Source organism: Ranitomeya imitator, chromosome 10, assembly GCF_032444005.1.
Source record: "Ranitomeya imitator isolate aRanImi1 chromosome 10, aRanImi1.pri, whole genome shotgun sequence".
Lineage (NCBI taxonomy): Eukaryota > Metazoa > Chordata > Amphibia > Anura > Dendrobatidae > Ranitomeya > Ranitomeya imitator.
In genome coordinates this window covers 18,840,782-18,984,960 of record NC_091291.1, presented here as the reverse complement: position 1 = coordinate 18,984,960, position 144,179 = coordinate 18,840,782, and the positions used below count along the sequence as shown (strand labels likewise).

Genomic DNA, 144,179 nt, shown 5'->3' with positions numbered 1-144,179 from the left:
AGGGGTTAATGTGCCGGGGGCGGTCCGTGACCGCTCCTGGCACATAGTGCCGGATGTCAGCTGCGATAGGCAGCTGACACCCGGCCGCGATCGGCGCCGCTCCCCCCGTGAGCGCTGCCGATCGCATATGACGTACTATTGCGTCCTTGGGAAGTAGGGCCCACCCCCCATGGACGCAATAGTACGTCTGATGGCAGAAAGGGGTTAAAAGGAGCGGGTCTCCTATACTTGTATTGCCCATACACTAAGTGTAAGGGCTGACAAACATTTCCCCCGAAGGAATACTTTTTTTTATTTTTATTATTATTTACGGGCATCATAAACACCCTTGCAAAAAAATAGAGTGGCTGTAGCATCACGGAACACGTTGACCCTGGTGATCTAGTGGTGGTGGATGATGAGGATGAGGAGAAGGAGGATAACACCAAATAGCCAAAATCAGGAAGCGTGTACCCATGTGTGGGTGTGAAAGGTGCATGGGAATATACCTCCCAAAAAAAGACACTGCATTGGAGTTTATGCTTTGCTGTTATCATTCGAAGGTGTAGAGAAGTCTGGCCCAATCCAGCCCTTGTTCATTTTTATAAGAGTCAGCCTGTCAGCATTTGCAGTTGACAGGCGGATGCGCTTATCAGTTAAAATCCCACACCGGCGCTAAAAACCCGCTCTGACAGAACGCTAGCAGCAGGGCAGGCAAGGACCTCCAAAGTGTAGAGAGCCAGTTCATGCCACGTGTCCAGCTTGGATACCCAATAATTAAAAGGCACAGAGGAATCACAGAGGACGTTTGCACGATATGCAAGGTACTCCCTCTCCATTTTCCAAAACATTGCACTTCTTGTGACAGCACCCCTTGCCTCAGGGCCAGGGCGATGGGAGGGACTGAGAAAACTCTCCCAGAACTTTGCCATTGTTCCCCTGCATCTGCTGAATTGTACTTGTGTCTTTCTCACCTGTACTCCTTGGTTGTCCAACGAAACAATTACCATACTGGGAACTATACAAATATTTAGTGAACATGAATTCCCTTAACCCCTTAGCGACCGCCGATACGCCTTTTAACGGCGGCCGCTAAGGGTACTTAAACCACAGCGCCGTTAATTAACGGCGCTGTGGAAAAAGTAAATAGCGCCCCCCAGAGTCGGATTTTCTCTGGGGTCTCGGCTGCCGGGGGTAGCCGAGACCCCAGAGAACATGATTCGGGTTTTTTTTTACCGACCCCGCATTTGCGATCGCCGGTAATTAACCGTTTACCGTCGATCGCAAAAAAAAAAACGCGATCTCTTTTTAATTTCTCTGTCCTCCGATGTGATCGCACATCAGAGGACAGAGAAAAGGGGTCCCAGATAGCCCCCCGATACTCACCTATCTCCCCCGGTGCTCCTCATGTCTCCCGGTGGGCGCCGCCATCTTCAAAATGGCAGGTGCATGCGCAGTGCGCCTGCCGGTCGGCACCGGTGGACTCTTTGGGGTCTCGGCTGCCAGGGGTAGCCGAGACCCAAAAGAACATGATCAGGGTCGGTTTTACCGACCCCTGTTTTGCGATCGCCGGTAATTAACTGTTTACCGGCGACCGCTAAAAAAATCAAAGTGTAATTCTCTGTCCTCTGATGTGATCGCACATCAAAGGACTGAGAAATAGGGGGATTCGGGGACCCTATCATACTCACCTGTTTCCCTGGATCCTCCTGCTGCTCCTCCTGGCTGCCGGGGAAAAGAAAATGGCGGGCGCATGCGCAGTGCGCCCGCCATCTATCGCCATCTGCCGGCCGACAGGAGAAGAGCAGTTGGGGCTAAAATTAGGGTTAGGGCTAGGGTTAGGGCTAGGGTTAGGGCTAGGGTTAGGGCTAGGGTTAGAGCTAGGGTTAGGGCTAGGGTTAGGGTTAGGGTTAGGGCTAGGGTTAGGGTTAGGGCTAGGGTTAGGGCTAGGGTTAGGGTTAGGGCTAGGGTTAGGGCTAGGGTTAGGGCTAGGGTTAGGGTTGGGGCTAAATTTAGGGTTAGGGTTGGGGCTAAATTCAGGGTTAGGGTTCTTTCACACTTAGGTCGGTACGGGGCCGTCGCAATGCGTCGGCCCGACATACCGACGCACGTTGTGAAAATTGTGCACAACGTGGGCAGCTGATGTAGTTTTTCAACGCATCCGCTGCCCAATCTATGTCCTGGGGAGGAGGGGGCGGAGTTACGGCCACGCATGCACGGTCAGAAATGGCGGACGCGACGTACAAAAAAAGTTACATTGAACGTTTTTTGTGCCGACGGTCCGCCAAAACACAACTGATCCAGTGCACGACGGACGCGACGTGTGGCCATCCGTCACGATCCGTCTGCAATACAAGTCTATGGGCAAAAAAACGCATACTGCGGGCACATTTGGAGGATCTGTTTATTGTCCAAAACGACGGATTGCGACGGATGCCAAACGACGCAAGTGTGAAAGTAGCCTTAGGGCTAGGGTTAGGGTTGGGGCTAAAGTTAGGGCTAGGGTTGGGGCTAAAGTTAGGGTTAGATTTGGGGTTAGGGTTTCGATTAGAGTTGGTATTAGGGTTAGGGTTGGCATTAGGATTACGCTTGGGATTAGGGTTAGGTTTGGGATTAGGGTTAAGGTTAGGGTTGTGATTAGGGGTGTATTGGGATTAGGGTTAGGTTTGAGGTTAGGGTTGAGATTAGGATTAGGGGTGTGTTGGATTTAGGGTTTTGATTAGGGTTATGGTTAGGGTTGAGATTAGGGTTGTTTTGGGGTAAGGGTTGTGATTATCGTTAGGGTTAGTGATTAGGATTATGGATCGGGTTGGGATTAGGGTTAGGGGTGTGTTGGGGTTAGGGTTGGAGCTAGAATTGGGGGGTTTCCACTGTTTAGGTACATCAGGGGGTCTCCAAACAAGACAGCCAATTTTGCGCTCAAAAAGTCAAATGGTGCTCCCTCCATTCTGAGCTCTGCCGTGCGCCCAAACAGTGGGTTACCACCACATATGGGGCATCAGCATACTCGGGATAAATTGGACAACAACTTTTGGGGTCCAATTTCTCCTGTTACCCTTGTGAAAATAAAAACTTGGGGGCTACAAAATCTTTTTTGTGGAAAAAAATATATTTTTTTATTTTCACGACTCTGCATTCTAAACTTCTGTGAAGCACTTGGGCATTCAAAGTTCTCACCACACATCTAGATAAGTTGCTTGGGGGGTCTAGTTTCCAAAATGGGGTCACTTGTGGGGGGTTACTACTGTTTAGGTACATCAGGGGCTCTGCAATCGCAACATAACGCTCACATACCATTCTATCAAAGTCTGCATTCCAAAACAGCGCTCCTTCCCTTCCGAGCTCTGCTGTGCGCCCAAACAGTGGTTTACCCCCACATATGGCACATCTGTGTACTCGGGATAAATTGGACAACAACTATTGCAGTCCAATTTCTCCTGTTACCCTTGGGAAAATAAAAACTTGGGGGCTACAAAATCTTTTTTGTGGAAAAAAAAATATTTTTTATTTTCACGACTCTGCATTCTAAACTTCTGTGAAGCACTTGGGCATTCAAAGTTCTCACCACACATCTAGATAAGTTCCATGGGGGGTCTAGTTTCCAAAATGGGGTCACTTGTGGGGGGTTTCTACTGTTTAGGCACATCAGGGGCTCTCCAAACGCGACATGGCGTCCAATCTCAATTCCAGACAATTCTACATTGAAAAAGTAAAACGGCACTCCTTCTCTTCCAAGCTCTGCGGTGCGCCCAAACAGTGGTTTACCCCCACATATTGGGTATCGACGTACTCAGGAGAAATTGCACTACAACTTTTGTAGTCTAATTTCTCCTGTTACCCTTGTGAAATTAAAAATTTGGGGGCAAAAATATCATTTTTGTAGAAAAAATGCGATTTTTTTATTTTCACGGCTCTACGTTATAAACTTCTGTGAAGCACATGGGGGTTCAAAATGCTCACCACACATCTAGATAAGTTCCTTAAGGGGTCTAGTTTCCAAAATGGTGTCACTTGTGGGGGGTTTCCACTGTTTAGGCATATCAGGGACTCTCCAAACGCGACATGGCGTCCAATCTCAATTCCAGCCAATTCTACATTGAAAAAGTAAAACGGCACTCCTTCCCTTCCAAGCTCTGCGGTGCGCTCAAAAAGTGGTTTACCCCCACATATTGGGTATCGACGTATTCAGGAGAAATCGCACAACAACTTTTGTGGTCTAATTTCTCCTGTTACCTTTGTGAAAATAAGAATTTGTGGGCGAAAAGATCATTTTTGTGTAAACAAAAGCGATTTTTTATTTTCACGGCTCTACGTTATAAACTTCTGTGAAGCACTTGGGGGTTCAAAGTGCTCACCACACATCTAGATAAGTTCCTTAAGGGGTCTAGTTTCCAAAATGGTGTCACTTGTGGGGAGTTTCCAATGTTTAGGCACATCAGGGGCTCTCTAAACGTGACATGGCGTCCGATCTCAATTCCAGCCAATTCTACATTGAAAAAGTCAAACGGCGCTCCTTCACTTCTAAGTTCTGCGGTGCGTCCAAAAAGTGGTTTACCCCCACATATGGGGTATTGGCGTATTCAGGAGAAATTGCATAACAAAATTTATGGTTACATTTCTGTTTTTACACATGTGAAAATAAAAAAAATGGTTCTGAATTAAGATGTTTGCAAAAAAAAGTTAAATGTTCATTTTTTCCTTACACATTGTTTCAGTTCCTGTGAAGCACGTAAAGGGTTAATAAACTTCTTGAATGTGGTTTTGAGAACCTTGAGGGGTGTAGTTTTTAGAATGGTGTCACACTTCGTTATTTTCTATCATATAGACCCCTCAAAATGACTTCAAATGTGATGTGGTCCCTAAAAAAAAATGGTGTTGAAAAAATGAGAAATTGCTGGTCAACTTTTAACCCTTATAACTCCCTAACAAAAAAAAAATTTGTTTCCAAAATTGTGCTGATGTAAAGTAGACATGTGGGAAATGTTATTTATTAACTATTTTTCATGACATATCTCTCTGATTTAAGGGCATAAAAATACAAAGTTTGAAAATTGCAAAATTTTAAAAATTTTCGCCATATTTCCGTTTTTTTCATAAATAATCGCAAGTAATATCGAAGAAATGTTACCACTAACATGACGTACAATATGTCACGAAAAAACAATCTCAGAATCAGCGGGATCCGTTGAAGCGTTCCAGAGTTATAACCTCATAAAGTGACAGTGGTCAGAATTGCAAAAATTGGCCCGGTCATTAAGTACCAAATTGGCTCTGTCACTAAGGGGTTAAGTCAATTGTTATATGACAATGCTATGCAGGCTCTAAGTTATTGTTACTGCAAGGTGACTGCCTTAAAAATCACTAAAGTGCCGATGTGCTTAGGTGCTTATTTGTATGCCAGAATTTGGCGGCCAAAATCCACTATGGAAGTGCTAATATATATAAAGGTGTAATAAATACAAGACTGCTTCTTTGGCTCAACCTCACTGGAAGGTCCCTTAATGGTCACCTTAATAGTCCTGCACATACTCGGTTAGAATGTTACGATGGTAAGTATAAAATGTAAAAGCATATTCACCTTGCTGAAGCACACACAATGGAAAACCCCTACGCGCGTTTCGATAGTATCTTCGAAACGCGCGTAGGGGTTTTCCATTGTGTGTGCTTCAGCAAGGTGAATATGCTTTTACATTTTATACTTACCATCGTAACATTCTAACCGAGTATGTGCAGGACTATTAAGGTGACCATTAAGGGACCTTCCAGTGAGGTTGAGCCAAAGAAGCAGTCTTGTATTTATTACACCTTTATATATATTAGCACTTCCATAGTGGATTTTGGCCGCCAAATTCTGGCATACAAATAAGCACCTAAGCACATCGGCACTTTAGTGATTTTTAAGGCAGTCACCTTGCAGTAACAATAACTTAGAGCCTGCATAGCATTGTCATATAACAATTGACTTAAAATAGGTTATTTAACCAAAGAGAAATATGCATGTCAGGCATTATTATTAAGCACATGTCAATTGTTGTTCTTTTGGATTGGAGGTACATGTACAATTGTTGTATTTTATGTGTTTTTTATAAAGTTGTTTCTTATGGACCAATAAAAATTTATATTTTTGAACTAAAACATTCTGAGCCCTGAATAATATTCTTGGGGGCCTTTTGGGTGATATAATACTGAACCAATAGGAAATCAATTATTATCCTTTCACCTGATTTCTATTTAACATTTATGTTTTTTTTTAGTGTTTCTACAGAATAAAGCAAAAAGAGAAGATTTCTGTCCCCGATCCTTGAAGCAGATGAACCTGGTGGTTGACAAGCTGATGTTTCACTCACAGCTTCACTACAAAGGTAACGGACGCCATAGACTGATACCAGAGACGGCGGACGTAGTCCTGAACCCAGCGCTGAGGCCGGAGAATGAGAATATGGGGAAAATATTGTTCTGCCCTCCTGGCCGGACACATGAAGAACCAGAGCTCATCTGAGCAATGAATCCCCTGCGGCTCCCACAGTCCAGTGCAGTGAGGGACAGACGTGGCACCCGGGCCATGTCTGCAGGGTGATGTGTGCCTAATGTCACCCTCCCTATAATTGCTCTCTTCTCTTTAAGGCACTGTCTCCATGTTGGACTGCAACATTTTCCCTGGATTATCCTATGATTTCCTGGAATCGAAGGTGAATTTATTTTTAATACCAACCATGGAGAATGATACTGATGAGACCGTGTCCAAATCAGGTACGTCACTGCCCACTCACAGATATCTATCACACTATTCTTGGTTTCTCATGCTCTTTCTCACGCTGTCACTTTCACTGCCTTTAGTGATGAGCGAATATACTCGTTGCTTGGGGTTTATGGTAATGCTTGGGGTTGCTTGGTATTTATTTATGATTGCTCAGAGATTTAGTTTTCATCCCGGCAGCTGAATGATTTACAGCTACTAGGCTGCTTGATTACATGTGGGGATTCCCTAGCAAACAGGCAACCCCCACATGTACTCAGCCTGGCTAATAGCTGTAAATCATTCAGCTGTGGCGATGAAAACAAAATCTCCGAAAACACTAACAAATACTCGGTCACCTGAGCGTGCTCTAGAAACCCCGAGCAACGAGTATACTCGCTCATCACTAGAAGCCTTTCATTTTCTCTCAGTAGCTCCCTCTCTCCCTCACCTTCTCTGTTCAGGTGCGCCCGTTTTCCCTCTCTTCCCTTCTCTCTTGTGTTGCTCGCCTTTTCCCTCTCTTCCCCCTCAATCGCCTTTTCACCTTCACTCGCCTTTCCCCCCTCGCTCGACTTTTCCCTCCCTTCCCCCTCAATCGCCTTTTCACCGTCCCTCGCCTCTACCCTCTCTTCCCCCTCGCTCGCCTTTTCCCTCTCTTTCCTTCCCCCCCTCGCTCGCCTTTTCCCTCTCTTCCCCCTCGCTAGCCTTTTCCCTCTCCCCCCCGCTTGCCTTTTCCCTCTTCTCCCCCTCGCTCGCCTTTTCCCTCTCTTCTCCCCCCTCGCTCGCCTTTTCCCTCTCTTCCCCCCATCCCTCGCTTTTTCCCTCCCTTTCCCCTTCTCAACTTTTCCCTCTTTCCCACTTAGTCACCTTTCCCCTCTTTCCCACTCACTCACCTTTCCCCTCTCTTCCCGTTCAATCGCCTTTTCACCCTTACTCGCCTTTTCCCTCTCTTCCCCCTCACTTGCCTTTTCCCTCTCTTTCCCTTCTCGCTCGTCTTTCCCTTCTCGCTCGCCTATTCCCTCCTCGCTCGCCTATTCCCTCTCTTTACCCCTCGCTCGCCTTTTCCCTCTCTTCCCCCTCGCTTGCCTTTTCCCTCTTTTTCCCCCTCGCTCGTCTTTCCCTTCTTCCCTCCTCGCTCGCCTATTCCCTCTCTTTCCCCCTCGCGCGCCTTTCCCTCTCTTTCCCCCTCGCTCGCCTTTCCCTTCTTCCCTCCTCGCTCGCCTATTCCCTCTCTTTCCCCCTCGCTCGTCTTTCCCTTCTTCCCTCCTCGCTCGCTTATTCCCTCTCTTTCCCCCTCACTCGCCTTTCCCTCTCTTTCCTCCTCACTCGCCTTTCCCTCTCTTTCCCCCTCGCTCGCCTTTTCCCTCTCTTTCCCCCTCGCTCGCCTTTTCTCTCTCTTCCCCCCCCCCCCCCTCGCTCGCCTTTTCCCTCTCTTCCCCCCCCCCTCGCTTGCCTTTTCCCTCTCTTCCCCCCCCTCGCTAGCCTTTTCCCTCTCTTCCCCCCCCCCTCGCTCGCCTTTTCCCTCTCTTCCCCCCCTCGCTTGCCTTTTCCCTCTCTTCCCCCCTCGCTTGCCTTTTCCCTCGTCTCCCCCTCGCTCGCCTTTTCCTTCTCTTCTCCCCCTTGCTCGCCTTTTCCCTCTCTTCCCCCCCCCACTCGCTCGCCTTTTCCCTCTCTTCCCCCCCCCCTCGCTCGCATTTTCCCTCTCTTCCCCCCCTCGCTCGCCTTTTCCCTCTCTTCCCCCCCTTGCTCGCCTTTTCCCTCTCTTCCCCCTTGCTAGCCTTTTCCCTCTCATCCCCCTCGCTCGCCTTTTCCCTCTCTTCCCTCCTCGCTCGCCTTTTCCCTCTCTTCCCCCTCGCTCGCCTTTTCCCTCTCTTCCCTCCTCGCTCGCCTTTTCCCTCTCTTCCCCCCCCCCTCGCTCGCCTTTTCCCTCTTCCCCCCCCTCGCTCGCCTTTTCCCTCTCTTCCCCCTCGCTTGCCTTTTCCCCCCTCTTCCCCCTCCCTCACCTTTTCCCTCGCTTGCATTTTCCCTCTCTTCCCCCCCATTGCTCGCTTTTTCCCTCCCTTTCCCCTTCTCAACTTCTCCCTCTTTCCCACTCACTCACCTTTCCCCTCTTTCCCACTCACTCACCTTTCCCCTCTCTTCCCGTTCAATCGCCTTTTCACCCTTACTCGCCTTTTCCCTCTCTTCCCCCTCGCTTGCCTTTTCCCCCTCGCTCGTCTTTCCCTTCTCGCTCGCCTATTCCCTCTCTTTCCCCCTCGCTCGCCTTTTCCCTCTCTTCCCCCTCGCTTGCCTTTTCCCTCTTTTTCCCCCTCGCTCGTCTTTCCCTTCTTCCCTCCTCGCTCGCCTATTCCCTCTCTTTCCCCCTCGCTCGCCTTTCCCTCTCTTTCCCCCTCGCTCGCCTTTCCCTCTCTTTCCCCCTCGCTCGCCTTTCCCTTCTTCCCTCCTCGCTCGCCTATTCCCTCTCTTTCCCCCTCGCTCGTCTTTCCCTTCTTCCCTCCTCGCTCGCCTATTCCCTCTCTTTCCCCCTCGCTCGCCTTTCCCTCTCTTTCCTCCTCACTCGCCTTTCCCTCTCTTTCCCCCTTGCTCGCCTTTTCCCTCTCTTCCCCCCCCCTCGCTCGCCTTTTCCCTCTCTTCCCCCCCCCTCGCTCGCCTTTTCCCTCTCTTTCCCCCTCGATCGTCTTTTCCCTCTCCTCCCCCTCGCTCGCCTTTTCCCTCTATTCCCCCATCGCTCGCCTTTTCCCTCTGTTCCCCCTCGCTCGCCTTTCCCTCTCTTCCCCCTCGCTCGCCTTCCATTCTCCGGGCGGTGCCGCCACCTTTCCTCTCACAGCACTCTTGGGTTCTCTCTGCCTCACACACTCCATCACATTGTCTTTCGCACACCCTCACGCGCTCTTAGCAACCTCACACTCGTCTTCATTTTCTCTCTATTCCCTTTTCTCCCTCTCTTTCTTGTCTCCCCTTTCGTTCCCTTTCTCTCTTCTGTCATTTTGTCCCCTTCCTTTCTCTGGTGCTGGCTTAGTGACGTTTTGTCTGTTTAGTTACTAAAACTTTATGTATATTTGTGTTTGTTTTTTTTCCAGGGTCAGGAGGAAATGCTGCTCCTCCTCTGCTCCTGCCGGGTTATAAGGGGCACCCCAGCTTCCACACCATGATCAGTAAGCTCCGCAGCCAGATGATGTCCATGTCCCGCCCGCAGCTGTCACACACTATCCTGACCGAAAAGAACTGGTAAGGAGCCCGCTGAGCAGCAGTCGCGCCCCCTAGAGGCCGTGCAGGGACCTGTCACATATCTCGGGCTTACTTTCTTAGTATTAATGCCCATGAGCGCTGTCACTACAGGTCAAACTCAACAGGATTTTTTGTATCCTTCTTAGTTTTAAAATATTTTTCCTTGTTTAGGTTCCACTACGCCGCTCGTATCTGGGACGGGGTGAAGAAGTCATCGGCTCTTTCTGAGTACAGCAGATTACTGGGCTAGGAAAGACTGGCGGAGCCTCGGTGGGTGCGGACTTTGTGCGCTCTGCTTGATAGACAGGACCTAAGGCCAGAAGTCACAACGTGAGGAGTCTGGGATACGGATTCCTACCAGCAGGACACGACTCGGAGGACTCTGAAGTTACGGCCATCGATCGAGGCAGCGTGACCAAAGATGGCGGTACAAGTCCACTTGTCTGTACCAGTAAATCGCCTGCAATAGACGAGCGCCGGTATGTGATAATCTGTACTGATCACGAGACGTTGTAAATACCTTCCACAGCTGTCGGGGGGCGCCACTTATCCCAGCGATGATGATGGACAATAAAAATGCAACAACCTGAACGAGCGGTATATGTAACTTACAGAAATCAGTTCTGTTCTACACGGATGGACACGGGATGGAATTTTTTTTTCCCGATGCTTGTGGAATTACGTTAAGACTGACAGCTCCAGAACCATACATTTCCACTCACCAACTGTTGAGGAACTATAACGCCCAGCACTCCTCGGTAAGCATCAAAGTATATCATGGTGGTAGTTAGAGTATCTACGTCTGTATAAAGCGTCACCTCTATTGTCCTGAAGCCGAGTTACATGGTGGATACTCTCCCAAAGCATTCACCATTTTGCCGGATTCCCGCACACCTCTGCCGCCTTCAGATGAAGGAGTACCAATATACTTTGTCCTGATCCGGGGTGACAGCGTTCTCGCCCCCAAAAGCTGCTGAAACAGTTCTGCTAAATGTTGTCAACTCTATGAGTGCCGGTCCAGTCACTAAGAAATCATGAGAAGTGTAAATGCAGCTCTGGATGTAACTGGAGAAGACTTACAAGGCTCTGATGATCCGGGGAAGAAGTCTGATATATACCATGTCACAAGCTATTTAATAGGTGGGTGGCGGGACAAGCACAAATATGTCCGTATCGGGGGATCATTCAAGCCATGTCCCACTCAACTGTTTTTTTTTTTTTTCTTTTTTTGAAGAGCATCTTTAATTTTTCGATGTAGTCCCATCTTGAAGTGCAGCAGATTACTGAGGGTCATCGTTCTGAGACTAAAAAACAAAAAAAGCATTTTTACGGGGTTATTCCTAAAAGAGCATAGTGAAGTACTTGCTGATCATTGGAGGATTGATCGCTGGGACCTCCAGCATTCACAGTGTTGGCGATCTGGAAACGGGATCTACAGCCCCGTTCTGTAGTGCATGTGCTCTTGCTCCTCATCTACTCCATTCATTGTCTATGGGACTGACATATAGCTGAGCGATGTACTCCGCAATCCCATAGACAATGATTCTTGCAGAGCATGCACACCTCCACTGCAGGTTAGCAGTTTGACCGTCAGCAAGCATCAAGTTATCCCCTATCCTGTTTTGAGAATAACCCTTTAACTTAATTTTCTTTTTTTTTTTTTAAATAAAGATTAAAACTTCTTAAACTCAAGATTTTATTTCTCAACCCTGGATTAAAGGGAACCTGTCACCCCGTTTTTTCAGATTGAGATAAAAATACTGTTAAATAGGGCCTGCGCTGTGCGTTACAATAGTGTATGTAGTGTACCCTGATTCCCCACCTATGCTGAGAAATACATTACCAAAGTCGCCGTTTTCGCCGGTCAATCAGGCTGGTCGGGTGGGCGTGGTCACAGCGCTGTTTCTTCCCCAGCTTTATGTTGGTGGCGTAGTGGTGTGCGCATGTCCAAGTGCCGAATCCACTGCGCGCACGTGAAGAAACAGCGCGCGATCTGCGCTATTACCCTTGTCATCGGTGGGGTCGGCCATCTTCCTGGGGCCGCGCGTGCGCAGATGGAGTGCTCTGCTGCACGGGGCTTCAGGAAAATGGCCGCGGGATGCCGCGCGTGCGCAGAAGAGATCGCGGTGGCCATTTTCCTGAAGCCGAGATGCATACTCGGCTTTGGGAAAATGGCCGCCGCAATCTCTGGATTTAGGATTTATAAAATGCATCAGGTTCACTAGACCGTTTCATCCAATAAGGAGTTTAGCTACAGCTGGAGAGCTACTTGGACCCCAGACCTCTAAATTCTGAAGGACCACTTTAAAGGAACTTCTCACCAGAAGATTTTGGCTGCGAGGTGCCATTCACAAGAATCGAGTGTTAGCAGGTAATATTGAGCTGTATTATGATGCTATGACCTTACTGTGCTATTTTTCTTGTCCCTCCCCCCCCCCAATTAATAAAAAGGCAAAAAAACAATTGTTCTTATAAACACATTTATATTACATATGAAAAACATTTTTGATATTTCCAGTGACCGCATCTTAGTTGTACGTAGTTGTAAAATGGTGCCCATAGAGGTCTTTGGGCACATAATATAGCACCGTCCTAATGTGTTATGGAGTCGCAGGAAACTTTGTCGTCTTGGATCGTTGCATTATGAAGATATTCTCATCTAAATCTTTGCTGCATGAAACGGAGACACCATGTAGCGGAACACAAGATTGCTTCTTCATGTGTATGGTGGGTATATAGATGATGTAACGTGAGATAAAGTTTTACATCCTGTTCTGATCTTTCACCAAAGGGATTCATACAACTTTTCTAGGCACCACCAGTGGTTAAAAGGCCACTTGGTGACCATGCCAGAGTTAGTCAGAGGTCGCTAATGCCGTCGTCAGCACCCTGGTAGCATCTTCTGCCATAGCTGATAAGAAGCTGCTTAGTGTCCCGTAAGTCGTCCCGAAGGCAACTCCTCCACTTGCCAATGTGCCAATTTGCGGAACAATCTGATTTACACATGCTGTCACTATACGACCCATGTCCGTCAGACCCTGACTCTTTAGGTGATGGAAAACCAATTCGGGAGTTATCTCCTCCAAAGCCGTTGTGGTTCTGATCATTGATCTCAAAGTTTCAGGATCTTTCCCAAAGGTATCCGATAGCATTTTAAGGGATCTCGCGTCCAGTCCGAAAGCTTTCTTGTACTCTTCCAAAACATTGACCATGAGGGTGAGGTCACCATTGGCTGATAAATACGGAACACACGACGTACTACTCGCCCCCGGTCTTTGTGACGTCACAACGTTCATAGCGGAGACGATGGCCCATTTCCAGATTTGCGATAGAAAGAACTTTTTCTTCTTCTCCACGGCCTGGTGGAAAAAATTGGGCTGAGACAAAAGAAATACATGTCTCTTGTGACTCGGAAGTTCGTCCTCTAGCGTTTTCTGGATCAAGTAGAAGTCATACTTTTCAGGTTCCAGACTGGAGATTAGAAACACTCGAGGGTGCTCGATACCTCCAGCTCGGAGACCATTTACGCAGTCATCGCGGATTTTCTTCAGTAGATCTTCATCCATGCAGTAGTTTGTCCTTCCTCGTCGACATCCTTTTAATGCCGAGTCTATTTTGGATCTCAGAAAATAGAACTTCTTCCCCATGGACTTGATGGCTTGTGCCAACAGGATGTGACATTCTCTGAAGCGTTCGGTTGTGATGATCAGAAAAAAATCATATTGGTGGAACTTCACCAATTTCAGATAATCCATCGGATTAAACACAGGACTTCCGATCCCGGGAAGGTCCCAGTATTTCACGTTTTTGTGATGCGGGTGTAAATAAGGTGATGGGACTGTGGTTGTCTCGACCACGCCTGTCTTGGCAGAATCTTCTTCCTCATCGCCAAGGCCTCGGATTACGTTGATAAAAGTTGACTTTCCTGATCCCGATTCTCCAGTTACGGCAACATTCAACGTGACTTGGTCAATGTCTTCCAGGCATCTCTTCACACTTTCTACAGCTTCTGCAAGATCTCTATTTTCAAAGAAGTTCTTCATCTCCTGCAGTTCATTTTCAGGAACTATAAATTGGGAATCCATATCTCTTTCTTCAGTCTCGAGCGCCTGAGGGAAAAAGAAGACGACTACACATTAGAACCCATTGTGTGCAGATTAAAGGCAAAAAGAAAAAATCTGTTGCAACACTGGTGCCTATTCATATCACTTTTGTGTGCTACTGCTTCCATCAGCCTATGCCTGCTGCTGCTAATAACAGCAAGAGCAGGTGTCGGGTGATGTGAGTATTCATCAACAGGTGCATGCTCTCTAAATAAATAATTAAACAATGCCTGGGTCCGCTGTATTTTTGATAACCAGCCAGGCAAAACTGACAGCTGCAGACTGCAACCCTTGGCTGTCAGCGTTCGCAAGGTTGGATATCAAGAATAGCGGGGTCCCCACACCGTTTTTTAAATTATTTAAATAAATAATTTAAAAAACAACGTGGGGTCTCCCCAATTTTTGACAACCGGCCAAGCTAAAGCAGACAGCTGGGGGCTGGTATTCTCAGTATGGTCAGGGCCCATGGGTATTGCCCCACCAGCCTAAAAACAGCAGCTTTCAGCTGCCCATAAAAGTCATATCTAGTAGATGTGCCAATTCTGGCTCTTTGCCCAGCTCTTCCGAATTGCCCTGTAGCGGTGGCAAGTGGGGTTCATATTTGTGGGGTTAATGTTACCTTTGCATTGTTCGATGATATCAAGCCCTCAGCTTAGTAATGGAGAGGCGTCCATAAGGCCGGTTTCACACGTCAGTGGCTCCGGTACGTGAGGTGACAGTTTCCTCACGTACCGGAGACACTGACTCACGTAGACACATTAAAATCAATGTGTCTCTGCACATGTCAGCGTGTTTTCACGGACCGTGTGTCCGTTTGAAAAACACGGAGACATGTCAGTGTTTGTGGGAACGCACGGACCCATTAAAGTCAATGGGTTTGTGTAAAACACGTACCGCACACGGATGCTGTCTGTGTGCAGTCCGTGTGCCGTGCAGGAGACAGCGCTACTGTAAGCGCTGTGTCCCTCCTTCCCCCCCCTCCCCCCGTGTGGTGCTGAAGCTGGAATTCATCCTTTCTTCCCAGCAGCGTTCGCTGGAGAGAAGGAATGAATAATCTATTTTTTTTTCTTTCCCCTTAAAAATAAAGTTTGTGCGTCCCCTCCCGCCTCACATCCCCTCTGCGCCTTCTCTCCTCCCCCCCCCCCCCGCTTGCCAGGAAATAAGGAAATACTCACCGACACCCAGCTCCAGCGATGTCTCCTCTCAGCAGCTGCAGCCTGTGCTGTGTGAGCGGTCACGTGGTCCCGCTCATTACAGTGAGGAATATGCGCATATTCCTCACTGTAATGAGCGGGACCACGTGACCGCTCACACAGGGCCTGCTGCCGGCGCTGAGAGGAGACATCGCTGGAGCTGGGTGTCGGTGAGTATTTCCTGGCAAGCGGGGGGGGGCGCACAGGGGATGGGGGGCGGGAGGGGATGCACAAACTTTATTTTTAAGGGGAAAGAAAAAAAAATAGATTATTCATTCCTTCTCTCCAGCGAACGCTGCTGGGAAGAAGAGATGAATACCGGCTTCAGCACCGCACGCAGGGGACAGCGTTTAATTGTAGAGCTGTCTCCTTCACAGTCCGTGTGGTCCTCGGGCGGCACACGGCTGCCGCACGTGTGCCACACTGATGTGCTACGTAAACTCACGGACATGAATAATTCCTGTACCGATTTTTCCGGTACCGGAATTATCTGGACGTGTGGGACAGACCTAAGACAGCCTGGGACAGCTCATAGAATCTCACAGTTTTCAGTATCATCTCTATGTTGACAACACACAGATCTACATCTCTGGACCAGATATCACCTCCCTACTAACCAGAATCCTTCAATGTCTGTCCACTATTTCATCCTTCTCTGCGAGATTTCTAAAACTTAACATGGACAAAACAGAATTCATCATCTTTCCCCATCTCACGCGACCCCCCCAACGAACCTATCCATTACAGTAAACGGCTGCCCACTCTCCCCAGTCCCACAAGCTCGCTGCCTCGGGGTAATCCTTGACACTGATCTCTCCTTCAAACCGCATATCCAAGCCCTTTCCACTTCCTGCCGCCTTCAACTCAAAAATATTTCATGGATCCGTACATTCCTAAACCATGAATCTGCAAAAACCCTAGTTCATGCCCTCATCATCTCCCGCCTCGATTACTGTAACCTCCTGCTCTGTGGCCTCCCCTCTAACACTCTCGCACCCCTCCAATCTATTCTAAACTCAGCTGCCCGACTAATCCACCTGTCCCCCCGCTATTCCCCGGCCTCTCCCCTCTGTCAATCCCTTCCCTGGCTTCCCATTACTCAGACTCCAGTACAAAAGCCTAACCATGACATACAAAGCCATCCACAACCTGTCTCCTCCATACATCTGTGACCTTGTCTCCTGGTACTTTCCTGCACGCAACCTCTGATCCTCACAAGATCTTCTCTACTCCCCTCTTATCTCCTCTTCCCACAATCGCATACAAGATTTCTCTCGCGTATCACCCCTACTCTGGAACCCTCTACCACAACACATCAGACTCTCGCCTACCATCAAAACCTTCAAAAAGAACCTGAAGAACCACCTCTTCAGACAAGCCTACAACCTGCAGTAACCACCGATCGACCAAACCGCTGCACGACCAGCTCTATCCTCACCTACTGTATCCTCACCCATCCCTTGTAGATTGTGAGCCTTCGCAGGCAGGATCCTCTCTCCTCCTGTACCAGTTATGACTTGAATTGTTCAAGATTATTGTACCTGTTTTTATTATGTATACCCCTCCTCACATGTAAAGCGCCATGGAATAAATGGCGCTATAATAACTATCCATTATAACTATCCATTACTAATCCTATAGTGATGGTATATGGTAAATAAGTATGAAGTCCTTTATTTGAAAGAATCACACACTCCTTTAATGATTGTAAATTAACGTGAGTATGGTTTATCACCCATTCCATTGAAGCCATTGTCTCCTGTAATAAAACAAAAATAAAAAAACACTATACATCTGCCTGTCATTCTGTCCAACGCTGTAATCCATATCTGGGGATAAACCATTTTCAACCTGGATGGTGCCAAGATGCGACCATCCAGGCTGAAAACCACTGATTGAGCTGCTGGGAGTGCAGTCTCAGTGACTAGCGGTGATGTCATCGAGGTTACGTTCCCAGCTGAGCCAATGAACTGGGTAACCTTGGTGAGATCAGAGCTGCACCGCAAGACTTTTTCCTCACTGTGCTAGCGGTGATCACCACAGTTCAGGGGCTTGTGCAATGCAGCTCATTCTTCCCTGCTTCTCAGCATAAACAGTCGCATGATTCCACTATTCTTGCTGAAGAGCACATGTACAGGTGGATTACGGCATGGGACACTGGATTCCAGCCACCCCTCCATCCATCCCTCATCTATTCATGCATCCCTCATCCATCTGTCTACCCCTCATTCAGCCATCCCTCCTCCATCCAGCCATCCCTCCATCACTCATCCAGCCATACCTTCATCCCATTCAGCCTCATTGACTGGCGGTAACCTTGATGTTGTCACCGCTAGTCACTGATGCTGCGCTCGCAGCAGCTCATTCCCCAGTGTTTCTCAGCCTGGACAGTCGCATCATGGCACCATCCATCCAGGTTGAAAACTGTTCATCCACAGATATGGATTACGGTGTTTGACAGAACGACAGGTGAGGTATTTGGTTGTTTTTTAACTTTGTTTTATTACAGGAGACTATGGCTTCAATTCAGTGAGCGTTAGGTGAGTGTAACTGTGTTTTGTTATTTTTAAATAAAAAAGGAAAATTGTGTTTTGTTTTTATTTCAAATAAAAGACTTTATTTTGTCTGTGTCTATTTACAATACCACTATAGGATTAGTAACTGATAGGTGTCTTCTAAACGCCTCTACATTACTAATCCATGGGCTTGATGTCACTGAACAATACAAATGTGACATCCCCACAAATATGAGCTCCATTTGCCACCGCTACAGGGCAAGTGGGAAGAGTCGGGCAAAGCACCAGAATTGGCACATCTAATATGCCTTTTCTGGGGCGGCTGCGGGCTTCTGTTTTTAGGGAAGGGCGGACCGATATCCATGGACCTTTATCATCCTGAGAATACCAGCCCTCAGCTGCTTGTTTTAGCTTGGCTGGTTGTCAAAAATGAAGGGAACCTCCACACTTTTTTTTGTTTTTATGTATTTAAATCATTTAAAAAAAACAATGTGGGGAACCCTCTTTTTGATAACCAGCCTTGCTAACGCTGACAGCTGAGGGTTGCTTTCCGCAGCTGTCAGTTTTGCCTGGCTGGTTATCAAAAATACAAGGGAACCCATGTCGTTTTTTTAAAATTTATTTAGAGCACAGGAATACTCCCATCAGCCGCTACCTGCTCTATCTGTTATTAGCGGTAGCAAGTGTAGGATGATGGAGGGAGTAGTCCCATCAGCTGATGCCAGTGACAGCTGCGGTCTTGCGCTCTCATTCGACAGGTTGGGAACTGCGGCTGTCTGACCGACGGTAATGATCTTACTGCCGATCAGAAGCAGTGTTTGCCGTGTTGTCATGCACATGACAGCATTAGAAACACCCGGTGTTCGGAGTAGGGGGTGAACTCCTTGTTTGATATCTGTGCCCGAACAGTAGATGTTCGATACGGATGCCAAGCTTTACTGTCCAAGTTTGCCCATCTCTACTCATCACTAGTAGCAACGTATAGAGGCGAAGTCAAGTGCAACTTGCTATCAAACCTCTAACTGAGTCGATTTTAGTGCGATTTTCTCAAAGTGACCATACTGGCAATCAGATGTTGTGCCACGCATGGTACTATCCCAGCCGTTCATACACAGCCACATCTCTGTAGCTACAGTTCATTCTTAGAATTGTAGCTACCATTTCAGATTTGTGTATAACGTTTTAAAGCTGTTCTCGGGGCAACCACTAAAATATCCAATTCTATAATGCTCTCATTTCTGGACACTTCGAAAACGATAATGCAAAATTAGAAAGAGGAATTTTTCTTGTTGTCAAAGTCACAACCTATCTGCAACAGCAAAGTGATAATCAGTGAAACTGATCGTGCAGAATGTCGGAGAAGTGTGTTAATCTATGACCATGCACATTGGAGTTGCTTGCTTTTTATACCCCGATTCTTCTCCCTTTTTCCCCATCCATAGACAGATCCTCTTAATAATGAGATCTTACGTACCTTGCTCTCCGCTCTTTCTTCCTACTTATTCAAGCTATAGATGTGACGTCATAGGGAGGTGCTTGTACATAATGTGAAGTGTAGAAACTGAAAGAGGAGACGTCACTGGGCGGGAGAGGATGTGCTACAGCATAGAAGCTGCTGAGTGCAGGACAGACTACAAATCCGGGCTGGATCAAAAATGGATGAAAAATGTGTAAACATCATAACTTGGAGACCACGTCTGAGGTTTCTCTTTCCACTTCCACCCAACTAAACTGCATCCAGGATCTTGCTCTGCTTCGCCCCTCCTGGTCCTAAAGCTGCTGCAGATTTTCTCTTTGTCTTTGCTGTGTGGAAATTCTGCAGTGATTTACAGTAGCGGAAATGTTTTGTGCCTGATAACTTTACAGAATTGGCAGCCGGAAGAATGAGGATCTCGAGCAGGAAATGTTTTCAATATAACTGAGCTAAAAGATTTGGAAACCCAACAATAATCCTTTTGCAGAGAACCCTGCAAAACTCGTAATACCTGTTGCATCCCCCTCGCCTTTTTTGATTAGTAGGCCCTTGTGATATTTATGTGCAACTTTAGTTGAGCCCTACATTTCTTATCCACACCTCTTGAAAGTGCATTTGGACAAAAATTAAAGCCTCCTGAAACTTCCTTTCCGGGAAAATTTGTCATTCTCGAGAGAGTTTTCCAACTCCTCCAGGAGTTTGGAATATCTCCCATTATTCCAATCAGTCTGAAAGAATTGATAAGTATGGCAATATTTCATCTATGGTGTGGATTTTTCAAACTTTAACATATCAATTCTTGTAGCAGATCAGTTGAAGATTTGTTGATGAGTTTCTCTATTCAATAGAAAAGAAATCCACAACTAACTTCAATTGCTTCAAATTTCCATTAGATCGAAAGCAAAATGTGTGAGCCCTGAAAAAAAACACCTTAACAAAATAAATATAAAGATCTTTGACTTTCATGGCGGGTTGTACAGAAACCTGTAAGGAACCGGGCAATGAAGTCATGGAAACACCCACAAGTGAGTTTAGAGTCTTTGATCCTTTGTTCAGACTCTGCGGAAATCACCAGCAAAATGTATTTGGAGCTAACAATAACTTTTGTAATTGGGTTTCTTTTAAAATGTTACACCATTCACATTCTATAGTCTGGGTATTGCACTGTCTAGTGCTTGCTGCAGAGTGAGTTCAGAGAGTCCATCAATCAGATCATTAAGATTCAATGATAGCATTTGTAATTCTTTCATTTTAACTTTTCTTCCGAGCATCTCTTAATTTAAGACTGCATTAACCCCTTCATGACCCAGCCTATTTTGACCTTAATGACCTGGCCGTTTTTTGCAATTCTGACCAGTGTCCCTTTATGAGGTAATAACTCAGGAACGCTTCAACGGATCGTAGCGGTTCTGAGTTTGTTTTTTCATGACATATTGGGCTTCATGTTAGTGGTAAATTTAGGTCAATAAATTCTGCGTTTATTTGTGATAAAAACAGAAATTTGGCGAAAATTTTGAAAATTTCGCAATTTTCACATTTTGAATTTTTATTCTGTTAAACCAGAGAGTTATATGACACAAAATAGTTAATAAATAACATTTCCCACATGTCTACTTTACATCAGCACAATTTTGGAAACAAAATTTTTTTTTGCTAGGAAGTTATAAGGGTTAAAATTTGACCAGCGATTTCTCATTTTTACAACGAAATTTACAAAACCATTTTTTTAGGGACCACCTCACATTTGAAGTCAGTTTGAGGGGTCTATATGGCTGAAAATACCCAAAAGTGACACCATTCTAAAAACTGCACCCCTCAAGGTGCACAAAACCACATTCAAGAAGTTTATTAACCCTTCAGGTGCTTCACAGCAGCAGAAGCAACATGGAAGGAAAAAATGAACATTTAACTTTTTAGTCACAAAAATGATCTTTTAGCAACAATTTTTTTATTTTCCCAATGGTAAAAGGAGAAACTGAACCACGAAAGTTGTTGTCCAATTTGTCCTGAGTACGCTGATACCTCATATGTGGGGGTAAACCACTGTTTGGGCGCACGGCAGGGCTTGGAAGGGAAGGAGCGCCATTTGACTTTTTGAATGAAAAATTGGCTCCACTCTTTAGCGGACACCATGTCACGTTTGGAGAGCCCCCGTGTGCCTAAAAATTGGAGCTCCCCCACAAGTGACCCCATTTTGGAAACTAGACCCCCCAAGGAACTTATCTAGATGCATAGTGAGCATTTTAAACCCCCAGGTGCTTCACAAATTGATCCGTAAAAATGAAAAAGTACTTTTTTTCACAAAAAAAATCTTGTAGCCTCAATTTTTTCATTTTCACTTGGGCAGTAGGATAAAATGGAGCCTAAATTTGTTGGGCAATTTCTCCCGAGTACGCCGATACCTCATATGTGGGGGTAAACCACTGTTTGGGCACACGGCAGGGCTCAGAAGGGAAGGCGCGCCATTTGTCTTTTTGAATGGAAAATTAGCTCCAATTGTTAGCGGACACCATGTCGCGTTTGGAGAACCCTTGTGGGCCTAAACATTGGAGCTCCCTCACAAGTGACCCCATTTTGGAAACTAGACCCCCCAAGGAACTTATCTAGATGCATATTGAGCACTTTAAACCCCCAGGTGCTTCACAGAAGTTTATAACGCAGAGCCATGAAAATAAAAAAATTTTCTTTCCTCAAAAATGATTTTTAGCATGGAATTTCCTATTTTGCCAAGGGTAATAGGAGAAATTGGACCCCAAATGTTGTTGTCCAGTTTGTCCTGAGTACGCTGATAGCCCATATGTGGGGGTAAACCACTGTTTGGGCGCACGGCAGGGCTCGGAAGGGAAGGCACACCATTTGGCTTTTTAAATGGAAAATTAGCTCCAATCATTAGCGGACACCATGTCACGTTTGGAGAGCCCCTGTGTGCCTAAACATTGGAGATCCCCCCACAAGTGACCCCATTTTGGAAACTAGACCCCCCAAGGAACTTATCTAGATGCATATTGAGCACTTTAAACCCCCAAGTGCTTCACAGAAGTTTATAACGCAGAGCCATGAAAATAAAAAAAAAATTTTCTTTTCTCAAAAATGATTTTTTAGCCTGCAATTTTTTATTTTCCCAAGGGTAACAGGAGAAATTTGACCCCAATATTTGTTGTCCAGTTTCTCCTGAGTACGCTGATACCCCATATGTGGGGGTAAACCACTGTTTGGACACATTGGGCTCGGAAGTGAAGTAGTGACGTTTTGAAATGCAGACTTTGATGGAATGCTCTGCGGGCGTCACGTTGCGTTTGCAGAGCCCCTGATGTGGCTAAACAGTAGAAACCCCCCACAAGTGACCCCATTTTGGAAACTAGACCCCGAAAGGAACTTATCTAGATGTGTGGTGAGCACTTTGAACCCCCAAGTGCTTCACAGAAGTTTATAACGCAGAGCCGTGAAAATAATAAATACGTTTTCTTTCCTCAAAAATAATTTTTTAGCCCAGAATTTTTTATTTTCCCAAGGGTTACAGGAGAAATTGGACCCCAAAAGTTGTTGTGCAGTTTCTCCTGAGTACGCTGATACCCCATGTGTGGGGGTAAACCACTGTTTGGGCACACGTCGGGGCTCAGAAGGGAAGTAGTGACTTTTGAAATGCAGACTTTGATGGAATGGTCTGCGGGTGTCACGTTGCGTTTGCAGAGCCCCTGGTGTGCCTAAACAGTAGAAACCCCCCACAAGTGACCCCATTTTAGAAACTAGACCCCCAAGGAACTTATCTAGATATGTGGTGAGCACTTTGAACCCCCAAGTGCTTCACAGACGTTTACAACGCAGAGCCGTGAAAATAAAAAATCATTTTTCTTTCCTCAAAAATGATGTTTTAGCAAGCAATTTTTTATTTTCACAAGGGTAACAGGAAAAATTGGACCCCAGTAATTGTTGCGCAGTTTGTCCTGAGTATGCTGGTACCCCATATGTGGGGGTAAACCACTGTTTGGGCGCACGTCTGGGCTCGGAAGTGAGGGAGCACCATTTGACTTTTTGAATACAAGATTGGCTGGAATCAATGGTGGCGCCATGTTGCGTTTGGAGACCCCTGATGTGCCTAAACAGTGGTAACCCCTCAATTCTACCTCCAACACTAACCCCAACACACCCCTAACCCTAATCACAACTGTAGCCATAACCCTAATCACAACCCTAACCACAACCCTAATTCCAACCCTAAGGCTATGTGCCCAAGTTGCGGATTCGTGTGAGATTTTTCAGCACCATTTTTGAAAAATCCGCGGGTAAAAGGCACTGTGTTTTACCTGCGGATTTACCGCGGATTTCCAGTGTTTTTGTGTGGATTTCACCTGCGGATTCCTATTGAGGAACAGGTGTAAAACGCTGCGGAATCCACACAAAGAATTGACATGCTGCGGAAAATACAACACAGCGTTTCCGCGCAGTATTTTCCACACCATGGGCACAGCGGATTTGGTTTTCCATAGGTTTACATGGAACTGTAAACCTGATGGAACACTGCTGCGAATCCGCAGCGGCCAATCCGCTGCGGATCCGCAGCCAAATCCGCACCGTGTGCACATAGCCTAATTCTAAAGGTATGTGCACACGCTGCGGAAAACGCTGCGGATCCGCAGCAGTTTCCCATGAGTTTACAGTTCAATGTAAACCTATGGGAAACAAAAATCGCTGTACACATGCTGCAGAAAAACTGCACGGAAACGCAGCGGTTTACATTCCGCAGCATGTCACTTCTTTCTGCGGATTCCGCAGCGGTTTTACAACTGCTCCAATAGAAAATCGCAGTTGTAAAACCGCAGTGAAATGCGCAGAAAAAACGCAGTAAATCCGCCATAAATCCGCAGCGGTTTAGCACTACGGATTTATCAAATCCGCAGAGGACCAGAATACGTGTGCACATACCGAAACCCTAACCCTAATTCTAACCTTAGTGGGAAAAAAAAAATGTTTTCTTTATTTTATTATTGTCCCTACCTATGGGGGTGACAAAGGGGGGGGTCATTTACTATTTTTTTTATTTTGATCACTGTGATAGGTTCACATTGGAATGAATATGCCGGCCGGCAGATTCGGCGGGCGCACTGTGCATGCGCCCCCATTTTGGAAAATGGCGGCGCCCATGGAGAAGACGGATGGACCCCGGGAGGCTCGGTAAGTATGATGGGGTGGGGGGAGCACGGGGGGTAGATCGGCGCATGGGGGGTGGATTGGAGCGCGGGGGGGTGGATTGGAGCACGGGGGGTGGATCGGAGCATGGGGGTGGATTGGAGCATGGGGGGTGGATTGGAGCACGGGGGGTGGATCGGAGCACGGGGGGTGGATCGGAGTGAAGGGGGGTTGGATCGGAGCATGGGGGTGGGATTGGAGCACGGGGGGAGCGGACAAGAGCACGGGGGAGCGGACAGGAGGACGGAGGGGAGCGGAGCAGTGTACAGGACAGATCGGTGGCTTGGGGGGCGATCGGTGGGGTGGGGTGGGGCAGACCAGTGTTTCCAGCCATGGCCGATGATATTGCAGTATCGGCCATGGCTGGAATGTAATATTTCACCAGTTTTATTAGGTGAAATATTACAAATCGCTCTGATTGGCAGATTCACTTTCAACAGCCAATCAGAGCGATCGAAGGCACCCCCCCCCCCCCCTGGGCTGAAGTACCACTCCCCCTGTCCCTGTAGATCGGGTGAAATTGGAGTTAACCCTTTCACCCGATCTGCAGCGACGCGATCTTTCCATGACGCCTCATGGGTCGGATTGGCACCGACTTTCATGACGCCTACGTGGCGTCAAAGGTCGGGAAGGGGTTAAAGTTGAATGTTCACAGAAACACAAAGCCTTTAAGAGCCAAACGCTTCATAAATTTTCTTTAAATCCAATTTTTAAAAATATAAAAAAAAAAAAAAGCTGTAGATTTGATGCCCTGGTTTGCGGTAGTAAACCGGTAGAGATTTTCAGTAGCACCAAAGTGAATGTGATTTGAACACATCTCATTTACACACGAGAAATATGTTGTACAGAATCGACAGCAAAGGAGGATAGAAACCTCGGGCAGAATTTTTTTTTTCTATTACTTTATGCCTTTTTTGATCATGCCCCCAACCTTACTTTCCCGCACCTCTTGATAGTGCATGTGGGTATGGCCAAGGCCTCCTGGAACTTGCATTTCTTAAAGTTTGGGAGGATTTCAGGGTCCCCGGTGTTTTCCAACACCTTCAGGATTCTAGGTGGTGTTCTCGCTTTTTGGGAGACTCCTGGACGTTTTTCTCGCTGGTCTTTCATCAGCAAATTGGATCTATTAAACTTTGTAATGTTATTCAGTGAAGCTCCTACTGGAATTTTCAAGTGCTGCTGTTTATTATCATCCATCCTGCCAACTATTAAAAGTGTAAAGTGCAGGTAAATGGCAATAATGGTACTGAAGTGGGTAGATGCAATGACTTCTCGATCATCTGACCATGCCCCATACTTTTGGTGCCAGTCAGTCTCGGCTGTTTCTATAGCTCCATCTCCAGTGGTCGGAGTATGGACCGAGTTATTCCCCCATGAGATGCCTCATGTTGAGTCTCCACCAATCCGACTATCCAATCTGAACAGTGGCCACTCCTGAGCCGGTCAAAATTCGTCCTGGAGCATAACCTCTTCTATTTTAGGGATGCGCTTTACCTGCTGTGACTTGGCATGACGATGGGGACTCGAGTCATCCCAGGTTCCGCAAATTAGTTTATGGAGAGTTTCGAGTCCCTGTCGTCAGTCTTGTCTAGTTCCCACGTCAGGCATATTAAATATAACCCTTGATATATTGATGACTTATTTATCATTGAGCCTGGCACAGAATATGTGGCAACCTCTTTTGTAGAACAACTCTAGAAGAACACATGGGATGTATCATTTACAGCTCACATTGCCAAGGACAATATGGTCTTCTTGGATCTTGAATTACGGTATGTCTTTCAGATCAATAGATTTGGAGCAGAGCACATTTCAAACCCGTAGATTGCAATAGCTACATAGACTATTACAGTGCACATTTCCACAAATTGAAATAGAATATATTTCCCAGCGAGTTCAGATGCATAAGGAAAAGCTGCACCTCCACCGAAGAATATTTTAATTATTCAAAAAAAACTTAGACATATGTTTACATAAAAAAGAAACCCGAGATAATTGATCCAGGTGGCTTTTAAGAAGAATTTCCAACTTCAATAGGTAGGCTGTTTTAATGTAAATAAAAATGAAAACAAAAATGGATCATTAACCATTGTGTATGTAGAGTTTTAGCTAGTGAGCCCTTGGGCAATTTAAATATATAATTTAACACTGGGCTGCTCTTTTATCTCAATTCATGAATCCACACATCCGTATTCTCGGTTTTAACTTCCCATGCTATCGGGCTGCTTTCTGGCCCAATAAAATCAAATTGACAGACTGGACTTATATCTAACGAGGTATAATCAACAACGTCCATGACGGTATAATAACCCATGGACAAAAAGTGAAAAGGCAAAAATGCGGTTAAAAAGTTATATCTTTATTACAAAAAATAATAATAATTAAAAAGGGACCAAGACAGTGACAGGGCTAAAAGAAACCTCCATAGGGAAGGACCAATAGTATAATGAACGCAGCAGATACACTGATAAATTCCTAGCAGTATACAACAAGATAACTGTAAATATGCTAATGCATTGAATAATATAAATATAGGTGTAACTGCAAGAAATAATAAAACACGTGTATACAACAGCGGGTACTCAATCTCCACAGCCTAATTACCAGTACTAAATAACAATACTAACTATCTGCATGTACATATAGACACTACAAAGTATCACCCAGGCAAGTCAAATAAAGACCATGCCAAAACTACAAGTGTATATACTAACAATATGGCAAAGACTGCTGGAAATATAATGGTTGCAGTGACCAAAAGGTAGGTAATGAGAGCTAAAATAAAGCCACTAGAAAAATAAAGATGCCATATTGCAAGGTGCCAAGCATCAACATCAAGAAGAGACCCTTACAAGATGGGTTCTTCCCCTGTGGCTTTTGCAAGGCCTGTCTTAATCTCCGTAAAGCATCTTCCTTTTCCAATTGGAATGGATCTAAAACTTATGTGATTAGAAAACATCTTACATGTGCATCACGGGGTGTCATTCATTATGCTAAATGTCCTTGTGACATGATTTATATTGGTCTCACCACTCGAGAACTCAAAATAAGGGTGAGAGAACTGTTATGTCTGCTAATGAAAGGTGTAATGAAGGCAATCCAGAGACACAGTGTGCCTAGCGATCAGAGCGCACACAGTGATCTGACAAATACCCAAAAACAAAAGAACGAGCTCTGAGACGTGGAAACTCTGTAGACTGCACACCTGATCCTATCCTAAACACAACTAAAAGTGGCTGTGGAATGTGCCTAACCACTACCTATGCAACTCGGCACAGCCTAAGAAACTAGCTAGCCTGAAGATAGAAAAATAGGCCTGACTTGCCCCCAGAGAAATACCCCAAAGGAAAAGGCAGCCCCCCACATATAATGACTGTGAGTAAGATGAAAAGACAAAACGTAGGGATGAAATAGATTCAGCAAAGTGGGGCCCGATATTCTTAGACAGAGCGAGGACAGTAAAGCGAACTTTGCAGTCTACAAAAAACCCTAAAGCAAAACCCACGCAAAGGGGGACAAAAAAGACCCACCGTGCCGGACTAACGGCACGGCGGTACACCCTTTGCGTCTCAGAGCTTCCAGCAAAACAAAAGACAAGCTGGACAGAAAAAAGGCAACAAAATAGCAAAAAAGCACTTAGCTATACAGAGCAGCAGGTCACAGGAAAAATCAGGAGAAGCTCAGATCCAACACTGGAACATTGACTAGGAGCAAGGATAGCAGCATCAGGTGGAGTTAAGTAACGAAGCAGCTAATGAGCTCACCAGAACACCTGAGGAAGGAAGCTCAGAAGCTGCAGTACCACTTGTGACCACAGGAGTGAATTCAGCCACAGAATTCACAACAGTACCCCCCCTTGAGGAGGGGTCACCGAACCCTCACCAGAACCCCCAGGCCTACCAGGATGAGCCGCATGAAAGGCACGAACAAGATCGGGAGCATGAACATCAGAGGCAAAAACCCAGGAATTATCTTCCTGAGCATAACCCTTCCATTTAACCAGATACTGGAGTTTCCGTCTAGAAACACGAGAATCCAAAATCTTCTCCACAATATACTCCAATTCCCCCTCCACCAAAACCGGGGCAGGAGGCTCAACAGATGGAACCATAGGTGCCACGTATCTCCGCAACAATGACCTATGGAATACATTATGTATGGAAAAGGAGTCTGGGAGGGTCAGACGAAAAGACACAGGATTGAGAACCTCAGAAATCCTATACGGACCAATAAAACGAGGTTTAAATTTAGGAGAGGAAACCTTCATAGGAATATGACGAGAAGATAACCAAACCAGATCCCCAACACGAAGTCGGGGACCCACACGGCGTCTGCGATTAGCGAAAAGTTGAGCCTTCTCCTGGGACAAGGTCAAATTGTCCACTACCTGAGTCCAGATCTGCTGCAACCTGTCCACCACAGAATCCACACCAGGACAGTCCGAAGACTCAACCTGTCCTGAAGAGAAACGAGGATGGAACCCAGAATTGCAGAAAAATGGAGAAACCAAGGTAGCCGAGCTGGCCCGATTATTAAGGGCGAACTCAGCCAACGGCAAAAAGGACACCCAATCATCCTGGTCTGCAGAAACAAAACATCTCAGATATGTTTCCAAGGTCTGATTGGTTCGTTCGGTCTGGCCATTAGTCTGAGGATTGAAAGCCGAGGAAAAGGATAGGTCAATGCCCATCCTACCACAAAAGGCTCGCCAGAACCTTGAAACAAACTGGGAACCTCTGTCAGAAACAATATTCTCAGGAATGCCATGCAACCGAACCACATGCTGAAAGAACAAAGGTACCAAATCAGAGGAGGAAGGCAATTTAGCCAAGGGCACCAGATGGACCGTTTTAGAAAAGCGATCACAGACCACCCAAATGACTGACATCTTTTGAGAAACGGGAAGGTCAGAAATGAAATCCATCGAAATATGTGTCCAAGGCCTCTTTGGGACCGGCAAGGGCAAAAGCAACCCACTGGCACGAGAACAGGAGGGCTTAGCCCTACCACAAATCCCACAGGACTGCACAAAAGTACGTACATCCCGTGACAGAGATGGCCACCAGAAGGATCTAGCCACTAACTCTCTGGTACCAAAGATTCCAGGATGACCAGCCAACACCGAACAATGAAGTTCAGAGATAAGTTTATTAGTCCACCTATCAGGGACGAACAGTTTCTCCGCTGGACAACGATCAGGTTTATTCGCCTGATATTTTTGCACCACCCGCCGCAAATCAGGGGAGATGGCAGACACAATGACTCCTTCCTTGAGGATACCCGCTGGCTCAGATAAACCCGGAGAGTCGGGCACAAAACTCCTAGACAGAGCATCCGCCTTCACATTTTTAGAGCCCGGAAGGTACGAAATCACAAAGTCGAAGCGGGCAAAAAATAACGACCAACGGGCCTGTCTAGGATTCAAGCGCTTGGCAGACTCGAGATAAGTCAAGTTCTTATGATCAGTCAATACCACCACGCGATGCTTAGCTCCTTCAAGCCAATGACCCCACTCCTCGAATGCCCACTTCATGGCCAGCAACTCTCGGTTGCCCACATCATAATTACGCTCGGCGGGCGAAAACTTCCTGGAAAAGAAAGCACATGGTTTCATCACTGAGCAATCAGAACCTCTCTGTGACAAAACCGCCCCTGCTCCAATCTCAGAAGCATCAACCTCGACCTGGAACGGAAGAGAAACATCTGGCTGACACAACACAGGGGCAGAACAAAAACGACGCTTCAACTCCTGAAAAGCTTCCACAGCAGCAGAAGACCAATTGCCCAAATCAGCACCCTTCTTGGTCAAATCGGTCAATGGTTTGGCAATGCTAGAAAAATTACAGATAAAGCGACGATAAAAATTAGCAAAGCCCAGGAACTTTTGCAGACTTTTCAGAGATGTCGGCTGAATCCAATCCTGGATGGCTTGGACCTTAACTGGATCCATCTCGATAGTAGAAGGGGAAAAGATGAATCCCAAAAATGAAACTTTCTGCACACCGAAGAGACACTTTGATCCCTTCACAAACAAAGAGTTAGCACGCAGGACCTGAAAAACCATTCTGACCTGCTTCACATGAGACTCCCAATCATCTGAGAAGATCAAAATGTCATCCAAGTAAACAATCAGGAATTTATCCAGGTACTCACGGAAGATGTCATGCATAAAGGATTGAAACACTGATGGAGCATTGGCAAGTCCGAACGGCATCACTAGATACTCAAAATGACCCTCGGGCGTATTGAATGCAGTTTTCCATTCATCTCCTTGCCTGATTCTCACCAGATTATACGCACCACGAAGATCTATCTTAGTGAACCAACTAGCCCCCTTAATCCGAGCAAACAAGTCAGATAACAATGGCAAGGGATACTGAAATTTAACAGTGATCTTATTAAGAAGGCGGTAATCAATACACGGTCTCAGCGAACCATCCTTCTTAGCTACAAAGAAGAACCCTGCTCCCAGTGGTGATGACGATGGGCGAATATGTCCCTTCTCTAGGGATTCCTTCACATAACTGCGCATAGCGGCGTGTTCGGGCACGGATAAATTAAATAATCGACCTTTAGGGAATTTACTACCAGGAATCAAATTGATAGCACAATCACAATCCCTATGCGGAGGTAGGGCATCGGACTTGGGCTCTTCAAATACATCCTGATAATCAGACAAGAACTCTGGGACCTCAGAAGGGGTGGATGACGAAATCGACAAAAATGGAACATCACCATGTACCCCCTGACAACCCCAGCTGGATACCGACATGGAATTCCAATCCAATACTGGATTATGGGTTTGTAGCCATGGCAACCCCAACACGACCACATCATGCAGATAATGCAACACCAGAAAGCGAATAACTTCCTGATGTGCAGGAGCCATGCACATGGTCAGCTGGGCCCAGTACTGAGGTTTATTCTTGGCCAAAGGTGTAGCATCAATTCCTCTCAATGGAATAGGACACCGCAAAGGCTCCAAGAAAAACCCACAACGTTTAGCATAATCCAAATCCATCAGATTTAGGGCAGCGCCTGAATCCACAAACGCCATGACAGAAAACGACGACAAAGAGCATATCAAGGTAATGGACAGAAGGAATTTGGACTGTACAGTACCAATGACGGCAGACCTAGCGGACCGCTTAGTGCGCTTAGGACAATCAGAAATAGCATGAGTGGAATCACCACAGTAGAAACATAGCCCATTCAGATGTCTGTATTCCTGCCGTTCCACTCTAGTCATAGTCCTATCGCACTGCATAGGCTCAGGTTTAACCTCAGGCAATACCGCCAAATGGTGCACAGATTTACGCTCGCGCAAGCATCTACCGATCTGAATGGCTAAAGACAAAGACTCATTCAAACCAGCAGGCATAGGAAATCCCACCATGACATCCTTAAGAGCCTCAGAGAGACCCTTTCTGAACAAAGCTGCCAGCGCAGATTCATTCCACTGAGTGAGTACTGACCATTTCCTAAATTTCTGACAATATACTTCTATATCATCCTGACCCTGGCACAAAGCCAGCAAATTTTTCTCAGCCTGATCCACTGAATTAGGCTCATCGTACAGTAATCCGAGTGCCAGGAAAAACGCATCGACACTACTCAATGCAGGGTCTCCTGGCGCAAGAGAAAATGCCCAGTCTTGAGGGTCGCCGCGCAAAAAAGAAATAATAATCAAAACCTGTTGAATAGGATTACCAGAAGAATGAGGTTTCAAGGCCAGAAATAGCTTACAATTATTTTTGAAACTTGGAAACTTAGTTCTATCTCCAAAAAACAATTCAGGAATAGGAATTCTTGGTTCTAACATAGATTTCTGATCAATAGTATCTTGAATCTTTTGTACATTTATAACGAGATTATCCATTGAAGAGCACAGACCCTGAAAATCCATGTCCACACCTGTGTCCAGAAACACCCAAATGTCTAGGGGGAAAAAAAAAAAAAAAAATGATGTCAGAACTTTTTCTTTCCCTCTATTGAGAATCATTAGTTGGCTCCTAGTACTGTTATGTCTGCTAATGAAAGGTGTAATGAAGGAATCCAGAGACACAGTGTGCCTAGCGATCAGAGCGCACACAGTGATCTGACAAATACCCAAAAACAAAAGAAGGAGCTCTGAGACGTGGAAACTCTGTAGACTGCACACCTGATCCTATCCTAAACACAACTAAAAGTGGCTGTGGATTGCGCCTAACCACTACCTATGCAACTCGGCACAGCCTAAGAAACTAGCTAGCCTGAAGATAGAAAAATAGGCCTGACTTGCCCCCAGAGAAATACCCCAAAGGAAAAGGCAGCCCCCCACATATAATGACTGTGAGTAAGATGAAAAGACAAAACGTAGGGATGAAATAGATTCAGCAACGTGGGGCCCGATATTCTTAGACAGAGCGAGGACAGTAAAGCGAACTTTGCAGTCTACAAAAAACTCTAAAGCAAAACCCACGCAAAGGGGGACAAAAAAGACCCACCGTGCCGAACTAACGGCACGGCGGTACACCCTTTGCGTCTCAGAGCTTCCAGCAAAACAAAAGACAAGCTGGACAGAAAAAAGGCAACAAAATAGCAAAAAAGCACTTAGCTATACAGAGCAGCAGGTCACAGGAAAAATCAGGAGAAGCTCAGATCCAACACTGGAACATTGACAAGGAGCAAGGATAGCAGCATCAGGTGGAGTTAAGTAACGAAGCAGCTAATGAGCTCACCAGAACACCTGAGGAAGGAAGCTCAGAAGCTGCAGTACCACTTGTGACCACAGGAGTGAATTCAGCCACAGAATTCACAACAGAGAACACGTAAGAGACATTGAAAAAGCAGCAATGATTGAGGATGTTTCCACTCTCAAAACTCTCCCCAGGCACTTTAGGGCCCATCATAAATGCAATCCCCGTGGGCTAGTCATCTGGGGGATCGATCAGGTTGATCTAGGCATTAGGGGAGGAGACCTAGGCCAAGTGCTGGCTCAATACGAGAGCAGATAGATTTTCCGCCTTGGTACACTCACACCACAGGGCCTCAATGAAAATTTGGGTTTTAATGCATTCTTATAATAACAGTTGGTCATTTCCTATGGTCTTTTTCCTGATTTTAGGTCAGGGGTTACTTTTTAATTTATTGTTGTCCGTGTTGTTTTTATTTGATTTTAACATATCTTTTTATCATTACAGAAATATTCGTTATGTGAGAGTGTGAATAGAGGATAATATACCACATTATGAGAAATAATGTGGTGGCATGCAGAGCCCAACTCGCGAAAATTGTGTCACTGTCCAAATATTTCTGGCCCTAACTGTATATATATATTTTTATATTTTTTTATCAGCAGGAGAGAATATTTATAATACTTTTAGCTCTTATGCACCGGTAGTATTCTATTAATATTTATATGAGTGTAATCATATGTATGTATAGCCTTATACTAGTATGATTAACTTTACATTTAGGTCACTTGGTGATTGATTAGGTTTAGCTATATTAGTTAGGTTTATTAGATTTATATTTATATTTATTATATTCATCTATTTTATTATCTTTATTAAATTATTTTGCATATTTATTTTACTATTTTCATATCCATTTACCTTTTTCCATGGTAATTAAATATGGAATTTAGACTATGTATCACTTTCAGGATTAATTTTTGATTAACATACTAATAAACAGTATATGTTTATTTCGGGCACTCTTTTCTTTTTCTTTTTCTCTTTCTTTTTCCTCATTTCACATGGGTTCATATTATATCTATTTTGTAATCGCTATACTATAATTGCCCCGTTATTGCTTCATTCTAATTTTGATAATTGTCCTTAGTATCCTTGTCACTGGTTGCGAGCAATATTTCATTTTCCCTATTAGACCGTCCTCATCCCGGTGCGCTCATGCGCTGGGTCTGATCCCCTATGACTTCCGGGTGTGTCTATCTGGTGACCGCTGTGCGTGTCACTGCATTCCACCCAGGCATCTCCCGGAAGTCACTTCTTGACTGGGGGAGAATTTGTCCTGACGCATGCGCCAACACACCGGGAAATACAGCCTATCATGCTCTCTCACGGCACTTAAATACAGCGTCGGCACCCCTCTCCGCACACGCCCCCGGAAGAAGCGAGCAGCGAAACGGCGCCCGTTGGGCAGGCGGGAAGGACACTTGGACGCTACGCACCTTTGCGGTAAGCTCTCCTATACCTTTGCCTATCGATCGGTACTTCTACTATCGTTGTCACTTGGACCATGATTTTGGCTCCTATCACTGCATAAGTGTTACTTAAGTGCTACCTTGTCTTTCCTTACTGTTATATCCACACTCTGCTTGGCACCTTGCAATATGGCATCTTTATTTTTCTAGTGGCTTTATTTTAGCTCTCATTACCTATCTTTTGGTCACTGCAACCATTATATTTCCAGCAGTCTTTGCCATATTGTTAGTATATACACTTGTAGTTTTGGCATGGTCTTTATTTGACTTGCCTGGGTGATACTTTGTAGTGTCTATATGTACATGCAGATAGTTAGTATTGTTATTTAGTACTGGTAATTAGGCTGTGGAGATTGAGTACCCGCTGTTGTATACACGTGTTTTATTATTTCTTGCAGTTACACCTATATTTATATTATTCAATGCATTAGCATATTTACAGTTATCTTGTTGTATACTGCTAGGAATTTATCAGTGTATCTGCTGCGTTCATTATACTATTGGTCCTTCCCTATGGAGGTTTCTTTTAGCCCTGTCACTGTCTTGGTCCCTTTTTAATTATTATTATTTTTTTGTAATAAAGATATAACTTTTTAACCGCATTTTTGCCTTTTCACTTTGTCCATGGGTTATTATACCGTCATGGACGTTGTTGATTATACTTTATGGGAGTGTTGTTTTTTAGGCAACAATATATATTTTTTCTAGAGACATTTAGTAATATTATATCTAACGAGGAACTGGTGACAGTCCTATCGGGCTGGCAAGGCTCTATTTCAGTGGTCCCCAACTCCAGGCCTCGAGGGCCACCAACAGTGCAGGTTTTCAGGATTTCCTTAGTATTGCACAGGGATTGGAATCATCACCTGTGCAGATGATCACATTACCACCGATGCAATACTAAAGAAATCCTGAAAACCTGCACTGTTGGCGGCCCTCGAGGCCTGGAGTTGGGGACCACTGCTCTATTTCACTGGTGCTAGTGAAAGGGCCTCTCAACCTGTCAGGGTTGTTGGCAAGTGCGATTGCACGTCATCGACTGCATAGGACACATCCTCTCATTCCCTGTGCTCCCTTGATCCATGTGGACAGGGGGTGTCTCAGTAAAACTGTAAAGCTGACCTTACAGGTGTGGAAAATCACGCTGGCGAAAGTGGGGAGACCCTACTGCATGATCCCTTTGATGTAATAGTGACATCAGGTGGGTTGGTGAGGTGCGGGTTCATCACACCCCCTAGAGCAGGTCCCAGTCGTACTCTCAATAGAATATATGTTCCTAATTCTAAAGAGACTTTGTGGATTTATGGTTACACAGTTTCTTCTTGAACGGACTGAGGGACATGTTGGAATAAGTCTAGTTATTTCCTTCATTTGTTCTTTCCACATCCCTTTCAGTTCATCCCCCTATGTCATACTACAGCCTGGTCCTGAGGCTCCATATCTATGACAGTCCTTACTCACACTGCCGGTTTTCTCTTGGGGTCCTCTTTGGTTCATCTTCAGGGCCCGTGTTGTTTTGTGCGCGGTGGATGTTTTTGTGCGCAAAAATAAAATCAAATGCACATTGCAAACACATAGATGTTGTACAAACTTTATTGGCTCAATTATATGAATTGTTGAATCAGTTCTTAATTACTTAATTTTAGTTTTTCATTATATGCCATATCTGGGAGTTTTTTCTATGATTTATTGTGTTGGAGGCCTAGAGGCGCGATTCTAATGCCTTCATAAGAACACGCTCAGCATCATCTGCAATCTTAGTAAGGAAGTCACAGAGCATCTGGTAAGCGGTACCAAAGGGGATGGCCACTGATTCTAGATTACATAGCAATATGATAGTGCGAAGACACCGATTTATGGCATGATCATTGGCATATGTCCCTAATAAAGTGTTGACAATCTCTTCAGTTATCTCTTGTACGACTATAGGGGACTTAATAACAGATCTTAATTCATTGACGTCTTTACTAAACTTATCTGCCAACTTTTTCAGAGAGTTTTCATCCAAGCCAAAAGCTTTCTGGTAGCCTATCATTACTGTCATCAGGATTTGTGCACCAGAAGGTACAGACAGGACTGAGAATACAGGCGCTGCATAAGAACATAAGGCCCACTTCCATACGTCCTTCCTGAGAGCCTGACGCTTCTTCTCAAGGACTGGTAGAGAAATGTTGGGCAGACACATCAGAAATATGTGTCTTTTGTGTTCTGGAAGCTCTTTTTCAAAAGTGTCCTGCATTTTCTGAAAGTCGTACTTTTCCAGCTCTAGTAGTGAGAGGAGAAACACTTGGGGCTCTGTGATTCCTCCATCTTTAAGACTTTGAATGCAGTTACTTCTAATTTCATTGAGCACATTCTCTTCATTGAACGACTTTTTCCTTCGGATCATAGAAGCATGCACGTCAGAGTCAACTTTGGATCTCACAAAGTAGAATTTCTTGTGCATAGCTTGAATCGCCTTCGCTAGGTCAATGTCATTTTTCTTAAAACGTTCTGATGATAAAATGATGAAAAAGTCATAACGACTAAATTCAACAGACTGAAGATAAATATCAGCCGCAAAATCAGGAGTTCCTATTCCTGGAAGATCCCAAAAAATTACATTAGGATACTGTGGATGGTTGTATGGAGTTGGCTTCATTGTTGTCTCTATGACACCAGTTTTGGCCGAGCCTTCTTCTTCATCGTCCATCTCACGGATGACATTAACAAAAGTGGACTTTCCTGTTCCTGACTCTCCCGTGATGGCAATGTTCAACGGAGCATTTTCTATTTCCTTGAGTGAATTGCCAAGTCTTTCAGTTGCTGTACAGAGGTCTCCTTCTTCTAAAGCGGACCGAATGTTTTGGACTTCTTCGTCACTCATGACGTTGATAGAAGAATCCATTATCAGTTATTAATCTGAAGAAGAATAAAAAGGATTGGTGAAAGCTGGATCTTTACTCACTAAAGTCGGTACTGGTATTGTCACATATTCTAGTCCCATCTGCAGTGTCAGCACCAGTAAGGATTTCCCATTCTTCCCACCCCTGTATAAAAAGGGTTTCCATCTCTCACTTCAAAGGCAAAGTAACTGTAAATGTTCTCTTGCTTATTGACTGCCGACTCTATGACAACACACAACACATCAGTGGCTTGGGCAGATTTAGAATGAACTATGGAAGCATGCAGAGTTATATTTTCTCCACTCAGTGCACAGTCAAGTTAATCGCAGTAAAAAAATCTCAGAAATGTTCCCCCCCAAAAAAAATCTTTCCTACTTTTTCCCTTTATCAGTTAATTTTCATATTGTAATGTTTGGCTTTATAATCTTGAAAAACTCAATAAAAGTAATTTGATGGAAATAAAATAAAATCTCAGAAAAACTGCTAACTTACAACCTGGCTTTGCAGATGGAAAATCTGCAGGCAGTAATAAAGAAAATCATCAAATCTTATCAATACATATTAAATGCGCTGTACAGAACCGGCATCAAAGGAAGATAGAGGTCTCGGGAAGAATTTTGTTTTTCAATACTACCACTCCTTTTTTATTATGCTCCCACCATGATTCTCCCAAGACCCTTTGAAAGTGCATTTGGGTATAGCCTCCTGAAACATGATTTAATGAAATGTTTATTGATTCCCAGGTCTTCTAACATCTTCAGAATTATAGGATGTATTTCCACTGGACATTTTTAAAAAGAGCTCAATAGTTTGGAAAAGATAACTATTTGCATTGTGAATTTTTCAAATCTTTCATTCCGATTTTTGTAACAGATGTTGATTTTCTCCATTACTTTCAATGGAAAAGGAAAAATCCATAAAGAACTTAAATTGCTTCAAATCTCCTAGATCTAATTCTGTGAACATAAGAACGTACATAAAAAAATAAAAAGAACGCTAATACAGTATCTCCTGGTGCCTCCATGGCTCCGTCACCTTTCCTCCCATTGGTCTCTGTTGGCCAAAGCCAACGCGAGACAAGCAAGACATCGTTGCAGAAAATCAGGTTGTTAAGAAACCGGACCAAGGAGTCATGGAAGCAGCAGGTGAGTTTAGAGTTTTTGATCAACTTTACCGGCTCTATGGATATTACCAGCACAATTCCTCATCATTCAGAGCAAATTTTTGTGGAAACTACAGTACCTGTGGCAATAACTTTATGTGAAGGTAGCCTTCTAAGAATAGGGCTGTCATTGGTGACGGAGGGAGGGCTGACGCTAGTTCATGAATGTGGAAGACTAAGACTCCATTCTGAGCTAAATGTGAGCAATGTATGTAACAAAGGGTAAATTTCACCAAAACTGCACCAGTGATCGTCGTCCATGCACATAAACAAGTGTCATTCACTAACTACAGACTAGTTTTTGACCTTAATGAGAAATTCAAACACATAGAAGGGAAATAATTATTTTTTGTCTTTTCTGTACTTTTTTCTTCTGTAATTTGTGCCTCTTATATCTTTAGTTTGTGCCGATATTTTGGGATTTGTGTCATTTCCTATTCTCATTGATCATTATGACCATGATTTTCACCCCATAATTTATTTCTGGCAGCTCAATTTTTGTAACGTTTTACTCCACGCAAAGAGTGGCCTAAATGATTAGTTTTTATAATCTTATATGTGTTAAATCATGAATAATATTAAAATTTTTTTTTAATTTTTCCAGTTTCAAATCGAAAAACCAAATCTGATGGCAGTTGACATATCTGGACTGCTTCTTCCAGACCTTATCTCAGTCTATTATCGATTAATTGAATCTATTAAACTATGGAAAGTGATTCAGTAAAGCTCCTACTGGTGTAATGTCCCAAGGTTGGGGATTACATTACAGAGATATGGAGGCCAACTATTGGTCATGGCCCTGGCAAGGTGGAAGTGTTCCACAGTGTCAGTATTGGACTCCAGCTAGACACATGCATGGACTTGCTTGCGCAGGCGTGTACTATGGAGGACAGAGAATGAACTTCAATCCAATATTGCAGCCAGCATGCAGCCAGCAGGTAAGGAAAGGGTGAATCAAACACCCCAAAACCCCGCCCCTATGGCTGAAGAATGTTCCCTCCAAATTCAGGTGACAGAGTCCCTTTAAGCTGTTATGTGCAGACCCTAGTTAGCAAATTAAAAGATTTGTCCACTATAGGACAACCCCTTCTTGATCAAAATGTTTGGCCCTGATAAAATATTACAGCCTATACTCACCTCCTGTGCCGCCACCGTTCCCGCGGCGCTTATGCAGTTCAGAACAGAAATATCCCGTGAAACGTTTAGAACCATTTTTCATCAAAGCCTCTGCATTTTAGGAGCTCAAAATTAATTGGACAAATTACCTTTATCATAAATAAAATATTCATTTTTAATACTTTGCAGAGAATCCTTTGCAAGCAATGACGGCCTGAAGTCTGGGAGCCATGGACTTCACCAAACACTGGGTTTCCTCCTTTGTGATGTTTTGCCAGTCTTTGCTGCGGTTGACTTCAGTTGTTGCTTGTTTGTGGGTTTTTTTTGCTTAAGTTTTGTCCTAAGCCTGTGAAATGCAGCTTGATTTTGGTGAGATCTAGTGATTGACTCAGCCTTTACTTTCGCAGGATGTTTTGGGTCATTGTCCTTCATTACTGTGAAGTGCCGTCCATTCAACCTTGCTGCATTTTGTTGAATTTGAGCCAAAAGTTTCACCCTGTACACGCAGAATTCATCTGGCTGCTTTTGTCACATCATCAATAAACACTAGAAATCCATTCAAAGCCATGCATGCCCATGCCGTCATAATGCCTTCTCCATGCTTTATAGAGGACAGTGTGTGCTTTGGATCATGAGCCATTCTAAGCCTTCTCCATACTTCCTTATTCCAATCATTGTGGTACAGGTTGATCTTAGGTTTGCTTTTGCAGAATTGGGCGGCTTCTTTAGATGTTTTTTTGGCAAAGTCTAATATGGTCTTTGTATTTTTTTAAGGCTGACTAATGGTTTGCACCCTGTGGTGAGCCCTCTGTATTTGCTGTCATGAAATCTTCTCTATCTGGTAGATACTTAGATAATGAAACGCCTATTTCCCGGAGAGTGTTCTTTTCTTAGCTGAATGTAGTGAAGGGGTTTTTGTTCATCATGGAAAGGATTCTGCGATTATCTACCACTGTTGTCCATAACTTCCAGTTATTTGATTATTTTGATTACGTAAGCTCCCCAGTTTGCTCTTTTTTTTTGAATAATGTGCCAAATTGTTGATTTGGCCAATCCTAACATTTCTGCTATCTCTCTAAAGGATTTCTTCTTTTTTTCAGCTAAATCATGGTCTGTTTCTCTTCCATTGAGAGCTTCTGCGGCCTCATGTTGTGGGTTCACAGCAACAGCTTCCAAATGCAAAGTGCCACACCTGGAATCCGCTCCGGACCTTTTACCTGCTTAATTAATGATGGATTAAAAAAGGAAAAGTCAATTCTGCCCATAAATGAGCTTTTGAGATAATTATTTTTGGTCCCTTGAAAAGAGGGAGCTACATATTACAGAGCTGTAATTCCTAAACTATTACTCCTATTAGGATGTGAATACCCTCAAAGTAAAGCTGAGAGGCTGTACTTTAAGCCCACATTGATAATATACAGTGGGGCAAAAAAGTATTTAGTCAGTCAGCAATAGTGCAAGTTCCACCACTTAAAAAGATGAGAGGCGTCTGTAATTTACATCATAGGTAGACCTCAACTATGGGAGACAAACTGAGAAAAAAAAATCCAGAAAATCACATTGTCTGTTTTTTTTATCATTTTATTTGCATATTATGGTGGAAAATAAGTATTTGGTCAGAAACAAACAATCAAGATTTCTGGCTCTCACAGACCTGTAACTTCTTCTTTAAGAGTCTCCTCTTTCCTCCACTCATTACCTGTAGTAATGGCACCTGTTTAAACTTGTTATCAGTATAAAAAGACACCTGTGCACACCCTCAAACAGTCTGACTCCAAACTCCACTATGGTGAAGACCAAAGAGCTGTCAAAGGACACCAGAAACAAAATTGTAGCCCTGCACCAGGCTGGGAAGACTGAATCTGCAATAGCCAACCAGCTTGGAGTGAAGAAATCAACAGTGGGAGCAATAATTAGAAAATGGAAGACATACAAGACCACTGATAATCTCCCTCGATCTGGGGCTCCACGCAAAATCCCACCCCGTGGGGTCAGAATGATCACAAGAACGGTGAGCAAAAATCCCAGAACCACGCGGGGGGACCTAGTGAATGAACTGCAGAGAGCTGGGACCAATGTAACAAGGCCTACCATAAGTAACACACTATGCCACCATGGACTCAGATCCTGCAGTGCCAGACGCGTCCCACTGCTTAAGCCAGTACATGTCCGGGCCCGTCTGAAGTTTGCTAGAGAGCATTTGGATGATCCAGAGGAGTTTTGGGAGAATGTCCTATGGTCTGATGAAACCAAACTGGAACTGTTTGGTAGAAACACAACTTGTCGTGTTTGGAGGAAAATGAATACTGAGTTGCATCCATCAAACACCATACCTACTGTAAAGCATGGTGGTGGAAACATCATGCTTTGGGGCTGTTTCTCTGCAAAGGGGCCAGGACGACTGATCCGGGTACATGAAAGAATGAATGGGGCCATGTATCGTGAGATTTTGAGTGCAAACCTCCTTCCATCAGCAAGGGCATTGAAGATGAAACGTGGCTGGGTCTTTCAACATGACAATGATCCAAAGCACACCGCCAGGGCAACGAAGGAGTGGCTTCGTAAGAAGCATTTCAAGGTCCTGGAGTGGCCTAGCCAGTCTCCAGATCTCAACCCTATTGAAAACCTTTGGAGGGAGTTGAAAGTCCATGTTGCCAAGCGAAAAGCCAAAAACATCACTGCTCTAGAGGAGATCTGCATGGAGGAATGGGCCAACATACCAACAACAGTGTATGGCAACCTTGTGAAGACTTACAGAAAACGTTTGACCTCTGTCATAGCCAACAAAGGATATATTACAAAGTATTGAGATGAAATTTTGTTTCTGACCAAATACTTATTTTCCACCATAATATGCAAATAAAATGTTAAAAAAACAGACAATGTGATTTTCTGGATTTTTTTTTCTCAGTTTGTCTCCCATAGTTGAGGTCTACCTATGATGTAAATTACAGACGCCTCTCATCTTTTTAAGTGGTGGAACTTGCACTATTGCTGACTGACTAAATACTTTTTTGCCCCACTGTAACTGTATCCTGAATATGTTTTATCAACAGCTAAAATGCCAAAACTTGTTTCACAATCCAAATATTTCTGGATCTAACTGTACTTCTCCAGCACAGCACTTTTAATGAAGCGTTACATCATCATAAGTTCCTTTCTGAGTTTTCTGGAGTCAATGTTCCTTTTAAATACACTTTTGTTGACAATGCTGGAGGTAAGGCAAGTCGACAACGACAGTACTTATAGTTGGCTGTCTTACGTTGGTCCCTTGGTGTGTACATCAGTCCCTTTGTGTGTACATACAGTATGCTCGTTCATGCATTTCTCCAGAGAGAGCCACCTCTCTTAGTGGCATGTAGGTTGGATCAGCTGACTGCTTCTTTTACTGGTGGCAGTAGCACCTTGCCCTTCTTGCTTTATCTCCCTAATGTTTACTTGGGCTTTTGCTTGAAGAAAAATTCATATGCCGATTTTACAACTCAAACCAATGGCACATATACAACTGCTTTCATACTGATTAAATCCATACCTTAATTGTAGAAATCCGTTTTGTAGTTTCTGGGAAATCCAACTTTTAAATCGCATGCAAACAAGCTTCAAGTGCTTTGAGGTGGGACATTGCACTTGCAGCTCTCCTGCCCTCTATCCATATACCCCGTCCACCTTTTATGTCTAACTGCCTTGGCAGATAGGGCAGGTAATTGCTACACAGGTTCCCTTTAAGCTTCTCTACCTCCCCAAAACTGGACCTCCTTCTTGGTCTAACAGCTTACCTAAACTTTTCCTCCAAATACCAAGATATTATGCTTTTCTTCTAGTTATCTGACCCAACCATTTGGGAATACAGATCACCTTTTCCACATGCTCCCTGGGATTCACAAACCTGCTTTTTTTTCCATGGTCTTCGGAATTCTATACTTTAATGTCAGACCCAGGAGTGAATTCATGGTCCACCTTTCAATTCCACTGTTCTCTGTCGGAGAAAGTACTATGAAAGTTGAAGTTATAGGTTCAGTAGAGAGGGCGGATGACTAGTCGAGAGAAGTAGAAAACTGGTTCCCCAAATTGTGCTTACGATTGTTCTGCAGGCGCATGGTAGGGGGAGCAAAATTAAGTTTCATCACCCTCGCTCTCCTCTACTGTAGAGTTTTGGGGTAACATCTTATATGGAGATGGATCTGCATCACGTATCTTTGCCACCTTTTCTCATGGAGCTCCACATTCAGCTTCTTACAATCACCTACCTTCTACTTCTAGGTGGACCATCAATAAGCATTAAATGAGCCTTCTATTATCCACTGAAGGTGTGGCTGATCTTTATACGTCAGTCAGGTGGCCTTATAACAATTATCATGATATTTAAGAGCACCTAATCCACCATAGTTGACCTTAACAAATATAAGTAGCCTCCATCATACTCTTAGTAGCAAGCTTAAAACATTTTAGAATATTTTTAAGCCTTCTCCAACTCCTGATGTAAGCTTCTTCTCTTGCGATTGCTTCTCATGTTTCTTAGATGAGTTTCCCATTTTTACCGATGACCTTGAGCAGTCACCTTCTCAGTAGAGTTATGGTACTTATACTTACAAAAGTTGGGTTGGTGTCGTAGTTACTTCTTCTATGTGTCTATATAATCAGTCTCAGCCCTTTCTTATCGCAAATCACAACCAATACACGACCACAAACCAAAGGGGTGTCCTGCTTCTGAGCCCCCGAATTTTGCCTCTTTGCTCTGCCCACCATAAACATCAGTGAGTATAAAAAGGAAGAATCTCTCACCTGTAATGGTGTTCCTTGGGATTTCAGGAAAGTAGAGGAGCTGTCACTATTACCACTGATACGTCGAAGCTTGAAAAATGACTTGGCTCCCTCAGCAATATGCGGTTATCACAAAGCCGTAAGCAGTTTGAGAGTGAATACTACACAATTGAAAGTTACGTGACATTTTCTAAAGAGAAACTTGGCCTTATGCCATTTCCATTGTCTAGAGACGGTTAAGCTTGGGGGGGGGGGAGGAAACATTTAAGTTAACTACGTATGTTTACAGTTACGGTGGCTCACCCTAATTGCGATTATAGGGAAACCTCAGCAACCGTGTTTTTACTGAAAATAATCTCTATACAAAGACCAACACGGCCACATGGTGACCATATAGTGGTAGATATTAGTCCTGCAGAACAAGTAAGAGATCACAGTACAGTTATAGGTGACGTTTTTTCTGATGGGGTTCTCTTTTTTTGTCTTTTCAATCTGACCCAGATTAAAGTGACAACTTTTTCCAGCCAAGACTCATCTGCAGAATTTACAGCAAAGACATATTTTATTTAACACATTTCCAGTACCGTTCCCATCTATTCCCAACCTAGGCAAACTCCTAATCCTGCTGATACTCCAATGTGGAGCCACTGCTGCCATGTGTGTTCCTACAGCTGCACCTGCTGTAATAATGTCCCCTGAGACCCCCATGTACAGCTCCCTATACACAGTGAGATTCCCCCACAGCTCCTCTATGCACAATATGATGGGCCCACGGCTCCTCTATACCCAGTGTAACGTCCCCCACAGTTCTATATGATGGTCCAAAAGTTCCCTTACACACAGCATGATGGGCCCACAGTTTCCCCTATATTCAGTATGATGGACTCACAGCTCCCCCTGTACATACATAGAAACCAGCAGAAAAAATAGGAGTATACATCCAAGGTTTTTTATGTAAAAGGGTATCAAATGCAAATTTGACGAAGCCGACGCAAAACGCGCGTTGGGGCTCCGGTGGTAACTCCTGGTGGTCCGTAGAATGGGTAAGATTCTGACATGGATGGTTGACACTTAGTGCGTTGTACCGGGTTGTAACTCTTGATTGGGGATATATGATGCAGTGCCTAATACTGACAGTTTCCGTGTAACTTACTACTTACCCATTCTGTGATATGCACTAGCTGCACCTTACCTTATAATACGGACATTTCCAGTGGTTTCCCCCGGCTTTTTTCAGTGTTGTTCCTTACTTCTCCCTCATTGTCACAATGTACAATTTGTCATGCTATGTGATGTGTTTGTATTTATTTTTTTGATGAAATAAAATTTGTATTTGATACCCTTTTACATAAAAAACCTTGGACGTATACTCCTATTTTTTCTCCTGGTTTCTATGTATGCTTATTGGAGTGTCCTTAGTACCGGTAGTTATTTATAGTTATGCGATCTCTGCTTTTCACGGTGTGAACACATGGCTACATGCATGTGTATGAGATCGCATATGTTTTGGTCCATGTTGGGCTGTATCTATTATATTATCCCCCTGTACATAGTATGATGTTTCCACAGCTCCCCTGTATATAGTTTGATGGGTCCTCGGCTCTCCTATATGCAGTATGATGGGCCCACAGCTTCCCTATAGTATAATACCCCTGCAATGTATGATACCCCCACAGTAGTCAACATGCTGTATGATGCCCCCACGCTATATGATGACCCTCACACTAGGCTCCATGCTGTATGATAGCCTCCATAGTAGTCACCTTACAGTATGACATCCTCTACAGTAGCCCCAACTCTATATTAGGGCCGCCAAATAGCACAGGTGCTGTATAATGGCCCCCACAGTATCCCCCAAACTGTATGATGGACCCAACAGTGACCTGCATGCTATATGATGGTACCAACAGTCCCCCCTCACTGTATGATGGCCCCAACTGTGACACCCTCGAGGTATGATGGCCCTCACAGTGGCCCCCCACATTGTATGATGGTCCTCCCAGTGACCCCCATGCTATATAATGGCCCTTACAGTGGCCCAAAAGATGATAGTCCCCACAGGGGCCCTCATGCTGTATTATGGTCCCTACCGTGGCCCCCACACTGTACGATGGCCCACTAGTATATATGTGCAAGTCATGTGTCTATAGTCTGTGTATATAAAGTATATAGGTATATTTCTATATATATGTACATTATTTCAAGTGTTTATTTCTTTTAATGTTGATGATTATGGCTTACAGCCAATGAAAACCCAAAAGTCATTATCTCAATAAATTAGAATAACTAACAAAAAACACCTGTAAAGGCTTCCTAAGCGTTTAAAAAGGTCCCTTAGTCTGTTTCAGTAGCTCCACAATCATGGGGAAGACTGCTGACTTGACAGATGTCCGGAAGGCAGTCATTGACGCACTCCACATGGAGGGTAAGCCACAAAAGGTCATTGCTAAAGAAGCCGGCTGTCCACAGAGCTCTGTATCCAAGCATATTAATGGAAAGTTCAGTGGAGGGAAAAAGTGTGGTAGAAAAAGGTGCACAAGCAACCGGGAAAACCGCATTAAGAAAAGGATATTCAAAAATTTTGAGGAGATTCACAAGGAGTGGACTGCTGCTGGAGTCATTGCTTCAAGAGCCACCACACACAGACGTACCAGGACATGGGCTACAAGTGTCACATTCCTTGTGTCAGCCACTTCATGACCAATAGACAATGCCAGAAGCGTCTTACCTGGGCCAAGGAGAAAAAGAACCGGACTGTTGTCAGTGGTCCAAGGTGTTGTTTGCAGTTGAAAGTAAATTTTGCATTTCATTTGGAAATCAAGGTCCCAGAGTCTGGAGGAAGAGTGGAGAGGCCACAATCCGAGCTGCTGGAGGTCTGGTGTGAAATCTCCACAATCAGTGATGGTTTGAGGAGCCATGTCATCTGCTGGTGTAGGTCCACTGTGTTTTCTCAAGAAGGTGGCGATAAACTGGTTCATGACAGGTCACTATTAGTGACTAGTGATGAGCGAACATGATCGGATAAGGCGTTATCAGAGCATGCTCGGTTGCTAACCGAGTGTCTTCGGCGTTCTACAAAAATATTTGTGATCCCCGCGGCTCTTTGACAGCCGCAACACATGCAGGGATTCCTAACAAACAAGCAATCCCTGCATGTGTTGCGGCTGTTGAAGAGCTGTGGTGACTCAAACATATTATTTGAGCATGCCAAAGATACTAGGCTAGCCCACAATCATCCTCCGATAACGCCTTATCCGATCACGTTCACTCAACACTAGTGACTATGCATGGGCCAGTGAGGTGTGCTTGAGATAAGTATTATATACACTTACATGTTTTCTAGTTGTTATAGGTTTTTCTCTTTCAACCATGTGGAGGAGAGAGATAGGTTCCAGTAATGGATGTGTGTGATTACGGAACGGTTTGAACGACACTCATTTGGATAGCTATAGTGCTATGATTAAGCGCTTTTAACGCTCAAAACGCGTGGGAAAAATGTTTCTACTTTTATATATTTCTATTTTTTAGAGCATATGAAGAATAGAAAGTTATTACAAATGATTTTTTTGGGCGATAGCTGGATATCCCCGTGTTGTTCATAACTGAACCCCTTCTTTACTGTAACACGCACTTTTTCCAACTTTACTAAATTTCTGGTTTAGAAAAAATAAAATTTCAGGAACTGAAAATTGGGAATCTATAGCTTTGTCTTTCTTCAGTCTGAATTGCTGAGAGAAGAGCGGGAAGAGGACACGTTAAAACTCGATAGGGTTGAGTAGAGGGATTAGATAAAGAACTCAAATATCTCAAGGGCTGCCCCTCCGTAGAGGGATCAGCTTTATTCTCATTGGCGCAAGGAAAGACGAGAAGCAATGGGATAAGACACAGATTAGGTATTAGAACAAACTTTTTGACAGTGAGGGTGATCAATGAGTGGAACAGGCTGCCACGAATGCGTTCTCCTTCAATGGAGGCTGAACAGACATCTGAGATGGTTTAGCGACTCCTGCATTGAGCTGGAGGTTGGACACGATGATCCTGGAGGTCCCTTCCAACTCTAACATTCTAGGATTCTATGATCTTCCTTGGGACTCATCTTCTGAATCGGGCACTGTCGTCTGGTACAAAGTGCCAAACTGTATAAAATCTAAAAAAAAATCATTCTTATGATTTAACAGCCTGCAAAGTTTTCTGTGTAGAAAACAAAGTTTGCCTCAACAATTGTTCTGAAGAGGTTAAGACAACCACTTCTCTAAAAATCGTCATCCTAGAGAAGCTCCATTTGGCCATCAATGTCAGGGGTAGTGTTGTATTACATTCAAATGAAAATCCAACCATATACCGTATATCATGGACGGGCCAGGTCTTCCAAAGCTGTCAAAATGTCTATTGAGGATCATTAGACGAGTTGTCCCAACCTCGCCTGCTTGTAGCACTAGCTCATTTCTAGGCTACGTTCACACAACAGGTCCGAGTGGTGACTGTGGAAAAACGGAGCTCACATGGATAGCATTGGAACCAATGTCATTCAAGTTGCCTGTCCAAATGACAGGTTTTTACGTGGACTGATTGTTCTTGTGAAATAAAATTGCACCATACGCTATTCTCTTCGATATTTTGAATGAAATTCTTCAAATCTAAGTATGTACAAAAAAAAAAAAATCGGATCCCAAAGAAATCATCCAAAGAGCATCCGATTTTTACATTTAAATTACCATTCTTGACGTAGGGAACTGATTTTGGTCTTGTAAATTGGGTGCATAATATAAGGTGGCATACAGGTGACAGTAGAGATGAAAAAACATCTGATATTTTTTGGATGAAGATCGGACAGGTTTTTGGGCCATGAACTTAGCCTTAGGATATCCGGGGATCGCAGGTGTCTTTTTGGACCTTTATAACATTTCAGACTTGAGTATAATGTTTTATAGTTGTCTGCAAGACAAACCCTAAAAGTCGTATTGGTTTCTGTGTGTTATAAGCTGTGGCCCTTCACTCGGAGTCGCTTCCTTTTCATATCTGGTTTCTTCTTTTTTTCCCCATCTATGGACAGATCTTCTAGATACGGAGACCTATTGTGTCGTATTTACTTATTCAAGTTGTTGGTTGTACCTCATAGGCAGGTGCTTTTAAGTAGTGTGAAAGATAGAAACTACAGTTGTGTGAAAAAGTGTTTGCCCCCTTCCTGATTTCCTATTCTTTTGCATGTTTGTCACAATTAAATGTTTCAGATCACAAAACAAATGTAAATATTAGACAAAGATAACACAAGTAACTACAAAATTCAGTTTATAAATGAAGGTCTTTATTATTAAGGGGAAAAGAAATCCAAACCTACAGGGCCCTGTGTGAAAAAAGTTTGGGAAGCTGTGTTGAAGTTCCCTAGCCACACGCTAGGACCAGGACCCTACGTTATTTTTTTTCTTGGGTCCCCTGTAAATTAACCAGTAGAGGCTAAGCAAACAGCTGTAAGCTGTAATTAATAGCCTGGGAACTTTTTGGGATATTGTCCCCTTTCCGAGATTAGAACAATTGGAATTTTTATGTAATGGGAAAATGAGGGTGGGGTGTCTTTTATTTCAATTAAAAGTCTTCAATCTGGCTGTGTATTTTTTTTTACAATATGACTATGGGGTTAGTAATGGGGGTGTCTTATAAACACCTCTCCATTACTAAACCTTGGGCTTGATGTCAGCGGACATAAAATAGCTGACATCAACCCCCAACCCTATTTCCCCCTTGTCACCAGACCAGGGCAAGTGGGAAGAGTGAGGATAATTGCCAGATTTGGTGCATCTTATTGATGCACCATTTCTGGGGCTACTGAGGGCTGATGTTATTAGGCTAGGAAGGGGGAACAATATTAATAGCCTGGGAAGGGGTCATGGATATCAGCCCACAGCTGTCAGTTTAGCCTTTCCTGGTTAGAATTTATGGGGAGACCCTACATCACTTTTTTGGAGTACCCCTATAAACTAACCAGTAAAGGTGAAGCAAACAGCTGTGCGCTATTATTAATATCCTGGCAACATTTAGGGCTAAAGGCCCCTTTCCCAGATTATTAATATTAGCCACAAGCGGTCAGCTTTCCCTCTGCTGGTTATAAAAATTACACGGGAGTCCACACAGATTGTTTTTTTTAATGCAATTTAATTTGTTAGAAATCAAAAACAAGTACAGAGAAAGAAACATACAAAGCACTGATTATATGATTATATAGCACACAGATATATTTCTCTTCTATGTATCTATCACGTTCCTCATCGCTATCTATCTCTGAACATCTTTGATACATAACACTTTTTAATTTTTATGCTGCATTTCATTCCATACGGGTCACACTGACAGCACATTGATTGCACACGGACATACAGATGTCACATGGACACATGGATGCAGCACATGGCCACACGGACACCGACCATGGATCTCACCGGTACTAGTTTTACCTATACAGGAATAACCAGGTCGTGTGCAAGAGGCCTAAAAGGCACAAATTATGATTGGACACAACAGCACAAAAATTAAAAGGCAGAAAAGAAATATCCGCTGCACTCCCAGGCAACATGTTTCAGACCTGCATGGTCCTTGGTCAAACATTATTATTATGCCAGGTCGTCCTGTGTAAACAAACCTTTGAATCTGTCAGTGAGCTCTTTGTGAATGAGAGGTTGTAACTCTTATCCATCTTTTACGGAGATCCTCTCAGCTGATTTATGACCACAGACCACATCGAAGGACGGCTGAACTTTCATGTGCTCATAAATCAGCTGAAAGAAGATCAGTAAAAGACAGATAAGAGACATATTCTCAGTCAGATCCAGTAATTGTCCAACAATAGACAATTTGGCTGTAAGGCAATAACAAAGTGCGAAATTTTTAAAGAATCTCAAAAGTAAAGTGAAAAAAGTACAGTAAGAAAAATATATATATTCCCCTCCACTGAAGGTGTCAACTTTAAATCTACGATAGCAAACACAAAGATAATGTAAAACTTTATTGCCTCATTTATAAATCATTGAATCAGTTTTTAATTACTTTGTCAAAGATGTTTTCATTGTATCCCATGTCTAGTAGTATTTTCTATATATTATTCTATAGGATAAAGATGCCTAAACGGGTGTCTCCAATGCCTTCGTAAGAACACGCACTGCATCTTCAGCAATCTCTTTAAGAAAGCCATAGAGCATCCAATAAGTGGTACCAAAGGAGATGCCCCCTGCTGCCAGGCTACCTACCACTGGGACATTACTAACAACATACTCAACTATCATGAGACCCCCGGCGGCCCCTCTGGCTATTAAATTGGTGACAATCTCTTTATTTATCTCTTTTATGACCAAAGTGGACTTGATCACTGATTTTAATTCACTGACGTCTTTACCAAACTTGTCAGCCAACTTTTCCAGAGAGTTTTCATCCAAGCCAAATGCATTCTTATAGCTTGTCATGGCTTTCACCAGGATTCCTATATCACAAGCGACAGACAGGCCTGGGAGTGGGACTGCTGCCACTCCACAAGAAAGAGTGGCCCACTTCCATATGTCCTTCTTGAAAGCCTGACTCTTCTTCTCAAGGACTGGCAGAGAAATGTTGGGTAGAGAGATCAGGAATATGTGTCTCTTGTGTTCTGGAAGTTCCTTTTCTAGAGTGTCCTGCATTTCGAGGAAGTCGTACTTGTCCAGGTCCAGGACTGAGAGGAGAAACACTTGGGGCTGTGGGATTCCCCCTTCTATAAGACTTTGAATGCAGTTATTTCTAATTTCATTGAGCACATTCTCTTCATTGAACGTCTTCTTCCTTCGGATCATGGAAGCATGCACGTCGGAGTCAACTTTGGATCTCACAAAGCAGAATTTCTTGTTCATAGCTTGAATCGCTTTTGCTAGGTCAATGTCGTTTTGCTTAAAACGTTCTGATGATAAGATGATGAAAAAGTCATAACGACTGAATTCAACAGACTGGAGATAACTGTCTGCCACAAAATTTGGAGTTCCTATTCCTGGAAGATCCCAAACAGTTACATTAGGATACTGAGGATGGTCGTATCGACCTGGCACCTTTGTTGTCTCGACAACACCAGTTTTAGCTGAGCCTTCTTGTTCATCATCCATGCCACGGATGGCATTGACAAAAGTTGACTTTCCAGTTCCTGATTCCCCTGTAATGGCAATGTTCAAAGGGGCGTTTTCTATTTCCCTGAGTGACTTGCTGAGTTTCTCAGTTGCTGTACAGAGGTCACCTTCTTCTAAAGCTGACCGAACGTCCTGGATTTCTTCTTCACTGATGATGTCGAAAGAGGAATCCATTTTCAGTTATTAGTCTGAAGAAAAATAAGAAAGAATTTATGAGAGCAAAACCTTTACCCACTAACATCTCAACTGATAAAACTACATTCTCAGGAATATATTAGCTCTGGTAGAGGCAGACTGGACCACCAGAGTAGTTGAAGATTCTCCAGTATAGAAACCATGCTCTACCAAGCCATTATGATATGGTCTTTCCCAAATTTAGTATCAAGATATTGATCGAACATTGGTTTTAGGACCTTCTTTGAGGAAAGACCTGGTCTTGTCAGTAAAGGTCTGACGACAGTGAACTCCAACATTCTCGAGAATAGGGGAGCCGATGAAGTTAAATGCTGTCTGCTGTTGAAAACAGGAATGTTTCCATTCTTATTCAATAAAAGCAACATGTGATAGGTGGGTTGGGTGGAGCATATGTGGAAATTTTTGTTTTTTTCCCAGTGCAACCCTCAATTCATCATTGGCCTTCTTCAGTCTTATTTTTATAAAGTGCTTCTCCACCTATATAACTTTTGTTTTCTCAGGAATATTCCTGTTAATATTCTCCCAATTCCTCCTAGATTTCACAGTATTCACCCTACTGTTCTTTATATTTGAACCAGGATGGAAGTTTCAACAATTGTTAGACATTTTTGGAAGCTTAAGGCAGTCGTCCTTGGTCAGCAAGTTATTGACAAACTCTAAACTGTTCTCTTCTCTCTCCCTTCTTTGTCCATCTCCTTTTAGTTTGCATAGCCCTTTCTTTAGTGCTTACTTTGCAAACTACACAAAAAAAAGAAGTGCTAATCAGAAGAACACCAGCATGACGGCCAACGTAAACCCATTACTATGAAGCTTTGAAGCACGTCTCAAGCAAATATCTAGAAATAAATACTATTTAGTATACAATTTACATGTTATAACAATATTTTGAGAATGCATGTATTAGAAATTACAATAATTGAAAGGTACGTTGTCACCATCTCACCGGCGTTAACGTTGATGTAATGCTAAAAATCAAAAGCCAATGACCATCAAAAAGAGTCCTCAGTGGTTGATACCTTTTAATGGCTAACTGAAAAGATGGTTACAAATTGCAAGCTTTCGAGACTACACAGGTCTCTTCATCAGGCAAAGACTACAACAAATTCTATCTATTGGCTAACACGGTACCAAGATATATATCTTTCCTGTATCATCAAAAAGGGGACATTTAGCTTTAGACTTACTCCAAAAGTCAATGTAAATTTTCTTGAAGATCACTCGTGTACCTACAGGAGGGTTGCCAGGGGTAGACATAATAGTGGTGCAACTTGTATAGTCACGCGGAGCCCAAGACGGTAAGGAGGCTACCTCCAGCTCCGAAGTAGATGAAATTGTGCATTATGAGGAGCTCTTGATCTGAAAAGTTCCCATATATTTCTTTCACAGGGGCCCTCTTCTGTTTATGTCCACTACTAGGAGTCATGGTGACTAAGGAGGTAGAAAATACCCATCTGCGACACCAGAAGACACCAGTATGGCATATGCCATCTCGAAGATCCTAGTATCCTTGTATTGCAAAAAAAGAGGTTTCATCTTTGTCTCTGCTCAATGACTGAAAGTAGTTGTCCACTTTGGCAACCCTTATTATCCAGTGGATTTCCCCATAAACATTTGATTGAATATTTTTTTCTATTAGGATAAATTACAGTTAGTTATTGTTGACCTGAGAGCTAATAGTTGAATGACTTTATTGGTTTTGCCTGGAAAATAAATCATGCATGTCAATACATCATGCGTCTATCAGACAGATTGATTGCTTATTTTAATAGCTCCTTTTACCCCCCTGTATTATGTTTTAACATTGATGTCTCTCTAACTGTTGGGGAACTACATGAAAATTGTAATTCTCCAACAGTTGAAGAGCTGCAATTTGGAGTCCATTGCCTTAACCCATATAGAAAAGATTGAGTCCAAAAAGACCAACTCAGAAAAGCTCTTTGTCCATTTCTAAGCAGGACAAAAGGAAGACAATGGGTTCCTCCACTCCGCCGTCTCTAAGACTTGTGATACAATTATCTCGTATCTCATGCAATATTCTCCTCTCGTTGTACGTCTTCCGTCTTCGAAGCTTGCTTGCTCTTAAGTCAGTGTCTATTTTGTTCCTTACAAAGTAAAACTTCTTCTTCATAGAACAGATCTTCTTGGCCAGTTCCATGTCGGAGTGTCTCACCCTTTCAGAAGCTATGATAATAAATAAGTCATAGTGATCATAGTTGATTGATTGGGTGATAGTCCTGGTAGTTCCTGTACCGGGAAGATCCCAAAATAGCAGATTTCTCAGCTTGGGATGTGGATAGGCGGTGGGCTCCATTGTGGTCTCCACTACTCCTGTTTTAGCAGCATCTTCGTCTTCGTCATTGTGAAGACCACAGATGGCATTAACAAAGGTGGACTTCCCGGAGCCCGACTGTCCCATTATGGCAATGTTTATTACAGGATTTCTAAGGTCCATTCTTCTTGGGTCACAAGAGTTCCTTTCCTGAGTGGTATCACTGTTACTACATGCTGTGTCGCACAAGGTGCTCTCATGTAGCGCTCTTATGATGTCTTCCACTTCCTCTTCACAGAAAGCACAGAATATTTAATCGGTGTACATAATCCCTTGTTAATCAGACTTTGGAGAGAAAATAAGATTCAGTGTTTTTTTAACTGATCACTTTAAATACATTAAAACTTATAGTGAACCTGAGTTACAACTTGTAATTTGCCTTGGAGCTGCCTTTACAATTCTGCAGCCCTCAGAGCTGAAATCAGTCAGCACTTCCTGCTTGTATAGTGCCTGAATAGAGCTTGGTTTGGTGATTTGTACTAAGGGAAGTGTGCAGTCACTATACTGACATGCTTTATTATTGTAGCTTAACCAAGCTGTTAGGGGTATGTCTAAAGACAGCAGAATAGTGAATGCAGCACTAGGTATAATATAGAAGGTAATTCAAGATTCATACAAAAAAAGGAAGCAATATATGTGCAAAGTTGATGTTGCTGCATTTTTTTCCCTTCAATATACTTTATTTCCATTGTCAGGGAGCAACCCTGTAACATGTTCATTATTTCTACATTACAGGATGCCATATTTCTAGTCATAAAATTCAGAGGTTTAACGATATTGCCCCATTATAAGTACAGTGCCCCCATTATAACTACAGTGCCCCATTATAACCACAGTGCCTCCCTTACATCTACAGTACCTCAAGCACAGCCACAATGTTCTGTTCACTGTCTACCACTATTAAAGCCTCCTCCGACTTCTACCACAGTGCTCCCATCACTGCCCCAGTGCTACTGACAAAGTTATAATACTCGTCCCTCTCATTGCCCTAGAACCATCTACAAAGTCATAATACCCTAACTCATAACCACATGCGTCTCCAGCACAGTGCCCCTACACCATCATAATACCCTCCTCATAACCACATGCGTCTCCAGCACAGTGCCCCTACACCATCATAATACCCTCCTAATAACCACATGCGTCTCCAGCACAGTGCCCCTACACCATCATAATACCCTCCTCATAACCACATGCATCTCCAGCACAGTGCCCCTACACCATCATAATACCCTCCTAATAACCACATGCGTCCCCAGCACAGTGCCCCTACACCATCATAATACCATCCTCATAACCACATGCGTCCCCAGCACAGTGCCCCTACACCATCATAATACTCTCCTCATAACCACATACGTCTCCAGCACAGTGCCCCTACACCATCATAATACCCTCCTCATAACCACATGCGTCTCCAGCACAGTGCCCCTACACCATCATAATACTCTCCTAATAACCACATGTGTCTCCAGCACAGTGCCCCTACACCATCATAATACCCTCCTCATAACCACATGCTTCTCCAGCACAGTGCCCCTACACCATCATAATACCCTCCTCATAACCACATGCGTCTCCAGCACAGTGCCCCTACACCATCATAATACCCTCCTCATAACCACATGCGTCTCCAGCACAGTGCCCCTACACCATCATAATACTCTCCTAATAACCACATGTGTCTCCAGCACAGTGCCCCTACACCATCATAATACTCTCCTAATAACCACATGTGTCTCCAGCACAGTGCCCCTACACCATCATAATACCCTCCTCATAACCACATGCGTCTCCAGCACAGTGCCCCTACACCATCATAATACTCTCCTAATAACCACATGCGTCTCCAGCACAGTGCCCCTACACCATCATAATACCCTCCTCATAACCACATGCGTCTCCAGCACAGTGCCCCTACACCATCATAATACCATCCTAATAACCACATGCGTCTCCAGCACAGTGCCCCTACACCATCATAATACTCTCCTAATAACCACATGTGTCTCCAGCACAGTGCCCCTACACCATCATAATACCCTCCTCATAACCATATGCTTCTCCAGCACAGTGCCCCTACATCATCATAATACTCTCCTCATAACCACATACGTCTCCAGCACAGTGCCCCTACACCATCATAGTACTCTCCTCATAACCACATGTGTCTCCAGCACAGTGCCCCTACACCATCATAATACCCTCCTAATAACCACATGCGTCCCCAGCACAGTGCCCCTACACCATCATAATACCCTCCTCATAACCACATGCATCTCCAGCACAGTGCCCCTACACCATCATAATACCCTCCTAATAACCACATGCGTCCCCAGCACAGTGCCCCTACACCATCATAATACCCTCCTCATAACCACATGCGTCTCCAGCACAGTGCCCCTACACCATCATAATACTCTCCTCATAACCACATGCGTCTCCAGCACAGTGCCCCTACACCATCATAATACCCTCCTAATAACCACATGCGTCTCCAGCACAGTGCCCCTACACCATCATAATACCCTCCTCATAACCACATGCGTCTCCAGCACAGTGCCCCTACACCATCATAATACCCTCCTCATAACCACATGGGTCTCCAGCACAGTGCCCCTACACCATCATAATATCCTCCTCATAACCACATGCATCTCCAGCACAGTGCCCCTACACCATCATAATACCCTCCTAATAACCACATGCGTCTCCAGCAAAGTGCCCCTACACCATCATAATACCCTCCTCATAACCACATCCGTCTCCAGCACAGTGCCCCAACACCATCATAATACCCTCCTCATAACCACATGCGTCTCCAGCACAGTGCCCCTACACCATCATAATACTCTCCTAATAACCACATGTGTCTCCAGCACAGTGCCCCTACACCATCATAATACCCTCCTCATAACCACATGCTTCTCCAGCACAGTGCCCCTACACCATCATAATACCCTCCTCATAACCACATGCGTCTCCAGCACAGTGCCCCTACACCATCATAATACTCTCCTAATAACCACATGTGTCTCCAGCACAGTGCCCCTACACCATCATAATACCCTCCTCATAACCACATGCGTCTCCAGCACAGTGCCTCTACACCATCATAATACCCTCCTCATAACCATATGCTTCTCCAGCACAGTGCCCCTACATCATCATAATACCCTCCTCATAACCACATGCTTCTCCAGCACAGTGCCCCTACACCATCATAATACCCTCCTCATAACCACATGCGTCTCCAGCACAGTGCCCCTACACCATCATAATACTCTCCTAATAACCACATGTGTCTCCAGCACAGTGCCCCTACACCATCATAATACTCTCCTAATAACCACATGTGTCTCCAGCACAGTGCCCCTACACCATCATAATACCCTCCTCATAACCACATGCGTCTCCAGCACAGTGCCCCTACACCATCATAATACTCTCCTAATAACCACATGCGTCTCCAGCACAGTGCCCCTACACCATCATAATACCCTCCTCATAACCACATGCGTCTCCAGCACAGTGCCCCTACACCATCATAATACCATCCTAATAACCACATGCGTCTCCAGCACAGTGCCCCTACACCATCATAATACTCTCCTAATAACCACATGTGTCTCCAGCACAGTGCCCCTACACCATCATAATACCCTCCTCATAACCATATGCTTCTCCAGCACAGTGCCCCTACATCATCATAATACTCTCCTCATAACCACATACGTCTCCAGCACAGTGCCCCTACACCATCATAGTACTCTCCTCATAACCACATGTGTCTCCAGCACAGTGCCCCTACACCATCATAATACCCTCCTAATAACCACATGCGTCCCCAGCACAGTGCCCCTACACCATCATAATACCCTCCTCATAACCACATGCATCTCCAGCACAGTGCCCCTACACCATCATAATACCCTCCTAATAACCACATGCGTCCCCAGCACAGTGCCCCTACACCATCATAATACCCTCCTCATAACCACATGCGTCTCCAGCACAGTGCCCCTACACCATCATAATACTCTCCTCATAACCACATGCGTCTCCAGCACAGTGCCCCTACACCATCATAATACCCTCCTAATAACCACATGCGTCTCCATCACAGTGCCCCTACACCATCATAATACCCTCCTCATAACCACATGCGTCTCCAGCACAGTGCCCCTACACCATCATAATACCCTCCTCATAACCACATGGGTCTCCAGCACAGTGCCCCTACACCATCATAATATCCTCCTCATAACCACATGCATCTCCAGCACAGTGCCCCTACACCATCATAATACCCTCCTAATAACCACATGCGTCTCCAGCAAAGTGCCCCTACACCATCATAATACCCTCCTCATAACCACATCCGTCTCCAGCACAGTGCCCCAACACCATCATAATACCCTCCTCATAACCACATGCGTCTCCAGCACAGTGCCCTTACACCATCATAATACCCTCCTAATAACCACATGCGTCTCCAGCACAGTGCCCCTACACCATCATAATACCCTCCTCATAACCACATGCATCTCCAGCACAGTGCCCCTACACCATCATAATACCCTCCTAATAACCACATGCGTCCCCAGCACAGTGCCCCTACACCATCATAATACCATCCTCATAACCACATGCGTCCCCAGCACAGTGCCCCTACACCATCATAATACTCTCCTCATAACCACATACGTCTCCAGCACAGTGCCCCTACACCATCATAATACCCTCCTAATAACCACATGGGTTTCCAGCACAGTGCCCCTACACCATAATACCATCCTCATAACCACATGCGTCTCCAGCACAGTGCCCCTACACCATCATAATACCCTCCTCGTAACCACATGTGTCCCCAGCACAGTGCCCCTACACCATCATAATACTCTCCTCATAACCACATGCGTCTCCAGCACAGTGCCCCTACACCATCATAATACCCTCCTCATAACCACATGCGTCTCCAGCACAGTGCCCCTACACCATCATATTACTCTCCTCATAACCACATGCTTCTCCAGCACAGTGCCCCTACACCATCATAATACTCTCCTCATAACCACATGCGTCTCCAGCACAGTGCCCCTACACCATCATAATACTCTCCTCATAACCACATGCGTCTCCAGCACAGTGCCCCTACACCATTATAATACTTTCCTCGTAACCACATGAGTCTCCAGCACAGTGCCCCTACACCATCATAATACCCTCCTAATAACCACATGCGTCTCTAGCACAGTGCCCCTACACCATCATAATACCATCCTCATAACCACATGCGTCTCCAGCACAGTGCCCCTACACCATCATAATACCCTCCTAATAACCACATGCGTCTCTAGCACAGTGCCCCTACACCATCATAATACCATCCTCATAACCACATGCGTCTCCAGCACAGTGCCCCTACACCATCATAATACCATCCTCGTAACCACATGCGTCTCCAGCACAGTGCCCCTACACCATCATAATACCATCCTCATAACCACATGCGTCTCCAGCACAGTGCCCCTACACCATCATAATACCCTCCTCGTAACCACATGCGTCTCCAGCAAAGTGCCCCTACATCATAATACTCTCCTCGTAACCACATGCGTCTCCAGCACAGTGCCCCTACACCATCATAATACCCTCCTCGTAACCACATGTGTCACCAGCACAGTGCCCCTACACCATCATAATACCCTCCTCGTAACCACATGCGTCTCCAGCACAGTGCCCCTACACCATCATAATACCCTCCTCGTAACCACATGCGTCTCCAGCACAGTGCCCCTACACCAACATAATTTTCTCCTCATAACCACATGCATCTCCAGCACAGTGCCCCTACACCATCATAATACCCTCCTCATAACCACATGCGTCTCCAGCACAGTGCCCCTACACCATCATAATACCCTCCTCGTAACCACATGCGTCTCCAGCACAGTGCCCCTACACCATCATAATACCCTCCTCATAACCACATGCGTCTCCAGCACAGTGCCCCTACACCATCATAATACTCTCCTCATAACCACATGCGTCTCCAGCACAGTGCCCCTACACCATCATAATACCCTCCTCATAACCACATGCGTCTCCAGCACAGTGCCCCTACACCATCATAATACCCTCCTCATAACCACATGGGTCTCCAGCACAGTGCCCCTACACCATCATAATACTCTCCTCATAACCACATGCGTCTCCAGCACAGTGCCCCTACACCATCATAATATCCTCCTCATAACCACATGGGTCTCCAGCACAGTGCCCCTACACCATCATAATACTCTCCTCATAACCACATGTGTCTCCAGCACAGTGCCCCTACACCATCATAATACCCTCCTAATAACCACATGCGTCTCCAGCACAGTGCCCCTACACCATCATAATACCCTCCTCATAACCACATACGTCTCCAGCACAGTGCCCCAACACCATCATAATACCCTCCTCATAACCACATGCGTCTCCAGCACAGTGCCCCTACACCATCATAATACCCTCCTAATAACCACATGCGTCTCCAGCACAGTGCCCCTACACCATCATAATACCCTCCTCATAACCACATGCATCTCCAGCACAGTGCCCCTACACCATCATAATACCCTCCTAATAACCACATGCGTCCCCAGCACAGTGCCCCTACACCATCATAATACCATCCTCATAACCACATGCGTCTCCAGCACAGTGCCCCTACACTATCATAATACTCTCCTCATAACCACATGCGTCTCCAGCACAGTGCCCCTACACCATCATAATACCCTCCTCATAACCACATGCGTCCCCAGCACAGTGCCTCTACACCATCATAATACCCTCCTCATAACCACATACGTCTCCAGCACAGTGCCCCTACACCATCATAATACCCTCCTCATAACCACATGCGTTTCCAGCACAGTGCCCCTACACCATCATAATACCCTCCTCATAACCACATGGGTCTCCAGCACAGTGCCCCTACACCATCATAATACCCTCCTAATAACCACATGCGTCTCCAGCACAGTGCCAATACACCATCATAATATCCTCCTCATAACCACATGTGTCTCCAGCACAGTGCCCCTACACCATCATAATACCCTCCTCATAACCACATCCGTCTCCAGCACAGTGCCCCAACACCATCATAATACCCTCCTCATAACCACATGCGTCTCCAGCACAGTGCCCCTACACCATCATAATACCCTCCTAATAACCACATGCGTCTCCAGCACAGTGCCCCTACACCATCATAATACCCTCCTCATAACCACATGCGTCTCCAGCACAGTGCCCCTACACCATCATAATACCCACCTAATAACCACATGCGTCTCCAGCACAATGCCCCTACACCATCATAATACCTTCCTCATAACCACATGCGTCTCCAGCACAGTGCCCCTACACCATCATAATACCCTCCTAATAACCACATGCGTCTCCAGCACAGTGCCCCTACACCATCATAATACCCTCCTCATAACCACATGCATCTCCAGCACAGTGCCCCTACACCATCATAATACCCTCCTAATAACCACATGCGTCCCCAGCACAGTGCCCCTACACCATCATAATACTCTCCTCATAACCACATACGTCTCCAGCACAGTGCCCCTACACCATCATAATACCCTCCTAATAACCACATGCGTCTCCAGCACAGTGCCCCTTCACCATCATAATACCCTCCTCATAACCACATGCGTCTCCAGCACAGTGCCCCTACACCATCATAATACTCTCCTCATAACCACATGCGTCTCCAGCACAGTGCCCCTACACCATAATACTCTCCTCGTAACCACATGCGTCTCCAGCACAGTGCCCCTACACCATCATAATACCCTCCTCGTAACCACATGCGTCTCCAGCACAGTGCCCCTACACCATCATAATACCCTCCTCATAACCACATGCGTCTCCAGCACAGTGCCCCTACACCATCATAATACTCTCCTCATAACCACATGCGTCTCCAGCACAGTGCCCCTACACCATCATAATACCCTCCTCATAACCACATGCATCTCCAGCACAGTGCCCCTACACCATCATAATACCCACCTAATAACCACATGCGTCTCCAGCACAGTGCCCCTACACCATCATAATACCCTCCTAATAACCACATGCGTCTCCAGCACAGTGCCCCTACACCATCATAATACCCTCCTCATAACCACATGCGTCCCCAGCACAGTGCCCCTACACCATCATAATACCCTCCTAATAACCACATGCGTCCCCAGCACAGTGCCCCTACACCATCATAATACTCTCCTTATAACCACATACGTCTCCAGCACAGTGCCCCTACACCATCATAATACCCTCCTAATAACCACATGCGTCTCCAGCACAGTGCCCCTTCACCATCATAATACCCTCCTCATAACCACATGCGTCTCCAGCACAGTGCCCCTACACCATCATAATACTCTCTTCATAACCACATGCGTCTCCAGCACAGTGCCCCTACACCATAATACTCTCCTCATAACCACATGCGTCTCCAGCACAGTGCCCCTACACCATCATAATACCCTCCTCGTAACCACATGCGTCTCCAGCACAGTGCCCCTACACCATCATAATACCCTCCTCGTAACCACATGCGTCTCCAGCACAGTGCCCCTACACCATCATAATACCCTCCTCGTAACCACATGCGTCTCCAGCACAGTGCCCCTACACCATCATAATACTCTCCTCGTAACCACATGCGTCTCCAGCACAGTGCCCCTACACCATCATAATACTCTCCTCATAACCACATGCGTCTCCAGCACAGTGCCCCTACACCATCATAATACTCTCCTAATAACCACATGCGTCTCCAGCACAGTGCCCCTACACCATCATAATACCCTCCTCATAACCACATGCGTCTCCAGCACAGTGCCCCTACACCATCATAATACCATCCTAATAACCACATGCGTCTCCAGCACAGTGCCCCTACACCATCATAATACTCTCCTAATAACCACATGTGTCTCCAGCACAGTGCCCCTACACCATCATAATACCCTCCTCATAACCATATGCTTCTCCAGCACAGTGCCCCTACACCATCATAATACCCTCCTCATAACCACATGCGTCCCCAGCACAGTGCCCCTACACCATCATAATACCCTCCTAATAACCACATGCGTCCCCAGCACAGTGCCCCTACACCATCATAATACTCTCCTTATAACCACATACGTCTCCAGCACAGTGCCCCTACACCATCATAATACCCTCCTCATAACCACATGCATCTCCAGCACAGTGCCCCTACACCATCATAATACCCTCCTAATAACCACATGCGTCCCCAGCACAGTGCCCCTACACCATCATAATACTCTCCTCATAACTACATACGTCTCCAGCACAGTGCCCCTACACCATCATAATACCCTCCTAATAACCACATGCGTCTCCAGCACAGTGCCCCTTCACCATCATAATACCCTCCTCATAACCACATGCGTCTCCAGCACAGTGCCCCTACACCATCATAATACCCTCCTCATAACCACATGCGTCTCCAGCACAGTGCCCCTTCACCATCATAATACCCTCCTCATAACCACATGCGTCTCCAGCACAGTGCCCCTACACCATCATAATACCCTCGTCATAACCACATGCGTCTGACTTAGTGTGACGGGGCCTTAAGAATATGATTGAGTTCCAAGACAAAATCAGATCGTGAAGGAGATTTTGATTGTTTCCAGTAGCGAGGAATTAGGTTGCGCCAGGCCACGAGGAAATGTCTTAATAGACTCCTCTTAAATTTGGCGATGGAGAAGTCACATATAGATAATAGAGCCAATTCCATGGTAGGCTGTGTTTTGTAAAAGGACAATTTGTTGTAAAGATCGAAAATGGACATCCAAAAGTTGTGGATGAGTGGGCAGGGCCACCAAATATGTGTGTATGAACCCTCATCCTTCCAACACTTCCAGCAGATATCTGGGGTAGCGGGAAACATAATGTGAATACTAGATGGACATCTGTACCACCTAGTTAAAAGTTTGTAACCTCCTTCCTGATAATCTGAACATAATGAGGATCTGAAAGTGAGGAGGAGTCTCTTGGAGCGATCCTCTGGTGTCCAAGATTTGTTCAGTTCATTCTCCCATTTCAAAAAGAATAAAGGAGGATCAAGTGAAGCTAATTGGTGTCCCTGAAACATTTTATATAACGGTGACACCGTATGAACCAAAGAACCCTCCCCCAGGCACACGGACTCAAAAGGGGTAAGTCATCGGAAAATGTCAGCCTGTTTAGATAACTTATTGAGGTAGCTTTTGATTTGTTCATGGAAAAGCCATGAACCCGGTGGAGGGCTAGCTCCGGCAAAGCACGACTATAGGGGCTTTATTGAGGACTGGTCTATGTAGTCATATGCTATTGGGTGACTGTCTTTATGTTTATGCAAGAATATAACTGTCCAGGCCTGCGGGAAAGCCTGGATTGTCAGAAACTGGGGTCATGGGGCCTGGAATGGATGAGATATTAAGTTTTTGATTGCCATATTTGATAAACAGGACCAGGTTTCTGGTAATGAAAGGTAAGTCATCTCCTTGAGTTTTCGTGGGGCCTCCTCTCCAAATTGATGCTATCGGGTTACTTAATGAAAGCTTCATCTCTAGATCAACCCATTTTTTACTGAGCTTGTGGTGAAACAGATCGAGTATGCAAGTTCCGAGTGATGCATAATTGTAAAGAAAGAAATCAGGAAGGCTCAGTCGCCCGGATTGCTTAGTTCTGCTCAGAAGATGGTATGACAAGCGTGGACGCCTGCCAGTCCATACAAATCTCGTAATTGCTGTCTTGAGTCTGGAGAAAAAGGAGGCTGGGAGAAACAAAGGAATGGTCTGGAAGAAATAAAGAAGACGCGGTAACAGATCCATTTTGATTGCGTTAACTCTTCCAAGCCAGGATAAATGTAATTTATTCCATCTCTCCAGATCAAGCTCCGCCCTTTGTAGGGCTATTTTATAGTTGGCATCATATAATTGTGATGATTTGGCAGTAAGCTTTATACCCAAATAGGCTAGGGAGTCAGTTCGCCATCTAAATGGAAAGGAGGAGCACAACTGGGAGACCAAGGATGGTGGTAACGAAATATTCAATATTTTTAGGTGTAGATTTTGGTTCCTCAGATTGTCATTACAATATCAAGATAGTTGGTGGGTATGGGCCAGGATCAGAGCTAGCTGTATGTTACAGCTGACAGTCACAGTAGATGGTACAGACTTGGCTCCATAAATGTATTATAGTCTCCCCCATAAACATACACAAGACAGAGCAGGAAGGAGTTTTCAAGGGTCCCATGCAATATAGCTGATCGGGAGAATGGTAAGAGATCTGATTTGTTTCGGGAGTCTGGTCTTAGTAAGTACTGTACATATTGAGGGTCTATTCTGAGGTCTGTATAGATGGGGCTCTGTTTTGGAGTCTATAAATGGGGTCTAGTTTGGAGTCTATATAGATAGAGTCTGGTTTGGGGTCTACATACATGAGGGTCTGGTTTGGGGTCTATATATATGAGGGTCTAGTTTCAGGTCTATACCGATAGACAGTCTTGTTTGGGTGCTGTATAGATGGGGCTCTGTTTTGGAGTCTATAGATGGGGTCTAGTTTGGGGTCTATATAGATGAGGTCTGGTTTGGGGGCTATATATATATGAGGGTCTAGTTTCAGGTCTATACCGATAGACAGTCTTGTTTGGGTTCTGTATAGATGGGGGGTTGTATTTGTTTTAGCTCTTTGGTCTGTGGTCTGATTTTGTTGGGGGTCTGTATTTCTGTGCGCTATTTGTAATGCTAATGCCATAGATTAGGGGCGGGTCTTACATGCATGGGCGGGGCATAAGAAAAAATATCCTGTTTCCAGAATCTTCCTAATGTCCCATTTGGCCCATCTGTCTGTGACTGGGATCACAGTTGTCCCCCACAGTCACTCCTTGGCGCGGACACACGGGGACGCAGCATTACTGGCCGAGCAGCGCTACTACTCCACCGCCATCTCCAGCTTCTAAATCTATCCGGCTGTAATGTAATATCCCGTCTTCTCTCCGGATCAGATTCATCTCTGTTGCTGATTTCCTTCTGTATAGTAGTTAATCTGCGCGTGTTTCGCCCCCCGAAGAAGCTGGGCGAGACGCGTGTGTCGGGGCAGGAGGTCTTTAGGTTCCGTTGGCGGCACATTCTAGCTCATTGCAATAACCAGGTAAAATATATTCCTAATTTAGGTTTATATATCAAACGAATATTTGCTCCTTCTATCCACTAGGTTTGCAATTTTAAGGCGTTTTTGGTGATTTGCACTTTACATGCCTTGTGGCAAATTTTTATGCCATATTTATTCTTATAGCCTTACCACATTGTTGGGTCAAAGGGGACACTAATTAAAGTTATTTATAGCAGTGCTCCCTTTTTTGTAGTAGCTTTCCTTAACTTTAAATAGATAATATCTTTACCACATTAGCTTGAAATACAAGCAATAGCACCATCTGGTGGTTATGTGATTGTATATGCTTCCTTGCACAATTGTTGCTTTGTATTGTATGTCATTAAGTACCTTATCTAATTGCTGGTCATAATATTGATACATGGATCTCTATAGGAAGCCAATTTGATTATAATATGGTCTAAGTATTTTAGGATGCCATATAATTAATATTACAGACATTTTATAAAGTAACCTCCAATTTTCCAATTACCGTACCTTAATTCCTGAAATTTTAAAAATATCTTTTGTAAGAATAAAAATGTGTATTTTATAAGAATTTTATGGTCACTTCAATTCATTTTTTGTTTTCAGGGAAATATCTGATGAGATGTACTAAAAAATAATGTGGTATATTGGCTTAAGAAGTGCAGCCCGTATGTAATGGGTTATCACTGTATGTAAGGACTTTTTGTGTTGACGCCAAAAGGTTCAGCACAGCTCCAATGCAGACTTCGTGGACCCGCCGATCCACAGCAAGATGCTTGTCAGCTTCGTGGCCCCGCCAATCCTCAGCAAGACGCTTGTCAGCTTCGTGGCCCTGCCAATCCTCAGCAAGACGTTTGTCAGCTTCGTGGACCTGCCAATCCACAGCAAGACGCTTGTCAGCTTCGTGGACCTGCCAATCCACAGCAGGCACACATCAGTCAGTCCAGAGCCACCGAAGGTCGGTAGCTTCCCCAACACAGACCATCCATGTCCACGGTCTCTCAGGTGCTCCAGGAAGACTCCACTCACAGGAGGTTCCAACACAGACTGTCCAGGACCACAGTCTCACTGTGCGCTATTCAGGATGTCCATCCCCAACTGGGACCATCCAACACACAGGCATGTGGCCTGTCCAGGTGCTATTCAGGATGTTCGTCCAACAGCCCAGGCCACCAGGTCCAAAGCCCGACCACGTGCTCTTCAGGAAGACAACACTCCCAACACATAGGCTCTTCCAGGACCTACAGCACTGACCATTCAGGTCTACACACAGAGACCATGCGACCCACACCCTGGTCACATTATCAATCTGTAACCACTCCCCTAAATGGGAGTGTGTGTGTGGCTAGTTTGACCCACCCATCTCTCATAACTAGCCCTGCCAGCCTCCCTCTTTAAACAACACAACTATACTTGTGGACTACAGGTATGAGAACAACATTCATTAAGGTTGACAGTGCAGAGCGTCTTCCTCTGTGACACACATTCAGGCCATTCACAATAATGCCGGATTTGTCTCATCACCACAGTTATGCGTGCAAGTATCATGCACTCTCATGGCCTCAATACACCTCCATGCACATTCTGGAAAGACCATGCAGCACCCCCTACCTGTAACAGGTGTCACTGCATCACACTAGATAAACCTGGAGAGTGAGGAGCTGGTGTCTGGAGAGCAGGAGGAGTTTACTGTTTGACAGTTGCTTGGTTTGTACGCTTGGAAATTCCTCATCCTTACCTACCTTATTTTCTTCCCCCCCTTCCTTCACACCCTGGTGAATACCTCTGTTATTTGTGAGACTATATTTGTGTGAGTGAAATTTTCTTTTACCCTTGTCTTTGTTCCCCTGTCTGTCAGGTTGGTGTACTGCGGTACATGGTAGCGCCTCTCTCCCTGGGTGGGGGAGGGGGGCAGATGCAGGGCTGCAGCTAGGAGGCAGGGCAAGGGCGGAAGCCAAAGCATCCTCGCCATCTGAGGTATTCTGTTATGAGTGCAATCCAGTGACACAGTGTACCAGCGATCAGAGCACATACAGTGATCTGACAATAACCCAAAAACAATAGAACGAGCTCTGAGACGTGGAATCTCTGTAGACCGCAATACCTGAACCTATCCTAAACACAACTAAAGGTGGCTGTGGATTGCGCCTGACGCTACCTATGCAACTCGGCACAGCCTGAGAAACTGACTAGCCTGAAGATAGAAAAACAAGCCTGGCTTGCCTCAGAGAGATACCCCAAAGGAAAAGGCAGCCCCCCACATATAATGACGGTGAGTAAGATGAAAAGACAAAACGTAGGGATGAAATAGATTCAGCAAAGTGAGGCCCGATATTCTAGATAGAGCGAGGATAGTAAAGAGAACTTTGCAGTCTACAAAAAACCCTAAAGCAAAAACCACGCAAAGGGGGCAAAAAGACCCACCGTGCCGAACTAACGGCACGGCGGTACACCCCTTGCGTCTCAGAGCTTCCAGCAAAACCAATAGACAAGCTGGACAGAAAATATAGCAACAAAAAGCAAAGAAGCACTTATCCCAGCAGAGCAGAAGTACACAGGAAAGATCCAGAAGCTCAGATCCAACACTGCAACATTGACAAGGAGCAAGGAAAACAGAATCAGGTGGAGTTAAATAACGAAGCAGCTAACGAGCTCACCAGAACACCTGAGGGAGGAAGCTCAGAAGCTGCAGTACCACTTGTGACCACAGGAGTGAATTCAGCCACAGAATTCACAACAGTACTCCCCACCTTGAGGAGGGGTCACCGAACCCTCACCAGAGCCCCCAGGCCGACCAGGATGAGCCACATGAAAGGCACGAACAAGATCGGGAGCATGGACATCAGAGGCAAAAACCCAGGAATTATCTTCCTGAGCATAACCCTTCCATTTAACCAGATACTGGAGTTTCCGTCTAGAAACACGAGAATCCAAAATCTTCTCCACAATATACTCCAATTCCCCCTCCACCAAAACCGGGGCAGGAGGCTCAACAGATGGAACCATAGGTGCCACGTATCTCCGCAACAACGACCTATGGAATACATTATGTATGGAAAAGGAGTCTGGGAGGGTCAGACGAAAAGACACAGGATTGAGAGCCTCAGAAATCCTATACGGACCAATAAAACGAGGTTTAAATTTAGGAGAGGAAACCTTCATAGGAATATGACGAGAAGATAACCAAACCAGATCCCCAACACGAAGTCGGGGACCCACACGGCGTCTGCGATTAGCGAAAAGTTGAGCCTTCTCCTGGGACAAGGTCAAATTGTCCACTACCTGAGTCCAGATCTGCTGCAACCTGTCCACCACAGAATCCACACCAGGACAGTCCGAAGACTCAACCTGTCCTGAAGAGGAATGAGGATGGAACCCAGAATTGCAGAAAAATGGAGAAACCAAGGTAGCCGAGCTGGCCCGATTATTAAGGGCGAACTCAGCCAACGGCAAAAAGGACACCCAATCATCCTGGTCAGCAGAAACAAAACATCTCAGATATGTTTCCAAGGTCTGATTGGTTCGTTCGGTCTGGCCATTAGTCTGAGGATGGAAAGCCGAGGAAAAAGATAGGTCAATGCCCATCCTACCACAAAAGGCTCGCCAAAACCTTGAAACAAACTGGGAACCTCTGTCAGAAACAATATTCTCAGGAATGCCATGCAAACGAACCACATGCTGGAAGAACAAAGGCACCAAATCAGAGGAGGAAGGCAATTTAACCAAGGGCACCAGATGGACCATTTTAGAAAAGCGATCACAGACCACCCAAATGACTGACATCTTTTGAGAAACGGGAAGGTCAGAAATGAAATCCATCGAAATATGTGTCCAAGGCCTCTTTGGGACCGGCAAGGGCAAAAGCAACCCACTGGCACGAGAACAGCAGGGCTTAGCCCTAGCACAAATCCCACAGGACTGCACAAAAGTACGTACATCCCGTGACAGAGATGGCCACCAGAAGGATCTAGCCACTAACTCTCTGGTACCAAAGATTCCAGGATGACCAGCCAACACCGAACAATGAAGTTCAGAGATAACTTTATTAGTCCACCTATCAGGGACGAACAGTTTCTCCGCTGGACAACGATCAGGTTTATTCGCCTGAAATTTTTGCAGCACCCTCCGCAAATCAGGGGAGATAGCAGACACAATGACACCTTCCTTGAGAATACCCGCCGGCTCAGATAACCCCGGGGAGTCTGGCACAAAACTCCTAGACAGAGCATCCGCCTTCACATTTTTAGAGCCCGGAAGGTACGAAATCACAAAGTCGAAGCGGGCAAAAAATAACGACCAACGGGCCTGTCTAGGATTCAAGCGCTTGGCAGACTCGAGATAAGTCAAGTTCTTATGATCAGTCAATACCACCACGCGATGCTTAGCTCCTTCAAGCCAATGACGCCACTCCTCGAATGCCCACTTCATAGCCAGCAACTCTCGGTTGCCCACATCATAATTACGCTCAGCGGGCGAAAAATTCCTGGAAAAGAAAGCACATGGTTTCATCACTGAGCAACCAGAACCTCTCTGTGACAAAACCGCCCCTGCTCCAATCTCAGAAGCATCAACCTCGACCTGGAACGGAAGAGAAACATCTGGCTGACACAACACAGGGGCAGAACAAAAACGACGCTTCAACTCCCGAAAAGCCTCCACAGCAGCAGAAGACCAATTAACCAAATCAGCACCCTTCTTGGTCAAATCGGTCAATGGTTTGGCAATGCTAGAAAAATTACAGATGAAGCGACGATAAAAATTAGCAAAGCCCAGGATCTTTTGCAGACGTTTCAGAGATGTCGGCTGAGTCCAATCCTGGATGGCTTGGACCTTAACCGGATCCATCTCGATAGTAGAAGGGGAAAAGATGAACCCCAAAAATGAAACTTTCTGCACACCAAAGAGACACTTTGATCCCTTCACAAACAAAGAATTAGCACGCAGGACCTGAAAAACCATTCTGACCTGCTTCACATGAGACTCCCAATCATCTGAGAAGATCAAAATGGCATCCAAGTAAACAATCAGGAATTTATCCAGATACTCACGGAAGATGTCATGCATAAAAGACTGAAACACAGATGGAGCATTGGCAAGTCCGAACGGCATCACTAGATACTCAAAATGACCCTCGGGCGTATTAAATGCAGTTTTCCATTCATCTCCTTGCCTGATTCTCACCAGATTATACGCACCACGAAGATCTATCTTAGTGAACCAACTAGCCCCCTTAATCCGAGCAAACAAGTCAGATAACAATGGCAAGGGATACTGAAATTTAACAGTGATCTTATTAAGAAGGCGGTAATCAATACACGGTCTCAGCGAACCATCCTTCTTGGCTACAAAAAAGAACCCTGCTCCCAGTGGTGATGACGATGGGCGAATATGTCCCTTCTCCAGGGATTCCTTCACATAACTGCGCATAGCGGCGTGTTCAGGCACGGATAAATTAAATAATCGACCTTTAGGGAATTTACTACCAGGAATCAAATTGATAGCACAATCACAATCCCTATGCGGAGGTAGGGCATCGGACTTGGGCTCTTCAAATACATCCTGATAATCAGACAAGAACTCTGGGACCTCAGAAGGAGTGGATGACGAAATTGACAAAAATGGAACATCACCATGTACCCCCTGACAACCCCAGCTGGATACCGACATAGAGTTCCAATCCAATACTGGATTATGGGTTTGCAGCCATGGCAACCCCAACACGACCACATCATGTAGATTATGCAGCACCAGAAAGCGAATAACTTCCTGATGTGCAGGAGCCATGCACATGGTCAGCTGGGCCCAGTACTGAGGTTTATTCTTGGCCAAAGGTGTAGCATCAATTCCTCTCAACGGAATAGGACACCGCAAAGGCTCCAAGAAAAACCCACAACGTTTAGCATAATCCAAATCCATCAGATTCAGGGCAGCGCCTGAATCCACAAACGCCATGACAGAATACGATGACAAAGAGCATATCAAGGTAACGGACAGAAGGAATTTGGACTGTACAGTACCAATGACGGCAGACCTAGCGAACCGCTTAGTGCGCTTAGGACAATCAGAAATAGCATGAGTGGAATCACCACAGTAGAAACACAGCCCATTCAGACGTCTGTGTTCTTGCCGTTCAACTCTGGTCATAGTCCTATCGCACTGCATAGGCTCAGGTTTAATCTCAGGCAATACTGATGCACAGATTTACGCTCGCGCAAGCGTCGACCGATCTGAATGGCCAAAGTCATAGACTCATTCAAACCAGCAGGAATAGGAAAACCCACCATGACATCCTTAAGAGCCTCAGAGAGACCCTTTCTGAACAAAGCTGCCAGCGCAGATTCATTCCACTGAGTGAGTACTGACCACTTCCTAAATTTCTGACAATATACTTCTATATCATCCTGACCCTGGCATAAAGCCAGCAAATTTTTCTCAGCCTGATCCACTGAATTAGGCTCATCGTACAGTAATCTGAGCGCCAGGAAAAACGCATCGACATTACTCAATGCAGGGTCTCCTGGCGCAAGAGAAAATGCCCAGTACTAAGGGTCGCCACGCAAAAAAGAAATAATAATCAAAACCTGTTGAATAGGATTACCAGAAGAATGAGGTTTCAAGGCCAGAAATAGCTTACAATTATTTTTGAAGCTCAGAAACTTAGTTCTATCACCAAAAAACAAATCAGGAATAGGAATTCTTGGTTCTAGCATAGATTTCTGATCAATAGTATCTTGAATCTTTTGTACATTTATAACGAGATTATCCATTGAAGAGCACAGACCCTGAATATCCATGTCCACAGCTGTGTCCTGAAGCACCCAAATGTCTAGGGGAAAAAAAGACTGAACACAGAGCTGAGAAAAAAAAATGATGTCAGAACTTCCTTTTTCCCTCTATTGAGAATCATTAGTTTGGCTCCTTGTACTGTTATGAGTGCAATCCAGTGACACAGTGTACCAGCGATCAGAGCACATACAGTGATCTGACAATAACCCAAAAACAATAGAACGAGCTCTGAGACGTGGAATCTCTGTAGACCGCAATACCTGAACCTATCCTAAACACAACTAAAGGTGGCTGTGGATTGCGCCTCACGCTACCTATGCAACTCGGCACAGCCTGAGAAACTGACTAGCCTGAAGATAGAAAAACAAGCCTGGCTTGCCTCAGAGAGATACCCCAAAGGAAAAGGCAGCCCCCCACATATAATGACGGTGAGTAAGATGAAAAGACAAAACGTAGGGATGAAATAGATTCAGCAAAGTGAGGCCCGATATTCTAGATAGAGCGAGGATAGTAAAGAGAACTTTGCAGTCTACAAAAAACCCTAAAGCAAAAACCACGCAAAGGGGGCAAAAAGATCCACCGTGCCGAACTAACGGCACGGCGGTACACCCCTTGCGTCTCAGTGCTTCCAGCAAAACCAATAGACAAGCTGGACAGAAAATATAGCAACAAAAAGCAAAGAAGCACTTATCTAAGCAGAGCAGCAGGCCACAGGAAAGATCCAGAAGCTCAGATCCAACACTGGAACATTGACAAGGAGCAAGGAAAACAGAATCAGGTGGAGTTAAATAACGAAGCAGCTAACGAGCTCACCAGAACACCTGAGGGAGGAAGCTCAGAAGCTGCAGTACCACTTGTGACCACAGGAGTGAATTCAGCCACAGAATTCACAACAGTATCCTGGTGAACAGGGCAAGCTAGGGCACCCCCGAGTGCTAGGGCAAGGAAAGGTGCCCCTGGTCCCAGTTTACTCGCCAGTCCGATCTTGACAGATGTACTTAATTACTTTACCCTTAGCTGCTCCCCCTGGCTCCAAATCATTGGGAATAGGCATATTTGCCCTTTGTGTTAATGCACATGATTTTACTCTTAGCCGCACCCACTATCTCAAGGGCTTCGGGAATAGGCATATTGCCCTTCGTGTTATTGCACTTGATTACTTCATCCTTAGTCACTACTTACTGACTCAAGGGCACCCAGATAAGGTATACTGTTTTTCAGTTTAATGCACTAGATTACTGCCTTGTCCAGAGGACAACCATAAAAGAAATAAAAGTTGATCAATATAAACAGTCAAAATCCGTGCCTCAGCATTCTCAAGTCACATGAACAAAAAGAGATGGTCCTTGAAGCAACAGATTGTATTGAATAGCATGGTTTTTTTTTCTTCTTCTCCCCTCCAGCAGCTGTTCCTAGCTCAGAGGAGCCAATTGCAATTTATTCCTTAGGCATGTAAAATTTGATTGCCATGACCCCAGGGACTTTATGTTGCAGGATCTTATAGGCTATAAATGTTTCTGGAGACAAGGGGGCCATACCGTGATGGTCACCCTGGATAAATAGGCCACAGCAGCCCTGTTTATTAACATATTAACGTTACAAAAATGAACATATCAATATAACATTGACAACTAAGGAACAGGGTCTATGGGAGCCGTGCACCAGCTTTGTTGCACCATCAGCCGCACCTTAGGCTCTCAACCGCACCATACCGGTTCGAGGACCCTCCTGCTTATGCCCTCAACTGCACCACACTAGTTCGAGGACCCTACTGAATGGCGCCACCAATTAAATTTTCTCACTGAGACCTCAGCCCAGTAGGGACCCCTTTTATTTAAATTATACTCTGACCACCAAATGAAGCAAAAGAGTGGAGGGGTAGGTAACCTCCCCACAAAACGGGCCCCCTACTCCCCCCCCCCTGCTACCATCACCTGGCTCTCCATAGACCCATTCCCGCCCCACCCGAGATGGTTGCCCCTCCACGGAATCACATTAAACAACATTAACTTGACTCTGAAAAAGGAGGAGGGGAAGTGAAGGTTCAAAGTCCAATAGTAGAAAAAACACACATCCGCACTGCTCAAAGGTCAGACTCAATGACCGTATTATATTATCGGTCTAGCACCACAGAAAGTGATACTGACTGTATAAATCCTCTACACCTGAATCAACGGGGTGCTGCTGCCAGAAAAAATATACACAGAATCCAATGGCAAAATAGAAAAAAGCAGGCGCCCACTTACCCTGTTGCGGTGAATATCACTTTATTAGGACATATAAACAAACGGATAGCAGGGAGGGATAGAGTCAGCCACGGACAACGATCGTTTCGTGCTCTACGGCACTTCAACGGGTCCTAACGCTGAGTGGAACAGGAAAGAGTTTTATAGACCCATCCGGATCCCAAACTCCTCCCCCTGGACTCCAAACATAAACAGTGTTACATTTAAAACAAAATGATATTAAAAACAACAATGATAAAATAGCACATGCTGAGAACTACAAATAAACCGAATATAGCTTTTAGAAACAAAGATTGAGACACTTTTAGAAGAAAACCGACATGTCGACTTTATCATTCAAACCAGATGGTCCTGCTGCGTCTGCGCGCAGGATCCATCTGGCTTCCCTGCGCAGCAGGAGGCGGCACAAATCCCCTCCTCCCTCAGGCAACGAAAACCGCTCCAAACCCGCAAATCTCAGTACTTGGGCATCTCCTGCATGGCAAGTGTGTAGATGGTCTATTAACCTCGGAGCTCCTTTCCCTGTTCTAATGGAATAAAAATGCTCCCTAATCCGAACAAATAGCGGGCGAAATGTTTTGCCAATGTAGAAGCGTCTACACGGACAAAAAAGAACGTAGACGACATGGGTAGTCCTGCAAGAAATAAAGTCCCGTACAATATGCTGTATATGACCTACTCTAATTCTATTACCTGTATGATGGTACTAACAGAAATTGCAACCCCCACATGTGAAGTTGCCTTTAGGGATACTGTCCGTGAGCCAATTATTTTTGGTAGTAACAAAGCGGTTGCGGACTATGCTGTCTCTAATGTTTCTACTGCGACGGCTAGCGAAGAGAGGTCCCCTATCTATTATTTCTTTAAGGTCAGTATCTTGTCGTAAAATACATCAATTTTTACGTATGACGGTTCTGATGTGGTTGTCAAGAGGGCCAAATTTAAAACTAAAGACAAACTTTTTTTCTTCTTTTTGTCTTTTTTTGGAGGTGGTGGAAACATTTGGAGTCCAGGGGGAGGAGTTTGGGATCCGGATGGGTCTATAAAACTCTTTCCTGTTCCACTCAGCGTTAGGACCCGTTGAAGTGCCGTAGAGCACGAAACGATCGTTGTCTGTGGCTGACTCTATCCCTCCCTGCTATCCATTTGTTTATATGTCCTAATAAAGTGATATTCACCGCAACAGGGTAAGTGCGCGCCTACTTTTTTCTATTTTGGAAGTGAAGGTTCAACCTTTTTGAAAAACTGCAACAAACAGCTTCACTATGCCACCCCCAGCCGCACCGCAACTGGCCCAGGGGGACCAAGCTGACTGTTGCCCATACCAAAAATGTCCCGTTGAGACCTCTCAGTAGGGACCCATTTTCAATTTTAAGAACAAACAGCTCCACCATGCCACCCCCAGCTGCACCACATCCGTCCCAGTGGGACCCAGCAGACTGTTGCCCATTCCAAAAATTGTCCTGTTGAAACCTCTCTCAGTATGGACCCATTTTCAATTTTAAGAACAAACAGCTCCACCATGCCACCCCCAGCCGTATGGCAACTGGCCCAGGGGGACCCAGCTGACTGTTACCAAAAATAAATAAGTGCTTTAATTCAGTTCCTGAAATGTATATAAGTGAGGATAAAACACCATGTATGTACATATAAGTTATAGTTTACAACCAAGGTATACAACAGGTTGATACTGGAGAATCTCCCATCATAAGGTCAGATATAGTCAGTGATGGGCAATGCTGTGTTATATGCTGCAACAATAAATGAGACTAAGCCGCCTGCTCCTCTACAGCAGTCACAGACAGAAACGGCTCTCTGATCACCAGCTGCACATAAATAGTAAGAAATATAATAAGTAGGTCTAGTATAAGCTGCCTGCAGCCATAGGTGGATGTGCAGAAAACTGCAAGGTCAGTGCCCCAGTCAGTCACGCTACCTACATACAATAGACGAGAGACGGGGCTGAAAACTGGGCCCATGATGTGTCCTCAAGAGCAAGGTGCAGCATCACACTAGGAGTGCCCACTCACCACCCCGTCATGTGCTGCGTTATTGTGCCCACTCAATGCCCCACCATGTGCTAAGTTATTAGTGCCCACTCACCGGCCGCCATGTGCTAAGTTATTAGTGCCCAGGGCAGGCGTCAGCACCCGGCAGACCGGGCAAATGCCGGGGCCCTGGGGAGAGAGGGGGGCCTGTTATGTAGGCAATCCAGTGACACAGTGTGCCAGCGATCAGAGCACATACAGTGATCTGACAATAACCCAAAAACAATAGAACGAGCTCTGAGACGTGGAATCTCTGTAGACTGCAAACCTGAACCTATCCTAAACACAACTAAAGGTGGCTGTGGATTGCGCCTGACGCTACCTATGCAACTCGGCACAGCCTGAGAAACTGACTAGCCTGAAGATAGAAAAATAAGCCTGGCTTGCCTCAGAGAAATACCCCAAAGGAAAAGGCAGCCCCCCACATATAATGACTGTGAGTAAGATGAAAAGACAAAACGTAGGGATGAAATAGATTCAGCAAAGTGAGGCCCGATATTCTAGATAGAGTGAGGATAGTAAAGAGAACTTTGCAGTCTACAAAAAACCCTAAAGCAAAAACCACGCAAAGGGGGCAAAAAGACCCACCGTGCCGAACTAACGGCACGGCGGTACACCCTTTGCGTCTCAGAGCTTCCAGCAAAACCAAACGACAAGCTGGACAGAAAAAATAGCAACAAAAAGCAAAGAAGCACTTATCTAAGCAGAGCAGCAGGCCACAGGAAAGATCCAGGAGCTCAGATCCAATACTGGAACATTGACAAGGAGCAAGGAAAACAGAATCAGGTGGAGTTAAATAACGAAGCAGCTAACGAGCTCTGTAGAACACCTGAGGGAGGAAGCTCAGAAGCTGCAGTACCACTTGTGACCACAGGAGTGAATTCAGCCACAGAATTCACAACAGTACCCCCCCTTGAGGAGGGGTCACCGAACCCTCACCAGAACCCCCAGGCCGACCAGGATGCGCCACATGAAAGGCACGAACAAGATCGGGGGCATGGACATCAGAGGCAAAAACCCAGGAATTATCTTCCTGAGCATAACCCTTCCACTTAACCAGGTACTGGAGTTTCCGTCTAGAAATACGAGAATCCAAAATCTTCTCCACAATATACTCCAATTCCCCCTCCACCAAAACCGGGGCAGGAGGTTCAACAGATGGAACCATAGGTACCACATATCTCCGCAACAACGACCTATGGAAGACATTATGTATGGAAAAAGAGTCCGGGAGAGTCAGACGAAAAGACACAGGATTAAGAACCTCAGAAATCCTATACGGACCAATAAAACGAGGCTTAAATTTAGGAGAGGAAACCTTCATAGGAATATGACGAGAAGACAACCAAACAAGATCCCCAACACGATGTCGAGGGCCCACACGGCGTCTGCGATTAGCGAAAAGTTGAGCCTTCTCCTGGGACAAGGTCAAATTGTCCACTACTTGAGTCCAAATCTGCTGCAACCTGTCCACCACAGTATCCACACCAGGACAGTCCGAAGACTCAACCTGTCTGAAGAGAAACGAGGATGGAACCCAGAATTGCAGAAAAATGGAGAAACCAAGGTAGCCGAGCTGGCCCGATTATTAAGGGCGAACTCAGCCAACGGTAAAAAGGACACCCAATCATCCTGGTCTGCAGAAACAAAACATCTCAGATATGTTTCCAAGGTCTGATTGGTTCGTTCGGTCTGGCCATTAGTCTGAGGATGGAAAGCCGAGGAAAAAGATAGGTCAATGCCCATCCTACCACAAAAGGCTCGCCAAAACCTTGAAACAAACTGGGAACCTCTGTCAGAAACAATATTCTCTGGAATGCCATGCAAACGAACCACATGCTGGAAGAACAAAGGCACCAAATCAGAGGAGGAGGGCAATTTAACCAAGGGCACCAGATGGACCATTTTAGAAAAGCGATCACAGGCCACCCAAATGACTGACATCTTTTGAGAAACGGGAAGGTCAGGAATAAAATCCATCGAGATATGTGTCCAAGGTCTCTCAGTGACCGGCAAGGGCAAGAGCAACCCACTGGCACGAGAACAGCAGGGCTTAGCCCTAGCACAAATCCCACAGGACTGCACAAAAGTACGTACATCCCGTGACAGAGATGGCCACCAGAAGGATCTAGCCACTAACTCTCTGGTACCAAAGATTCCAGGATGACCAGCCAACACCGAACAATGAAGTTCAGAGATAACTTTAGTTGTCCACCTATCAGGGACGAACAGTTTCTCCGCTGGACAACGATCAGGTTTATTAGCCTGAAATTTTTGCAGCACCCTCCGCAAATCAGGGGAGATAGCAGACACAATGACACCTTCCTTGAGAATACCCGCCGGCTCAGATACCCCCGGGGAGTCGGGCACAAAACTCCTAGACAGAGCATCCGCCTTCACATTTTTAGAGCCCGGAAGGTACGAAATAACAAAGTCGAAACGGGCAAAAAATAACGACCAACGGGCCTGTCTAGGATTCAAGCGCTTGGCAGACTCGAGATAAGTCAAGTTCTTATGATCAGTCAATACCACCACGCGATGCTTAGCTCCTTCAAGCCAATGACGCCACTCCTCGAATGCCCACTTCATGGCCAGCAACTCTCGGTTGCCCACATCATAATTACGCTCAGCGGGCGAAAACTTCCTGGAAAAGAAAGCACATGGTTTCATCACTGAGCAACCAGAATCTCTCTGTGACAAGACCGCCCCTGCTCCAATCTCAGAAGCATCAACCTCGACCTGGAACGGAAGAGAAACATCTGGCTGACACAACACAGGGGCCGAACAAAAACGACGCTTCAACTCCTGAAAAGCTTCCACAGCAGCAGAAGACCAATTAACCAAATCAGCACCCTTCTTGGTCAAATCGGTCAATGGTTTGGCAATGCTAGAAAAATTACAGATGAAGCGACGATAAAAATTAGCAAAGCCCAGGAACTTTTGCAGACTTTTCAGAGATGTCGGCTGAGTCCAATCCTGGATGGCTTGGACCTTAACCGGATCCATCTCGATAGTAGAAGGGGAAAAGATGAACCCCAAAAATGAAACTTTCTGCACACCAAAGAGACACTTTGATCCCTTCACAAACAAAGAATTAGCACGCAGGACCTGAAAAACCATTCTGACCTGCTTCACATGAGACTCCCAATCATCCGAGAAGATCAAAATGTCATCCAAGTAAACAATCAGGAATTTATCCAGATACTCACGGAAGATGTCATGCATAAAAGACTGAAACACAGATGGAGCATTGGCAAGTCCGAACGGCATCACTAGATACTCAAAATGACCCTCGGGCGTATTAAATGCAGTTTTCCATTCATCTCCTTGCCTGATTCTCACCAGATTATACGCACCACGAAGATCTATCTTAGTGAACCAAGTAGCCCCCTTAATCCGAGCAAACAAGTCAGATAACAATGGCAAGGGATACTGAAATTTAACAGTGATCTTATTAAGAAGGCGGTAATCAATACACGGTCTCAGTGAACCATCCTTCTTGGCTACGAAAAAGAACCCTGCTCCCAGTGGTGATGACGATGGGCGAATATGCCCCTTCTCCAGGGATTCCTTCACATAACTGCGCATAGCGGCGTGTTCAGGCACGGATAAATTAAATAATCGACCTTTAGGGAATTTACTACCAGGAATCAAATTGATAGCACAATCACAATCCCTATGCGGAGGTAGGGCATCGGACTTGGGCTCTTCAAATACATCCTGATAATCAGACAAGAACTCTGGGACCTCAGAAGGGGTGGATGACGAAATTGACAAAAATGAAACATCACCATGTACCCCCTGACAACCCCAGCTGGATACCGACATGGAATTCCAATCCAATACTGGATTATGGGTTTGCAGCCATGGCAACCCCAACACGACCACATCATGCAGATTATGTAGCACCAGAAAGCGAATAACCTCCTGATGTGCAGGAGCCATGCACATGGTCAGCTGGGCCCAGTACTGAGGTTTATTCTTGGCCAAAGGTGTAGCATCAATTCCTCTCAATGGAATAGGACACCGCAAAGGCTCCAAGAAAAACCCACAACGTTTAGCATAATCCAAATCCATCAGATTCAGGGCAGCGCCTGAATCCACAAACGCCATGACAGAATACGATGACAAAGAGCATATCAAGGTAACGGACAGAAGGAATTTGGATTGTACAGTACCAATGACGGCAGACCTAGCGGACCGCTTAGTGCGCTTAGGACAATCAGAAATAGCATGAGTGGAATCACCACAGTAGAAACACAGCCCATTCAGGCGTCTGTGTTCTTGCCGTTCAACTCTGGTCATAGTCCTATCGCACTGCATAGGCTCAGGTTTAATCTTAGACAATACCGCCAAATGGTGCACAGATTTACGCTCGCGCAAGCGTCGACCGATCTGAATGGCCAAAGACATAGACTCATTCAAACCAGCAGGCATAGGAAAACCCACCATGACATCCTTAAGAGCCTCAGAGAGGCCCTTTCTGAACAAAGCTGCCAGCGCAGATTCATTCCACTGAGTGAGTACTGACCATTTCCTAAATTTCTGACAATATACTTCTATATCATCCTGACCCTGGCACAAAGCCAGCAAATTTTTCTCAGCCTGATCCACTGAATTAGGCTCATCGTACAGTAATCCGAGCGCCAGGAAAAACGCATCGACACTACTCAATGCAGGATCTCCTGGCGCAAGAGAAAATGCCCAGTCCTGAGGGTCGCTGCGCAAAAAAGAAATAATAATCAAAACCTGTTGAACAGGATTACCAGAAGAATGAGGTTTCAAGGCCAGAAATAGCTTACAATTATTTTTGAAACTAAGAAACTTAGTTCTATCACCAAAAAACAAATCAGGAATAGGAATTCTTGGTTCTAACATAGATTTCTGATCAATAGTATCTTGAATCCTTTGTACATTTGTAACGAGATTATCCATTGAAGAGCACAGACCCTGAATATCCATGTCCACGCCTGTGTCCTGAAACACCCAAATGTCTAGGGGAAAAAAAAGACTGAACACAGAGCTGAGAAAAAAAAATGATGTCAGAACTTCTTTTTTCCCTCTATTGAGAATCATTAGTATTGGCTCCTTGTACTGTTATGTAGGCAATCCAGTGACACAGTGTGCCAGCGATCAGAGCACATACAGTGATCTGACAATAACCCAAAAACAATAGAACGAGCTCTGAGACGTGGAATCTCTGTAGACTGCAAACCTGAACCTATCCTAAACACAACTAAAGGTGGCTGTGGATTGCGCCTGACGCTACCTATGCAACTCGGCACAGCCTGAGAAACTGACTAGCCTGAAGATAGAAAAATAAGCCTGGCTTGCCTCAGAGAAATACCCCAAAGGAAAAGGCAGCCCCCCACATATAATGACTGTGAGTAAGATGAAAAGACAAACGTAGGGATGAAATAGATTCAGCAAAGTGAGGCCCGATATTCTAGATAGAGCGAGGATAGTAAAGAGAACTTTGCAGTCTACAAAAAACCCTAAAGCAAAAACCACGCAAAGGGGGCAAAAAGACCCACCGTGCCGAACTAACGGCACGGCGGTACACCCTTTGCGTCTCAGAGCTTCCAGCAAAACCAAACGACAAGCTGGACAGAAAAAATAGCAACAAAAAGCAAAAAAGCACTTATCTAAGCAGAGCAGCAGGCCACAGGAAAGATCCAGGAGCTCAGATCCAATACTGGAACATTGACAAGGAGCAAGGAAAACAGAATCAGGTGGAGTTAAATAACGAAGCAGCTAACGAGCTCTGCAGAACACCTGAGGGAGGAAGCTCAGAAGCTGCAGTACCACTTGTGACCACAGGAGTGAATTCAGCCACAGAATTCACAACAGGGGCCCACTCACATCATAGATACAGCTGGGAGAGCAGAGCAGGAGATAACATGCTCTCTCCGCCCACACAGTCACTGCTGGCTGCGTTCTCTTAACCCCTATGTGCCAGCTCTGACACAAGCATCTTCTCACTCAGTCAGTGCAGCCAGGCAGGCACACATAGGGGTTAACAGAAGGCAGCCAGTGTGACATTGTGGGCGGAGAGAGCACGTTCTCTGCTCTGCTCTCCGGCCCTGGCTGGCTGCAGACAGTGCTGAAGTTATGAGGCAGATTCAGGAGGAGCTCCTAGTCCTACCAGTGCCTGAGTGAGTGGCGCTGCTATATACTACGTGGGCTGCGCTGCTATATACTACGTGGGCTGCGCTGCTATATACTACGTGGGCTGCGCTGCTATATACTACGTGGGCTGCGCTGCTATATACTACGTGGGCTGCACTGTTATATACTACGTGGGCTGCACTGCTATATACTACGTGGGCTGCACTGCTGTATACTACGTGGGCTGCGCTGTTATATACTACGTGGGCTGCACTGTTATATACTACGTGGGCTGCACTGTTATATACTACGTGGGCTGCGCTGCTATATACCACGTGGGCTGCGCTGCTATATACTACGTGGGCTGCTATATACTACGTGGGCTGCGCTGCTATATACTACGTGGGCTGCACTGCTATATACTACGTGTGCTGCACTGTTATATACTACGTGGGCTGCACTGTTATATACTACGTGGGCTGCGCTGTTATATACTACGTGGGCTGCGCTGCTATATACCACGTGGGCTGCGCTGCTATATACCACGTGGGCTGCGCTGCTATATACCACGTGGGCTGCGCTGCTATATACTATGTGGGCTGCACTGTTATATACTACGTGGGCTGCGCTGCTATATACTACGTGGGCTGCGCTGTTATATACTACGTGGGCTGCGCTGCTATATACTACGTGGGCTGCGCTGTTATATACTACTTGGGCTGCGCTACTATATACTACGTGGGCTGCACTGTTATATACTACGTGGGCTGCGCTGCTATATACTACGTGGGCTGCGCTGCTATATACTACGTGGGCTGCGCTGCTATATACTACGTGGGCTGCACTGCTATATACTACGTGGGCTGCACTGTTATATACTACGTGGGCTGCACTGCTATATACTACGTGGGCTGCACTGCTATATACTACGTGGGCTGCACTGTTATATACTACGTGGGCTGCGCCGCTATATACTACGTGGGCTGCGCCGCTATATACTACGTGGGCTGCACCGCTATATACTGCGTGGGCTGCACTGCTATATACTACGTGGGCTGCACTGCTATATACTACGTGGGCTGCACTGCTATATACTACGTGGGCTGCACTGCTATATACTACGTGGGCTGCGCTGCTATATACTACGTGGGCTGCACCGCTATATACTGCGTGGGCTGCACTGCTATATACTACGTGGGCTGCACTGCTATATACTACGTGGGCTGCACTGCTATATACTACGTGGGCTGCACCGCTATATACTGCGTGGGCTGCACTGCTATATACTACGTGGGCTGCACTGCTATATACTACGTGGGCTGCGCTGCTATATACTACGTGGGCTGCGCTTTTATATACTACGTGGGCTGCGCTGCTATATACTACGTGGGCTGCGCTGCTATATACTACGTGGGCTGCACTGCTATATACTACGTGGGCTGCACTGCTATATACTACGTGGGCTGCACTGCTATATACTACGTGGGCTGCGCTGCTATATACTACGTGGGCTGCGCTTCTATATACTCCGTGGGCTGCAGTGCGCTGCTATATACTACGTGGGCTGTGCTATATACTACGTGGGCTGCTATATACTACATGGGCTGCTATATACTACGTGGGCAGTGTTATATACTACATGGCTGTGTTTATATGCGATCATGAATCGGGGTATGTGTTAAAGGGGGGGCCCACTGAGACTCTTTCGCCCGGGGCCCTCAAAAACCTGGAGCCGGCCCCGTTAGTGCCCACTCAATGCCTCGCCATATGCTGTGTTATTAGTGCCCACTCACTGCCCCGCCATGTGCTGAGTTATTAGTGCCCACTCACCGGCCGCCATGTGCTAAGTTATTAGTGCCCACTCACTGCCCGCCATGTGTGAAGTTATTAGTGCCCACTCTCTGCCCCACCATGTGCTGAGTTATTAGTGCCCACTCACTGCCCCGCCATGTGTGAAGTTATTAGTGCTCACTCACTGCCCCACCATGTGCTGAGTTATTAGTGCCCACTCACTGCCCCGCCATGTGTGAAGTTATTAGTGCCCCTCTCACCGCCCTGCTCTGTGCTGAGTTACTCCCCAAAATATTAATTTTATATATGATGAAACATATATATTAAAGCTCCAGGTAATCCATTCAGGCCTGTGCTATCCACCATCTTAGGTAATATAAAATAAGCACTTGGTGGGTATAACCCGATCCTGTAAAATATGAGGGGGACAATATACAGAAACAGGATGGGTGTATCAGGTACGACAGCGAGCCACATAAAAGGACTAAAAGCTGCCATAACTACAGAAATAATGAACTAAGCTGGAAGTCAGATCCAGATTATAGGTACAGCAAGGAAAGACCTGTATGCACTGGATCTTTATACACAGCATGATCCGTATATAGCAGAATGAGGAGTGATAATTTACCTCAGGTCTGTGTCCATGATAAGTATACAGCACATGGATGGAGCCTGTACCCAGATACCACATATATAGTGACAGTAACCTGGATACACAGGATCTGTACACACTAACTGATCAGCATATAGCAAAGATGAGGTCACATACAGATCACAAGACTCCATAAATGAAAAGGGTAGAGGGAGTAATCAGCAGGGCCAGTACACACAGCATTGCCATGAAGTGCAGCCACTCCTCATCAAGCACACACCATCCCCCAACTTGTCCCCTCTCCCCCTTGTCTCCAGCACATGTGCCCAGAGAACTAATGGCAGACAATGTATGTGTTCATGCTCTGTCCTGTCTTCTCTCACCAGTGTCCAGTAAACCCAGCTCCACCATGTTAATGGCAAACCCTGTGCCATGACCCAATATCTGCTCACAGCCCTTGTTTCCCATATTATACAGTCAGTAGCACACAAAGCTCATGAAGACTCTCTACAATACAGCAGTAATGTGACATATCAAACATGTCTGCAGGGACGTCACACAGGAGCTGTCTCAGCAGTGTGTGTAGTAACCTGTAGTAGCCACACGAGTGAACATGGCGGCCACATGAATCTCTGAGGTAATATTAATCCCATATATGATGTAGGAGCTGACACTATACTAATACACGATGTCTGAGTTGAATGTGCTCCTATCATCTGTAATGTCAGGTAATGATCCCAGTATTACACTCCATGAGACTGCAGACATGAGGGAACATGGCAGATACATGAATTCTGAGGTAATATTGATCCCATACAACCTCTTCCTGTACAGCTAGTAATTCCCCTCTTACGTAGTTCTTCTGGATCCAATTATCAGTGCAGCCCTCACTATTTAAACGCCCCCTGCCCTGACACGCCTCCCAAAGAAGCATTGTGAAACGCGCGTCGGGGCAGAGGGATGCGGAGGGAATTCCATGTGGCTGATACCAGGTACACACAACTTTTCTGATATTAAATACTTGTGAGCAACGTAATTCTATAACTCAGCTTATATAGACATATAGGGGCCGTTTGAGATCTGCCCAATAATCAAACAAATTGCTAATAGCTGTGTTTTTGCTTAAAAAAATAAAATGCATTCATGAGGATGGACCATTGACTTTCACGCTGGGAACCAACTCACATTCTAAAAAGGTTTATTATCAGATTCTGTACCCTATTCTCACTATATTTAGTTATTTTAATTACTTTTTAATTTGGCCAATGCATTGGAATACCCTATGGCAATGAAGTCCCTCTTTAAATGGATCTAGCACCTTTCTATTGTCAATGTTTTGTTTTAATTGTTTTCAATATAGCAACATTTTATTTAAAATACCACTTTTGGGATCATCCTTTACTCATGTTTGATCACCTTCATGGGGATATATTCCCATAGATGATGTAGGAGCTGAAACTACACGATGTCTGAGGTGAATGTGCTCCTATCATCTGTAATGTGAGATGATGACCCCAGTATTACTCTCCCTGACTGTCACGCCATTTATGGCGATAAAGGGGCAGGACGGTGTACTGGAACCCACACCTGTCCCTGCCACTATAAGGGGTCCTGGATTTCCCTTATCTCGGGGGTACCTATGAAGGGTAGGAGGCCCGAGCCTCCAGCGTATCCCTGTCTCCTGAGCAGGCCCTATCAGTGACCCCCTCTCCCCCCAAGGGAGGTGGACTGCACCAGTGTAAAAATAACACAATTAACAGGTAAACAGACAAGGTAAAAGAAAACCACACCTAGCTTAATGCTGCAAGGCACAGCACAGCAGGAAGAAACACCAGATACAATGGACACAGCAGTAGAACAACAGTTCCTAGCTAGCTCCTACTCCTGGCTTGGTCGCTGAAGAATGAACTAACACCGACAGTCAGTTGATGAACCAGGTGACCTCTTAAAGGATGGAGGGAATGGTCAACACAAACATCAGCTGACTGTTATGAAGGCAATCCAGTGACACAGTGTGCCAGCAATCAGAGCACATACAGGGATCAGACAGTAACCCAAAAACAATAGAACGAGCTCTGAGACGTGGAATCTCTGTAGACTGCAACCTGAACCTATCCTAAACACAACTAAAGGCAGCTGTGGATTGCGCCTGACACTACCTATGCAACTCGGCACAGCCTGAGGAGCTGACTAGCCTGAAGATAGAAAAACAAGCCTGACTTGCCTCAGAGAAATACCCCAAAGGAAAAGGCAGCCCCCCACATATAATGACTGTTAGCAAGATGAAAAGACAAACGTAGGGATGAAATAGATTCAGCAAAGTGAGGCCCGATATTCTAGATAGAGCGAGGATAGCAAAGAGAACTTTGCAGTCTACAAAAAACCCTAAAGCAAAAAACCACGCAAAGGGGGCAAAAAGACCCACCGTGCCGAACTAACGGCACGGCGGTACACCCTTTGCGTCTCAGAGCTTCCAGCAAAACGAATTGACAAGCTGGACAGAAAAAGAAGCACAAAAAACAAAGAAGCACTTATCTAAGCAGAGCAGCAGGCCACAGGAAATATCCAGAAGCTCAGATCCAACACTGGAACATTGACAAGGAGCAAGGAAGACAGAATCAGGCGGAGCTAAATAACAAAGCAGCCAACGAGCTCACCAGAACACCTGAGGGAGGAAGCTCAGAAGCTGCAGTACCACTTGTGACCACAGGAGTGAATTCAGCCACAGAATTCACAACAGCTGACCCAGCAGCAATGCAGTAACATCAGCGGCCACCGGGGAAGGGGGGGGGGGGGGAAACTGCATTAACCCCCAATGACCAGAAAGGAAAAAAGGTCTAAAACTGAGGCAAACCAGATCTGCCACAAATCCAAAATTGGATCGTGACAGTACCCCCCCCCCCTTTCAATGAAGGGCCTCTGGACCCTCAACACTGGACCTCACCAGTAAACAACCTATAGTGAGGATGACTCGATTCACCAGAGTTCACCTCCTCAGTCACCTGACCCTCAGTTTTAAGGTGGACACAGCACGATGGAGTAGACAATGTAGGCGGCACAAATATCCAGAGCGCTGACCTGTGGAATGAGTTGTGTATGGGCATTACTGAGGGTAACTCCAACTGGTAAGTCTTCGGACTGACAATGGCTGACACCCGATATGGCCCGATTTCCCTCGAACTCCAGATTCCAGTTCCACACTTCCACCTGATATTTTTGGTGGACACCCATACGTAATCATTCACACACAGGTCCGGACCTGAACGTTTATTTTCACGCATGCATCTGCCACAAGATGGTGAACTCTTTACAGAACCGACAACAGAGGCATCCCCCTGTGTCACCAAACTCACACCCCCACTATGCACCGAGGGAACCACCACCCTCCTCTGACCCCTCCTCCTTAGAGGTCTCTGACATACCGGGTTAGAATGTAGTGAGGGTAGAGTCTTGTCCCTACTTCCTTTAAGCACCTCTACTGCCCCCACTGGAGAAGAAGGGGTAGGTTGTAGAAGGACGGCAGAGATCCTAGCTCCAGAGCAGCAGTCCTCACACGACTGACCCCAGCTGACTACTTCTCTGGACCGTCAGTCTATGACAGGGTTGTGTCTTCTCAACCAAGGGAGACCTAAGACAATGGGAGTTGGTATGCCCTCCAAGATGTAACATGACAGGAACTCTTCATGACAAGCCCCTATACGCAGATGTATATTGTCAACGACTTGGGTAATGGTCCCCTGGCTGAGCAGTACAGAGTCAATGGCCTGGACGCTTAAGGGTCTAGCTAGCGACCTACTCTTCAGGCCATGGGTCTGGACAAAATGTGCATCCACCAAATTGACTCCTGCTCCACTGTCCACCAGCACCGGAATATTCTCAGTTATCCCACCAACAACCACCTCAGCAGGTAAAGTACACTGAGACGAGAAAACCGAGGAACTATACACTCCCTGGTCGCTTCCTTCCACACAACCAGAGGGACGCGGCTTTTTAGATGGAACAGGTATTTTGGTACGAGCTGGGCAGACATTGATAAAATGACCTGTCTGCCCACAGTAGAAACATGCCCCCACACCACGGCGAACCCCAGACAACCCCGTTTAGGAAACAACTCCTCCCAGCTGCATGGGTTCGTCCATCTGCCCAGGTGTGTCCTCCTCCCTAGCAAGGACTATCGGGGGCACATTTGGTGTATGCCTCTCCCTCAAACGTCTATCCACCCGGATGGCAAGGGACATCATGGCGGCCTCCAATGACTTGGGGGCGGCGTACTGTACCAGAGTATCTTGTAACCTAGGGGACAGACCTTGCACAAAATGGCTCCTAGGGGCCAGGCCATTCCACTGAGTGTCAGTGACCCACCTCCTGAACTCTGAACAGTACGGCTGACCCCCTTGCTTGATCTTACGGAGTATTCCGCCAAAGAGACGCCATCCGGGTCATCATATACCAGCGCCAGAGCTGCAAAAAACTCGTCCACTGACAGTAGAGATGGAGAACCGGTTGGCAGGGAGAAGACCCAGGATTGGGGATCACCCTTAAGAAGGGAAACGATGATACCCACCCGTTATTCCTCACTCCCTGATGAACGAGGGTGGAGCTTGAAGTATAACTTACAGGCCTCCTTAAAAACCAAAAATGTATCTCTCCCACCAGAGAACCTGTCAGGAAGAGATAACTTGGGCTCAGGTTGAGCATGTACCTGAGCCGAAGCCCAAAACCCCTCCAACTGCTGCAGCTGCTGCACCACCTCACCACGCAGCACCTTAAACTCGTCGGTGAGAGCCTGAAGCAGTTGGGCAAAGGCCTGCATTTGAGCTATCGCTCACCAGAAATAATGTGAAGGTCGGTGTTAATGTCATGGGGTGGGAATGGGGGGTTTGGGAACTGCATTAACCCCCAATGACAAGAAAGGAAAAAAGGTCTAAAACTGAGGCAAACCAGATCTGCCACAAATCCAAAATTGGATCGTGACACTGACACTGCATCCATGAGTGAACATGGTGGCTACATGAATTTCTGAGGTAATATTAATCCCATACATGACGTAGGAGCAGATACTAAACTAATACACTCCTATCAGCTGTAATGTGAAGTGATAAAACCCTAGTATTATACTTCCCTATAACTGCAGTGATGTCTTCTTCATTTCATCTGGTGAAAGAAAGAGGTAGAAAGACAAATTTACCTTCTCTAGATAAACCCCTATTCCTCCTCACAGAAAGACAGAGTTACCTCACCTACATAAGCCCCAACCTCCTCACAGTGACACACCAGGCACAAACATATCCTTCAGTCTTAAAGCAACATCACTCTTGCTTAAAATCTACATCACTATACACACAAAACTGCTGGAGTTAAAAGATCCACCCTTCCCAAAGTCATGCCCTCCTCCACCTATTGCTCTGGTGGTTTCTGTACATGTACTGGTGGTTTATTGGGATATGCACCATGGTACAAGTGCTCAGAATGAGCGTACTCAGCGTGACGTAACGATGGCCATCATGTGCAATTAGCGAGGAGATTGGCCTCTGATATTACAACATATCAGAAAGTATCTATCCAAGAACAAGAATATAACTGCTATAATACTGCCCTCTATGTACAAGAATATAACTACTATAATACTGCTCCCTATGTACACGAATATAACTACTATAATACTGCTCCCTATGAACAAGAATACAACTACTATAATACTGCCCCTATGTACAAGAATATAACTACTATAGTGCTGCTCCTATGTACAAGAATATAACTACTATAATACTGAACCCTATGTACAAGAATATAACTACTATAATACTGCTCCTATGTACAAGAATATAGCTACTATAATACTGCTCCTATGTACAAGAATATAACTGCTATAATACTGCCCCTATGTACAAGAATCTAACTACTATAATACTACCTCCTATGTACAAGAATATAACTACTATAATACTGTCCCTATGTACAAGAATATAACTACTATAATACTGCCCCTATGTACAAGAATATAACTGCTATAATACTACCCCTATGTACAAGAATATAACTACTATAATACTACCCCCTATGTACAAGAATATAACTACTATAATACTGCCCTTATGTACAAGAATACAACTACTATAATACTGCTCCCTATGTACAAGAATATAACTACTATAATACTGCTCCCTATGTACAAGAATATAACTAGTATAATACTACCCTTATGTACAAAAATATAACTACTATAATACTACCCCCTATGTACAAGAATATAACTACTATAATACTGCCCTTATGTACAAGAATACAACTACTATAATACTGCTCCCTATGTACAAGAATATAACTACTATAATACTGCTCCCTATGTACAAGAATATAACTACTATAGTGCTGCTCCTATGTAAAAGAATATAACTAGTATAATACTGCTCCTATGTACAAGAATATAACTACTATAATACTACCCCCTATGTACAAGAATATAACTACTATAATACTGCTCCTATGTACAAGAATATAACTACTATAATACTGCTTCTATGTACAAGAATGAAACTACTATAATACTGCTCCTATGTACAAGAATATAACTACTATAATACTGCTCCTATGTACAAGAATATAACTACTATAATACTGCTCCTATGTACAAGATTATAACTACTATAGTGCTGCTCCTATGTAAAAGAATATAACTAGTATAATACTGCCCCTATGTACAAGAATATAACTACTATAATACTGAACCCTATGTACAAGAATATAACTACTATAATACTGCTCCTATGTACAAGAATATAGCTACTATAATACTGCTCCTATGTACAAGAATATAACTACTATAATACTGCCCCTATGTGCAAGAATATAACTACTATAATACTACCTCCTATGTACAAGAATATAACTACTATAATACTGTCCCTATGTACAAGAATATAACTACTATAATACTGCCCCTATGTACAAGAATATAACTGCTATAATACTACCCCTATGTACAAGAATATAACTACTATAATACTACCCCCTATGTACAAGAATATAACTACTATAATACTGCCCTTATGTACAAGAATACAACTACTATAATACTGCTCCCTATGTACAAGAATATAACTACTATAGTGCTGCTCCTATGTAAAAGAATATAACTAGTATAATACTGCTCCTATGTACAAGAATATAACTACTATAATACTACCCCCTATGTACAAGAATATAACTACTATAATACTGCTCCTATGTACAAGAATATAACTACTATAATACTGCTTCTATGTACAAGAATGAAACTACTATAATACTGCCCCTATGTACAAGAATATAACTACTATAATACTGCTCCTATGTACAAGAATATAACTACTATAATACTGCTCCTATGTACAAGAATATAACTACTAAAGTATTGCTCCTATGTACAAGAATATAGCTACTATAATACTGCCCCCTATGTACAAGAATATACCTACTATAATACTGTCCCTATGTACAAGAATATAACTACTATAATACTGCCCCTATGTACAAGAATATAACTGCTATAATACTACCCCTATGTACAAGAATATAACTACTATAATACTACCCCCTATGTACAAGAATATAACTACTATAATACTGCCCTTATGTACAAGAATACAACTACTATAATACTGCTCCCTATGTACAAGAATATAACTACTATAATACTGCTCCCTATGTACAAGAATATAACTAGTATAATACTACCCTTATGTACAAAAATATAACTACTATAATACTACCCCCTATGTACAAGAATATAACTACTATAATACTGCCCTTATGTACAAGAATACAACTACTATAATACTGCTCCCTATGTACAAGAATATAACTTCTATAATACTGCTCCCTATGTACAAGAATATAACTACTATAGTGCTGCTCCTATGTAAAAGAATATAACTAGTATAATACTGCTCCTATGTACAAGAATATAACTACTATAATACTACCCCCTATGTACAAGAATATAACTACTATAATACTGCTCCTATGTACAAGAATATAACTACTATAATACTGCTTCTATGTACAAGAATGAAACTACTATAATACTGCTCCTATGTACAAGAATATAACTACTATAATACTGCTCCTATGTACAAGAATATAACTACTATAATACTGCTCCTATGTACAAGATTATAACTACTATAGTGCTGCTCCTATGTAAAAGAATATAACTAGTATAATACTGCCCCTATGTACAAGAATATAACTACTATAATACTGAACCCTATGTACAAGAATATAACTACTATAATACTGCTCCTATGTACAAGAATATAGCTACTATAATACTGCTCCTATGTACAAGAATATAACTACTATAATACTGCCCCTATGTGCAAGAATATAACTACTATAATACTACCTCCTATGTACAAGAATATAACTACTATAATACTGTCCCTATGTACAAGAATATAACTACTATAATACTGCCCCTATGTACAAGAATATAACTGCTATAATACTACCCCTATGTACAAGAATATAACTACTATAATACTACCCCCTATGTACAAGAATATAACTACTATAATACTGCCCTTATGTACAAGAATACAACTACTATAATACTGCTCCCTATGTACAAGAATATAACTACTATAGTGCTGCTCCTATGTAAAAGAATATAACTAGTATAATACTGCTCCTATGTACAAGAATATAACTACTATAATACTACCCCCTATGTACAAGAATATAACTACTATAATACTGCTCCTATGTACAAGAATATAACTACTATAATACTGCTTCTATGTACAAGAATGAAACTACTATAATACTGCCCCTATGTACAAGAATATAACTACTATAATACTGCTCCTATGTACAAGAATATAACTACTATAATACTGCTCCTATGTACAAGAATATAACTACTAAAGTATTGCTCCTATGTACAAGAATATAGCTACTATAATACTGCCCCCTATGTACAAGAATATACCTACTATAATGCTGCTCCTATGTACAAGAATATAACTGCTATAATACTGCCCCTATGTACAAGAATATAACTACTATAATACTACCTCCTATGTACAAGAATATAACTACTATAATACTGTCCCTATGTACAAGAATATAACTACTATAATACTGCCCCTATGTACAAGAATATAACTGCTATAATACTACCCCTATGTACAAGAATATAACTACTATAATACTACCCCCTATGTACAAGAATATAACTACTATAATACTGTCCTTATGTACAAGAATACAACTACTATAATACTGCTCCCTATGTACAAGAATATAACTACTATAATACTGCTCCCTATGTACAAGAATATAACTAGTATAATACTACCCTTATGTACAAGAATATAACTACTATAATACTACCCCCTATGTACAAGAATATAACTACTATAATACTGCCCTTATGTACAAGAATACAACTACTATAATACTGCTCCCTATGTACAAGAATATAACTACTATAATACTGCTCCCTATGTACAAGAATATAACTACTATAGTGCTGCTCCTATGTAAAAGAATATAACTAGTATAATACTGCTCCTATGTACAAGAATATAACTACTATAATACTACCCCCTATGTACAAGAATATAACTACTATAATACTGCTCCTATGTACAAGAATATAACTACTATAATAATGCTTCTATGCACAAGAATGAAACTACTATAATACTGCCCCTATGTACAAGAATATAACTACTATAATACTGCTCCTATGTACAAGAATATAACTTCTATAATGCTGCCCCTATGTACAAGAATATAACTACTATAATACTGCCCCTATGTACAAGAATATAACTACTATAATACTGCTCCTATGTACAAGAATATAACTACTATAATACTGCTCCTATGTACAAGAATATAACTACTATAATACTGCCCTTATGTATAAGAATATAACTACTATAATACTGCTCCCTATGTACAAGAATATAACTACTATAGTGCTGCTCCTATGTAAAAGAATATAACTAGTATAATACTGCTCCTATGTACAAGAATATAACTACTATAATACTACCCCCTATGTACAAGAATATAACTACTATAACACTGCTCCTATGTACAAGAATATAACTACTATAATACTGCTTCTATGTACAAGAATGAAACTACTATAATACTGCCCCTATGTACAAGAATATAACTACTATAATACTGCTCCTATGTACAAGAATATAACTACTATAATACTGCTCCTATGTACAAGAATATAACTACTAAAGTATTGCTCCTATGTACAAGAATATAACTACTATAATACTGCCCCCTATGTACAAGAATATACCTACTATAATGCTGCCCCTATGTACAAGAATATAACTACTATAATACTGCCCCTATGTACAAGAATATAACTACTATAATACTGCCCCTATGTACAAGAATATAACTACTATAATACTGCTCCTATGTACAAGAATATAACTTCTATAATGCTGCCCCTATGTACAAGAATATAACTACTATAATACTGCTCCTATGTACAAGAATATAACTACTATAATACTGCTCCTATGTACAAGAATATAACTACTATAATACTGCTCCTATGTACAAGAATATAACTACTATTATACTGCTCCTATGTACAAGAATATAACTACTATAATACTGCTCCTATGTACAAAAATATAACTACTATAATACTGCTCCTATGTACAAGAATATAACTACTATAGTAATGCCCTATGTACAAGAATATAACTACTATAATACTGCTCCTATGTACAAGACTATAACTACTATAATACTGCTCCTATGTACAAGAATATAACTACTATAATACTGCTCCTATGTACAAGAATATAACTACTATAGTACTGCCCTATCTACAAGAATATAACTACTATAATACTGCTCCTATGTACAAGAATATAACTACTATAATACTGCCCGTATGTACAAGAATATAACTACTATAATACTGCTCCTATGTACAAGAATATAACTACTATAATACTGCTCCTATATACAAGAATATAACTACTATAATACTGCCCCTATGTACAAGAATATAACTACTATAATACTGCTCCCATGTACAAGAATATAACTACTATAATACTGCTCCCATGTACAAGAATATAACTACTATAATACTGCTCCTATATACAAGAATATAACTACTATAATACTGCTCCTATGTACAAGAATATAACTACTATAGTACTGCTCCTATGTACAAGAATATAACTACTATAATACTGCTCCTATGTACAAGAATATAACTACTATAATACTGCCCTCTATGTACAAGAATATAACTACTATAATACTGCTCCTATGTACAGGAATATAACTACTATAATACTGCCCCTATGTACAAGAATATAACTACTATAATACTGCCCCTATGTACAAGAATATAACTACTATAATACTGCTCCTATATACAAGAATATAACTACTATAATACTGCTCCTATGTACAAGAATATAACTACTATAGTACTGCCCCCTATGTACAAGAATATAACTACTATAATACTGCCCTCTATGTACAAGAATATAACTACTATAATACTGCCCCTATGTACAAGAATATATCTACTATAATACTGCTCCTATGTACAAGAATATAATTACTATAATACTGCTCCTATGTACAAGAATATAACTACTATAATACTGCTCCTATGTACAAGAATATAATTACTATAATACTGCTCCTATGTACAAGAATATAATTACTATAATACTGCCCCTATGTACAAGAATATATCTACTATAATACTGCTCCTATGTACAAGAATATAATTACTATAATACTGCCCTATGTACAAGAATATAACTACTATAATACTGCTCCTATGTACAAGAATATAACTACTATAATACTGCCCTCTATGTACAAGAATATAACTACTATAATACTGCCCTCTATGTACAAGAATATAACTACTATAGTACTGCCCCTATGTACAAGATTGGACAAGGTGATTTCTGGATTTGTTTTTCCATTGTGACTCATAGTTGTGGTCACCTATGATGTCAATTACAGGCCTCTCTCATCTTTGTAAGTGGGAGAACTTGCACAATTAGTGGCTGACTAAATACTTTTTTCCCCACTGTATGCTTTTTTTTTGTATTTTAAGTATTCTGAATAAAATGTCTTTTTACTTACATGTGGATCATTGTTTAACTTCTAAAAGCCTGAGCTTACACTCCCAGACCATAATAATAGACACTAAATTTGAAATTTTGGGAGATTATCTTGTCCACTAATTGAGCTTCCTGGGAAAATCTGCGTGAACAGGTGAATTTGAATTGTGTCCAATCCGCTCATCTTTAACAGGAAGATAGAAGGTTAGCAAAAAAAAAAACTCATTGTGGAAACCAGCAGGGAAGTATAAAGTGTGGATTAGCCGTCTTTGTGTTTCAGTTTTATTCGTTTTCAGTAATGTAATATTAGGGCTCATTTCCACTTGTGAGAAAAACGGACGAGTGCAATCCGATAAAAAAAATCGGATTGCACTCGGACAAATGTTATTCAATGGGTGACATCTCATCCGCGATTTTTTTTCTCAGCTGAAATCGGACTGAGAAAAAAATCGCAGCATGCTGCGTATTGCTGCGATTTTCGGACGGGACTCGCCAATGTAAGTCAATGGGTGCGAGAAAAAAATCGCACAGAAATCGGATTATGCGAGTACTGTCCGATTTTTACACACCGGTGTCCTTTGAAAAGCCGGCAATTCAGTGCGGTGTACAGTAAAATCACACTGACAGGTTAGAATAGAATAGCTAAAATAAATGTCTACACAAAGTATAGGGGTATATATACAGTTAGGGCCAGAAATATTTGGACAGTGACACAAGTTTTGTTATTTTAGCTGTTTACAAAAACATGTTCAGAAATACAATTATATATATATATATAATATGGGCTGAAAGTGCACACTCCCAGCTGCAATATGATAGTTTCCACATCCAAATCGGAGAAAGGGTTTAGGAATCATAGCTCTGTAATGCATAGCGTCCTCTTTTTCAAGGGACCAAAAGTAATTGGACAATGGACTCTAAGGGCTGCAATTAACTCTGAAGGCGTCTCCCTCGTTAACCTGTAATCAATGAAGTAGTTAAAAGGTCAGGGGTGGATTCCAGGTGTGTGGTTTTGCATTTGGAAGCTGTTGCTGTGAGCAGACAACATGCGGTCAAAGGAACTCTCAATTGAGGTGAAGCAGAACATCCTGAGGCTGAAAAAAAAGAAAAAATCCATCAGAGAGATAGCAGACATGCTTGGAGTAGCAAAATCAACAGTTGGGTACATTCTGAGAAAAAAGGAATTGACTGGTGAGCTTGGGAACTCAAAAAGGCCTGGGCGTCCACGGATGACAACAGTGGTGGATGATCGCCGCATACTTAATTTGGTGAAGAAGAACCCGTTCACAACATCAACTGAAGTCCAGAACACTCTCAGTGAAGTAGGTGTATCTGTCTCTGAGTCAACAGTAAAGAGAAGACTCCATGACAGTAAATACAAAGGGTTCACATCTAGATGCAAACCATTCATCAATACCAAAAATAGACAGGCCAGAGTTAAATTTGCAGAAAAACGCCTCAAGAAGCCAGCTCAGTTCTGGAAAAGTATTCTATGGACAGATGAGACAAAGATCAACCTGTACCAGAATGATGGAAAGAAAAAAGTTTGGAGAAGAAAGGGAACGGCACATGATCCAAGGCACACCACATCCTCTGTAAAACATGGTGGAGGCAACGTGATGGCATGGGCATGCATGGCTTTCAATGGCACTGGGTCACTTGTGTTTATTGATGACATAAGAGCAGACAAGAGTAGCCGGATGAATTCTGAAGTGTACCGGGATATACTTTCAGCCCAGATTCAGCCAAATGCTGCAAAGTTGATTGGACGGCGCTTCATAGTACAGATGGACAATGACCCCAAGCATACCGCCAAAGCTACCCAGGAGTTCATGAGTGCCAAAAAGTGGAACATTCTGCAATGGCCAAGTCAATCTCCAGATCTAAACCCAATTGAGCATGCATTTCACTTGCTCAAATCCAGACTTAAGATGGAAAGACCCACAAACAAGCAAGACCTGAAGGCTGCGGCTGTAAAGGCCTGGCAAAGCATTAAGAAGGAGGAAACCCAGCGTTTGGTGATGTCCATGGGTTCCAGACTTAAGGCAGTGATTGCCTCCAAAGGATTTGCAACAAAATATTGAAAATAAAAATATTTTGTTTGGGTTATGTTTATTTGTCCAATTACTTTTGACCTCCTAAAATGTGGAGTGTTTGTAAAGAAATGTGTACAATTCCTACATTTTCTATCAGATATTTTTGTTCAACCCTTCAAATTAAACGTTACAATCTGCACTTGAATTCTGTTGTAGAGGTTTCATTTCAAATCCAATGTGGTGGCATGCAGAGCCCAACTCGCGAAAATTGTGTCACTGTCCAAATATTTCTGGCCCTAACTGTATATATTTCATACAGCGCTAGATAACAGAAAAGTCGGTAATTGAATTGCCGGCTTTGCTATCTCCTTATCAAACCCAACATGATATGAGACATGGATTACATACAGTAAACCATTTCATATCCCATATTTTTTACATATTCCACACTACTAATGTTAGTAGTGTCTATGTGCAAAATTTGGGCGCTCTAGCTGTTAAAATAAAGGGTTAAATCACGGAAAAAATTGGCGTGGGCTCCCGTGCAATTTTCTCCGCCAGAGTAGTAAAGCCAGTGACTGAGGGCAGATATTAATAGCCAGGAGAGGGTCCATGGTTATTGCCCCTCCCCCCCCCCTGGCTAAAAACATCTGCCCCCATTAGTAGTGAGGAATATGTAAAAAAAATAAGGGATATGAAATGGTTTACTGTATGTAACCATGTCTCATATCCTGTCGGGTTTGATAAGGAGATAACAAAAGCCGACAATTGAATTATATATATATTTATATGTGTGTGTGTGTGTTTTGAAGAATATTTCGTTGTATAGCGATGTGTACCGTATATGTCAGAGAACTGCTGTATGTAAAAGCTCATGTTAAAATCGCATTGCACACGGATTGCATACAGATGTAAAACGCATGGTGCGATTAAAAATCGCATTGAACTCGCATGACAATCACATGACGATCGCATACTTTTCATCCGTTTTTTTCGGTCCAGATTACGGACCGTTTTTTTCTCGCAAGTGGAAATGAGCCCTTACTGAACTATCGTTACATTACGTCATGTCATATACTCCAATCACATGTATACTATATATACAGTCGTGGCCAAAAGTATTGACACCCCTGCAATTCTGTCAGATAATACTCAGTTTCTTCCTGAAAATGATTGCAATCACAAATTATTTGTTATTATTATCTTCATTTAATTTGTCTTAAATGAATAAAACACAAAAAGAATTGTCCTAAAGCCAAATTGGATATAATTCCACACCAAACATAAAAAAGGGGGTGGACAAAAGTATTGGCACCTTTCGAAAAATCATGTGATGCTTCTCTAATTTGTGTAATTAACCGCACCTGTAACTTCCCTGTGGCACCTAACAGGTGTTGGCAATAACTAAATCACATTTGCAGCCAGTTGACATGGAATAAAGTTGACTCAACCTCTGTCCTGTGTCCTTGTGTGACCACATTGAGCATGGAGAAAAGAAAGAAGACCAAAGAACTGTCTGAGGACTTGAGAAATCAAATTGTGAGGAAGCATGAGCAATCTCAAGGCTACAAGTCCATCTCCAAAGACTGGAATGTTCCTGTGTCTACCGTGCGCAGTGTCACCAAGAAGTGTAAAGCCCATGGCACTGTGGCTAACCTCCCTAGATGTGGATGGAAAAGAAAAATTGACAAGAGATTTCAACGCAAGATTGTGCGGATGTTGGATAAAGATCCTCGACTAACATCTAAACAAGTTCAAGCTGCCCTGCAGTCCGAGGGTACAACAGTGTCAACCCGTACTATCCGTCGGCGTCTGAATGAAAAGGGACTGTATGGTAGGAGACCCAGGAAAACCCCACTTCTTACCTCGAGACATAAAAAGCCAGGCTGGAGTTTGCCAAAACTTACCTGAAAAAGCCTAAAACATTTTGGAAGAATGTTCTCTGGTGAAATGATGCCAAAGTAGAGCTTTTTGGGCAAAGGCATCAACATAGAGTTTATAGGAGAAAAAAAGAGGCATTCAAAGAAAAGAACACGGTCCCTACAGTCAAACATGGCGGAGGTTCCCTGATGTTTTGGGGTTGCTTTGCTGCCTCTGGCACTGGACTGCTGGACCGTGTGCATGGCATTATGAAGTCTGAAGACTACCAACAAATTTTGCAGCATAATGTAGGGCCCAGTGTGAGAAAGCTGGGTCTCCCTCAGAGGTCATGGGTCTTCCAGCAGGACAATGACCCAAAACACACTTCAAAAAGCACAAGAAAATGGTGTGAGAGAAAGCACTGGAGACTTCAAATGTGGCCACTGGCCAGCAATGAGTCCAGACCTGAATCCCATAGAACACCTGTGGAGAGATCTAAAAATGGCAGTTTGGAGAAGACACCCTTCATATATCAGGGACCTGGAGCAGTTTGCCAAAGAAGAATGGTCTAAAATTCCAGCAGAGCATTGTAAGAAACTCATTGATGGTTACCGGAAGAGGTTGGTCGCAGTTATTTTGGCTAAAGGTTGTGCAACCAAGTATTAGGCTGAGGATGACAATACTTTTGTCTGGCCCATTTTTGGAGTTTTGTGTGAAATGATCAATGTTTTGCTTTTTGCTTCATTCTGTTTTGTTTTTTCATTTAAGACAAATTGAATGAAGATAATACTACCAAAGAATTTGTGATTGCAATCATTTTCAGGAAGAAACTGAGTATTATCTGACAGAATTGCAGGGGTGTCAATACTTTTGGCCATGACTGTATATAGAACTCATCTACTTGTCACCCACTTGAAAACAGTGAACACAGACAGACATAACCTAGAATCATGGAATTCCAAAACAATCGGCACTTCTCTGAGTTTACCCTACTTGTGCACCACCGCTACAGTAAAGTCCTGGCACTCGCGGAAAGTGAAACCTTGTATCTTTCTTACACCACACTGATCCAACTGAATGTTGCAGCTTGTTCTGAGTATACTGCTGTGGAAAGCTCAGGATGGGCTGCAACATTCAGTTGGATCAGTGTGGTGTAATAAAGATATAAGGTTTCACCTTCCGTGAGTGCCAGGACTTCTCTGATTTTATAACCTAGGTATCTTAGCTGAGCTATAATGCATTTCTCTATTCCCCACTCATGCTGGGGTTCGCCCCCCGTTGTTCACGCTGCACCGCTCAGCATCTTGATGTTTGCCGTGCGTGCCCGGGAGCCTTGACTTAGTCACGATCATGCACGGCTGGGACTTGATGGCTGGGCGGCGCAAGCATGAAACGGGCAGCATGGTACGTACGCGCCACAAAAGCAGCATCATTGGGTGATGGGTAGTCACATGGTCCCCCTTGAGATCGCTCACCAGGACTACAAAATGGTTCTTTTAGCACACCTTACCCATATACCTCCTCTTGAGAAAGCAGGGATAATAACCACGCAAAAAGCGAATCAGGGATGTATTTATCTGATTTTTTAAGATTGTATCTTTTTCAATTATAGTTTTTTTTATTTAATCGTATGAACATATATTTAAACATCATATAAGAATACATAAATGATAAACAGTGATTGAAAAGAACAAAGGAACAGAAATCAGAGTTATAGGGCAAGATGTCTTGGTATTATGTGTATATCTATTCTGACCAGTGCGCATGTTATTGAAATGTTGGAGACATTCATTTAATTATGTATCTATTATGTGACATCTCACTGGTCAGCATATCAAAAATCAATGACTCTATCCGTTTTTTTATGGTGTGTGGATATTACCATTTAGAGATCACTTTTTATTGTTAAACCTGTCTATTTGCCTTGTCTATATTTTTACAATTTATGGCTATTTTGCCCTTTAATAAAAATTAGTCTTTTAAGCAATATACTCCACATTTCTCCTGTCTAAGAAACATAGCAATTATTGTCTAAATTGCTACCAACAAAAGTGAGTACACCCCTAAATGAAAATGGCTAAATTATGCCCAATTAACCATTTTACTCCTCTATGCCATGTTACTCATTAGTGTTTCAAGGTCTCAAGGTGTGATCGGGGAGCAGGGGTGATATATTTGCTGTTATTGCTCTCACGCTCTCTCATACTGGTCACTGGAAGTTCATCATGGCAAAAAAAGTATCTGAGGATCTGAAAAAAAGACTTGGTCCTCTACATAAAGATGACCTAGGCTATAAGAAGACCGCCAACACCCTGACACTGAGCCGCAGCACAAGGGCCAAGACCAAACAGCAGTTTACCAAGACAGGTTCTACTCAAAACTGTCCTTGCAGTGGTCGACCAAAGAAGGTGAGTGCACGTGCTCAGCGTCATATTCAGAGGTTGTCTATTCAGAATCGAAGTATGAGTGCTGCCAGCATTGCTGCAGAGGTTAAAGGAGTGTGGGGTCTACCTGTCAATGAATAGACTATGCACAGAGGTTATAGGGGTAGGGTGGGGGGTGAGCCTGTCAGTGCTCAGACCATACGCCGTACACTGTATCAAATTGGTCTGCATGGCTCTCATCCCAGAATAAAGCCTCTTCTAAAGATGATGCATATGAAAACCCACAAAAACTTTTTTTGGAGACAAGCAGACTAAGGACATAGAATACTGTAACCATGTCCTGTGATCTGATGAGACCAAGATGAACTTATTTGGTTCAGATGGTGTCAAGCGTGTGTTGCAGCAACTAGTTAAGGAGTACAAAGAAAAGCGTGTCTTGCCTACAGTCAAGCATGGTGGTGAGAGTGTCATAGTTTGGGGCTGCATGAGTGTTGCTGCAGTGGGGAGCAACAGTTCATTGAGGGAACAATGAATGTCAACATGTACTGTGACAAACTGAAGCAGAGCATGATGCCCTCTCTTCGTAAACTGGGCCACGGGGCAGTATTCCAACATGTTAACGACTGCAAGTACACCTCCAAGATAATCACTGAGGGTAAAGGTGCTGGACTGGCCAAGCATGTCTCCAGACCTAAACCTTGTATCGTGGGGCATACTGAAATGGAAGGTGGAGGACAGCAAGGTCTCTAAGGCTTCTTTCACACTTCTGTCGGTACTAAGCCGTCAACAAGCGTCGGTGCAACGTACCGACGGAAGTTTGTGACATTTTGAGTGATGTGAGCAGCGGACGCAGTTTTTCAACGCGTCCGCTGTCCAATGTAAAGTCCCAGGGAGGGAGGGGGGGTGGGGGGGATTTCCAGCAGGGCATGCACATTAAAAAAAGCAGGATAGGACGTACGAAAAAACGTTCCCTTGAACATTTTTTCAAAATGACGTCCCGCCAAATACTGACGCATCAAGTGCACTACGTATGAAACGTGTGCCCATACGTCGCGATGCGTCGGTAATAAAAGTCTATGGGAAAAAAACGCATCCTGCTGGCAACTGTGCACAATGCGTTTTTTTAAGAAAACGACGCATTGTGACGGTGAAGCAAAGACGGAAGTGTGAAAGTAGCCTAACATCCACCAGCTCCGTGATGTCATCATGGAGGAGGGAAGAGGATTCCAGTGGCCACTGGTGAAGCTCCAGTGATCTCCATACCCAAGAGAGCTAAGACAGAGCTGGATTCACATTTTGGGCACGATTTGGCCATTTTCACTCAGGGGTGTACTCACTTTTGTGAATCACTTTATGTGAGTGCCATGTATACAAAAGCCTATAACTCTGCTTCATGTCAAGGTGAATTAGAAAGGGTGGGGGATGTTGATAGAAATTAAAATCACTCAAATATATTTTCTCTTTGGCGCCACCAGAGATGTCCATTTTGCTTTGCATTTTGCCTTAAAGAAAGATGTAAATTTTAAAAAAAAAGCAATCAAAGGAATAACATCAAATATGAAATGTTTATAAAGTAATCAATGTCAAATGATTTATCATGATATTTATACATATAATTGGTTGACTCATTTCATCATTATTTCTTCATTTTTTGTATCTCAGATCTGGAAGTTTTTCCCAATATTTAGTTCTATGGGAGAAGGATGATTAGACGGATGTATCAAAAGCCTTCTCAAGAACACGCATTGCAACTTCAGCAATTTCTTGAAGTGAGATATTTAGCATTTTGAAAGTGGTTGCAAATGAGATGCCCCCTGCTGCAATACTACCCACCACTGGGATAAAGCTGACAAGTTCCTCAATTATCATGAGTTCAGATGCGCACTTAGTTAGTAAAGCCAAGATTAGTTCTGTATTTATCGTTTGTGTGACTAAAGGAGACGTGATCACTGATCTTAAATCGTTGACGTTTTTACCAAACTTTTTAGCCAGATTTTCTAGAGATCGCTCATTCAAACCAAAAGCTTTCAGGTAGTTTTTCAGTGCAGTTATCAGGATTGCTACATCGCAAACTACAGACAGGCCTGGGATCGGGATTGCAGCCACTCCAGCAGAAGCTAAAGCCAACATCCAGATCTCCTTCTTCAGAGCCATGCACTTCTTTTCAATAATTTGTTTAGAAATGTTGGGTAGAGAGAGCAGGAATGCGTGTTTTTTATGATCTGGGAGTTCATGTATTAGAGTATCCTGCAGTTTCTGGAAGTCATACTTGTGCAGTTCATCATTCAGGCATGAGATGAGGAACACTTTTGGCTCCTTGATTTCTCCTTTTTCGAGACATTCAATGCAGTTGTCTCGAATTTCCCTCAGTATGTTCTCTTCATTATACGCCTTCTTTTGTTTCCTCGTGGCATACAAATCCGCATCAACTTTGGTTCTCGCAAAGTAGAATTTCTTTTTCTTCTTGTTAATCGCCTTCGCTAGCTCAATGTCATTTTGCTTAAAGCGTTGTGATGACATGATGATGAAAAAGTCATATTGATCAAAATTAAGAGACTCAAGATAATTTTCTGCCAAAAAATTTGGAGTTCCTATTCCTGGAAGATCATAAAATGTCACATTAGGATACTGAGGATGTTTGTACTCAGTTGGCTTTATTGTTGTCTCTACCACACCAGTTTGGGCCGAGCCTTCTTCTTCATCGCCCATGCTACGGATGGCATTAATAAATGTGGACTTTCCAGTTCCTGATTCTCCAGTAATGGCAATATTTAATGGAGCATTTTCTATTTCATTAAGTTCGTCACTGACTTTGTCAGCTGCTTTACACAGATCACCATCTTCCAAAGCAGTTTGTATTTCTATTTCTCCTTTACTTAACTGTTTTTTAGCATCCATTTTCAGTTATTGCCTTAATGAAAAAAAAAAAAAAAATTGGAAACATCAGAACTTTACATTTTATCTATTACATCTGTTTTTCTATTTCTGATTAGTTAAGATTTTCAAATCATAAACACGGACAACTATGAAATAAATTGAAAGCGTCTCTCTATACGTATAAATTCAATGTTCTCATGAATGTTCTTCTTCCTCTAAAGTCGTAGAATATTATTTAACCCTAACAATAACCCGGGTTAGGATGTTACAACCATTGTCAGTCATTTTGGAGGCTATGAAGAGGTTTCCTCGGTCAGCCAGTAGTGTTGACTGCTATATTGGAACAGGGATGCAGTTTCACCCAGTCTTGAAGCGTAAGAGAGCCCAAGAGGCCAACATAAGACCGAAAAGTGAGAGTTGGGGTTCGGTTAAACATTTTGCGCTGAGGTCTATTAGTTTCAATTTATGTCATTGACAGCCAGTCACACACAACGTACCTGCTTCCTCCTTTCTCCTCTCCCTCCTTTTTCTATATAAGGCGACTTTCACACATCAGGTTTTCGCTGTCAGGCTCAATCCGGCTAATTTTCAAAAAAACGGATCAGGTGAATGTTGCCGCCGGATCAGGTTTTTTTCCCATAGACTTGTATTAGCGGCGGATTGTGCAGGATGACATTGCGTTTCGTCCGGTTTTCGCCGGATCTGGCAAATCTGCGGCTTCCGGTTTCTGGAAAAAACGTCCATAGCAACGTTTTTTGTCTCCGGGTAAAAAGCCTGAAGTTCCGGATCCGGCTGTTCTGGGTGTTTGCTAGAATGGAAGCCTATGGGAGCCGGAAGATGCCGGATCTGGAAAATGACGGATTCCGTTTTTTTAAACTGAGCATGCTCCAATTTTTTTGTATCCAATAATCTAGATATGCTAGCCGGATCCGTCGAAAAAACGGATCCTTCACATCAGTTTTTCACTATCTGCGCCGGATTCCGTTTTTTCAAACTGAGCATGCTTTAACCCCTTCATGACCCAGCCTATTTTGACCTTAATGACCTGGCCGTTTTTTGCAATTCTGACCAGTGTCCCTTTATGAGGTAATAACTCAGGAACGCTTCAACGGATCCTAGCGGTTCTGAGATTATTTTTTCGTGACATATTGGGCTTCATGTTAGTGGTAAATTTAGGTCAATAAATTCTGCGTTTATTTGTGATAAAAATGGAAATTTGGCGAAAATTTTGAAAATTTCACAATTTTCACATTTTGAATTTTTATTCTGTTAAACCAGAGAGTTATGTGACACAAAATAGTTAATAAATAACATTTCCCACATGTCTACTTTACATCAGCACAATTTTGGAAACAAAATTTTTTTTTGCTAGGAAGTTATAAGGGTTAAAATTTGACCAGCGATTTCTCATTTTTACAACGAAATTTACAAAACCATTTTTTTAGGGACCACCTCACATTTGAAGTCAGTTTGAGGGCTCTATATGGCTGAAAATACCCAAAAGTGACACCATTCTAAAAACTGCACCCCTCAAGGTGCACAAAACCACATTCAAAAAGTTTATTAACCCTTCAGGTGCTTCACAGCAGCAGAAGCAACATGGAAGGAAAAAATGAACATTTAACTTTTTAGTCACAAAAATGATCTTTTAGCAACAATTTTTTAATTTTTCCAATGGTAAAAGGAGAAACTGAACCACGAAAGTTGTTGTCCAATTTGTCCTGAGTACGCTGATACCTCATATGTGGAGGTAAACCACTGTTTGGGCGCACGGCAGGGCTTGGAAGGGAAGGAGCGCCATTTGACTTTTTGAATGAAAAATTGGCTCCACTCTTTAGCGGACACCATGTCGCGTTTGGAGAGCCCCCGTGTGCCTAAAAATTGGAGCTCCCCCACAAGTGACCCCATTTTGGAAACTAGACGCCCCAAGGAACTTATCTAGATGCAAAGTGAGCACTTTAAACCCTCAGGTGCTTCACAAATTGATCCGCAAAAATGAAAAAGTACTTTTTTTCACAAAAAAATTCTTTTAGCCTCAATTTTTTCATTTTCACATGGGCAATAGGATAAAATGGATCATAAAATTTGTTGGGCAATTTCTCCCGAGTACGCCGATACCTCACATGTGGGGGTAAACCACTGTTTGGGCACACGGCAGGGCTCAGAAGGGAAGGCGCGCCATTTGACTTTTTGAATGGAAAATTAGCTCCAATTGTTAGCGGACACCATGTCGCGTTTGGAGAGCCCCTGTGTGCCTAAACATTGGAGCTCCCCCACAAGTGACCCCATTTTGGAAACTAGACCCCCCCCAAGGAACTTATCTAGATGCATATTGAGCACTTTAAACCCCCAGGTGCTTCACAGAAGTTTATAACGCAGAGCCATGAAAATAAAAAATAATTTTTCTTTCCTCAAAAATTATTTTTTAGCCTGGAATTTCCTATTTTGCCAATGGTAATAGGAGAAATTGGACCCCAAATGTTGTTGTCCAGTTTGTCCTGAGTACGCTGATACCCAAAATGTGGGGGTAAACCACTGTTTGGGCGCACGGCAGGGCTCGGAAGGGAAGGCACGCCATTTGGCTTTTTAAATGGAAAATTAGCTCCAATCATTAGCGGACACCATGTCGTGTTTTGAGAGCCCCTGTATGCCTAAACATTGCAGATCCCCCACAAATGACCCCATTTTGGAAACTAGACCCCCAAAGGAACTAATCTAGATGTGTGGTGAGCACTTTGAACCCCCAAGTGCTTCACAGAAGTTTATAACGCAGAACCATGAAAAAAAAAAAAATTTCTTTTCTCAAACATGATTTTTTAGCCCGCAATTATTTATTTTCCCAAGGGTAACAGGAGAAATTTGACCCCAAAAGTTGTTGTCCAGTTTCTCCTGAGTACGGTGATACCCCATATGTGGGGGTAAACCACTGTTTGGGCACATGCCGGGGCTCGGAAGTGAAGTGGTGACGTTTTGAAATGCAGACTTTGATGGAATGCTCTGTGGGCGTCACGTTGCGTTTGCAGAGACCCTGATGTGGCTAAACAGTAGAAACCCCCCACAAGTGACCCCATTTTAGAAACTAGACCCCGAAAGAAACTTATCTAGATGTGTGGTGAGCACTTTGAACCCCCAAATGCTTCACAGAAGTTTATAACGCAGAGCCGTGAAAATAATAAATACGTTTTCTTTCCTCAAAAATAATTTTTTAGCCCAGAATTTTTTTATTTTCCCAAGGGTTACAGGAGAAATTGGACCCCAAAAGTTGTTGTCCAGTTTCTCCTGAGTACGCTGATACCCCATGTGTGGGGGTAAACCACTGTTTGGGCACACGTCGGGGCTCAGAAGGGAAGTAGTGTCTTTTGAAATGCAGACTTTGATGGAATGGTCTGCGGGCGTCACGTTGCATTTGCAGAGCCCCTGGTGTGCCTAAACAGTAGAAACCCCCCACAAGTGACCCCATTTTGGAAACTAGGCCCCCAAGGAACTTATCTAGATATGTGGTGAGCACTTTGAACCCCCAAGTGCTTCACAGACGTTTACAACGCAGAGCCGTGAAAATAAAAAATCATTTTTCTTTCCTCAAAAATTATGTTTTAGCAAGCAATTTTTTATTTTCACAAGGGTAACAGGAGAAATTGGACCCCAATAATTGTTGCGCAGTTTATCCTGAGTATGCTGGTACCCCATATGTGGGGGTAAACCACTGTTTGGGCACACGTCGGGGCTCGGAAGTGAGGGAGCACCATTTGACTTTTTGAATACAAGATTGGCTGGAATCAATGGTGGCGCCATGTTGCGTTTCGTTTCGAGACCCCTGATGTGCCTAAACAGTGGTAACCCCTCAATTCTACCTCCAACACTAACCCCCCCACACCCCTAAACCCTAATCCCAACTGTAGCCATAACCCTAATCACAACCCTAACCCTAAGGCTATGTGCCCACGTTACGGATTCGTGTGAGATTTTTCCGCACCATTTTTGAAAAATCCGCGGGTAAAAGGCACTGCGTTTTACCTGCGGATTTACCGCGGATTTCCAGTGTTTTTTGTGCGGATTTCACCTGCGGATTCCTATTGAGGAAGAGGTGTAAAATGCTGCGGAATCCGCACAAAGAATTGACATGCTGCAGAATATACAACGCAGGGTTTCCGCGCTGTATTTTCCGCACCATGGGCACAGCGGATTTGGTTTCCCATAGGTTTACTTGGTACTGTAAACGTGATGGAACACTGCTGCGAATCCGCAGCGGCCAATCCGCTGCGGATCCGCAGCCAAATCCGCACCGTGTGCACATAGCCTAGTTCTAAAGGTATGTGCACACGCTGCGGAAAACGCTGCGGATCCGCAGCAGTTTCCCATGAGTTTACAGTTCAATGTAAACCTATGGGAAACAAAAATCGCTGTACACATGCTGCGGAAAAACTGCACGGAAACACAGGGGTTTACATTCCGCAGCATGTCACTTCTTTCTGCGGATTCCGCAGCGGTTTTACAACTGCTCCAATAGTAAACCGCAATTGTAAAACCGCAGTGAAATGCGCAGAAAAACCGCGGTAAATCCGCGATAAATCTGCAGCGGTTTAGCACTGCGAATTTATCAAATCCACTGCGGAAAAATCCGCAGAGGACCAGAATACGTGTGCACATACCGAAACCCTAACCCTAACGGAAAAAAAAAAATTTCTTTATTTTATTATTGTCCCTACTTATGGGGGTGACAAAGGGGGGGAGGGGTCATTTAGTATTTTTTTTATTTTGATCACTGTGAGGTTTTATCACAGTGATCAAAATGCACTTGAAACGAATCTGCCGGCTGGCAGATTCGGAGTGTGCACTGCGCATGGGCCCGCCATTTTGGAAGATGGCGGCGCCCAGGAAAGAAGACAGACGGACCCCGGGAGGCTCGGTAAGTATGATGGGGTGGGGGGGAGCACGGGGAGGTGGATCGGAGCATGGGGGGGTGGATCGGAGCATGGGGGGGTGGATCGCAGTGCGGGGGGGTGGATTGCAGTGGGGGGGTGGATCGCAGTGCAGGGGTGGTGGATCGGAGTGCGGGGGGGTGGATCGGAGTGCAGGGAGGTTGGATTGGAGCACGGGGGTGGGATTGGAGCACGGGGGGAGCGGACAGGAGGACGGGGGAGCGGACCACAGATCGGAGGGCTGGGGGGGCGATCGGTGGGGTGGGGGCACATCAGTGTTTCCAGCCATGGCCGATGATATTGCAGCATCGGCCATGGCTGGATTGTAATATTTCACCAGTTTTTTAGGTGAAATATTACAAATCGCTCTGATTGGCAGTTTCACTTTCAACAGCCAATCAGAGCGATCATAGCCACGGGGGGAAGGAAGGGGGAGGGTGAAGCCACCCCCCGGGCTAAAGTACAACTCCTCCTGTCCCTGCAGGCCGGGTGAAATTACAGTTAACCCTTTCACCCGGCCTGCAGGATCCCAATCCGGCCATGACGCATATGCTGCGTCACAGGTCGGAAAGGCACAGGTTTTCATGACGCATACGGTGCGTCAAAGGTCGGGAAGGGGTTAATTTTTTTTTATCCAATTATCTGGATATTTCTAGTAGGATCCGTCGCATCAGTTTTTGACAATCTGCACCGTATCCGTTTTTTCCAACATTCACCGGATTGTGCCTGATGCAAAAAACCTGATGTGTGAAAGTAGCCTAACTATCAATCTTCTGTATCTATTTTGATAAAATAAATCTTTATACTGAGAAGTTTCCACATAAAGCCACAGAATTTAAATGCAATACAATAACGTAATATTGAACATTGAAGTATACCTCTATGAGAAAATAAAATATCTGGTAGGATAGCCAGGTAATAAGTACAGTAGTATTTCTGCAGGCACTCAGGTAAGTACCAGGTATCAAGTAGAATTTTTAACCTTCAGGAAAAAGTTGATCAATTGTTTTGAGTTCACTAATCTGTGGCGATAATTAAAAAGAGATGACTGAATCTTTTGATATTGGAGTGCTGCAGTTTCACCAATGTTTTCCATAAAAAGAAGATTTGTAGGTAATCGATTTGCCATAAATCACAAATATTTTAAAGCTTCAAATCGCCCAGAAAAGATGTGACTCGGAGATCTCCAGGTATTGTATCCAGCTCGTTTTAAAGAGAACCTGTCACCTGAATTTGGTGGGACAGGTTTGTGGTCATATGGGCGGGGTTTTCGGTGTTTGATTCACCCTTTCCTTACCCGCTGGCTGCATGCTGGCCGCAATATTGGGTTGAAGTTCATGCTGTGTCCCCCGTAGTACACGCCTGCGCAAGGCAAGATTGCCTTGCGCAGGTGTGTACTATGGAGGACAGAGAATGAACTTCAACCCAATATTGCGGCCAGCATGCAGCCAGCGGTCGTAAAAATTCCTTTAGGAGGGGCAGGAGGGGTTTGGGAGCTGAAAGTCCGGAATTTGCAAGAAGCCATAAAAGCTTTCCTACACACACATCCCCAAGGCAAGCTAAACACAGAGTGAAGTGGGGGTCGCCGCCCACCCTATGTGTGCTGGCAGCGAACTAAACTTATATGATATTTCATACAACATTGTGACAGGGAGATAACCTCTGTGACCCTAAAACATACGGAGTCCCCGCCATGTACCTCATTAACATGTCACGCCAAAGGGGAATCCCTACTATGTCTGATGTCCCCTAGATGTTCTCCGATACGTATACGCAACTCGCGTTTAGTTTTTCCCACGTAATCTTTCGGACATCTACAAGTGCAGAGGTACACCACTCCCTTTGTTTTGCAATTTGCAAAGTATCTCATCTGGAAGACTCTTTCATTTGCCGAGCTACTGAATGTTTTTGCAGGTAACACGTGTTTACAAAAGGAGCAGTGCCCACATCTAAAAGTCCCGTGGGACCTATTCTCCAGCCATGTGCTCGATTTCTTTGGAGGTATATAGTGGCTTTGTACCACCATGTCTCTTAGTGATCTCCCCCTTCTGTAAGTAACTGAGGGATATGGGGATATGTGCTCACAGACATCCGGATCCAATCTAAGGATCTGCCAATGTTTCTTCAATATTTGGTAGATCCTTCCTGATTGATCATCATATGTGCCAATTAAATGTGTGATAGGTTCTGTATCCGTATTTTTCTTGGGTATCGGCAACGAAGCCCGATTGTTATTGTATGCAGCCTGATATGCGGAATCATTGATATCAGTCGGATACCCCCTATCTTTAAAACAATATTTCAAATCCAGGGATTTTGCTTCAAAATCCACCAACCTAGAACAGTTTCTCCGTAGTCTGAAAAACTGTCCCTTGGGGATACTTCTCTTCAAAGGACACAGATGGTGGCTCTCCCACCTCAACAAGCTATTTGTGGCCATGGGTTTCCGGAAGATGGTAGTACTCAGGAGGCCGTCACTCTGTCTCGAGATGAGGATGTCCCGAAAGGTGATTTTATCCATCCCTATCTCATAGGTGAATGTCATGCCCTCAATATTACTGTTGAGGTATCGCATGAACCCGATAAATGACTCGACATCCCCTTTCCAAAGGACTAGGATGTCGTCAATGTATCTGCCCCAGAAACAGAACAGATGACTTTCATAAGTTTCATCTAAAACCACTTATTGTTTCTTATATATCTATTACGCCTGCCGGGTATATTGTTACCTTATAATAAATGAACTTGCGGCTATTATTGTGTATCTTTATTCCTTTTTTATGTTTGTCCATGTTTTTTGATTACGAAATGTCTTGCAGGAGCCATGTCTACCAATATAATATGTGGTTAGGTATACGGTATCACTGGTTTGATGTGGTTAACCCTTCCTGAATTTTGAAACAGTGTGGCCAGCTGACTATTATTAATAGCCTTCCCCTTTTTTAGTGGTACACTACTGAGTATTTGATTACTGGTGGAAATGATGTGGTTATTTTTTAGCTCACCTCTAATATTATTATGTGAATAGGGGCGGTTACCATCTGATGACTCAGTGTACCCATGGTTTGGAACGCATTTGCTGTTAAGCTTACGCATGCGCTATGGTTCTGGGGTTAATCCCACAAGACGCGCACTGGTATGATAAACATGTTACACTCGTTGGCTGGGGCGCTGTGCCCCAGCTTGACGCGCTGGTGGTTGGAGTCCGGCTCTACGTTCTCTCATTTATAACTCTATCATGTGACTAGGGGTGGTTACCTTTCTTCCCCTTTGGTCTGGGACGCATTTGCGTTCCAGGTGACGCATGCGCCGTGGTTCTGGGTGCATCGATATGAGAGTTATGTTATGCACGCCGGCTGGAACTCAGTGCGGTTCAGTGATGTGCACTCTGCGCGCTGGTGGGTGGTGACTGGCCCCACGTGTTACGATACAAGGAAGGTAGGAGGGTATTTATTGTGTACGGGTGAGTGGCTCTCTTACCCTCTCATTATCTGGATGGTCTATATTCCCTGATGAACCCCCGCTATTCCCACAGGGGGGAAACGCGTCGGGTATAGCTAGGGATGATGTCCCCATTGGAGGTCTTCTAGGTGATCTGACGGATGCCCTCAGCGCTTAAAATGGAACATTGGAAATCAGATGAGTATAAGCGCTTTATCTTGCTGCATATAATGTTTTATGGAAATAGGGTATAACCACCTAGACATACAGTATATGTATGGAAATATGCTTAAATGATCTCTGGGGTATGTTCTTTTTATTTGAGGTTACCGCTCCTTTGTTTATATTTGGGTAAAAAGATCATTTGATTATATAGTTGGTCGGATATATATATCCGCGGGGCTAACCGGGATACCGTATGAGCCCCTTTTTGGAGCGGTCTCTATTAATGAATACTAGATGGTGGCCCGATTCTAACGCACCGGGAATTCTAGAATATGTATGTCCACGTAATATATTGCCCAGCCACGTAGTATATTGCCTACTGACGTCGTATATTGCCCAGAAATGTAGCATATTGCCCAGTCACATAGTATATTGCCCAGTGACGTAATATACAGCAGAGAGCCACGTAGTATATTGCCCAGTGACGTAGTATATTGCCCAGTGACGTAGTATACAGCACAGAGTATACAGCACAGAGCCACGTAGTATATTGCCCACTGACGTTGTATATTGCCCAGAAACGTAGTATATTGCCCAGTGACGTAGTATACAGCACAGAGCCACGTAGTATATTGCCCAGTGACGTAGTATATTGCCCAGTGATGTAGTATATTGCCCAGCCACGTAGTATACAGCAGAGCCACGAAGTATATTGCCCAGCCACATAGTATATTGCCCAGTGACGTAGTATACAGCAGAGCCACGTAGTATATTGCCCAGTCACGTATGTTATTGAATATTTTTGGATAGATGAGACATTGACATTTTTGTTACCCATTATTCTATGCACATATTTATATGAATACCCTATTATGGGTGTATGTGTGAAAAAATAATTTTTGTTTTTTTTGCTGAGTTCTGTTTTTCTGATTTTTTCTTGTTTATTTTTTCCATTTTTCTTGTTTTTTTTTATTAATTTCTATTTTTTGGGTAATGGTTATATTTGCACATTTGGGATCATAGGAACTATCTAGGGCTATCAGGGTAAGCCGTCGTGGAGCAGGGGCGCCTACCGCTGAAACTTAGTGTGCCAACCTCTGCTGTCAGGTAGGGACCAGCATTAGGGCTCCTGACAGGGTCAGATAGCCCATATCTATCCTTTTTTGTATTCCCTATGGTGATATATTTGTCAGAATGTCTTTTAAATTTGGAATAAATAGTTTTTAACTTTATTGATAAAAAGTTATATGTTAGGGATCCTTGAGATTTTTTTTTTCTAGTGTGAACTTAGCCTTATGGTTTTCCAGGTGCCCTCATATGAGGATTTTTTTCAAGATTAGTTGTTTTCCTCAGTGGCATTATTTTGGGGTAGATAAATTGCATAACATATTGGCAAACTATTATTAACTTTTTACGTGAAGGTATAAAAACAAAACAGCAATTCTGCCATTTTTTTTTGCATTGTAAATTTGCCGTGCTGCATGAATAAAGTGTTTGTTCTGTGGGTCAGCACAATTATAGCTATACTACATTTCTATGGCTTTATTTTGTATTACTTTCGTCAATATGTACAACTTCAGTAATATACTTTGAAAAAAAAATGGGGTCTCCATATTCCGATATACCTAACATAACTTTCATATTTTTATGCAGAACAAGTTGTTTGTGAGTTTTCGTTGGACTGGACTTTTCATTCCTAACATTTTTGGATACATTCAACTTTTTTATCAATGTTTATCTTTTTTTTTAAGTAGTAGTAGACAAACAAGAAACATGACATTTAGGATGTTTTTTTTAACCCCTAAACCCCCAAGGGTGGTTTGCATGTTAATGACCGGGCCAATTTTTACAATTCTGACCACTGTCCCTTTATGAGGTTATAACTCTGGAACGCTTGCATGACAATGTTTTCTCATGACATATTGTACTTCATGATAGTGGTAAAATTTCGTTGACATTACTTGTGTTTATTTGTGGAAAAAAACGGAAATTTTGTAAAAATTTTGAAAATTTCGCAATTTTCCAGCTTTGAATTTTCATGCCTTTAAATCACAGAGATATGTCACACAAAATACTTAATAAGTAACATTTCCCACATGTCTACTTTACATCAGCACAATTTTGGAACCAAAATGGTTTTTTTAGGGAGTTATAAGGGTTAAAAGTTGACCAGCAATTTCTCATTTTTATAACACCATTTTTTTTAGGGACCACATCACATTTGAAGTCACTTTGAGGGGTCTATATGATAGAAAATACCTAAGTGTGACACCATTCTAAAAACTGCACCCCTAAAAAAATCTTATTTTTTTCACAAAAATTATTTTTTGCCCCCAATTTTTTTATTTTCCCAAGGGGAGAAATTGGACCCAAAAAGTGGTTGTGTAATTTGTCCTGAGAATGCTGATACCCCATATCTGGGGGTAAACCACTGTTTGGGCGCATGGCAGAGCTCAAAAGGGAAGGAGCGCCATTTGACTTTTCAATGCAAAATTTACTGGAATTTAGATGGGACACCATGTTGCGTTTGGAGAGCCCCTGATGTGCCTAAACATTGAAACGCCCCACAAGTGACACCATTTTGGAAAGTAAACACCCTAAGGAACTTATCTAGATGTATGGTGAGCACTTTGAACACCCAAGTGCTTCACAGAAGTTTATAATGTAAATTAAAAAATCTTTTTTTTCCCACAAAAATGATCTTTTAGCCCCCAATTTTGTATTTTCCTAAGGGTATCTGGAGAAATTGGACCCCAAAATTTGTTGTTCAATTTGTCCTGAGTACGCTGATATCCCATATGTGGGAGAAAACTACTGTTTGGGCGCATGGCAGAGTTCGGAAGGGAAGAAGTGGCGTTTTGGAATGCAGACTTTGATGGAATGGTCTGCAGGTATAAACCACGTATGGGGTATATCCCGATATGATATCCCTAGAGGTCCTCAAAATACAATAGACAAATAAGCTAGGAGAAAAACTCATATAAACACTAAGACCTAAAACATAGCTTTTAATGAACAATGTTTAAAATATCAAATGGATAATAGCGCAACATGTGATAAAGTGCAAAAAAAGTGCTCATATAACCAGTGCCATAAAAAAATGGTTTTGTCTCACCAAATGGTCCTTATTCTTTTCCTTTACGGGAGCATCCAACAATATTCTTAGGGGGAGGGGGAGAGAAGAGTTCTATACTACCCCAGTCGTGCCCCTGTGTAGCTCCCGCCCTGACAAGGGCAGTCCCCAAGTCAGTCTAATATATTGTACCCACCAAAACAAAGTAACCTTCCCTACGCGTTTCCTCTCCCATAGGGGAGAATCCTCAGGGGAAATAACTGCAAAATAAATGGGGGATATTCCTATCAAGAGGGAGTCCCTGCATCGGCAGGTAACCCCCGTGTCTAGAGCTCCCAGTGGTGGGACCAGACTTATGGTAAGGTGAGCTGCGGGACCATCTACTTCCACTTAAATAGTTTTCAAATGAACTCAGCGTCCTACCTCACTTCCGCCTTTTCTCGTGCTTCTATGGTGCCGCTGTAATTCCCAGCGGTCCTAGCGGTGTGTTACAAATAAACGTCCCCCGGTGAAACTTACATAGGGAACGCCGCATTACACACGCGGCCCCTACTTAACTGCCTCTCCAATGCCGGTAAATGTGTACATTTCCGGTTCAAATTGGACGTCTGTGCAAGCGGCACTTCACTTCCGCCCTTCCATATGTGCCGTCTCCCCGCTGCTGTTCAAGGCGGTACTGGCAGTGTGTTGTAATTCTCCTTCCCCCGATACTACAAGCGCCCTCATACTGCGCATGCGGCTCTTTCTCCGATACGTCCCTCAGGCGCTGCCAGCAAATACAAACACATCCCGCTCGCTCTGGGCGAGTGCGCATGCGGACGGACCCAGCCATGACATCCATACAGAATGTCCGTGGCACCGCATATGACATAACCCAGTTTCCAGGCAACTCCGCACACCTTTGTTATGACCGCCGGTACCACAGGGTTTATATTAATAACTCAGAAATGGTTACCTGCCGATGCAGGGACTCCCTCTTGATAGGAATATCCCCCATTTAGTTTGCAGTTATTTCCCCTGAGGATTCTCCCCTATGGGAGAGGAAACGCGTAGGGAAGGTTACTTTGTTTTGGTGGGTACAATATATTAGACTGACTTGGGGACTGCCCTTGTCAGGGCGGGAGCTACACAGGGGCACGACTGGGGTAGTATAGAACTCTTCTCTCCCCCTCCCCCTAAGAATATTGTTGGATGCTCCCGTAAAGGAAAAGAATAAGGACCATTTGGTGAGACAAAACCATTTTTTTATGGCACTGGTTATATGAGCACTTTTTTTGCACTTTATCACATGTTGCACTATTATCCATTTGATATTTTAAACATTGTTCATTAAAAGCTATGTTTTAGGTCTTAGTGTTTATATGAGTTGTTCTCCTAGCTTATTTGTCAATGGTCTGCAGGTGTCACGTTGCGTTTGCAGAGCCCCTGATGTATCTAAACAGTAGAAATCCCCCACAAATGACCCCATATTGGAAACTAGACCCCCCAAGGATCTTATCAAGATGTGTGGTGAGAACTTTGAACCCCCAAGTGCTTCACAGAAGTTTATAATGTAGAGCTGTGAAAATTAAAAAATATTTTTTTTTCCACAAAAATTATCTTTTAGCCCCCCGTTTTGTATTTTCCCAAGGGTAACATGAGAAATTGGACCCTAAAAGTTGTTTTCCAATTTGTCCTGTGTTTGTCAATGTTTGGGCACATGGCAGAGCTCTGAAGGGAAGGAGCACCGTTTTACTTTTTCAACGCAGAATTGGCTGGAATTGAGATCGGACGTCATGTTGCATTTGCAGAGCCCCTGATGTGCCTAAACAGTGGAAACCCCCAATTCTAACTCCAACCCTAACCCCAACACACCCCTAACCCTAATCCCAACCCTAACCACACCTCTAACCCCAACACACCCCTAACACACCCTTAAACCTAATCCAAACTCTAACCACACCCCTAACCTGAACACATCCATAACCTTAATTCCAAACCCAACACACCCCTAACCCCAACACACCCCTAACCCTAATCCCAACCCTAACCATAACCCTAACCACACCCCTAACCCAACCGTAAATGTAATCCAAACCCTAACCCCAACTCTAGCCCCAACCCTTACTTTAGCCCCAACCCTAACTTTAGCCCGAATCCTAACCCTAACTTTAGCCCCAACCCTTACTTTAGCCCCAACCCTAGCTTTAGCCTGAACCCTAACACTAACTTTAGCTCCAACCCTAACTTTAGCCCCAACCCTAATTTTTGTCCTAACCCTAATGGGAAAATGGAAATAAATACTTTTTTATTTTATTATTTTTCATTAACCCCTTCATGACCGGGGGATTTTTCTTTTTTCCGTGTTCGTTTTTCGCTCCCCTCCTTCCCAGAGCCATAACTTTTTTATTTTTCTGTCAATATGGCCATGTGAGGGCTTATTTTTTGCGGGACGAGTTGTACTTTTGAACGACATCATTGGTTTTAGCATGTCGTGTTCTAGAAAACGGGAAAAAAATTCCAAGTGCGGTGAAATTGCAAAAAAAGTGCAATCCCACATTGGTTTTTTGTTTGGCTTTTTTGCTAGGTTCACTAAATGCTAAAAATGACCTGCCATTATGATTCTCCAGGTCATTACGAGTTCATAGACACCAAACATGTCCAGGTTATTTTTATCTAAGTGGTGAAAAAAAATTCCAAACTTTGCTAAAAAAAAAAAAAAAAAAGTTGCGCCATTTTCCAATACTCATAGCGTCTCCATTTTTCATCATCTGGGGTCGGTTGAGGGCTTATTTTTTGCGTGCCGAGATGACGTTTTTAATGATAGCATTTCGGTGCAGATACGTTCTTTTGATCGCCCGTTATTGCATTTTAATGCAATGTCGCGGCGACCAAAAAAACGTAATTCTGGCGTTTCGAATTTTTTTTCCCGCTACGCTGTTTAGCGATCAGGTTAATCCTTTTTTTTAATTGATAGATCGGGCGATTCTGAGCACGGCGATACCAAATATGCGTAGATTTGATATTTTTTTATTGATTTATTTTGATTGGGGCGAAAGGGGGGTGATTTAAACTTTTATGTTTTTTTTATTTTTTTCACATTTTTTTAAACTTTTTTTTTTAACTTTTGCCATGCTTCAATAGCCTCCATGAGAGGCTAGAAGCAGGCACAGCACGATCGGCTCTGCTACATAGCAGCGATCTGCTGATCGCTGCTATGTAGCAGAATTGCACGTGTGCTGTGAGCGCCGACCACAGGGTGGCGCTCACAGCGACGGGCAATCAGTAACCATAGAGGTCTCAAGGACCTCTATGGTTACCATTCACAAGCATCGCCGACCCCCGATCATGTGACGGGGGTCGGCGATGACGTCATTTCCGGCCGCCCGGCCGGAAGCGGTAGTTAAATGCCGCTGTCTGCGTTTGACAGCGGCATTTAACTAGTTAATAGGTGCGGGCAGATCGCGATTCTGCCCGCGCCTATTACGGGCACATGTCAGCTGTTCAAGACAGCTGACATGTCCCGGCTTTGGTGCGGGCTCACCGCGGAGCCCTGCATCAAAGCAGGGGAGCCGGCATCGGACGGTATAGTACGTCCGATGCCGGTAAGGGGTTAACTAAGGCAGTGATAAAGGGGTTTTGATTTACTATTTATAGCGAGTTTTTATGTTTGGCAGCTGTCACATAGTAAAAGACACTTTTTATTGCAAAAAATATTTTTTGCGTTACCACATTTTGAGAGCTATAATTTTTCCATATTTTGGTCCACAGAGTCATGTGATGTCTTGTTTTTTGCAGGACCAGTTGACGTTTTTATTGGTAACATTTTCGGGCACATGACATTTTTTGATTGCTTTTTATTCTGATTTTTGTGAGGCAGAATGAACAAAAACCAGCAGTTCCTGAATTTCTTTTGGGGGGGGGGGCATTTTTACCGTTCCGCGTTTGGTAAAATTGATGAAGCAGTTTTATTCTTTAGGTCAGTACGATTAAAGCGATACCTCATTTATATCATTTTTTATGTTTTGGCGCTTTTATACGATGAAAACTATTTTATAGAAAAAATAATTATTTTTCCATCGCTTTATTCTGAGGGCTATAACTTTTTTATTTTTTTGCTGATGACGCTGAGTGGCAGCTCGTTTTTGACGGGACAAGATGACATTTTCGGCGTTACCATGATTATTTATTTTCGTCTTTTTGATCGCGTGTTATTCCACTTTTTGTTCGGCGGTATGATGATAAAGCATTGTTTTTTGCCTCGTTTTAATAATAATCTTTATAATAATCTTTATTTTTATATAGCGCTAACATATTCCGCAGCGCTTTACAGTTTTGCACACATTATCATCACTGTCCCCGATTGGGCTCACAATCTAGAATTCCTATCAGTATGTCGTTTTAATTTTTTTACGGTGTTCACTGAAGGGGTTAACTAGTGGGACAGTTTTATAGGTTGGGTTGGTATGAACGCAGCGATACTACATATGTGTACTTTTATTGTTTTTTTTATTTACAAAAAGAAATGTATTTATTGGAACAAATATATATATATATATATATATATATATATATATATATATATATATATATTTAGGAATTTTAAAAAAATATTTTTACACATGATAATATTTTTATTTTTTACTTCTTTACTATGTCCCAGGTTGGGACATCACTGTGTAGTGTCAGATCGCTGCTCTGACAATCTGCAAAGCACTGTGTCAGATCAGCGGCGATCTGACATGCAGTGCTGGAGGCTTGCCAGCGCCTGCTCTGAGCAGGCGCTCACAAGCCACCTCCCTGCAGGACCCGGAAGGACCCCCACGGCCATCTTGGATTCGGGGCCTGCAGGGAGGAGAGGCTCAGAACAACGCAATGGCTTCCCTATGCCACTGGAATGCTGCGATCATGTTTGATTGCAGTGTTCCGATGGTTAATGTGCTGGGAGCGGTCCATTACCGCTCCTGGCACATACGTAGTGCCAGATGTCAGCTTTGATAACCAGCTGACACTCGGCCGCGCTCCCCCATGAGCGTGGCGGATCGCCTATGGCATACTATCCCATCCCTGAGAATTAAGTCCCAGGTCACCTCAACAGAATACGTCAGATGGCAGAAAGAGGTTAATATTATTTTTTATAGAACTCATCATGCAGTATACTGCATTTTTCAGATATAAGACACACTTTTTTCCTCCAAAAATGTGGAGGAAAATTGGGGGTGCATCTTATAGTCCGGATAGTCTGATTGTGGTGGGCAGGTGAGGAAGCGGCAGCGGCGGAGCAGTGGGTCACAGAAAGCAGGAGCCGCTGCTAAAGAGAAATGAATGTTCACTGCATTCCATGCCCATGAGAGTGGAGAACAGTTAATATCAATTTTTTTCTTTAATAGCGTGCACACTGTTAGCCTCAGCAGCTGGCTTCCTGTAGCTGCTGGGTGTTTGCATGTCCCCGCTACTTAAGAGAATGAATATTCACTGCTATCCACTCACATAGGCGTGGAATGCAGTGAATATTGATTAACTTTAGTAGCAGGCACACGTGAATGCCTGGCAGCTTAAGGAAGCCGGAGGCTGCGGCTAAGACTGTGCTCACTATTAGGCCAGGGTCAGACGAGCGTATGGCATCCGATGCGAGAGCATGGGATGCGATATGCTAATGACCCTCGGCTCCTGCTCTGCTACGAGGAGGAGCCGAGTGTCATGCGTCTGTGCTGTGAGCCTCTCGCACAGAGTGGAGGAGGCGGAGAAATTACTTTCTCCATCTCTTCCTTTGCAGGTGGCAGCGTATAACGCACATCACCCGAATGATATCCGAGTGATGTGCGTTGTCTCACTCGCACCCATAGACTTATATTGGTGCGAGTGAGCTGAGACTCGGCCGAGTGTCGGTGACAATCGCAGCATGCTGAGATTTCACTCGCACACTGAAAATGGACGAGAAAAAAAATTACGATGTGAGCTGCCCCATAGAGAAATAACGGTCCAAGTGCTAAGCGATTTTTTTATCGCTTAGCACTCATCCGTATTACAGTCTAGTGTGACTCCAGCCTTAAAGATCAGTGATTATTCACTGCTCTCCATGCACATAGTCCTGGCGTGGAGAGCAGTGAGTATATAAGCAGCTATTCTCTGCTTGTAGGCAGTGCATGACGTTACTGTCATGCGCTGCTTACAAGCATAAATCAGCTGCTGGCATCGGAACAAGACGCTGCGAGGGAGCGCAGGAAGGTAAGTAGAATGGTTTATTTTCTTTTTATACCATGCATACCAGGATGGGGATAGGGGCCAATCAAACCAGGATAAGGATGGGGTCTTGCATCCCAGTACAGAGATGGGGTCCCTGCATTCTTGGATAGGGATGAGGAGCCATGCATACCAGGATAGGGATGGGGCCAATCATACCAAAATAGGGATGAAGGGGCCATGCTTACCAGGCTAGGGATGAAGGGGCCATGCCTTCCAGGCCAGGGATGAAGGGACCATGCATACCAGGTTACTAATGAGGGGACCATGCATACCAGTAGTGATGAGGAGGCCATGAATATCAGGATAGGGATATGGGGGCCATGCACTCCAGGATAGGGATGAGGAGCCATGTATACAAGGTTAGGGATGAGAGTGCCATATATACAAGGATAGTGATACGGAGCCATGCATACAAGGATAGGGATGAGGAAGCTATGCATACCAGGACAGTTATGAGGGGGCCATGCATACAGGATAGGGATGAGGAGGACATGCATACCAGGATAGGGATGAGGGGGCCATTAATACTAGGATGGGGATGAGGGTGCCGTGCATACCAAGACAGGGATGAGGGGGCCATGCATATCAGGATAGGGAGGAGGGGGCCATGAATACCAGGAAAAGGATGAGAGGGCCATGAATACCAGGATAGGTATGAGGGGGCCATGAATACCAGGATAAAGACGAGAGGGCCATGCATACCAGGATAGGAATGAGGGGACCATGCATACCAGGATAGGGATGAGGAGACCATGAATACCAAGATAGGGATGAGGGGGCCATGAATACCAGGATAGGGATGAGGGGGCCATGAATACCAAGGTATGGATGAGGGGGCCATGAATACCAAGATAGGGATGAGGGGGCTATGAATACCAAGGTATGGATGAAGGGGGCCATGAATACCAAGATAGGGATGAGGGGGCTATGCATACCAGGATAGGGATAAAGGGGCAATGAATACCAGGATAGGGATGAGGGGGCCATGCATACCAGGATAGGTATGAGGGGGCCATGAATACAAAGATAGGGATGAGGGGGCCATGAATACCAGGACAGAAATGAGAAGGCCATGAATACCAGTATAGGGATGAGGGGCCATGAATACCAAGATAGGGATGAGGGTGCCATGAATACCAAGATAGGAATGATGAGCCATAAGTACCAGGATAGTGATGAGGAGACCATGAATAGCAAGATAGGGATGAGGAGACCATGAATACCAGGATAGGGATGAGGGGGCCATACATACCAGGATAAGGATGAAGGGGCTATGAATACCAGGATAGGGTTGAGGGGGCCATAAATACACCAAGATAGGGATGAGTGTTGTGAATTCTGTGGTCGAGCTCCCTCCTGTGGTCATGAGTGGTACTTCGGCTGGTTCTGTCCATGAGCTTCCTTTGGTGGATGTGAGTGGGGCTGCGGCTTCTGAGTTTCCTTCCTCAGGTGACGAGGTTAAGTCGTTAGGTGCTGCTCTATTTAACTCCACCTAGTTCTTTGTTCCTGGCCTCCAGTCAATGTTCCAGTATTGGTCTTGCTCTCTCCTGGATTGTTCTTGTGGCCTGTCTGCCCTGCATAAGCTAAGTTCTGCTTGTGTCACTTTTGTTTGCTATTTTTCTGTCCAGCTTGCTATATTGGTTTGTCTTGCTTGCTGGAAGCTCTGGGACGCAGAGGGAGCACCTCCGTACCGTTAGTCGGTGCGGAGGGTCGTTTTGCGCCCTCTGCGTGGATGTTTGTAGGTTTTTGTGCTGACCGCAAAGCTATCTTTCCTATCCTCGGTCTATTCAGTAAGTCGGGCCTCACTTTGCTAAAATCTATTTCATCTCTGTGTTTGTATTTTCATCTTTACTCACAGTCATTATATGTGGGGGGCTGCCTTTTCCTTTGGGGAATTTCTCTGAGGCAAGGTAGGCTTATTTTTCTATCTTCAGGGCTAGCTAGTTTCTCAGGCTGTGCCCGAGGCGCCTAGGTCTGGTCAGGAGCGCTCCACGGCTACCTCTAGTGTGGTATGATAGGATTAGGGATTGCGGTCAGCAGAGTTCCCACGTCTCAGAGCTTGTCCTATGTTAGTAACTATCAGGTCACTTTGTGTGCTCTTAACCACTAGGTCCATTGTGGTTCTGAATCACCAGTTCATAACACTACTGGAGGCCCAAAGTACTAATGCTTCTCAATAGAGGGAAAAGAGAAGCTCTGAGACCATTTTTTTTTCTTTGCACTGTGTTTTGTCTTTCTTTTCCCCTTTACATCAGGGTGGTTCAGAACACAGGTGTAGACATGGACATTCAGGGTCTGTCCTCTTTGATGGATAATCTCGCTATAAGTGTACAGAACATTCAAGATTTAGTGGTTCAGAATCCTATGTTAGAACCTAAAATTCCTATTCCTGAGTTATTTTCTGGAGATAGAGCTAAGTTTCTGAATTTCAAAAATAATTGTAAACTATTTCTGGCTTTGAAACCTCGCTCCTCTGGTGACCCAGTTCAACAAGTAAAGATCATTATTTCTTTATTACGTGGCGACCCTCAAGACTGGGCATTTTCCCTTGCGCCAGGAGATCCTGCATTATGTGATACTGATGCGTTTTTTCTGGCGCTCGGGTTACTTTATGATGAACCTAATTCAGTGGATCGGGCGGAGAAAATCTTGCTGGCTCTGTGTCAGGGTCAGGATGAGGTAGAGATATATTGTCAGAAGTTTAGGAAGTGGTCTGTGCTCACTCAATGGAATGAATGTGCTCTGGCAGCAATTTTCAGAAAGGGTCTCTCTGAAGCCCTTAAGGATGTCATGGTGGGATTTCCTATGCCTGCTGGTCTGAATGAGTCTATGTCCTTGGCCATTCAGATCGATCGACGCTTACATGAGCGTAAAACTGTGCACCATTTGGCGGTATTATCTAAGCATAAACCTGAGCCTATGCAATGTGATAGGACTTTGACCAGAGCTGAACGGCAAGAACACAGACGTCGGAATGGGCTGTGTTTCTACTGTGGTGATTCCACTCATGCTATCTCCGATTGTCCTAAGCGCACTAAGCGGTTCGCTAGGTCTGCCACCATTGGTACGGTACAGTCGAAATTTCTTTTGTCCGTTACTTTGATCTGCTCTTTGTCGTCCTATTCTGTAATGGCATTTGTGGATTCAGGCGCTGCCCTGAATTTGATGGACTTGGAGTTTGCTAGGCGCTGTGGGTTTGTTTTGGAGCCCTTGCAGTATCCTATTGCATTGAGAGGAATTGATGCTACGCCTTTGGCCAAGAATAAGCCTCAGTACTGGACCCAACTGACCATGTGCATGGCTCCTGCGCATCAGGAGGATATTCGCTTTTTGGTGTTGCAGAATCTGCATGATGTGGTCGTGTTGGGGTTGCCATGGCTGCAAGTCCATAACCCTGTATTAGATTGGAAATCTATGTCTGTGTCCAGCTGGGGTTGTCAGGGGGTACATGGTGATGTCCCATTTCTGTCTATTTCGTCATCCACCCCTTCTGAGGTCCCAGAGTTCTTGTCTGATTACCGGGATGTATTTGATGAGCCCAAGTCCAATGCCCTACCCAGGGCTGCCACTAGGGATTTCAGGGCCCCATACTGTCAAAATTTCGGGGCCCCCCTCAAACTCCGCCCAGGCTCCACCCCCAGTTCCACCTCCACCCTAGCTCCGCCTCCACCCATCGAACCTTCCACAGTCCCTCCGCCCACTCTTGGAAAAACTCCACTTCTGCACCACGTCCTCACCAATCACACATTAACACCATATCATATACATAGCTATCAGCTTTTGTTTTGACCAAAAGATGTTTTTAAGCCGCCACGACCACGACAAGGTAGACTCTTGATCTAACTAGAGGAATCTGACTAGTGGAACCGTTGGTGAATATCGGTCTGCACTTGGGATGGGCCGCGGGTCTCTTGACCTGAACTCAGCAGACTCACAGCATGTATGAGGATGCTGGTCAGGAGATCGGCAACCGATCCATGCACTGCTGTGTGAGCGCAGACCGATTTTCCCCTTTCGAACATTACGCTGCCATAATAATAAAGATGCTTCCCAATCATATATACTCTCTTGCATGAATTATTCTCCACCCCACTTCCCGACCAAAACTTATAAGTTACTGGATGATCCTGAGCTGCTGCCTGATGTTGTAATTGGTCATTAGGTTTTGCAGCAGGTCAGGATCATCCAGTAACATATATACATTGCTGTTGGGGAGTGAAAGGGGGAGGGGGAAGGAATGATTGTATCATACAATACTGAAATGGTGGAAAAACGAATACATGGACTTGTTATTTACTCACACAGCCGATGTTGCCACAGCGCGCACCACCCAGTCAAGAAGAATCTAATGGTCGCCTCAGCCTGCTCACCAAATAAATGGAAACAGTGTATATTATTGCATATATAATCACCTATTATGCAAAACTAAAAAATATCTTTATTGGTATTTATTAAAAATCTATAAAGTGTAGAACATAAATACACCTCAAAACTTAACTCAAAGTGATCGTATAAAAAATGAAAAGTAGTCAACAGTAAAGGGGAGATCACCCCATTTATTTACTACCCAGGTTAATACGATTAATCCCCAATCCCCACAGTTTTAAGCGTGCCCGAAAAACTCTTTTGTTCAGACTGGCCTACCGCCTCAACACATTAACCTAACGATCCCTGTGTGGCCCATTAAAAAAAAAAAACATAATCAGGTTCCTCGCATCATGTTCTCATTCACTTTATGCAGTATTAGCCCTCTGTGTCTGTACTGCTACATACTTGGGCAGGTAACTGGTTCATGCAGCTTTACATGAACACCTGAGCCTTACACTATGGCCGGTCCGAATAACTAAAGCATTTGTTACCATCCACCTGTCGTGTCTCCCATTTTCCTATAGTTTGTAAGCTTGCGAGCAGCAGGGCCCTCACTCCTCCTGGTATCTGTTTTGAACTGTATTTCTGTTATGCTGTAATGTCTATTGTCTGTGAAGTGACCGAGGGCAAGGTCGCCCATGTATATCCATGATCTGGCCCAGCAAAACTTCCACACTCACATTCTATTTTAACAACCGTATCTTTACTGTTATACATTTTCTTTAACACAGCGGAACACAATAATATACAGTACAAAATAGGCCTATTCAAAGAAATAACATGTAATAAAAAACTGTCCCTAACTTTCCCTATCCACACGTTACCAGTTCCTTTGTTCCAAGAGGTTATCTTCCCACGTCGCAGGCCTGTCTGTCACTGCAGGGGGACGCTCCAGCCGAAGAGAAAAACAACAGGGATTGAACAAAACTCCGTCTCTCAGGTCCAGACTGTAGTCCTTGGGGTTCAACAGGTAAGGGTGGAATGTTCGGCCTCTCAACAGAGGACCCGCTTACAGTTCATGCGCTCCAGGATCTGTGAAGATGTCACCGTTGGGTGCTCCGCAGTGTGGGAGCTGGGAACAATCTGGATGTCGGCTTCCAAGAGATAGCGGTCATCCAGGCAATCTTCTATATCGCCTCTACAGGAGGACGCCAGCAGACACAGACCTCTCTCTGCACACACCAGTTTCCCGGGCTCTCTCTTTTCCTCCCCTTCCTGTTCACATGACATCACAGGGGGAAGTTTTGCCAATACGGTTTGTCCCTCTGTAATCACATTTGGCATAGGTATAACTTCTGGCCACACGGGGGCAGTGTCTGTCACAGATTCTATGTCAATGATAACAGAACAGTCACAGTCGGCCAGCTCACTACACGCCCCCCCGCTTAAAGGTTGGCAGTCCCTGTCAACGACTGTCTCCAGGGCGGCGATGGCTGTGGAGGTTGTAGGACCCGGCTGCGAAAAGGGCCACACATATTGGTCTCTGTAGGACTGTCCCGGGGGCACTCCTGCGGTGGTCCTCGTTGTCCGCCTAACGGGTGCTAACCTCTCTTCCTGATCAGTCACCCCACTCTCTGCCCCAGTCGGTAAGTCAGTCGAGGAGGGAAGGGGTTCAGACGCTTCAGTCAGGCGAGCAGGGGTAGGGATGTCTTCCACCTCTACATCCCCGGTATCGGTGTCTCCCACAGTATTAGTGATATCCATCTCTCTAGGTATCACAGGAGGGGAGTCAGGCTGAGAACGACGGGCGCAACATGTTGCGGTGCAGGGTGCGGAGGTTGCCGCTGTCTTCGCCTTGTACTTGGTAGACGGGGCCACCAGGGTACGGGTGTCCAATTATTCGATAGACTTCGGTCTCCCACTTGGGCCGGAGTTTTCCTTGCGGTTTCTTTATACGAACTAGGACCAGTTGACCCACACTCAGTAGGTCTTCTTGTACTGGAAGTGGATCAGCGTGGACCTGGTCCTGGATCTGCTGTTCCACCAGCCGGTAGACAGTTTCCATCCTTTGACGGTGTGCTTGTAGCCAGGAAGGATAGGTACCACAGGTGTCTTCATCAGAGTTAGACAGGTGTAGTTCATGGATGCCTTTGCCTGGGCGGCCAAAAAGGAGGGTGTAAGGCGTGTATCCGGTGACAGAATGAACTTGATTGTTATAGGCCCACAGCAGTTCTGGGAGGAATCGAGGCCAGTCGGGCTTTTTGTCTTCTGCTAAGGTTCGGATCAGTTGTAAGAGGGTCCGGTTGAAACGTTCACACGCGCCATTCCCTTGCGGATGATACGGGGTGGTCCTGGACTTCTTGATTCCATACATCTGCTGGAGTTCTTCAATGACTCGCCCTTCGAAACACGCCCCCTGATCAGAGTGTAGCCGCTCCGGACACCCGTAGACCCGAACGAAGTGCTGACAGATGGCCTGTGCAGCTGATTCGGCAGTCTGATCATTGGTAGCAACAGCGACGGCGAATTTCGTGAAGTGGTCTACCATCACCAGACAGTACTGGTAGCCACTATTCGCCGTTCCAATCAACAGATAGTCCACCATCAACAATTCGAGGGGCCTGGATGTGCTAATAGTCTGGACGGGTGCACGCTGCTCAGTAGACTTGTGGAGTTCACATGTACGACATCCTAGGCAGACGTTTTCAACCAGCTTACGGAGTCCTGGGCAAAAAATGAATTGCTGGGTCCACCGGAGGGTCTTGTCTATGCCGAAGTGGCCGTTCCTTCTGTGGGCTTCAGCCACCATCTCATGGGCCAGCTGCAGCGGGACGACAATCTGCAAACATTCTTCCAGCATATGGGATAAAAGGGCCCTGCGATACAAGACTCCATCCTTCACGATCAGCCGATCCCATTGGGCAAGTAGGGCAGAGGTCCTGGTTGAGAGTCGGGCTCTAACTTCGGAGGGTGGTTTCTCTTGTGTCTTCACGTACTGTTTCAGTAAGACGTGTTCAGGGTCTCGATCTTGAAGCTTGGCCCATTCTTGTTGGGACAGGGGTGACCCCACTATGGCTTCGATCCCGCCTACAGCATACTGGCGGCTATCTTCTATTTGTTTAGCTAGCCGGGCAAAGTCGGGCAGTTCATCTTCCTCCAACTCTTCATCCCGGTCCCCCACTGGCGAGGATGATGTCACTCTGGAAAGGCTGTCAGCATTCTGATTCTCCGTCCCCGCTCTGTATTTAATTTTGTATTGGAATCTAGAGAGCCTTGCCATCCAGCGCTGTTCCATTGCCCCTAGTTTGGCATTTTCTAGGTGGGCAAGAGGATGGTTGTCTGTCACGACCAGCACCTCCGCCCCTGTCAGGTAGCCAGCAAATTTCTCTGTCATAGCCCAGGTCAGGGCCAGGAGTTCCAGGCGGAAAGAGCTGTAGTTGACGGGGTTCTTTTCGGTGTCACGGAGGGATCTACTGGCATAGGCTATTACGCGTTCCTTGTTATCTTGGACTTGGGAGAGGACCGCCCCGAGACCTTGAAGGCTGGCGTCTGTGTATAACTGGAACGGCAGGGTGTAATCTGCAAATGCCAGAATAGGGGGCGATGTCAAAGCAGCTTGAAGCGCCCGGAAGGATTTTTCTTGGTCGGGCCCCCAGCTGATGCGTCGTCCTCTGGGACTGTTCGCGGTCCCTCGGAGAGTCTCATGCAGTGGTTCCGCAAGCCGGGCAAAGTCCTTGACAAATCGGCGGTAATAGCCCGCTAGTCCCAGGAAAGCCTGGACTTCTTTGATGGTAGTTGGTTGTGGCCACTCTCGGACAGCTGCTATCTTCTCTGGAGAGAGTTGGACACCTTCGGCTGAGATCCGGTGTCCCAGGTAATCGATCTCCTGCTGGAATAGACGGCACTTGCTGGGCTTCAACTTCAAGCCGTGTCTCTTCAAGCGCTGGAGCACTTTGCCAAGCTTGTGAAGATGATCCTCAAAGGTGAGGGGGGAATCCAACGATGTCATCAAGGTATATCAGCGTGAATTCGAAGTTGAAATCTCCCAGACAGCGTTCCATCAGTCTCTGAAAGGTCCCTGGTGCGTTACTCAAGCTGAATGGCATCCGGTCAAACTCGTACAGGCCCATGGGAAGGATGAAGGCGGTCTTTTCTCTGTCCTTCTCACTCATGGGGACCTGCCAATATCCACTGGCCAAGTCTAGAGACGAAAAATATTTGGCCTTCTTCAGGGCGGTCAGTGACTCTTCGATCCGGGGGAGTGGATAGGAGTCCCGGATCGTGCACGCGTTCAGCCGACGGTAGTCTACGCAAAATCTCAGGGACCCATCTTTCTTTTTGACTATCACCACGGGTGCAGCCCATGGGCTCTGGCTCTCCCGCACCACTCCAGCGTGTAGCATAGATTCTAAGAGGCTTTTCACCTCCTGGTATTGTTGAGGTGGTATTTGTCGGTACCTCTCGCGAATAGGGGCAGTATCGCCCGTGGGAATCTCGTGTTGGATACTGGTGGTGTACCCGAAGTCGGTGTCATGCTTTGCAAAGGAGTCTTGGTGTTCTCGCAATAGTCCCTCCACTTGAGACACTTCCTGTTTGGTGTACTGGGACGGGACCAGTTGCACTTTTTCCAGTAATTTTCGCCCAATATCTTCATCATCTGCTTGAGCATTTATGGCTGAGACAGTTACCGTCCAGCCATCTTCTGTAGACGGGGTGAATTGTAAGGGCCCCATGGGGTTCACTTCTGTGGGTAGAGCATATACTCTGGCAAGTTGCGTGCCAGCTTCGAGGGCTACACCTATGTCTGCGGTGTTGTTCAGCCGGACAGGGACTCTTCCGTTCCTCACGACGGCTAGGGTGCGGGCGACCAGTGGGTTTAGCTTACCCCCACTTGGAGCCCTCGGCTCGATTAACACTTCAACTCCTTCAAGCTGTCGGTTGGTGTTAAGAGGCAGGGAAATGACTGTCTCTTTTTCAGCGGGCAAAGTAATCCGGGTACAGCGGGGCACTTTAATGGCTGCTAGGGGTAGTTGTTCCTTTGCCATCTGTTGGAGTCCAACGGTCCGGATTACGCGCTGGAACGCCAGACGAGTCGGTTTATGTTTCGTAACTTTCTGCCAGTACTTGGGCCCTTTTCTTGTCAACAGCATAAGATCCAGGTCTTTCAAGATATTCATTCCGATTATTACTGGGGTCTCGGAGCCGAAGCCTTCCTTGACAATGACGATTCCTCGTTTCCCTAGGTCTTGTCCGCAGGCCTTCGTATCCATCCAGGCGACTCCGGTTACTGGAATGGGTAGGTTATTAGCCGCAATTATCTTAATGGCGGTATCTGGATCACAAGCAGTCCTTGGTTTGAGGTACTTTTCATAAAACTGTTCAGAGATCGTGGTCACTTGCGACCCAGTGTCCATCAATCCTTGTACTGCAACTCCCTCCAGAATAACTTCAAGTGTGGGACTACTCGAGGCAAGAGTACTCCGTTGCTGGCTCTGTTTTTCTACACCCCATTCTCTGTCACCCCCTGCTGCTCGAACCTCAGCTGCAGGGGTGTCTAGTTTAACGGCGGCCATTGTGGTGAGACCTGGCGTGGCTGCTCTGCTCGTGGATGTAGCTGATATTCTGTTCGTCGTGGTAACTGATGGTTTGTTCGTTGAGGACAACGATTCGCCCTATGACGAGGATCACCACATGACCAACACGGTCCTGCGGGACGGCTAGGTTGCATCCGCTGGTCTCTCTGTCGTTCTAGTGTTAACTGTGACACCTGTTGCTGTAAATCTGCTACCATCTGTTTCAGCTCCTCGGTGTCACTGTTGGGCTGTTTAACGTCTAATATGGATCTGCACGCAGCGCTTTGAGTCCCCACATCCATGACGGGTCCCCTAGAACGTTCTATGGCCTCCTGCTTGACTTCAGCGAAGGTGAGAGTCGGCGTCATCCGAATCAAGTCCTGTAGCGTACGGTTAAGATACTGGTCTCTCAGCCCTATAACGAATTGGTCTCTCAGTACCAGGTCACGAGGAGCTATAGTAGTCAGTTGTTCCCCTTTTGCACAGACTTGTTCAAGGAGTACCTGAAGGGCATTTGCATATTGGGGGATGTCTTCCCATTCAAGCTGTGTCCGTCTAAAGAACAGGTATCGCAGTGTTCCCTGGTACGTAGTAGGTCCATAGGTCTTTTCCAGCACCCGCACCAAGTCCTCCAACGTACGCTGCCCCCTGACCGTCTCCAGTCTGACTGTCGTCCATGCCTCCCCCTCTAGCGTCAGTACCGCCATTTCTGCCAAGGTCTTAGGGTCAATATTATACATTTCTCCCAGTATCCGCACTTGTTCCGCCCATTCTGGTACGGGGTAGTTTCGCCCGCCAAACTTCCTGACCTGGTTTACAATGGACACCGGCGGCGGTTTCTGACTGTACACTGGGTGGGAATCCTGCTGGGCACAGATCCTGCCGACTACGCCAGATGAAGTGACCGAGGGCAAGGTCGCCCATGTATATCCATGATCTGGCCCAGCAAAACTTCCACACTCACATTCTATTTTAACAACCGTATCTTTACTGTTATACATTTTCTTTAACACAGCGGAACACAATAATATACAGTACAAAATAGGCCTATTCAAAGAAATAACGTGTAATAAAAAACTGTCCCTCACTCTCCCTATCCACACGTTACCAGTTCCTTTGTTCCAAGAGGTTATCTTCCCACGTCGCAGGCCTGTCTGTCACTGCAGGGGGACGCTCCAGCCGAAGAGAAAAACAACAGGGATTAAACAAAACTCCGTCCCTCAGGTCCAGACTGTAGTCCTTGGGGTTCAACAGGTAAGGGTGGAATGTTCGGCCTCTCAACAGAGGACCCGCTTACAGTTCATGCGCTCCAGGATCTGTGAAGATGTCACCGTTGGGTGCTCCGCAGTGTGGGAGCTGGGAACAATCTGGATGTCAGCTTCCAAGAGATAGCGGTCATCCAGGCAATCTTCTATATCGCCTCTACAGGAGGACGCCAGCAGACACAGACCTCTCTCTGCACACACCAGTTTCCCGGGCTTTCTCTTTTCCTCCCCTTCCTGTTCACATGACATCACAGGGGGAAGTTTTGCCAATACGGTTTGTCCCTCTGTAATCACATTTGGCATAGGTATAACTTCTGGCCACACGGGGGCAGTGTCTGTCACAGATTCTATGTCAATGATAACAGAACAGTCACAGCCGGCCAGCTCACTACATCTGTACAAGTCCCCTCTATAATTTGTAAAGCGCTACGGAATATGTTGGCGCTATATAAATAAAATTATTATTATTTATTTTACTTACTTTTATAGCACCATTAATTCCACAACTCTTTACAATTGTCAACTATTCTTGTCTGCTACCTGTTCGCAGAGGTTGGCACCCTATTGAAACGCATGGTCGACTAGCCCTGGTTGTCCTCGCTGTCTCCACAGCCTCCCCGCAGCAGATTCCTCCTGCGGAATGCAGATTCACCCTAGCAGCCTCCACCAATGGGACGCAGACTCCCCGCAACAGATTCCCCCTGCAGGACGCAGACTCACCCTAGCAATCTCCACCTGCTGGATGCACACTCCCCTTAGCACCCTTACCCTACTAGCCTCCCCTCACCCTGTTGGACGTGGCCCCCAGTTCCCACTAGCCTCGCCCTGGGCCCTGTTGGATGTGGCTCCAGTCCATGACTGGCTGACACATCCAACAGGGCCCAGGGAAGGCTAGAGGGCTGCAGGGCAAAGGGGGAGGCTAGTGGGGACTGGGGGCTGCAGGGCCCAGGGGGAGGCTAGTGGGGACTGGGGGCTGCAGGGCCCAGGGGGAGGCTAGTGGGGGCTGCAGGGCCCAGGGGGAGGCTAGTGGGGACTGGGGGCTGCAGGGCCAAGGGGGGAAGCTAAAGGGCTGCAGGGCCCAGGGGGAGGCTATTGGGGACTTGGGGCTGCAGGGCCCAGGGGGGAGCCTACTGGGGGCTGCAGGGCCCCGAGGGGAGATTGGTGGGGGCTGGGGGCTGCATGGTCCAGGACTGGGGGCTGCTAGTGGGACTGGGGGCTGCAGGGCCCCGAGGGGAGACTGGTGGGGGCAGGGGGCTGCAGGGCCCAGAGGGGAGGCTGGTGGGGACTGGAGGTTGCATGGTCCAGGGGGAGGCAGCAGCTAGTGGGGGCTGCAGGGCCCAGGGGGGGGCTAGTGGGGGCTGCAGGGCCCAGGGGGGAGGCTAGTGGGGGCTGCAGGGCCCAGAGGGGAGGCTAGTGGGGATTGGAGGTTGCATGGTCCAGGGGGAGGCAGCGGCTAGTGGGGGCTGCAGGGCCCAGGGGGGGCTAGTGGGGGCTGCAGGGCCCCGAGGGGAGACTGGTGGGGGCAGGGGGCTGCATGGTCCAGGGGGAGGCTAGTGGGACTGGGGGCTGCAGGGCCCAGAGGGGAGGCTAGTGGGGACTGGAGGTTGCATGGTCCAGGGGGAGGCAGCGGCTAGTGGGGGCTGCAGGGCCCAGGGGGGAGGCTGGTGGGGGCTGCAGGGCCCAGGGGGGAGGCTAGTGGGGGCTGCAGGGCCCAGAGGGGAGGCTAGTGGGGACTGGAGGTTGCATGGTCCAGGGGGAGGCAGCGGCTAGTGGAGGCTGCAGGGCCCCGAGGGGAGACTGGTGGGGGCTGGGGGCAATCATGCAATCATCCCTCATAAAATCTAATAAAGCCCCCCACAGAATATAATGCAGCCCCCATAGTATATAACACAGCCTCCTTCTTAGAATATAATGTATAATGTACCCCTCCAAATATATAACACAGTGGCATAGTATATAACACAGCCTCCCCCATAGAATAAAATATTTCCCTATAGTACATAGTACAGCCCACATAGTAGTATATAGCACAGCCACGTAGTATATAGCACAGCACACACAGTAGTATATAGCACAGCCCACACAGTAGTAGAAAGCACTGCCCACACAGTAGTATATAGCACAGCCCACACAGTAGTATATAGCACAGCCCACACAGTAGTATATAGCACAGCACACACAGTAGGATACAGCATAGCCCACACAGTAGTATTCAGCACACCGCACACAGTAGTATACAGCACTGCCCACACAGTAGTACACAGCACTGCCCACACAGTAGTATATAGCACAGCCCACACAGTAGTATATAGCACAGCCCACACAGTAGTATATAGCACAGCCCACACAGTAGGATACAGCATAGCCCACACAGTAGTATACAGCACAACCCACACAGTAGTATACAGCACTGCCCACACAGTAGTATACAGCACTGCCCACACAGTAGTATACAGCACTGCCCACACAGTAGTATATAGCACAGCCCACACAGTAGTATATAGAACAGCCCACACAGTAGTATACAGCACAGCCCACACAGTAGTATACAGAACTGCCTACACAGTAGTATACAGCACTGCCCACACAGTAGTATACAGCAAAGCCCACACAGTAGTATACAGCACTGCCTACACAGTAGTATACAGCACAGCCCACACAGTAGTATACAGCACTGCCTACACAGTAGTATACAGCACTGCCCACACAGTAGTATACAGCACTGCCTACACAGTAGTATACAGCACTGTCTACACAGTAATATACAGCTCTGCCCACACAGTAGTATACAGCACTGCCCACACAGTAGTTTACAGAACTGCCCACATCCCCCCTTCCCTCCCCTTCTCTCACCTCCCAAGAATGGCCCCACAGTCCAGCAAAAAAAAACACAAGCTCCTCACCTCCCCTCGAGCCCGCGCTGCCTGCTGCCTGCTCCCTGCTCCTGTGTTGGCGGCTGCCTGGCACACAGTGAGTGCGCAATGACACGCACCCGCAGTGTCAGAGGCAGAGTGGGAAATGATGGGAGAGGGAGCGTCAGGTGACGCTCTCTCCTCCATCATTGCTTTGAACTGTACCGACAGATGCCAGTATAGTTCAATGCGGTGGGGGAGTTGGCGCTAGTGGCAGGCAGGCCCCCCTGCCTCACAGGGGCCCCATAGCGGCTGCGTGACTTGCCGCTAGCTGGTGGCCCCTGGGGGAGCGGGGGCCCCAGGCAGCTGCCTGGTCTGCCTGCCCCTAACACCGGCCCTGACAGGTTCCTACCTGTTCCCATATACTCTCTTGTCTGTACAGGTTCCTACCTGTTTTCATATACCTGCCTGTATTCCGGTACCTACCTGTCCTGCCAGAGTTCCTGTCCTGTCTACCAGTCCTGCCAGTTTGCCAGCCGTGTCCACCTGTCCTGCCTGATTGTCACCCGTGCCGGCCTGTCCTGCCTGTCGACACCCGTCCGAGTGTTCCGTTCCCCAGTGGGATCAGCAGCCATAGCTAGACACCACCCTGGAGTGGTACCTGGTAGCTACCTGACCTCACCATCAGAGGCTCTAGTGAACAAGGTACTGTAGCTACTTAGTCTCGCCTCTTCCAGGGTAGTCTGGTCAGTGGTCCAGTGGGGCCACACACCCCACGCTCACGCCAACCTACCAAGGTGCGATCGTTGCAGGTTAGTTGATTAGGCTCAACCTTTCCTTAATTATTTGTCCATATATAAGGGTAGGTAAATCACCTTACTTAGAGTACAGTAATCACACCTACAAGGGTACCTCACTCCATGCAGTGCACTTTAAATACTTTTAAATATAGTCAACTAATTTGCATTAAAACGTGAACAAAATAGAAAATATATCAATTTAAAAAGAAATCAAAACATGGCACCTTCTATAGAAAACAAAAGAGCAATGAAGGAGGAATTAAGAGCAAAGAAGGAGGAATTAAGAGCAAAGAAGGAGGAATTAAGGAGTATGGATGTTTAAACCCATAGATATTGGGCTAAAACACAATGAGCAACGGATAAAGGGGTGTGCAGAACATGTGTTGTTTAAATACGACCCAAAATAGGCAAAAATCAAAAAAAGAAAATAAAATAAATAAAAAATACTGAAAATGAATATTGTATTTGCATTTATATGTAAGGTTTTTCTATAACCGGGGTTGGTTAGGTGTGTATTGCAACCAGGGTATTGGGTTACTTCTATATTGCATTATTAAGATTGTTGTTTTGTATATTTATATGTAATATATATCCATATACCTGTTTATTTGCAGGACCATGGTGGATGGAATTGAATATTGTTTTTAGCTGGTTTTATTGGGTATTGTCATTAAAGTTTACCTTTTTATTATATACTTATAGAGCAGAGGTGTGCATTTTCTGTGAGTGGTCTTCTTTGCTCTTTTGTTTTCTATAGATTTCCTGACCACTTATTTTCACCTCTGGAATATTACATTATAGATAGGTAGTGCGCCAGTTTCCTTCTTAAATTAACATGGCACCTTCTAACCCCGAATTCTACCTCCCTGGACTTGCCTCTATAAACATCAGTGAATATAGAAATAAATATCTCTCACCTGCAATACTGTTCTTTGAGATTCCTCCTTGAAAATGTACAGGATAAAAAAATCTGAGAAAGGAGAAAAAACTTCCTGATCACCACCAATATTTCAAGAAGACTTAAAAAATGACTTTGTTTAATGCACAATCAACTGTGATCACACAACCATAACCAACATGAGATGGAATGGTGCAGAACTGAAAGAAACACAGAATTTTATAAGGCAAAACTTGGCTACATGCCATGCATAGATCATTTACAACAATCGTTGGAACAATTACATACAGTGCCTTGCGAAAGTATTCGTCTCCCTGGAACTTTTCAACCTTTTCCCACATATCATGCTTCAGACATAAAGATACCGAATGTAAACTTTTGTTGAAGAATCAACAAGTGGAACACAATTGTGAAGTTAAATGAAATTTATTGGTTATTTTACTTTTTTGTGGAAATTCAAAAACTGAAAAGTGGGGCGTGCAATATTATTCGGCCCCTTTAACTTAATACTTTGTTGCACCACCTTTTGCTGCGATTACAAGTCTCTTGGGGTTTGTTTCTATCAGTTTTGTACATGGAGAGACTGAAATTCTTGCCCTGCTCGCCGCATTCAACTCCGGATTCAGCGAGAGTAGGGAGAGCTGGTGCCGAGATAGGGTCAGAATCGTGGTTTTAATAGTTAGTGTAGCTCTGCAACTCTTACATCCACAACTCCTGAGAAACCAACCGTCCTTTTTAGGGCTAATTCGTGGGTCCCGATATTGCAGTGCTAGGCAGGCAGGGCACAGCATATCCACATCAATGCAAGGCCGGCAGGCACTGTATGTGCGTACATAGCTCCCACTGCTTCCCTCCCAAAGCTCCATCACTGTCTGCTGCTGCAGCTTAATTTACGATATACCTAGTTGCCTTTTTTTCCCCCAATAATTCACCAGAACAAAAAATATACAGTGTGTTTTGTCAGACTGAGGCCTGTTTAAAAATCATAGTTTGTCAGGCATACGTAGCATAGTTTTGTGTGCTAGCCTTGTACCACTGTTTTTTTTTGGGGGGTTAAATTCCCCAAAAAAGGCCTCATATACCTGCGTGCTCCAAGTTTGCGCATTTTAGGCCGTTTTTCCACTTTTTTTGCTGTCTGTTACTCTAATTATATACAGCACTATTTTGAATAAAAAAGGCCACATATTTGGCAGTGTGTTATTTCCGTGACAGGCCTCATATATCTGTGTGCTCCAAGTTTGCGCATTTTAGGCCGTTTTCCACTGTTTTTGCTGTCTCTTACTTTAGTTATATACAGTACTATTTTGCAGACCCCCCAAAAAGTACAGGCCACATATTTGGCAGTGTGTTATTTCTTCGGTAAGTAGTTTTCCTACTCATTTGTACTGCAAATCAAAAAAATTTCCCGCTTTAAGTACATGTCCTGCGATTGATGTGTTTGTTAAAATGGTTTCTAGTGATATTGAACAATTGTGTTCCAAGAAAGTCTACAGTAGGAATCCCCAAATTGATGGGACAATAAAAGAGATACAAAAATGGACTGATGTAACAATCAAGCAGGCAGATTAAGGGGGCAACGTAGTCATCTGGCCCAATCACCAATATGAAAAACAGGCCCCAAAACTGTTGACTGATAAAGCATGCTATAGGAAGCTCTATTACAACCCTCTAACTGAGTTTAAGCAGGACTTGGTGACAATTGTGACACAGGCATTTGAGGCTGGCATTATCCCCAAAAAACTTATGGATGCAATTCTTCTTATCAAACCTAGGATGTCTACTCTTTATCTCATTCCTAAAGTTCACAAAGACCCCTCAAACCCACCAGGGAGACCAATAGTCTCTGGGAATGAGAGGATTTGTGAACTAGCATGCAAAGTGATTGATTTTTACTTGAAGCCCTTGGTAAATACCCTTCCATCATTCATTCAGGACACCACGGCAGCTTTACGTAGTTTGGATGGGCTTGTCGTACATGAAAATAACAGCTGATATCGAGAGCCTATACACATCCATTAGGCATCAGGATGGACTCAGGGCGGTCTCTTGGTTCCTTGAGGCTGGGGGTTTGGATAGAGGTTTGGCTGATTTCATCTTACAGCTTCTTCAATTTGTTTTAACACATAATTGCTTTATATTTTCTGATCAGATCTACCTCCAGCTTCAGGGGACCGCTATGGGGGTCGCCTGTGCTCCGTCCTATGCTAATTTATTCTTGGGAGCCTGGGAGAGGGGCATCTTCCTTAGCGATCCAGTGGAGCACATTGACAAAGTGCACCACTGGATTCGCTATATTGATGACGTTTTTTTCAAATGGGAAGGAACAATTGAACAACTCAATTAGTTTATGTCTAAACT

At 44.6% G+C, this 144,179-nt stretch overlaps 5 protein-coding genes across 8 annotated transcripts; 1 reads left to right on the top strand and 4 right to left on the bottom strand.

Annotated features, from left to right (window-relative positions):
• The first annotated feature begins 6,242 nt into the window (after positions 1–6,242).
• On the top strand, positions 6,243–11,167 carry LOC138651977 (nonsense-mediated mRNA decay factor SMG9-like). Its single transcript, XM_069742639.1, has 4 exons — positions 6,243–6,341; positions 6,604–6,729; positions 9,796–9,943; positions 10,115–11,167. The coding sequence occupies exons 1-4, from the start codon at positions 6,290–6,292 to the stop codon at positions 10,191–10,193; spliced, it is 405 nt and encodes a 134-aa protein (XP_069598740.1). The 5' UTR covers positions 6,243–6,289; the 3' UTR covers positions 10,194–11,167.
• A 1,247-nt stretch (positions 11,168–12,414) lies between these two features.
• LOC138651290 (interferon-inducible GTPase 5-like) lies at positions 12,415–19,271 on the bottom strand. The gene is made up of 2 exons (XM_069741378.1): positions 19,230–19,271; positions 12,415–14,052 (listed from the first exon to the last, which is right to left on the bottom strand). Exon 2 carries the CDS (start codon positions 14,026–14,028, stop codon positions 12,799–12,801), a length of 1,230 nt encoding a protein of 409 aa, XP_069597479.1. The 5' UTR covers positions 14,029–14,052; positions 19,230–19,271; the 3' UTR covers positions 12,415–12,798.
• A 16,927-nt stretch (positions 19,272–36,198) lies between these two features.
• On the bottom strand, positions 36,199–44,762 carry LOC138651191 (interferon-inducible GTPase 5-like). Its single transcript, XM_069741225.1, has 2 exons — positions 44,569–44,762; positions 36,199–37,524 (listed from the first exon to the last, which is right to left on the bottom strand). The coding sequence occupies exon 2, from the start codon at positions 37,508–37,510 to the stop codon at positions 36,326–36,328; it is 1,185 nt and encodes a 394-aa protein (XP_069597326.1). The 5' UTR covers positions 37,511–37,524; positions 44,569–44,762; the 3' UTR covers positions 36,199–36,325.
• Positions 44,763–49,871: 5,109 nt separating this feature from the next.
• On the bottom strand, positions 49,872–142,015 carry LOC138651903 (interferon-inducible GTPase 5-like). Of its 4 annotated transcripts, XM_069742501.1 has the most exons (3): positions 141,841–142,015; positions 130,427–130,487; positions 104,611–108,336 (listed from the first exon to the last, which is right to left on the bottom strand). In XM_069742501.1, the coding sequence occupies exon 3, from the start codon at positions 108,321–108,323 to the stop codon at positions 107,133–107,135; it is 1,191 nt and encodes a 396-aa protein (XP_069598602.1). In that variant the 5' UTR covers positions 108,324–108,336; positions 130,427–130,487; positions 141,841–142,015; the 3' UTR covers positions 104,611–107,132. The 4 variants fall into 4 exon arrangements, with proteins under 4 accessions (XP_069598600.1, XP_069598601.1, XP_069598603.1 ...); XM_069742499.1 differs by lacking the exons at positions 104,611–108,336; positions 130,427–130,487 and adding an exon at positions 49,872–52,870 and having other exon boundaries at positions 141,841–142,000; XM_069742500.1 differs by lacking the exons at positions 104,611–108,336; positions 130,427–130,487; positions 141,841–142,015 and adding exons at positions 49,872–52,870; positions 76,479–76,602.
• Positions 54,802–55,293, bottom strand: LOC138652163 (interferon-inducible GTPase 1-like). The gene has a single exon (XM_069742932.1). The coding sequence runs from the start codon at positions 55,291–55,293 to the stop codon at positions 54,802–54,804; it is 492 nt and encodes a 163-aa protein (XP_069599033.1).
• Positions 142,016–144,179: the final 2,164 nt, after the last annotated feature.

Excerpts from the sequence above, each read along its gene's own strand:
- LOC138651977 (XM_069742639.1), top strand. The coding sequence starts at position 6,290 with ATGAACCTGGTGGTTGACAAGCTGATGTTTCACTCACAGCTTCACTAC. Across the intron at positions 6,730-9,795 it reads TGAGACCGTGTCCAAATCAG|GGTCAGGAGGAAATGCTGCT; the intron begins GTACGTCACTGC and ends TTTTTTTTCCAG. Across the intron at positions 9,944-10,114 it reads ATCCTGACCGAAAAGAACTG|GTTCCACTACGCCGCTCGTA; the intron begins GTAAGGAGCCCG and ends TTCCTTGTTTAG.
- LOC138651290 (XM_069741378.1), bottom strand. The coding sequence starts at position 14,028 with ATGGATTCCCAATTTATAGTTCCTGAAAATGAACTGCAGGAGATGAAG.
- LOC138651191 (XM_069741225.1), bottom strand. The coding sequence starts at position 37,510 with ATGGATTCTTCTATCAACGTCATGAGTGACGAAGAAGTCCAAAACATT.
- LOC138651903 (XM_069742499.1), bottom strand. The coding sequence starts at position 52,856 with ATGGATTCCTCTTTCGACATCATCAGTGAAGAAGAAATCCAGGACGTT.
- LOC138652163 (XM_069742932.1), bottom strand. The coding sequence starts at position 55,293 with ATGGGACAGTCGGGCTCCGGGAAGTCCACCTTTGTTAATGCCATCTGT.